At 46.1% G+C, this 144,179-nt stretch overlaps 1 protein-coding gene across 2 annotated transcripts; it reads right to left on the bottom strand.

Annotated features, from left to right (window-relative positions):
• Positions 1-62,608: 62,608 nt before the first annotated feature.
• On the bottom strand, positions 62,609-113,292 carry atf7ip (activating transcription factor 7 interacting protein). 2 transcript variants are annotated; one of them, XM_056279914.1, is made up of 13 exons: positions 112,970-113,292; positions 90,082-90,606; positions 89,366-89,882; positions 87,773-87,951; positions 87,532-87,669; positions 87,303-87,374; positions 87,096-87,202; positions 81,293-81,357; positions 79,142-79,786; positions 77,405-77,506; positions 77,190-77,267; positions 66,496-66,578; positions 62,609-63,626 (listed from the first exon to the last, which is right to left on the bottom strand). In XM_056279914.1, the coding sequence occupies exons 2-13, from the start codon at positions 90,598-90,600 to the stop codon at positions 63,162-63,164; spliced, it is 2,970 nt and encodes a 989-aa protein (XP_056135889.1). In that variant the 5' UTR covers positions 90,601-90,606; positions 112,970-113,292; the 3' UTR covers positions 62,609-63,161. The 2 variants fall into 2 exon arrangements, with proteins under 2 accessions (XP_056135889.1, XP_056135888.1); XM_056279913.1 differs by lacking the exon at positions 112,970-113,292 and adding an exon at positions 96,413-96,420.
• Positions 113,293-144,179: the final 30,887 nt, after the last annotated feature.

Below are 144,179 nucleotides of genomic sequence, written 5' to 3'. Positions count from 1 at the left end.
TTCAACTGGAGCAGGCCATAATGATTGAGGAGATTTCATGAACGGCGGGTGCAATGCAATGCTCCAAGTGCCCCGGACCAGATCGGTTTCCGGTCGAGTTTTACAGGAAGTTTATGGTTAAGATAGCCCCTCTCCTGATTAATATGTCCGCCTATTCATTGGACACTGCCTCTCTCCTTCCATCCTTGTCACAGGCCTCCATTTCATTAACACTAGAACAACCGGGATGTGACTCCTACCTAAAACAACCATGGGTTTTTAAACTCTATATTCTTCCAAGATAAATACCCAGTTGAGATATTAATGCATTGCATATGTTAATATGTTTGTTAGGAAACGACTGACACAAAAATGAACATTTCAACAACTATAATACTATTTTTAAACAATTTAAACTTCAGAGAGACATGGTCAAACTTGAATAGCAAAGTTGAAAAAGTGAAAATATTACCTGAGAAACAAAACGGAAAACACATATTGCTAAACCTACAAACATAACAACGCCTATAAAACGTGAAATGTAAAAAAAAAACTGAAAATAAAAATTGAAACAGTCCCAAACAACGACCAGAACTTAAAAACTACTAGAACGACCATGGGCGGCCAAAATGACCGCCCCAGGGTTTTTAAACGCTATAGTCTGTCAGGCTAAATACCCAATTGAGATATTAATGCATTGCATACGCTGGTATTTCTGTTAAGAAATGACTGACACCAAAAATTAACATTTTAACAACTTCAATACTATTTTTCAAACAATTTAAAATCGCTGCTGTCCAACGCCGGTAAATACTGCAAAACCTTGGTGGTAGTCATGGTGCGTCTGAAACGGCTGCTGTACTCAGACATCTAGGCAATAATCAAAAATTAAGTTTAGACTATTACTCTGCACTGGAGAACGCTAATGTGTTTCTAGGACAAAGCAATCAACTTGGCGAAGAAAATGACGTGACCAACACACGTCATAAACAGTGACATGATACACATAATGATGCGCAAATTACGAGCCGTCTTTTTGACTGTTCGTGGTTGTTTTAGGTACATCTTGTGACTTTTTTGTGCAATTGATCTAAAATTCATTTTAATGTAAATATATGCAATTTTAGGAGCATTCAGGGAGCGGCAGGTCTGTATCCTTTTTTTCCCCCATAAAGTTATTAAACTTTGAAAATCAAAAACCGCCAAATCTACCGCCCAGTTTCATTAGTTAACACGCACTATAAAATATTAACTATACTATAACTGACTGGCTATACGTTTGAAAATGGTCCTGCCATCTGTAATTTCCCCTGACCAGACAGGCTTCATTAAAAATAGACATGCTTTTTACAATGTTATATGAATATTTAATGTTATGTACAGCCCCTCAAACTCAAAAGACCCTGAAATTGTAATCTCTTTAGATACCAAGATGGCTTTCGATAGAGTGGAGTGGGGCTATCTTTCCCGTGTTTTGGAGAACGTGAGAGGCTTATTGCTTGAGTCAAATTATTGTACACCTTTCCACTTGCACCTGTCAGAACGAACAATAACCACTTGGACTACTTCCCTCTCTTTGGGGGCACGAGATAAGGACGCCTGATGTCCCCTATGCTCTTTGCCATAGCCATTGAGCCCCTCGCTATTACCTTCTGATCTAACCCTCATATCACAGGTGTGACCAGAAACGGCAATGAGCAGAGGGTATCACTTCACGCGGATGATTTGCTCGTCTATGTTTCCAAGCCTGATGTAACTATATCTAATGTACTCTACTCTCTGTTCTTAACACATTTGGTCTCATCTCTGGCTACAAGCTGAATTTTAATAAGAGCGAACTCTTTCCTCTAAATGCTGCAGCTCACAAATACCCACTTCACACATTACCATTTAGAATAGTTCTGGACAAAAGGCTTGAAGCTTTTGGGTTTCATCTTGTGCTGCACTGTAACTTTTACCCTTCTTGTTTTCGAGTTTTTTTATTTGTTGCTTTATGTTGCTTCTCTTGATGCCTTTTGCGTTTTGTGCAGAACATTTTAAATTGCCTTGTTGCGGAGATGTACTATATAGATAAATTTGTCCTGCCCTGCCTTGCCTTGGTCAGGGGCACAGACAGGAGTGTTGGCCCTTAACATGCATGTCTAGCGTGGCTGTGTTGAACAAGTTAACATATAAATATGATTTTTAATTTGATTTTATTCTCTAAATTTTGACTTTTTTATAGAATGCCACCCTGCATTAGACAATCATCACTGAAACGCCTTCCCAATCAGCTGCACACACTTGTTATTTCACATCCTTACTATTAGTAGCTGTTTATACAATTATTGTAGAGAAAGTTTGCATTGATATTTATTGTTAAATTTTACAAATCTATAAAAATGTAGAGTTCACAAACTGCAATTGTTTGTGTAGCTGAAGTGTTTAGTGATGGATTTTACAAATCTATACAACATTTGAATTGATATTTATTGTTTATTTTTAGACCTCTAGTTTACAATAATATTTATTGTTCATTTTTACAAACCTCTACAAATGTAGAGTCCACAAAGGTATGCCACTGTTCTTACATTCATGCATTTTTGCAATTGTGAAGCTGAACTGAAGTGTTTAGCTGCAGTGGATGCTTGCATGCATACTTTGCAGCCAGTATCATTTATTACGCTTTTGTCACTTTGTGTTTTCCAAGACACTGGCTAAATGTGAAACTGAGTACTGTGAATGACATGAGTACATGGGTCATATATGGCTTCCCGAGTCATAGTCTTTTTTTTTTTTTTTTACTTGTAGTTTTACTGTTTTGTTTTTGTTTTTTTTGTTTTTTCAGGCTGGCTCAAGGCATCATGGCACATTTTCTTTTCATTGATTGACAATTCATCTCCCTCTAATACATCAAAAACAGCCCTGAAAGTTGTCAACCATTTCGAAGTTTACAGATTTGTGCAAGTCATCTCAGTTTGTCTTCCATTTCTACAAATCAGTGCCATTACTCATAAATAATATTTACTGTTCACTTTCACTATACAATTTTTGTGATTATAATTTTGTGATTCACTTTTTAAAATGTTTACAAGTTGTTATATTATGTATTGAACCGGACTGGGATCTAACTGTACAGGAGAAGCATTAATGATGGGATACATGCTATATTATTATTTCTCACCATTTGTCACCTAATATACTGATGTCACTTTGTATCTTGCTTCTAAATCGTTTTGGGTAAAGGCATGCCGTGCCCTAAGTGACTAACTGCTATTTTCACATGTATTGCCCAAAAATTAGTGTCTTTGATTGATCTATAGGTGACCTCAATATATATGATCTCAACGTTGTGTCACCTCAGCACCCAGTTTATTTGCATGAATTCACTCTCAGTTCTGCTATCAGTCATTTTATTATACATCATAATACTGGAAATGAATTAATGAAATGGTACATAATTTAAATATATGTATTAAAAAGCAGGGTCTTTTCCTATGGAGCCCCGTTCATGTGGAATAACCTGCCTGCTGCCACCAGACAATCGAAGTCTGCTGAGTCCTTTAAATCCAAACTTAAAACTCGTCTTTTTGCCTTAGCCTACAATTAGTTGACTTTAAGTTGAGTGCTTCACAGCCTGTACTGCATGGTGGGTCGGTTTCTGGCTCAGTGAATTCACCAGCCACTGTTCTGCCAACGAGATTATAGAGTATAGATTATTGACGATTGCAAACTGTTCTCTTCTCTCACAGGTCTTTTCTCTCTCTCTGAATGATGTCTTCCCTTTTCTCTTTTTCTCTGTGTGAATGGTGTCATGTGAGTCTCCCTTGTGTGTGTGTGTGCAGTGTGTCCTCCTCCCAGATCTCCATGGTGATGGGGGTCACCACCTGGACACTGCTTGGCATTCCCCTCATCACATTTTCTTTTTATGTATCTTAAAAATTCATATACTTTTGTCACTCTGTTTTAATGTTATATCCTTTTCTCTCTAAGATGTGTAACTATTTTTTTTTAACATGGTGGTGCTGGTCGCATGGCTCAGGTCCTGGGCTGTTCCGGTGGCATCTGGACACTGCTTGGCATCCTTCTCATCATATTCTTCATATATTTTATCATTCCATTATAATTCTGTTATCCTCTTTCAATGTTGTATTCTGTAAATTGTGTAAACACAACATCCATTGCACAATGTCTGTCTTGGGAGAGAGATCCCTCCTCTGTTGCTCTCCCTGAAGTTTCTTCCTATTTTTTCTCCCTGTTAAAGGTTTTTTTAGGGAGTTGTTCCTTATCTGATGTGAGGGTCTAAGGACAGGATACTGTGTTGCTGTAAAGCCCCTTGAGGCAAACTTGTAATTTGTGATATTGGGCTATACAAATAAAATTGACTTGATTTGATATTGTATATATTAAATTACATAATTTTACCACAAATGTTGTTACTTTGTGTTGTGCTTGTGTTCTTTTCAGGCAATGTTTCAACAATATTTACAAATACTATCTCATAACTGCTGTTTGTTGTGACCGCAATGAAATCCACAATGGCCAACGACTCCTATGTAAAGTCCTCTACAGCCAACTACACCTTGGTCAACACACTGCTGGTGGGCAGAAGAAGTGGTTCAAAGACCAAATGAAGACCACACTGAAAAGATGCCAGGTCAACCCCTCTTCTTTGGAGGAACTCGTCTCCTGTCGCACCATCTGGCGCTCTCACGTCTCACAGGGAGGGAAGTATATGGAAAACCAGCGCACACAAAACCGTGTAGGAAAGCATGCGAAGACACATGCTCGCAAAGCTACCCCTGCCCCCCCCCCCCCAGCACCACTTTTACATGCGTGGTCTGCAACCGCAACTGTGCATCCAGGATTGGACTATTCAGCCATCAAAGCACTCACAAATAGGAGAAGATGGTCATCATCGGATACGATGGACAACCAGCAAGGAAGCAGCCTAACACTAGCTCACATTAAGCTAATGCTACGTCAATTAAACAAACGATAATAAAGAGTTCTTATAGTTCAAAACTACTTTAAGACACAAACCATATGTTAATATTACGGTGTAACCTTGTGGTTAAATTATAGGCCTTAGATATATTATATTGCACTATTAGATAAGAGTTTGGCCTATGTTTGTTATTTTGTATACCTTTTGAATATGAATATATTATATTGTTGATATTGTTCTGCAAAACAGTTGTTTACCAATGTGAAATGCATTTATTTTAGTGTTGAAACTTACCATTGTTGGGATTGGTTGGCTGTGGAGAGAATACCTTACCTTGAATGTGATTGGTTGAGAGGGCAGCGGAAAACGTCAGCACGAGCAGACTGGAGGGGGAGAAAGAGGTCTCTCGTCCCTGGTGTGAGCAACGGAGCAGTTTGATGTCGAGTTGTTATATGCTATTTTGCGGTGAGAGAAATGTAATTGAAGTTTAGTGAACAGTGATGTGTGCGGGTGTCTGACCGAGACCCATCCCAGGAACTGTTTGTGTGGACTGGGGAGACAAACTGACTACTCGTCAGTCCCATATGTGGACCCAGCGACGTTACGGAGCGAGCTAGCCAGTCGGTGTCCGTTGCTAGCACAGCAAGACGGGCGAATGGACTGGATGCGGTAAGGGGCTCTCCCCACAGTGAGTCGGGCCGTCTTCTAGTTTAGCGAAGTAACGTTATCAGTTACAGTGTAGTGTTGTGTTCATGCGACCATCGAGGAACGCAGAAGGAGTCGTCTGTTGCCGTGTTGTGCTGCCGAAGTGAAGGTCCGTAGTGAAGTGTCGTTGAGTCCGCCATGGGAAATTGATAGAGTGGAGTTCAGAACACTCCTGACAGTCTTTATCTGGCGCTCCCACACTCCACCCGCATGACTGGAGAGGGGTGCGTTCATGACAAAGTCACACTGCTTTTGTGAGAGAAACATACTGATTCTCTCTGTGTTAAGCTCTTTTAGGGCTGCCTTGAATTCATTCTTTGCACCAACAAAGTTAGTGCCTTGATCGCACTGGATTTGATGGACTGCACCTCGAACAGCGATGAAGCATCGCAAACCATTGATGAAGGCATCTGTGGAAATATCCTCTAGCACCTCAATGTGGACAGCCCGTGAGCAAAAGCGGGTAAAGAGCAGGCCATATCGATTATGTTGTTTCTTTCCCTCCGTAGTGACAAAAGGACCGAAGCAGTCCATACTCACTCATTTGTTTTTGGCTCTCTGGAGGTCTCCTGAGTCCACAAGTCACACACAGGTGGATAACAATCTGACAGATCAGAAGGTTTAATTGGGAATAAGACAAATTTATCCAAGTTCATCTTTAAACCTGAAACATTAGTAAAATTGCATTATCATCTGCTAGTTGACTAAGTTTGAAATTCTTCCCCACTGCATTTATTTCTAGGGAGGGTGACTTTTTTTTTCTTTTCTATGATTAGCCAATGTTTAGGTAACTAAAAAAATAAAAATGGAGATACTGGACAGCCTTGTCTAATACCACAATGAATGTTTTCCCCTTTTTCTCCCAATTTAATGGCCAATCGCTCCTTATTCTAGTTCAAACACCCACCCTCGTACTGTATGCATTCGCCAACTGCATCTCTCCAGCCGGCAGTCTCGAAGGAGATGCCTCGCCACCTTCGTGACAAGGCGAATCCAGGGCGAACCATTGCTTTTACCAACACACACAAAGATGCATTCATGTGATGAACACAAGCCGACTCCGCCCCTCTCCCGAAGACAGTGTTGCCAATTACTGCTACTTCATCGAATCCGGCCATAGTCGGATCTGGCGAGACCGAGGCACAAATCCCGGGCCCCAGTGGGCAACTGCATCAACACAAAGCCTCAAGCTCACCCTTTTGAATAGATTATTTAAACATGGCTAGTAAGAAAGGTGCAAGTTTGGAAGTGAGATTTTTACAAAATTCCCCTTTCGGACCGTCATTACCTGGGGATTTGTTATCTTTAAAACATTTAATACGCTCAACAATTTCAGATAAAGATATCTCCTTTTCACAAAAATCTCTAAAGTCATCATTTATTTTATTTGTCTCTATCGAAATATTGCCTAAGAACAATTCAATCTGAGAAAGTGCAAGGGCTGAAGAATGTAAGTTTTGATAAAATTGAGCTACATGTTGAGAATTTACTTTAGGACCATTAGTTATAGTGCTATTAACCATCAACTTACTTATTGCTACAAATTCAGCATTTCTCTTTTGTAATCCAAAACAACAAAAAAATTGTATTTTTCTTGCCTTGTTCAAGCCATTTACATCTTGATCCAGTAAAGGCACCTCTAGTTTTCTCCTTATAAATATTGTCTAACTGGCTTTGTAGCAAATTCATATTCAGTACCTCTTGGCTAGTTACAATGTTACAATTTCACTTAGCAGGAGCTTTTATACAAAGCGACACACATCTGAGAGTTAATACAACACAAGCACGGACCTAGTCAGGGGGCGACAATGCAAGTAAGTGCCAAAAAATTAGGTTCAAGTCCAATAGGACATAGGTGTCAACAGGCAGTGCACAAAGGCAATGCATAGGGTGCATAGAAGCATTTTTTTAAACATATATGTATATATTAATACCATCAGACGTGGAAGTGTTCGAGAAAGAGCTGGGTCTTTAGTTTCTTCTTAAAGATGGAGAGGGACTCAGCAGATCAAATGGAGTTTGGTAACTCATTCCACCACCGAAGAACTACAGAAGAGAAGGGTCTGGCTAGTGACCTAGGGCCCCGTTGTGGTGGAAGTGCCAGGCGCCTTTCATCTGCAGAGCATAGTGAGCAGGATCGAGTGTAGACCTGAATGAGGGAGTTTAAGGTAGGTCAGAGCTGTTTTAGTTGCTGTTTGTAAGCGAGCATTAAGGTTTTGAATTTGATGTGGGCAGCAACTGGGAACCAGTGAAGGGATATGAACAGTGGAGTGACATGTGCTGTTTTGGGTTGGTTAAAGACCAGATGCGCTGCCGTGTTCTGGATCATTTGCAGAGGTTTGAAAGTGCATGTAGGGAGACCTGCCAGTAAGGATTTGCAGCAGTCAATGCGTGATATTACAAGAGCCTATACCAGGAGTTGTGCTGCATGCTCAGACAGGTAGGGTCTAATCTTCCTGATGTTGTATAGGGCAAATCGGCACGACCGAGCAATCGAGGCCACGTGAACCTTAAATGTTAGTTGGTCATCAATCACGACATCCAGGTTTCGGAAAGACTTTGTGGGCATGAGTTGGGTTGATCCGAGTTGGATATTGATCTGTTGTTGTAAGGATGGACTGGCTGGCATGACAAGGAGCTCAGTCTTAGATAGGTTAAGCTGAGAGGCATTCTTTTATCCATGCAGAGATACAGCAAGGCATGATGATATCCGTGCCGAGACTGTGACGTCATCTGGCGGGAATGATAGGAAGAGCTGGGTATCGTCAGCATAGCAATGGTATGAGAAACCAAAGGAGCGGATGATTGCACCAAGCAAGGTGGTGTATACTGAGAAGAGAAGGGGACAGAGCACTGACCCTTGAGCTACCCCTGTGGATAAGCTGTGCGGTTTGGACACTTCTCCCTTCCAAGATACTCTAAAAGCTCTCCCCGAGGGGTAGGTCATGAACCAGCGCAGGGCAGATCCTGATATACTAAGCTCAGTGAGTGTGAAGATGGTTAACTGTGTCAAAGGCAGCTGACTGATCTAGCAGCAATAAAGCTGAGGACTGACCAGCAGCTCTAGCCAAACGCAGTGATTCTATTACCGCCAGGAGTGCCGTCTCTGCAGTGACCCCGCTTAAAGCCAGACTGATTCGGATCATACAGATTGTTCTCAGAAAGGATTTCAGAGACTTGGTTAAAGACCGTGCACTCACTTATTTTTGAAAGAAGGGTAGGGGTGAAACTGGTCTGTAGTTTTCAACCTGTGCTGGATTGAGTGTAGGTTTTTTTGAGCAGCAAGGTGACCCAAGCTCGCTTACATGCGAATATGGACACAGCTCTCACTTTGGTTATACAAGGACCAGATGGCTTGTCGCAACTGCCCTGGTACCCCATACTCCCGTAGTACCCCCTACAAAGTGCCCCGGGGTACATGGTTGTAAGCCTTCTCCAAGTCCACAAAACACAAGTAGACTGGCTGGTCAAACTCCCATGCCTCCCTCAGCACTTCCGCAAGGGTAAAGAGTTGGCCCGTTCTTCCACGGCCAGGACGGAATCCGCATTGTTCCTCCTGGATCCGAGGTTCAACAATCGGTCAGAGCCTCTTTTCCAGCACCCTAGAGTAGATTTTCCCAGGGAGGCTGAGCAATGCGATGCCCCGATAATTGAAGCACATCCTCCCGTCCCCCTTTTTAAATATGGGAACCACCGCCCCAGCCTGCTTCTCCACAGGTATTGTCTCCGACCTCCACATGACACTGAAGAGGTATGTCAACCAAAACAACCCAACAATGTCCAGAGCCTTCAGCATCTCAGGGTGACTCTCATCCTCAACTGGTGCCTTGCCACCGAGGAGCTTCTTAACTACCTCAGAGACCTCTGCCGGGGATGGGTGGGGTTTCCCCCGAGTCTTCAGACTCTACCTCCTCCACTGAGGTTGTGATAGCCAGGTTCAGGAGCTCCTCAAAGTGTTCTTTCCACCGCCCGATGACATCCCAAGTCCGGGTCAGCAGTTCCCCTCCCCATCTGAATACAGCCGGAGTCAAGCCCTGCTTCCACTTCCTGAGTTGCCAGGTAGTTTGCCAGAATTTCCCTGAGGCCAACTGAAAGTCCCCCTCCATAGCCTCACCAAACTTCGCCCACATCCGAGTTTTTGCTTCCGTGACCGCTGAAGCCGCAGCCCTTCTGATCTTCCAGTATCTGTCTGCTGCTTCAGGAGACCCCCTGGGCCAACCAAGCCTGAAAGGCCTCCTTCTTCAGCGTGACGGCTTCCCTCACTGCCGGAGTCCACCAGCGGGTTCTTAGGTTGCCACCTCGACAGGCACTGATGACTTTATGACCACAACCCTTACCTGCCGCATCTGCAATACAGGCTTTGAACATGGCCTACTCAGACTCAATGTCCCCAGCCTCCTTCGGGATACACAAGAACTTCTTCTTGAGGTGGGAGTTGAAGGCATTCGGTAGACATTCCCAGTTCACCCTCCCTATATGTTTCGGTTTGCCAGATCTGTCCGGCAGCCTTCCCTGCCATCTGATCCAACGCACCAAAGGGGGTGATCAGTTGACAGCTCTGCTCTTCTCTTCACCTAAGTGTCCAAAACATATGGTCACAGATTTGATGATACAACCACAAAGTCTATCATTGATCTTTGGCCTAAGGTGTTCTAGTACCAAGTACACTTTTGAACTAACTTATGTTTGAACATGGTGTTTGTTATGGCCAATCCATGACTCACACAGAAGTCTAATAACAAAGTCACCGCTTGGGTTCCGATTGGGGTGGCCGTTCCTCCCAATCACGCCCCTCCAGGTTGCCCACATGAGTGTTGAAGTCCCCCCACAGAACTGTAGAGTCCCCAGGCCAAACCCTATCCAGGACACCACCCAGAGACTCCAAGAAGGCCGGCTACTCCAAACTGCTATTGGGTGCATAAGCATACACAACAGTCACAGCCTTCCCCCCAGCGACTCACACTCATATAGAGGTGACCCTCCTATTCCCCGGGGAGAACTCCAACATGGGCGCTCAACCAGGGACTTGTTAGTATTCCCACACCCGCCCGGTGCCTGTCACCTTGGCCAACACTGGAAAAGTAAAGAGTCTAGCCCCTCTCCAGGAATTTGGTACCACAGCCCATGCTATGTGTGGAGGTGAGTCCAACTATATCTAGTTGGTATCGCTCCACCTCCCGCACCGTCCCAGGCTCCTTCCCTCCCATAGAGGTGACATTCCACATCCTGAGGACCAATCTGCTATGCTGAAAGTTGGCATGCCCCGGTCCCCACTGTGCCTGCCGCCCGGCCTGCATTGCACCCTACCCTAATGCTCATACCTGCGGGTGGTGGGTCCCCGGGGAGAGAAAATAGTAGAAAGGGGAATTCCCAGTCACTGTCCTTGCTTGGTGGACTCACACAGGTAGACTCGCAGGTCTTTACCCAATTCAGTTTTAACACAATGAGGGCTGACACACGCGCTGATGCTTCCACTGACGCTAAAACGCAGCTTTGTATTTAAATACCAGGAAGTACCACAGCTGAACCTGCCCCCGTCTGATTCTCACAACAAAGGTAGTAATAGCTGTCTCTGCCAGCCCAGCTATTGAAGCTCAGAGAGTGAAACCAGCAAGTGCTCAGCCCAACAAAGCCTGATAACGGCCTAAATCCGAATCAAAACTCAAAGCCAGTTTTAAATCACTTACCAAACGACTGCAGTCTCCTATGTTCAAGATCAGAGCTTGTTCTGCTGGGTTTAGTTCAGTCTCTTATAAACTGTTAGTGAAAATCCCGCCCCCGTCTGATTTTCACAACAAAGGAAGCAATAGAGGGCACAACTCTAGTTAAATTATCATTTGCAGATCTAAAATTTATTTGATGGTTTTAATTTTTCTCTTTTTAATTTTGCTAATAATTTGCCTTTCTTAATAGCAACCTTTCAAATTTTATATTTCATTAATTCCCAAAAACATCCATAAGTACCTATAGCACAGGCTTGATTCCAATACTTATCATCCATCCATTATCTGAACCGCTTATCCTGCTCTCAGGGTCGCGGGGATGCTGGAGCCTATCCCAACAGTCATTGGGCGGCAGGCGGGGAGACACCCTGGACAGGCCGCCAGACTATCACATGGCCGACATACACACACACACCCACACATTCATACCTAAGGACAAATTTAGTATGGCCGAGGTACCTGACCTACATGTCTTTGGAATGTGGGAGGAAACCAGAGCCCCCGGAGGAAACCCACGCAAACACGGGGAGAATATGCAAACTCCACACAGATGATAATCCGGGACAACCCCCAAGGTTGGACTACCCTGGGGCTCGAACCCAGAATCTTCTTGCTGTGAGGTGACTGTTATGTCTGCACACATCGACAGTGCTGCATTTGATTTGGTGCTGTTCTATTGTGCTGGGATCGATTGGTGATGCCTGCGGGCTCTGGGTTGTTTGATCGGGTCTGCCTTTGATGCCGTGTCAGTCTAAATAAAGAATGCCACGGAGAGGTTGTGTCGAGCGACAGCGCTGTGTCCTGACGTGATTTAAAAATACAATATTGGCGACGAGGATGGCTGATATCTCTCTCCCACCACCTGCCCCCTTCCTGGCATTACCTGGCGAGCCTCCGGTACCATGGACTCGCTGGCTACATAGTTTTGAAAATTACATCATCGCCTCAGGGCTCGACGACGTGAGCCAGGCTAGGAAGACGGCTCTGTTGCTACACTGCTTGGGAGCAGAGGGTCATCGTGTGCTCGGGACTCTGGGGAACGTCACAAGCTTTGCCGAAGCTGTGGGACTTATGAGCACCCATTTCGCTGCTCCACAGAGTGCCCTCCTTCGGCGATTTATATTCCGTCAGCGACACCAACTGCCTGGTGAGTCTGTGCGGCAGTACGTAGCTAATTTGCGAGGGCTAGCTAGCTCATGCAAGTTTGGCGCGCTTCAGGACGAGATGGTTCGCGACCAGCTAATCGAACACACCAACAACGCAAAGGTGCGTGAGACTCTCCTGCTGGAAAAAGACGATCTGCTGCTGTCCAGAGCAATTACCATCGCACTACAGGTTGAGGGAGCAGCTGAGTGTGCTGCTATACTAAATGCACAGCAAGTGGCCACCTCCAGTCAAGCTGCCAACGACTCCTCCCTCTACTCACGGCTGCCCCTCGGGACGCAACCCAACCAGAGCGAGGCGGGCGCCGACTCCACTGGGGACGTCTTGCAACTGCAACGACGGCGTTCTCGGCCCCGCCCTCAACAGTCCTGTGGTAACTGTGGGTCTCGGTCTCATGTTTCAAGGGCTCAGAACTGCCCTGCCCGTGGCCAGACATGCCGTAGCTGCGGTAAGCACAATCACTTTGCCAACGTCTGTAGATCTTCCCCGGCTGGGTCAGAGGGCCACACCCCCCAGTCTTCAACCGCCGTCATTCACAAGGTGAGCTCTGGGCCAGTGTCATTCAAATCATGCACAGTCAACATTAATGATGTGTGCATCCCCCTGCTGTTGGACACCGGTGCAAGTGTGTCTCTCCTGAATGTTGATACCTACAGTCAATTTTTCGGTTCACTGCCACTGTCCGCACCCTCAGCTGTCCTCTGTGGGTATGGTGACTCCAAAATCGATCTGGTTGGCTCTCTCCAAGTGACTGTCCGCTATGGAACCAAGCTGGTGCCCAATGCAGTTTTTCATGTGGCACGCCGTGGGGCCAACCTGATGGGCCTGGACCTGTTCTCCGCTCTGGGGTTCTCCCTCTTAGACACAAGGGGGGCAGCAATCCTGACTGTCGCCACACCTTGGCAGCAGAAGTGGCCATCGCTGTTTATGGGGCTGGGCTGCCTCTCCGCCTTCACCCATCAATCTCTCCTCAACCCTGCTGTGAAATCTGTCAATCAACCACTGCGCCGCATCCCGTTGGCTCTCCGTGATGGGGTCTCCGCCGAGCTGCAACAACTGCTGGAAGCTGGCATCATTGAACCGGTGGACGCGTCACCTTGGGTCTCAAACCTCGTGGTGGCTAAGAAGAAGTCGGGGGGCCTGCGTGTCTGCGTCGATCTACGTGCAGTAAATAAGGCAGTGGTCCCTGATAAGTATCCACTGCCCACCTCAGAAGAACTCACTGCTCAGTTCTATGGCTCTGAGGTGTTCTCCAAGCTCGACCTCAGACAGGGGTACTTACAGGTGCCCCTCCACCCCAGCAGCCGAAACCTCACAGCCTTTGTGACACATGCAGGATTGTTTCGCTACACCAGGATGCCTTTCGGTCTCAGCTCCGCCCCTAGCTGCTTCCAGAAAATCATGGTCTCCGTGCTGGCTGGCATACTGGGCGTGGCGATTTATCTGGACGATATAGTGGTACACGGGCCCACCAGTGAAATCCACGACAAGCGCCTCAACATGGTCTTCGCAGCCCTGTCCAAGCACAAGCTAACTCTCAATGCTGAGAAATGTGTCCTCTCTGTGCCAGCCATCGACTTCGTGGGGTTCCGGCTGTCAGCGAGCGGTGTAACTCCACTACAATCCAACGTGGTCGCCATTCAGGCCATCCCTGAGCCCAGCTCGGCCGCCCAGGTCGCCTCCTTCCTGGGTATGACAAGTTACTACCTGAGGTTTCTTCCCCAGTACTCTGCGACCACAGCCCCCCTGCGCCAGCTGCTGCGTAAGGACGAGCCATGGGTGTGGTCAAAGGCATGCAGTGACGCTGTGCGTGATCTCAAGACTCAACTGACTTCACCACCAGTGTTGGCTCACTTCGACATCTCCAGCTCCACCTTTGTGACCTGTGACGCATCAGCCACAGCGATAGGGGCTGTGCTGTCTCAAACCCAGAACGGTGTGGAGAAGCCCATTGCCTTCGCCTCCCGTGCCCTCAACCTGACCGAGCAGCGGTACTCCGTGGGTGAGCGTGAGGCGTTAGCCTGTATCTGGGCTTGTGAAAGGTGGCACCTCTACCTCTATGGCCGCTCCTTCACCCTCAGGACAGATCACCAGGCCCTGACAGCACTCCTGTCCACATCTGGGACAGGCCACAAACCCCTGAGGCTGCACCGCTGGTCTGACCGCCTCCACCAGTACAACTTCAGCCTGCAGTTCACCCCAGGCAGAGACAATGTTGTCGCCGACCTGCTCTCTCGCTCTGTCTCCACCCCAGCTCCACAGACGGACACTGACTGTGTGGAAAAGGACATTGTCCAAATGCTACACACACCCCTCCAGGCCACTGTCTCTCTGCAGGAGCTGAGGGCAGCCTCCGAACAGGACCCTGTCCTCTCCCAGCTCCGCACCTACATCCAGAACGGCTGGCCTCACAAGGTCCCAGAGGAGCTGGCTGCGTTCGCCCGAGTCAGACAGGAGCTCTCCTGCTGGAACGACACCTGCGTGGCACGTGGGTTTTGCACAGTGGTCCCAGCTGCTCTCCGTGCACGTGTTTTGAATACGGCGCATGAAGGCCACCTGGGCATTGTGAAACTGAAACAGCGCTGCCGAGACCTGGTGTGGTGGCCGGGGATAGACAGAGATATTGAGGCTCTGGTGAAGGACTGTTCTGCCTGACTTGTGAGTGGCAAGACTGGCCACCAGGCTCCCCCACCCCTGCAACCTCTCGCCTGGCCCTCTCAGCCCTGGGAACACCTGCAGTTGGACATTTGTGGTGAGATCCATGGAGTTCCCCACCACCAACGCTTCATGGTGGTCGCCTACGATCTACACTCAAAATGGCCTGAACTCACCACTTCCGGCACGGTGACCTCACAGATCATCATCGACTTCCTGGACTCTCTTTTCTCTCGCTGGGGCCTCCCAAAGGCCATCACCACTGACAACGGCCCTCAGCTGGTCTCTGCTGAGTTCACTGCTTATCTCGAAAGCAAGGGCATCCGTCATATACGCACTGCGTACTACCACCCCCAGGCCAATGGCGGCGTTGAACGTTTTCACCAGTCACTGAAGAACGGCCTCAGAGCACACATGGCCCAAGGGTGCTCTTCCACGCAGGCCATCCGTCACACTCTGCTGCACTATCGGGCCACACAGCACTCGACCACAGGCATCTCCCCAGCCTCTCTCATGCTAGGCCGGGAACTGTGCATGCCCCTTGACAGGCTCCGCCCCTCCACACCTCACGCACCTCCCTCTGGGGTCAGAGCCTCAGTCACTCGTCAGCAGACGCGGATGAAGCAACGGTTTGACCAGTCAAAACGAACCAGGGTGCCAGACATCAATGTGTCAGACTGGGTCAGGGTCCGCAGGCCCCACAGGGACAATAAAATGGCTTCATACTGGTCCTCTCCTCTCCAAGTCACCCGTCAGCTGGGCCCAGCCACTTACCTCCTCAGCGATGGCACTCGGTGGCCCTCCAGTCGTCTACGGAAGGTGTCAGCTCCGCCACACACAGCTGGTGACACAACCATAGCCATTCCCTCAGCATGGCGAGACGCCCCGGGGCTTCATGCAGCTCCTACACGGGCCCCAGACATTCCTGGGCCTCAGCTTCCCCTGCCATCTCCCTCCCCACCTCGGCCTGCCCAGCCTCAGGCCGCCCCGCGACCTGTTCGCACACGTTTACGCCCTGGCCACCTAGAGGACTTTGTGTCAACCTTTCATGTTTGAAATCCTGCCGGGGGGGGGGGAGGGAATGTTATGTCTGCACACATCGACAGTGCTGCATTTGATCTGGTGCTGTTCTATTGTGCTGGGATCGATCGGTGATGCCTGCGGGCTCTGGGTTGTTTGATCGGGTCTGCCTTTGATGCCGTGTCAGTCTAAATAAAGAATGCCACGGAGAGGTTGTGTCGAGCGACAGCGCTGTGCCCTGACGTGATTTAAAAAATACAATAGTGACCACACTAACCACTGCGCCACCGTGCCGCCTAATAACAATAATATTGATCATACTTATCAATAATATTGTTAATTTCCAATTTAAGATCTTTATTTTTCAGTAAAAAGTTATTAAGGTTCCAGTACCCTGTACCATATTTCTGTGTATAAGTATTCTTTATATCAAGTTTAACGAGGATCCCTTTATGATCTGTTAAAATAGCTGGTTCTACCAAAACATCTATATTAACAAGGTCATTGGAAATGAACCAGAAATCAACACGTGATTGTAAGGAGAAATTGTTATTCTTATACCCATGTATAAATATTTTTCAGGGTTTTTCTTTCTCCAAACTTCTATGAGATCCATTCTTAAACATGTATGTTTGAGTTCGCAGTCAGTGGTCGTATTCTTTGGATGCCGTCGATCTATATTTTCATCAAAAACAGTATTAAAATCACCTCCCCATATTACTTTGGCCACGGTGTAATGTGAATAGAGATGACAGACTTTTATATCAATATCTTGGAACAATGCTAAATTACTAAACTTATTGTTGGTGGCATAAATATTAATTAAACAAATTGGCTGATTTATATCAACAACTAAAATAATCCATCTTCCAGACATGTCCTTTTCACTGTGCAATATCTGACCTCTAAATTCATTATGTAAAATGGCGACCCCTGCTGAACTATTACTGCTATTGGAAAACCACAGGTCACTACCCCACTGATTTTTACAAAACGATTCACCTGTTTAACATGCGTGAGTTTCCTGAAGAAAATGAAACTCAGCACCTTTGTCTTTGCAATATAAAAAAAGCGCTTTTCTCTTTAGCAGATTTCGTACATCCCTGACATTTATAGAAAAGAAAAAAAACAGAAAGAGACATCAAAGCAAAGAAGAGAAAAAAATTACTTGTATAGACTGAAATTAACCTTTTCCTATAGGCTATAGGATTCTCTCATATTGAATGTGTAGTATTAACAACTGCACAACATATGCAGAATGGTTATATTCACGGCTCTAACTTTTGAGGTTTCAACAGTTTTTGAAGTGATAAACATAAGCGCTATAAAACTTGCAACTTGGTTGACTGATTGATTGAACCTAAACATAACCTAAACACAGTCAAACCTTATTATCATAACCTTAGTGAAGTTTCTTCACCATTACATTTATTAACCTCAATGTAAACAATATTGAGGTCATGTTAGTTTTCGTGTAGCTTTATTTTGCATCAGGAGGCACTTTACCGTCAATAAACGCTCCGACTCCACTGAGGCAGGCAGTCTTCCGCTCCTTTCCAGGGGCGTTTCCAGGATTTGATGACTTTTGGGGCTTAACCCGGACTTCTGTAAGGGGTCCGGGGATCCTCCCCCAGATATTTTTTTTTTACAAACAAACTCTATTTTGATGCAATTTTATACATTCTGGCACCTTATTTACATTCAAAGGTCTTAATCATTGGAAAAATACAAATGTGTACCTCAAAACTGTTGTTTACACATCAATCAGTCAATCAAGCTGCATTTTATATGGCGCTTTTCTAGCTGCAACAGCCACTCAAAGCGCTTTACAATTAATTAATTCACACACACACACACACACACACACACACACACACACACACACACACACACACACACACACACACACACACACACACACACACACACACACACACACACACACACACACAAACATGCCATGGAGAGCCAAGAGTATGTATTTCTTCCTCCCAAAAAGTCACTAACACACCTCCAGCCAGAGGACAGACTGATCAATCATTTGGTGTAGTGTTGGCTCGATTAGGAAAACCTGCAAAACTCTGCGCCCTTCATTTAATTTAATTGGGATTTCGTCAACAGAAAAATTACATTTTAACAACAAAAAAAAGCAATGCCACCAGCAGAATTAAATAAATATGTGGGAAAAGCATACCAGATACTGTTGGGATTCTTTAAAAATTCTATAAACCACTTAAACTTAAAAGTATCAAACAATTAAAAGGAGCTACATGATTTCACCAAACATACTCATACATTTTTTAGCCTAACATAACTGAGGGGCCCGATTTGCCTTGCATTGCATTCTTTGCAATATGACTATTGCACATCTGTATATTGAGACCACAAAAGAGTTATATTCTTATATATTTTTCAGGAAGTCAAAATAATGCGATTGCAATATTAAAAAAAATTTTTTTTTTACATAAATTGTCAAAATGGTGTATGGCACGATAAAATAAGCTAAAATGAAAACATTTGTTATTTCAGTATGACTTTAAAAGGTACACCATGACATTGATCTCTCTCTACTCAGGCCTGTACATTGAAATTGTGGTGATACACAATTGAGGGTAGATTCACCAGGCGCTGCTGCTCCTTTAAGGCAGATGTTCAGAGTGCTGACGTAGGCACTGCTTAGAGTTTCCGGGGTGGAGCCATGTTTCCTCAGTTCGTGCCTTTCTGACTAGCTTGGTCTAGTCAGAAAGGCACTAACTGAGGAAGCCTCCTGGATGAGAGGCGAAACGTCTTCACGGATATATATCAAGTCCAGTTGCACTTGATTCAACTCCTTTGGATAACCATGACCTGGATGAATGAGAACATTCATAGACATGTTGCGGAACAATTTGGGCCTGAGACCCTTAAAATGGTGAGGGAATATGAAAGGATGGCTCGGAAGATTGCAGACTACAGAAACCACTTGCGATTCAATCTGAGATGCAGACAACACAGGCTCATACCCACTAGCCTGCGCCTGTGTACCACAATGAAAGGACATAGAGCAGACAGAATCATAGAGAAGGCACAGAATCAACTTCTGAATGAAAGAGTGAGACAGGTCCATTTCACTATTGAAGGGCTGAAGGAGAAATCTGACCAACTACTCCAGCAAATAACATCCCACTTGCCTGGTGCAGTCTTGGAGAGGCTCACTGATTTCACCAAGAAAGCCCAACTATCTCAACACCACAAAACCAAAGAAAGGCAGACAAGGAAGTCTCCAAACTTACAGCGACAAACCAACAACACTAGCCAAGTAGATATACTTACCTGGAGACAAAAGACAGAACATCCCACACAAAACGGAACGCAGAACAGATGGATCAAGAATCTGTCGGACAAGGTACTTACCCAATCAGAGAAGGAGGTCTTAGCCAAAGAACTGAACTTCGCCATGACACCCAAACAACTACCTATAGTTGACCTCATCACATCCATAGAATCAGCCATAAGGAAAAACAATCTAACGGAAACTGAGGCGGAACAGCTTAGGTTAAAGGTATCAGCAGCTCTGTCCAATGCGAAACTCCCTCCTTCCAACCTAACCATGGAGGAAAGGAAAGCCGTGACAGCCCTGAGCAAGGACGAAAACATCACTATCCTTCCAGCAGATAAGGGGAGATGCACGGTTATCCTCAACACAACAGACTACCACGCCAAGATCACGTCATTACTCAGCGACACCGACACCTATGAACCTCTGAGACGCGATCCTACTAGTGGTTACAAGAGGAGAATAATAGAGTACCTACAGAAACTACAGAAAGGAGGAACCATTGATCGGATACAATACCATCGTCTCTACTCACAAGATAACATTCCATGCATATATGGACTCCATAAGATCCATAAAGATGGAACCCCCCTCAGGTCCATCGTCAGCAGCATAAACTCGGTCACGTACAACATTGCCAAACATATAGCCAACATCTTGACCCCTTTAGTGGGCGAAACACCTCACCATATCCAAAACTCCATTGACTTCGTGGACAAGGTCCAAGGCGTAAAACTGGAACCGGATGAAACCATGGTATCCTACGACGTGACCTCGTTATTCACCTGCATCCCAACCATGGAGGCTTTGGAAACTGTGAAGCGACGTTTGCTACGGGACAACACTCTCCACAATAGGACCAACCTCAGCCCAGGCCAGATTTGCCAACTACTGGACCTTTGCCTGAACACTACATATTTCCAATTCAGGGGCCAGTTTTACAGACAGAAACATGGCTGTGCAATGGGCTCACCAGTATCACCCATTGTGGCCAACTTATATATGGAAGAGGTAGAACACAAGGCCCTGAACTCCTTCAGAGGAACACCTCCGAGCCACTGGTTCAGATATGTGGACGACACATGGGTCAAAATCCAAACACAAGAGGTGCAAGCTTTTACCAAACACATCAACTCAGTGGACAAGAACATTAAGTTCACAAAGGAAGACGTAAAGAACAACAGTTTGCCCTTCGTGGACTGTGACGTCCACATTGGGGAAGACAGGAGCCTCCATATTGGGGTTTATAGGAAACCTACACACACAGACCAATATCTACTTTTCGACTCACACCACCCGCTGAAACACAAACTGAGCGTCATCAGAACTTTGCAACACAGAGCTGACAATGTGCCCAGCAGCCCTCAGGCCCAACGAGAAGAACACAAACACCTGAGGGGAGCTTTAAAAACCTGCGGCTACCCCAGTTGGACCTTGGTGAAAACTGCAACACGTTCCAAAAAGACCAACCAGGTGAGCAACGAGGAGAAAAGGAACAGAAGGAATAGCACAGTTATCCCGTATGTTTCTGGGGTCTCCGAGAAACTCAGGAGAATTTTCAACAAACAGCACATCCCGGTACTTCAAACCCAGCAACACACTCCGACAAAGACTGGTTCATCCCAAAGACCGTGTACCACACACCCGGAAAAGCAATCTGGTGTATGCTGTACATTGCAATGAGGATTGCACTGACCTATACATAGGAGAAACCAAACAACCACTACACAAACGGATGGCCCAACACAGAAGGCCAAACTCCTCAGGACAAGACTCAGCAGTCTATCTACACCTAAAGGAGAAGACACACTCCTTCGAGGACAGCAACATACACATTTTGGACAGAGAAGATAGATGGTTTGAAAGAGGGGTGAAGGAAGCCATCTATGCGAAACTGGAAAAACCATCCCTCAACAGAGGAGGAGGTCTGCGACACCACCTATCTCCCACTTACAATGCCGTCCTTTCATCTCTACCCAGGAGACTCAAGAAGCCTAGCCTCCAAGAACAACAGTCGGTCACTAACGGCTCCAACGACTCTCATGACCACTGAATAATGAAGTCGAAACTAACACCCCCAACGACCGTCGCTGCAAAACAAATGCAAATCAATAGCTCCGATGGCGACGGGCGCAGCTGGACATCGGAGTACAGGAGAGCCACGCATAATAATAGCTCTGATAACGACAGGCGTGGCCAAACATCGGTATACAAAAGAGCCACTCATATCTATGGCTCTGTTGGCGATGGGCGTTGGTGAACATCGGATCACAAAGAGCCACGCATATCAATAGCTCTGACAACGACTCCTAGAGGATAAATTGTGAGTCTCATCACCAGCCAGTCAGACTAGCTTGGTCTAGTCAGAAAGGCACGAACTGAGGAAGCCTCTTGGATGAGAGGCAAAACGTCTTCACGGATATACACTCACTGGCCACTTTATTAGGTACACCTTGCTAGTACCGGGTTGAGCCCCCTTTTGCCTTCAGAACTGCCTTAATCCTTCGTGGCATAGATTCAACAAGGTACTGGAAACATTCCTCAGAGAGTTTGGTCCATATTGACATGATAGCATCACGCAGTTGCTGCAGATTTGGCGGCTGCACATCCATGATGCGAATCTCCCGGTCCACCACATCCCAAAGGTGCTCTATTGGATTGACATCTGGTGACTGTGGAGGCCATTTGAGTACAGTGAACTCATTGTCATGTTCAAGAAACTAGTCTGAGATGATTCGAGCTTTATGACATGGCGCGTTATCCTGCTGGAAGTAGCCATCAGAAGATGGGAACACTGTGGTCATAAAGGGATGGACATGGTCAGCAACAATACTCAGGTAGGCTGTGGCGTTGACACGATGCTCAATTGGTACTAAGGGGCCCAAAGTGTGCCAAGAAAATATCCCCCACACCATTACACCACCACCACCAGCCTGAACCGTTGATACAAGGCAGGATGGATCCATGCTTTCATGTTGTTGACGCCAAATTCTGACCCTACCATCCGAATGTCGCAGCAGAAATCGAGACTAATCAGACCAGGCAACGTTTTTCCAATCTTCTATTGCCCAATTTTGGTGAGCCTGTGCGAATTGTAGCCTCAGTTTCCTGTTCTTAGCTGACAGGAGTGGCACCCGGTGTGGTCTTCTGCTGCTGTAGCCCATCTGCCGCAAGGTTCGACGTTTGTGCGTTCAGAGATGCTCTTCTGCATACCTCAGTTGTAATGAGTGGTTATTTGAGTTACTGTTGCCTTTCTATCAGCTCGAACCAGTCTGGCCATTCTCCTCTGACCTCTGGCATCAACAAGGCATTTTCGCCCGCAGAACTGCCGCTCACTGGATATTTTCTCTTTTTCGGACCATTCTCTGTAAACCCTAGAGATGGTTGTGCGTGAAAATCCCAGTAGATCAGCAGTTTCTGAAATACTCAGACCAGCCCGTCTGGCACCAACAACCATGCCACGTTCAAAGTCACTTAAATCACCTTTCTTCCCCATTCTGATGCTCGGTTTGAACTGCAGCAGATCGTCTTGACCATGTCTACATGCCTAAATGCATTGAGTTGCTGCCATTTGATTGGCTGATTAGAAATTTGCATTAACGATCAGTTGGACAGGTGTGCCTAATAAAGTGGCCGGTGAGTGTATACCAAGTCCAGTTGCACTTGATTCAACTCCTTTGGATAACCATGACCTGGATGAATGAGAACATTCACATACACAAACGCATGTATTATTTATTCTTCCGTACAAAATCACCATCATCAACAAAATGACGCTGCTCCAACCAACCTAATCCTCGCCCCGTCCTCTCAACCTGGAAATCCTTTCGTAAAGGGCCCGTGTCTACCAATTACGGTGAATTTGCCCATATTGTCCGCTACATACGTCCCCCCAGAATTCACCATAATAAAAAAAAGTCAATTTGGAGGGGGGTGGATGGTAGAGGAACCTTAGGGGCCTTGTTGAGGGGTTGGGGGCAGGGTAGGAGGGCGCCCCCGCTGTGGGGGCTGGGCAAGTCCAACAGGTCGATCCAAGTCCAGGTGAGCTGGTTTGAGGTGATCTACTGAAATGCGCTCTGGCTTGTTGCCGACCTCCACAACAACGTGCTTGTCTCCGGTCTCCAGGACACAGAACGGCCCGTTGCAGGGAGGATGCAGGGGTTCACGGCAGGCGTCGTGGCAGATGAAAACATATTCTGCCATCTGCAGACTTGCGGGGATATGAGACTGTGGGAGGCCATGTTGCGACGTGGGGACTGGTGCGAAAGCTCTTGCGTTATCCAGGAGCATGGTCCGTTGATGGGCTGCAGACCAGGGAGCTGTGGTGTTGGGGACGAAATCCCCTGAGACCCGCAGCGGCTGTCTGTAAACCAGTTCAGCAGACGAGGACTGGAGGTCCTCCTTAGGGACAGTCCTGAGGCCTAGCATGACCCACGGGAGCCTGTCAACCCAGCTGCTATTCTTGAGGCTGGCCCAAAGAGCCGCCTTCATAGAGTGATGAAACTGCTTGCACAACCCATTGGCCTGCGGGTGGTACGCGATGGTGCAGTGGAGCTTCACCCCTATGCTCTCTGCGGCATGCGTTCCAGAGCTCAGACGCAAATTGTGAGCCCTTGTCCGAGGAGAGGTCAGATGGGGTGCTGAAGCAGGCGACTCAGGTCCCAATGAATGCGCGGGCTATGTTGATGGATGTCTTCGATGACAGTGGGACGGCTTCTGGCCATCGAGTGGTCCTGTCCACCATGGTGAAGAGGTAAGTAAAACCATGGGAGCGGGGCAAGGGGCCCACTAGGTCCACATTTACGTGGTCGAACCTCCTTTCGGGCACCGGGAACAGTGCCAGCGGGGCTCTCGTGTGGCGTTGCACTTTAGAGCACTTACACTCCACACAGGTGTTAGCCCAGTCGCTCACGTCTTTTTTGAGCCCGTGCCAGATGAACTTTGCTGCCACTATTCTATGAGATGGCTTTTTGCCAGGGTGGGAGAGGCCATGGACAGCGTCGAAAACATGCCACCTCCAGCTAGTGGGACTGATGGGCCAGGGCCAACCCGTGGAGACGTCGCACAGGAGTGTGATGCCAGCATCGTCGAAAGCCACGTCCTCTAACTGCAGCCCTGTGACAGCCGTCCTGAAAGCCTGCACGTTCGGGTCGGTGGCCTGGTCAGCTGCCATGTGGGCATAGTCAAAACCCAAGTGGACGGCCGCCACAATGGCTCGGGAGAGGCAGTTAGCGACGAGGTTGGTTTTGCCAGCAACATGCTGTACATCCGTGGTGAACTCCGAGATGTAGGAGAGCTATCATTGCTGGTGGGTGGACCACAGCTCAGGCACCTTGGCCATGGCGAACATCAGTGGTTTGTGGTCCACAAACGCCGTGAACTGGCGGGCCTCCAGCAGGGAACAGAAGTGTCGAACGGTGAGGTAGAGAGCGAGAAGCTCCCGATCAAAAGTGTTATACTTCCGTTCGCTGGGGTGTAACTGTTGGCTGAAGAAAGCGAGCGGCTGCCAAGCGCCGTTCACCCACTGCTCTTGCACCACCCTGACTGCATAGTCCAAAGCACCTGTAGTAATGGTGATCAGAGCCTTGGGTGATGGATGTGCCAGCATTGTTGCGTCAGCCTGGGTGTCCACAAACGCCTTGTCCTTCTCCGCAGACCAGTCCACAGTGTGTTTAGTGGCCTTGCCTTTCAGGGCCTCATACAGGGGTCGCATGAGTTGAGCAGCTCGGGGGATAAAGTGGTGGTAAACGTTCACCATGCCAAGGAACTCCTGTAAGGACTTGCCTGTGAGCGGTCGAGGTAACTTCACGATGGCGTCCACCTTTGCCGGGAGGGGTACCGCCCAGTCTTTGGTGACTCGGTGTCTGAGGAAATCAATGGTTGTCAGCCCAAAATGGCACTTGGCTGGATTGATGATCAGAAAAGAGTTCGGATGTGGGACAGGTGTTCCACTTTGGAGGTGCTGCATGGCAACAAGGATGTCATCTAGATAGACGAAAACAAAAGGCAGGTCCCGTAGCACCGAATCCATGAGGTGCTGGAATGTCTGCACGACGTTCTTGAGGCCGAACGGCATGCGCAGGAACTCGAATAGTCCAAATGGGGTGATCACCGCCGTTTTGGGGACATCCAGTGGGTGGACGGTCACCTGATGGTATCCATAGATGAGGTCCACTTTGGAAAAGACGACTTTTCCAGCCAGGTGGGCAGAAAAGTCCTGGGTGTGTGGGACTGGGTAGTGGTCCAGTGTCGTTTTATTGTTAAGTCGGCGGTAATCACCGAACGGGCGCGGCACCAGGCTTCAGGACGATGTGGAGGGGTGAAGCCCACGGGCTGTTAGAGCGGCGAATTATGCCAAGACGCTCTATATTCTTGAACTCCTCCCTGGCGGAGGTGAGCTTGGCCAGGTCGAGGTGCCGAGCCCGAGCATAGACTGGTGGGCCAGTGGTGACGATGTGGTGCTTGACTCCATGCTAGGCGTTGGAAGACGAGAAGGTGGACTGCATGAGGGCCGGAAACTCAGCAAGATGCCGGAGAAAATCGCCTGCGGCGGAGAACATGCTAGACAGTCTGATGGAGACCGCTTCGCTGAGAGTACACACATACAAGCAGAAAGTAACAGCATCTATCAAGCGGCGGTTTTTGACATCCACCAACAGCCCATAGGCGCATAGGAAATCTGCACCGTGGAGAGGGACGGCCACTTTCGCCGTGATAAAGTCCCAACCGAACCACTCTCCTGCGAAACACAGCTCCACGTACCTAGTGCCATTAGCGGCTTCGGTGGGGGGAGGGGGCATATCCGCAGGACAGGGTGTCTACTCTCGATGCGGGCAGGACGCACCCGTGTTGCACAGGAACCGCCGTGGAGTCTTTGATGAAAAGCAGCCTGCCAGTTCGGCCGACGCACATGGCCAATACTGGCTTTGGGTCCAAACTTTGCGTGGTAAAAACACCAGCTGTCATCCTGCCACCGTTGAGTTGCTGCTGCGGTGGCGGCGACTGTTGTGTCTCCAGACTGTGATGAAAATGTCTGGGCAGGAAAAAAAGTGGCCGCGCAGTGCTGTTGACCAGCCAGGAAAAATGTATCCGCCTCCTCGGCCAGAGCACAACAATCGGTGATGGCGGTGTTGGCTAAAGCAGCCTAATCTGCCCTAGCAATTGTGTCCTAACAAGGCGTAGGCAGATAACGAATGAGAGAATGAATGCAGCTTGAGCTTGACGTCTTCTTCAGATGGACGTTTATTGAAGACTTTACTCCATACATTCCTTTTTTTTCCTTTTTTGTAAAACTAAAGACACACAACGAAAGAATACAGTTACTAAGTACTCAAATAGTCCTTTCTGTCTTTTCACATTACCTATTTCATATGCACACAAACTAGCCCGTGCACATTCACACGCAGATAGCAAACTAGCATAGGCTACACGAGGTAAAATAATGAGCTACGCTAACATGAAATTACATCCTTATTACTATTACATACATACTCACGTAAGTGTTATGATATTTGCATACAACAAGAAAAAATAACACTTACCGACGTATCGCTCCAAGGATCCGACACTTAAAGAACAACTGTCTTTCTCTGCTTGAAACGCATGGGAACTGAATTCATTCATTCCAAACAACAGCTACCGACACAAAATGCACTACCCAGTCTCACCACTAGGTGTCACATACGCACCGCAAAGGATGCGGAGTAGCTAACTAACATAGGCCTAGAATAGACTGAATACAACAAACCTTTAAATTTCTCAGTCAGAACACTCCCCGTCTGGCGTAATTACTATTATGCCACTATATTATTATTATTTCTCCCTCCATTATTATCATTATATAGAGGCACAACTAAGTCATTAATAGGTCTTAGGTACTCTTTCACAGTTCTTTGCTTGGCAGTCTTCACCATGACCTTACGAACTTTGTTGTCGCTGCTTGGCATGGTCTTCGTGATGAGCCCAATCGGCCATTCGTTGCATTTCACCTGACAGTCTTTAAGCAGGACAACGCCACCTTCCTGAAGATTCAGTCTGCCCTCAGTCCACTTCCTCCTAGGCAGCAGCGTTGCCAAGTACTCCTGCCTCCATCTTTTCCAGAAGGAGTCTGCTAGACTCTGGACCTGACACCACTGGCTTTTGTGTAGGTGATCAATCTTGAAGTCTCCCAGGGAGCAGGTGTGACACTAGCTTTCTGAGTCAACAGCATTGCAGGTGAGAGAACTTGAGGCATCTCTACGTCTGTTGAGACGGGGGTCAAAGGTCGGGAGTTCATGATGGCCAGGACTTCAGCCATTAGTGTAGTCAGAAGTTCATGTGAGTCTTGAGGCACTGTTCTTCAACAGGAGACCATCGAGGATACGCTGTGCAACCCTAATCATTCTCTCCCATGCTCCTCCCATGTGGGATGAGTGTGGTGCATTAAATGACCAGGTGCAGCCTCGATCTTGCATGAAGTTTTTGATCTCTGGGTCCTCTGTGTTGATCTGCAGTTCCCTTAAGTTTGTTCCTCTGTCTGATCACAGATGTTGAACTGGCCCTCTGATAGCCAAGAAGCGGCAGAAGGCGTTGATGAAATTTGAAGTTGACATTGACTCTATCACCTCCAGATGAACTGTTCTGGTGCTTAAGCAGCTGAATATGACAGCCCATCTTTGTTTTCAGCACTGCTCCCTCTCGTTCAATGTGTCACCACGCTCCATGGACCAAACACATCAAGCCCGGTGTGTGTGAATGGAGGATCTACAGACACCCTGTCTGGGGGCAGATCTGATATTTTCTGATTTTCCAGCCTTCCTCTCAGCTTCCTGCACGTGACACATTTGTGGATGACACTGGAGATGAGCTTTTTGGCACTGACAACCCACAGTCCTGCTGTGCGTACTGCACCCGCAGTGAAATGGCAACCTTGGCGGCTACCTGGCTGTGGTAATGTTGAACTAGCAGAGTGGCTATGTGATGATTAGGTGGTATGATCAAGGGATGCTTTTCTTTTCAGCTGGGTTCAGGTCAGTTCGGACATAATGCCACTGGCTCAGTGTGGTGGATTTCCTTATGCGTGTAACCCTGTTGGCCACATACATGTGAAATCTCCTTGTGGTGTTGTGAATGTAGCCGAGTACTACACAGCTGTCTGTGTAGAACTTGACATGCAGCTCTGTGTCTAACTCTTCTTTTATGAGCTCCATGAGCTCAACAGCAAGCACTGAGGTGCACAGCTCCAGGCGTGGGACAGTGTGAGCAGGAAATGGAGCCAGCTTCGACTTGCTCATCAGAAACCCCACATGACACTGTCCATCTGAGTCTATGACTCACAGATACGCCACTGCAGCTATGGCCAGAATAGACGCATCTGAAAAGATGCACACCTCCCTAGAATGAGCCTGTGAGAGAGAGACTGGAACATATGACCTTGGGATGTGTAGGTGTTAAAGGTCAGCAAGAGATGTAGTCAATGCTTCCCATTGGGTCCTTTTATCTGCTGGGAGAGGCATGTCCCACTCTTGCCGCATTGATGAGAGTTCTCTCACAAGAGCCTTTCCATGCATAGTGATAGGAGAGATAAACCCCAAGGGGTCATACAGGCTATTGACAGTGGAAAGTGTTCCTCTTCGTGTGAATGGTTTGACATCTCTTGACATTTTGAATGTGAAACAGTAATTTTTAAGGTTCCAGCTTACGCCAAGACTGAGCTGGAGAGGCAGTGGACCAGCACTCAAATCCAAGTCTTCTATCTCCTTTGCTCTGTCCTCTGGTGGAAAGGCCTCCATGACTGTGGCGCTGTTGGAGGTCATCTGGTGGAGTTTCAGGTTCGCCTCCGCCAACATTTCCTGCATGAGTTTCAGGAGGTCAATAGCTTCCTCCTCGCTGGGAACAGATGTGACGCCATCACCAACATAAAAGTTGTGCAGCACAAATTCTTTACCGTCTGTGCCATGTTCTGCCTCACCATGCTCTGCTGTGTGTCACAATCCATATATGGCAACAGCTGGCGACGGACTGTTTCCAAAGACATGTACAGTCATCCTGTAATCAATGATCTCCTCTTCAGGGCAGTTGTCTTTGTGCCACAGAAAGCGAAGATAGTTGCAGTGATCTTCTTTCACCTTGAAGCTGTAAAACATTTGCTCAATGTCCGCTGTGATGACTATCTGCTCTTTGCGAAAATGCAGCAAGACACCTATTAGTGTTGCTGAGGTCGGGCCCTCTCAGCAGAACATCATTGAGTGAGATGTCATTATACTGGGCAGTCAAGTCGAACACGACTCTGATTTTATCAGACTTTTGGGGATGGTAAATGCCGAATATTGGCAAATACCAACATTCCTCACCTGGCTACAGAGGCGGAGTGGTTTCAGCTTGATGGTTTTTGATGACCTTTTGCATGAAGTCAAAGAAATGTTCTTTCATTCCTAGTTTCCTTTGGAAGGTGCGTTGCAACGAGAACAGCCTCTGCTTCGCTTGCTCTGTCGTTCAGAAGCCAGCTCCGTGGCAAGCGAAAAGGCAATAGCGCCACCCAGTGGTTGTCTTCAGCAAGATACACCTCTTTGTTCGTCACATCTAAGAAGATGTTATCTTCAATTGACAGTACCGTCTTCTCGTCGTCTGCAGTCCTCAAGAAAACATCATCTCCGAGACAGCTTGTGTCAGCAATGAGGCCTTTGGAGGGTCTGGAGTAACACAGCAAAGCAGGTAAGTACTGAAGAGGATGGGAACTCACTCGCTTTTTCACATGGACACTCTTAGAGCATGGTGTGAAGAATGAGGCTCTGCTATTTGGGAGTATGTTTGTTTTGTAGACATTGATATCAGCAGGCTGGTGAGCTCTATCTAGGCAGATCTCTCTTATGATGACCCAGCCCAAATCCAAGCGCTGTGCATATGGTGTGTTGTGGGAGCCATTATGCTACTCACGTGCCTTGTGCACACTTAAGACATCTCTCCCCAGGAGTAGAAGGATCTGAGCACTGGGATCTGGAGACGGGATCTTTGTTGGTCAGATTCTCCGCCATTTCAACTTGGAGTTCCACTGTTATGCTGATGACACCCACATATACCTCAGCACCAAATGCCCTCACAATCCACCCCTCTCTCACATCGACTCCTGTCTGTCTGCAGTTAAAGTCTGGATGCAGCAAAACCTCCTCAAACTCAACAGTGACAAAACTGAACTCCTCTTCATTGGCTCCAAGTCCACTCTCAGCCAAATCAACACCGCCAAATCAACAACCTTGCACTCACCATCGATGGCACTACTGTCTCCCCTTCCCCCCAGGCACGCAACCTTGGTGTGATCCTTGATCCCACCCTCTCCCTTGAGCCACATATCGGCCAAATGGTCAAATCCTCCTTCTACCACCTTCGCAACATTGCAAAAATAAGATCCTCTCTCACACACCATGCAGTTGTTGCTGGTTTTTGCTTGGTTGCAGATGAACTGTACAAAAAAGCTGAAAGGTGGAAAAGCTACCTTATGGTCTCCTTTGTATCTGGAGCCTTGTGTTACCCATCTTTCCTGCAGGTTGTAGGATAATTTTTCAACTACGGGGTTAACACCCTGTGTGGTGTCGAGATATGCAAGCCCAGGTGTAAGACCACTCCACTTTGCAGAATCCAATTCCAGTAGCAGGTCGCCCAGCTCTCTCAGCTGGCGAGCGTCTTTGTTGGTGATGCGTGGGAAATCTTCAAGCCTTTTCAGCAGAGCATGTTCGATGACCTCAGGGCACCCGTCGTAGCATTCTTCTAGGCGCTGCCATATTATTTTGGCTCCTTTTGCAGGGTTGGTTACATGGACTGACCTGATTCGTTTAGCTTGGGTGGATGACTCTGGGCCAAGCCATTTGACGAGTAGGTCGAGTTCCTCTCGTGGCGTCAGGTTGAGGTCACGTGTGATGCTCTGGAATGAGGATTTCCATGCCCAATAATTCTCTGGACGATAGATGGCGAAATCAGGCATCTGGGTTGGTGTGTCCATGTAGCCTTCCGATGAGGCGCGAGAAGGAGGGACTGGAGCAAGCTGCATTTGTGCTGCATTGTTCTGTTGGCCCTAACAGTCCATTCCAGCATGCTGTGTGTAGCTGATGTTATGAGGGTGAGCACGAGAAGACTGCTGAGTGATGGTTTGAAGAGGGGGACTTGACTCTGTAAGTGCATGCTGTGATTCAGGAAATGGATGCTGAGTGTATTGTACCGGAGTGTGGTTCTGCACATACTCCCTAGTACACTGAGCTCACTCTTCATCCCCAAAATCGTGACACCGTTCCTCTTCCAAGTCTGCTGCAGCTTCGTAGACCTCTGCCTCTCTGAATGCTGCTGCTGCCTCCCTCTCCAACTGCAATACACAGAGACCTGCTTCCACTTCTCCTCTACGGCGTGCTACTTCAGCAAGTGTTCTCTGCTGTTGTTCCTCAATGCGCACTTTCTCCCTCAACATGGCTGCTTCCCTCTCTGAATAGGCGATCTTTACTTTGAATGCTTCTGCTTTGGCCCTAGCTTTAGTTGCAGCACTGCTAGCTGATGATGCACTAGACTTGACTGACGAAGACTTGGCAGATGACCTAGTTTCCAGCTTGTTCTGTTTTCTTTTCTTCCTTCTGAGAATCCATGTTGTCGCTGTCACTCAGGCACTGATGTGAAGCAAAGCTGTTCTGTTGACTTCACCCGCTGTGTTAACGCCCTTTTACTATTCTGCCCTAGCAATTGTGTCCTAACAAGGCGTAGGTAGATAGCAAATGAGAGAATGAATGCAGTTCAAGCTTGACGTCTTCTTCAGATGGACGTTTATTGAAGACTTTACTCCATACATTCATTTTTCCCTTTTTTGTCAAACTAAAGAAACACAAAGATTACAATTACTAAGTACCCAAATGGTCTTTTCTGTCCTTTCACATTACCTATTTCATATGCACACAAACTAGCTCTTGCACATTCACACGCAGATAGCTAACTAGCATAGGCTACACGAGGTAAAATAATGAGCTACGCTAACATGAAATTACATCCTTATAACTATTACATATGTAAGGGTGGGCACTTGATAGGTATACTATAAACTGCAAGTGCTTGTTTAAGGTACTTTTCAAAGAGGAGTAGAGGAATGACAACACCAAAACACCTATTACGTTTTACTCAAACGGTCGGCATTTATTTTACTGTAACATTAAACACAAAATAGAGAATGAAAAAATTGCCTTTCAGAGCTCTGAGGAAATACCCCGCCCCCCCCAAAAGTAAACAATGTTCATCTACCCAGGTAGTATGTTTTTGTAATTAAGTGCGGTGAGATCTCAGCGCTTATCTGCCCGATGAAATGAAGACATGTGGCGTAGAACAGTTCCGGTTGCTGGCGAGATGTTCCTGTTCGTGCCCTCTGCTCGTCTGCCGCCCGTCCATTGGCGATTTGTCCAATGGACGGTCCCAAATCATCGGAGAAAAGAATACAATTCTCGGAAATCCCCGTCAGAATTTCAATCCCATTCTGTTTGTTACTTGGTTAGAGGTGGATTCTGTGGAGAAAACCCTTTTAACTATTTCTTTAATTCCGTTTTTTCTTTGAGCTCGCGTTTCAACTTCAACTTACTACTCTCTGCTGTTTTCGACTTCGATCTTCCTCTCCCTGAGAAACGTTGCAGTAAGTTTCTCTATCTGGAGCATCACTACTGCCCTCTGCTGGGCTAAAATAATATGCAGGTGAAACATATAATTAAAATATACCTAGAAATGAGAAATTAGACTGTAAATAACCTAACCCTGCTTGTAGATTACTTTTGAGTGGGTTACACATACATACTCACGCAAGTGTTAATTATGATATTTCCATACAACAAGAAAAAACAACAGTTACCGACGCATCGCTCCAAGGATCCGACACTTACAGAACAACTGTCTTTCCCTGCTTGAAACGCGTGGGAACTGAACTCATTCATTCCAAACAACAGCTACCAACACAAAATGCAGTACCCAGTCTCACCAATAAGTGTCACATACGCACCGCAAAGGATGTGGAGTTGTCGTCGTTGGCGTCTCTCGTGTCCGAGGATCCATTCCAAGAGATTAAGGTGTGTGCTTAAAACGAAGATGGCTTGAAAATCCAAGGTGAGAATAGAAGAGGCTGGAACAGTGTGGACAGGGGATAGTAGGGGGTGGACCCATTCCTGCGGCTCTCTGTTCTTGGCGGATTTTTCGGCGGCGGTGCTTTCTTCCGTATGCGTTCATTTGTCTGTTTCAGCCTGGATGGAACCAGCCAGTGCTTTCGACTTTTTCCCAGTTCTTAGGGTCGATGTTGAAGGTGATCAGCGTTCCCTTGATACAATCCTTGTAGCGTTTTTTGGGCGCTCCTCTTTTTCTTTGACCTTCAGTCAGTTCGGGGTATAAAATTTGTTCCATGAGTCTGTCGTTTGGCATCCTCTAGATGTGGCCATGCCACCGCAGCTGGTGATGTTCAATTGTCGTCTCAATGGAAAGGAGATCGGCTCATTCGAGAACTTAATTGTTGGTGACCCGTTCTTGCCAGGAAATTCCCAGAATACTTCTCAGTTCTAGTTTATGGATTTGGTATTTGTAGAGGGTTCAGGCTTCACAACCGTACAGGAGGGTTGAAAGAACCACTGCACGGTAAACCATGATTTTGGTTGATGTCTTGAGATGACAATCATAGAAAACGCGGTGAGAAAGTCGGCCAAAGGCAGTGTGGGCAGCTTTCAGTCTGTTGGTGATGTCCGGTTCTAGACTGCATGTTTCTTCAAGGACACTTCCAAGGTACTGAAAGGATTGAACTTGTTCTATAGGTTGGCCATGGATGGTGATTTCAAGCGGAACTTCTGGGGTATCCTGAGGCACAACAGCAAGCGTTTTGGTTTTCTTGATGTTCACAGAAAAGCCAAAACTTTCATAGGCCTGAACAAAGGAGTTGGTGGTCGACTGACGATCTTCTGGATTCATGGCAGGAGCAGCATTTTATCGGCATATTGAAGCTCAATGATGGCATTAGTGGATGTCTTGTTCTTAGACTTCAAGCACTGGAGATTGAACAGGCTGCCATCGAAGTGGTAACGGATGTTGACTTTACCATCAAGTGACGATCTGTCTTCTGCAAGAGATCAGCCAGGTATAAGGAAAATAATGTAGGCACTAGAATACAGCCTTGCTTTACTCCACAATCTATGGAGAAAGGCTCGGAAAGGGTTCCACGGAAACAGACAACAGCCTTTCATGTCATCATGGAGGGCGCGAATCATCTGGATGATGTGGTCAGGGCATCCAGATTTGGATAGCACATCCCACAAAGTGATCTCGGAAGAGAATAAAATCCTTTCTCAGGGACAAAAAAGATGAAAAACATTGTCTTCTGTTGTTCTCTTGCTTTCTCCATGAGCTGTCGTGCCGCAAAGATCATATCGGTGGTCCCTCTGTGGGATCGAAAACTGCTTTGGGATTCAGGGAGAAGTTTTTTAGCCAGGGTGGTGAGACGATTCCAAAGGATCCACGACAGGATTTTCCCAGCTGTTGAGAGGAGGGAAATGTCAGGGTTCCTAGTGCTGTCCTCCTTGTTGTCTGTGCTGCTGGTCCCTCCCCCTTCTGTCTGTCTGGAGGTTGGGCGGGGCTGGAGCTAATCACCTGCACACCTGTCTTCTATCAAGCCTCATCAGTCACCTACTCTCCTGGTCCATAAAACCTGGTTCATTCTCCCACTCGTCGCCAGATCGTCTGTTTACCTTTGTGGTATAGTTGCATTGGCTCTGTGTTTGCGTTTATCTCTGTGCCAGCCGTGTGCTCTTCGTACTCCCTTTCTGTGTTGTGACCATCAGCTTCCATTCCTGCTCCTGCTCTGTCTCCAGCCGTCTTGACCCAAGACCCAGCTCTGCCCTGCTCGACCAGCCTCCCGTCCGCCTGCCTCGTCCTACCTGGTTTCTCTCCAACTCCCAGCCTCCATCTTGGATTTCCACACGCCAGTGAGACCATTCAGATCGGCAAGACCAGCGTCCACTATTAAACCATTTTCTTCACACTATCTGGGAGTTCTTTGTCTGTGTCTGTATTAGTGGGTGCCCAGAGAAGACATTGGTTATTATGACAGAACGATCTGGCCACAAAATGGACACCTCAGACACAGACAACGAACCTGCTTTTCTCCATCAGACAGTTTCCCAGCAAGGGATCCTGCTTGGTCAACATGAACAATGCATAAGGAGTCTTTTTGACTACAACCAAAACCTAAGCCAACAATTATCAAAACTTACCTCTCAAATTTCATCTCAACTCTCCATCCAGACAGCCACCCTCACTGTAGCTCCGGCTGCCTCAGCTCCAGCGGACCCTGAGCTCAAGGACTCCAGGGCCCCGGACCCAGAACCCTATTCAGGCCAGCCTAATCAGTGTAGAGTTTTTTCTTTTTCAATGCTCCACCGTCTTCCAGTTAAAACCTGTCTCGTTTGCACCTGGTGTCTCCAAGATTCAGTATATTTGTGGTTTTCTCAGAGGAAAGGCTTTAGCCTGGGCCGAGGCCCGGTTCTCCAGTCGTTCGTTCCAGGACACAGATTATGATGAGTTCTTAAAGGAGTTCAAGGGGGTCTTTGATCACCCTGATTATAAGTATGATGCTTCCATGAGGTTAATGGCCTTGTTCCAGGCAAGTATCTGATTACACCATTGAATTTTGGACACTGGCTTCAGAGGTGAATTGGTCGGAGGATGCTTCAAGAGCAGCGTTTATAAAGGGACTCAGTGAACAAATTAAGGATGAACTGGTTTCAAGAGATGAGCCTGTTGAATTGGACTTTCTGATTTCATTAGCTAACAGTATAGATAGCAGGCTTCATTCTCGCCTTCAGGAGAAGATTTCTGCTTCCAGACCCAGGAGCCCCATGCCTCCGCCAACCTTCAATCCTGCCCGTGCTGCTGTTCCGGCCCCTCCTCCGTTTCCTCCTGAGGAACGCTTGCAGTTGGGCCGGGCCCGCCTTTCTCCAGAGGAGATACTTCGGAGGCGTCGGGCTGGTGAGTGCATTTACTGTGGGAAGAGTGGACACTTTATCGCCGCCTGTCTGGCGCGGCCAAAAGACCAGGCCCACCAGTAACTATGGGGGTTCTGGTGGGCCAGACCAAACCTTCCCCTAAGGCACAAAACCGATTTCAATTGCCTGCCTCCCTCTGTTGTAACTCTTTCTCCCTGTCCTTGCTGGCTTTGGTGGACTCTGGGGCCGAAGAGAATTTCCTCGATCAGCAGGTGGCAGAACAAGCAGGCCTCACCCTGGAACCCCTGGAGGAACCTCGTACTGCTCTGGCTGTTGATGGAAGAGTATTGGCACAGGTTACACACTGCACTCTGCCCCTCACCGTGATTCTTTCCGGTAACCATAGAAAATCCATTTGTCTACACATGATTTCCGCTCCAAGCACACCTCTCATTCTTGGCACCTATGGTTAAGACTTCATAACCCCAATATCGACTGGTCTGATGGAAGGGTCTTGGGTTGGAGACCATTTTGTCATCAAAACTGCTTGCAGTCTGCCTTTTGCCCAACAGGTGGTGTAGATTCTCCCCCTGAATCTCCAGACCTTTCTGGGGTCCCAGTGGAGTACCATGATCTGCAACAGGTTTTTAGCAAATCCAATGCCCTCTATTTGCCTCCCCATCGACCCTATGATTGTTCTATTGACCTGCTCCCTGGTGCTCCTCTCCCCTCCACCCGCCTCTACAGACTCGCCAAACCTGAACATGAAGCTATGGAGAGGTACATTCAGGACTCCTTGGCTTCAGGCATTATCCAGCCCTCTTCTTCCCCCTTGGGAACTGGATTCTTTTTTGTGCCCAAGAAGCATTCTACGTTAAGGCCTTGCATTGATTTCAAGGGATTAAACAACATCACCGTAAGAAATAAGTACTCCCTACCTCTCATTGATTCGGCCTTTACACCACTCCAAGGAGCTACAGTTTTATCTAAGCTAGACCTACGTAACGCATATCATCTGGTGAGAATAAAGGAGGAAGATGAATGGAAGACTGCTTTTAACACACCTTTAGGGCATTTTGAGTATTTAGTGATGCCTTTTGGTCTTACTCATGCCCCTGGAGTTTTCCAGGCATTAATAAATGACGTACTCAGAGACTTCCTGAACAAATTTGTCTTTGTCTACCTGGATGACATTCTCATCTTTTCCCAGACCTCAGAAGAGAACCAGGATCATGTGAGACAGGTTCTCCAATGCCTGCTGGAAAACAAGCTTTATGTGAAGGCTGAGAAATGCCAGTTCCACGCAGAGAGGGTCAGTTTTGGGGGTTTATTTGAGAAAGGTCAAGTGAAGACAGATCCAGAAAAGGTGAGAGCGGTAGCAGAGTGGCCTGTTCCTGCGAATCGAAAACAGCTGCAAAGATTCCTTGGTTTCGCTAACTTCTATCGAAGGTTCATTTGGAATTTCAGTACTGTGGATTCACCTCTCACACGCCTTACCTCCCCTGCAGTCTTGTTCCGGTGGTCCCCAGAGGCTGATTCCGCTTTCCTCCATTGAAGCATTTTTTCACCACAGCCCCGGTCCTCCTTCATTCCAACCCATCTCTGCAGTTCGTCGTGGAGGTGGATGCATCTGAAGTTGGAGTGGGAGCTGTCCTCTCTCAACGCCGTGGTCCAGATAACAAGCTTCATCCCTGCGCGTTCTTCTCCAAGCGATTGTCGCCAGCTGAGCAGAACTATGATGTAGGCAACAGGGAATTGCTGGCTGTTAAGATGGCTCTTGAGGAGTGGTGACACTGGCTGGAGGGCTCTGAACAGCCATTTATAGTATGGACCGACCATAAGAACTTGGCATACATTCAATCTGCTAAAAGGTTAAACTCTCGGCAAGCCAGATGGGCTTTATTCTTTAGCAGATTCAACTTCACACTAACCTATCGTCCTGGATCATGCAACATTAAACCTGATGCCCTGTCTCGCCAGTTTAGCCAGAAGGAGGCCCCCACCGAATCTGATCACATCGTCCCTGCCTCCTGTGTTGTCGCCCCGTCTCCTGGGAAATTGAGTCATGCATCACGAAGGCTCTCCGCTCTCAACCCGACCCAGGTACAGGCCCTCCTGATCGACAGTTTGTCCCCAAGGCAGCTTGGGCTCATGTATTGCAGTGGATTCACTGTAGCAAATTCTCCTGCCACCCTGGAGTTAATAGAACCCTGTCCCTCCTCAAACGTTACTTCTGGTGGCCCTCCATGGACCAAGACACCCGCTCTTATGTGCTGGCATGCCCTGTCTGTGCTCAAGGGAAGTCCTCTTGTTCACCCCCCTCCGGTCTCCTTCAGCCCCTACCCGTTCCTGGCCGGCCGTGGTCCCACATAGCTTCGGATTTCCTCACCGGACTTCTGCCATCTCTAGGTAACACTACCATCCTTACCACAGTAGACCGCTTCTCTAAAGCAGCTCATTTCATTGCCATACCCAAACTACCATCTGCCAAGAAGACTGTTGATTTACTTACCAATCATGTCATTCGCCTACACGGCATTCCAGTGGATATTGCATCGGACAGGAGACCGCAGTTTGTGTCACAGGTTTGCAAGCCTTCTGTCTGGGAATCGGGGCCACGGCCAGTCTATCGTCAGGATTCCATCCCCAGTCTAACGGACAGACGGAGAGGGCTAACCAGCACCTAGAGACATCCCTACGTTGCATGGTGGTGGCTAACCCCGTTTCTTGGAGTACTTACCTTCCCTGGGTCGAATATTCCCACAACTCCCTGATCTCTTCTGCCACAGGTATGTCTCCATTTGAAGCTTCTTTGGGTTACCAGCCCCCTCTGTTTCCCTCTCAGGAGAAGTAGCTTGCGGTGCCCTCCAGCCAGCAGCATCTCCAGCGCTGCCAGAAGGTCTGGGAGAAGGCCCGTTCTTCTCTTCTTCGCTCCTCTGCCCGGAACAAGCAAGCTGCAGACCGCTGTCGGATTCCTGCCCCACAGTATCAAGTAGGTCAGTCAGTTTGGTTGTCCTCCAAGAACATACATCTGAAGACTGATTCTCGCAAGCTTTCACCCCGTTACCTTGGTCCCTTCAAAATTCTCAAGATCATTAATCCCACTGCTGTTCATCTGGAACTCCCCAAGTCTCTCAGGATCCATCCTACTTTTCATGTATCCCAGTTAAAACCTGTTCGTCACAGTGAGCTTTGCCCACCAGCCGAACCCCCACCACCCCCCCGGCTCATTGATGACCACCCTGCATTTACAGTGCGCCGCCTGCTGGATGTTCGACGGCGGGGCCGAAGTCTCCAGTACTTGATTGATTGGGAGGGTTTTGGTCCAGAGGAGCGCTCCTGGGTGCCACGTTCCTTCCTTCATCCTGGATGCTGACATGGTGAGGGAGTTCCATTTGGCCCATCCTGATAAACCTGGGGGTCGCCGGGAGGCGACCCGTTGAGGGGGGGGGTACTGTCAGTGTTCCTAGTGTTGTCCTCCTTGTTGTCTGTGCTGCTGGTCCCTCCCCTTTCTGTCTGTCTGGAGGTTGGGCGGGGCTGGAGCTAATCACCTGCACACCTGTTTTCTATCAAGCCTCATCAGTCACCTACTCTCCTGGTCCATAAAACCTGGTTCATTCTCCCACTCGTCGCCAGATCGTCTGCTTACGTTTGTGGTATAGTTGCATTGGCTCTGTGTTTGCGTTTATCTCTGTGCCAGCCGTGTGCTCTTCGTACTCCCTTTCTGTGTTGTAACCATCAGCTTCCATTCCTGCTCCTGCTCTGTCTCCAGCCGTCTTGACCCAAGACCCAGCTCTGCCCTGCTCGACCAGCCTCCCGTCCGTCTGCCTCGTCCTACCTGGTGTCTCTCCAACTCCCAGCCTCCATCTTGGATTTCCACACGCCAGTGAGACCATTCAGATCGGCAAGACCAGCGTCCACTATTAAACCATTTTCTTCACACTATCTGTGAGTTCTTTGTCTGTGTCTGTATCAGTGGGTGCCCAGAGAAGACATTGGTTATTATGACAGGAAATTCCTCTGTAATTGCCACACACCCCTCGGTCCCCTTTTTTGAAAATGGTAATGATGTTTGCATCTCTGAAATCAGCTGGGGCGGTCCGGGTTTCCCAGATCTGCAGGATGATTTCATACAGTTGCTTCTGAAAAGGTACTCCTCCATACTTGTACAGTTCCGCAGGGATTCTGTTGTTATTGTTGCGCATCTGAGCGATCGCTGTTTGAAGCTCCTTGGTGGAAGGAGGTGCAGACATCCACGGTTTTTGCGGCAGAGTAGGTAAGCCATCAAGGCAGTCCGGAGACGCTTGTGATGGTTTGCAGAGGAGCTGGTGGAAGTGCTGTTCCCATCTTGACTGTCCCTCAGAATTGTTACGTTGTCCTCTGCTTTCATTGGTGTTGGTGCAGTTTTGATGGGCGTGTAGATGGCACGGGTAGCAGAGAAAAAGTCGTAGAGTTGGTTCTGGTCTGCGTAGCCCTGGATTTCAAGGGCTTTACTTTGCCACCAAGCATCCTTCATTGAGCAGAGTTGAGCTTGGGTGTTTGACTTCAGTTTCTTATCAGTAGTGTAAAAATTTCCTTATTTCGCCCGCAAGAAATCCCACTGGACGCGGTATTCCAGTCAGGAGGCATGGGAAACAGCTGTTTTTAGCCCACATTTTCTAGGGCCTTCCCTGATTGGGGGGAGCAGCACTGTCCCTAAAAAAGGCTGCTCCGTCGCAAGGTTGCTGCCGAATCCACACAAAGTTTCCCGGGTTCATGTAGAAACGACCATCAGATCCTTGCCGCCAATTGTGTGCCTTTGGAGCTATGAGCTTCCAGGATGATCATTTCCTGCTCCCGTCGCTCCGCAGCATCGCCAATGGACTTTGTGAGGGGGGGGGGTAAAGCACGGTCCTTGAAAAACTCTCGGAGCCATTCGCTAAAGCCTTTATTAAAGTGGGGATCAGGTCGCGACGCTGGTCCACACTGCTTGGCCCGGGAGGATAGTTCCATGGCAACACAAGAGTGAAGACGATGGGATCCGCCACAGGTTGCACCCAAGTGATGGTCGGATTGGGAGTGCGGACCGCCCACTTGTTAAGCACTTACGAGCCAGGGATGTGTGGGATTTTTATAACCGCCAGTCCGCGGTCCCGTTAGGCTTTAGCCAGCTGAGTGCTGCCCAGGTTACGCCAACTCCACAGGTGAAGTCCGGTCAATACCGCGAGGAGGGGCCTATCCAGGGTTTGTCAGGCATGCAGGAATCGGTAGCCTGTACCTTTCAGTCTACATCACAAGAAGTTTCAGCAACCCCAAACGTAAAACATAGGCCTACAATAGACTGAATACAACAAACCTTTAAATTTCTCAGTCAGAACACAGCCCGTACATGAGAAGGCAGCCGTCGTAGAAACAGCTGAATGAAGAGGACGTCGGGCTTGTACTCTCCCAGGAGATCCAGCATCCTTTCCATAAGTTTGGGGCCAGTAGCATGCTCTGCAAGAGCTTGAGAGCATTGAGGAGAGGCTTGCTGAAGATTGCTACGAGGGGCTTGTGATCTGTCTCCACTGTGATATTGTCTCTACCGTACAGATAATGTTGGAAACGCTGGCAGGCAAATACTATGCTAAGGCATTCCTCCTCTATCTGTGCATAGTTTTGCTCTGTAGGCGTGAGTGCCCTCGATGCGAAAGCAATAGGCTGTCCTCCTGCATCAGACAGCAGCCCATGCCATGCTGGCTGGAGTCACTCTGTACTGTGACGGGTTTTGACACATCATAGTATCGCAGCACAGGCGTCTGTGTCACGAGCTGTTTTATCTCCCTGACAGCTGCATCGTGCTTCGGCAGCCAGTGCCAGACTGTGTCCTTGTCTGTGAGTCTCCTCAAAGGCTCGCATACTTCTGAGAGCCGCGGGAGAAACTTAGCCAAGTACGTGACGAATCCGGTGAGTCTCTGCACACCCTTGACGTCAGCTGGGGCTGGCATGTCCAAAACCGCTCTGACTTTCTCCAGGTCAGCTTTTAGACCTGCAGCCGACAGGATGTGGCCATGGAACCGCACCTCAGACACTCTAAACTGAAGCTTCTTGACACAGAGCCGCAGTTTCACTTGTCGACAGCGGTCCAGAAGGACTACCAGATTGTCATCGTGGTCCTTGTTTGCCTCTTCCTCGCTGTCGCCACAAACAACGATGAGGATGTCGTCAGCTATAGGCTCCACTCCCTCAAGCCCTTCCAACAGCTCATGCTGTTTCCTCTGGTAGACCTCTGGGGCTACTGACACACCAAACGGAAGTTTCAACCATCTCTTCCGGCCCCAGGGGGTCCAAAAGTTGGTCATGAGGCTTCTAGCCTCATCCAGTTTACACTGAAGAAAAGCATCTCTTGCATCGACCAGTGTGAAGACCTTGGCTTTAGGCAGCTTATAGAGCACATCCTCCAGTGTGGGCATGAGGGATGCGAGCGTCTGAGTGCCTGGTTGAGATGGTGCGGCTGTAGACATATACGCAGCTTTTCTGGTCTTTTGACTATGACCATATTGCTGATCCAATCCGTGGGCTCACTGACTGATATGATATGACCCCCTCTTTCATATCGGTCGAGCTGAGCCTTCACAGCTTCCTTCATAGCCACCGGAACATTGTGTGGTGCACTCTGCACCGGCTGAACCACTGGATCCAAGTCAAAATGAACCTCTCCGGGGAGTGCCTCCACTGGACCAGTGAAGACATCCTGATATGCTCTGATGACTGTACTTCTGGTGAGTTTCATGTTGAGGCTGTCATCCCCTGCGTTGAGCCCTTCTACTCTGAGCTCCTCTGGGATGGTTAAGTGTATGAGCCCCATCTCCACTGACGTGGACCCTGACAGCAGTGGCAACTGTCGTGTATTTACAACCTCAAAATCCAGCTTGTATTTGCTGCCCCGTACAACATACTCAGTGGTAAGGACCCCAAATGATGGCAGACCTTGGTCTGAGTACATTTTCAGTGTGGTGCTACTATTCTTTAGTTTCTCTCTGGGAGCTAGCCTCTTCTTGTCCCTGAGACTCATGACGTTGCACGTAGCTCCTGAGTCAAGCTGGCATCTCTGTAGTTTGCCATTCGGGCGGAGATTGACAAACCATTTCTTGCCTTTTGTTCCCACTGCACCAATGCTTTCTGTTGCATACACATCATTTGTGTCCATGACTGTGTTGTCTTTATCCACGTTCAGTCCCTCAACTGCATGGAGTTTACCATCCTTTTTCTTATTTTTATTGCAAACTCTCGCAAAGTGATTGGCTGTGCCACAAGCATTGCAGGTCTTGCCATATGCTGGGCAGTGTTCTCTTCCCCACTCATGTGCTGTGCCACAGAATTTGCATGTGGAGAGGCCCCCACCTTGTGATCTGGGGTTTCCACTCATTTTCTCTGTAATACTGGCTGATCTTTTGAATATTTGTTTCCCTAAAACATTGACATTGTCCACGAGTGATCTCTCCTGCTCCATGGATCTCAACTGCAAATCACTCAGTTCTGCTGCTCTGCATGCTTCAATAGCATTGGCTAGAGTCAATCCCTTTTCCCTTAACAACCGTCTGCGTGTGCCCTCTTTAGCAATGCCGATGACTATTCTGTCCCTGATTAAGTCATCTCTTATGCTACGTTCAGACCAAAGGCGGCGAGAGAGTTGGCGCCGCTTTGTTCGCCAGAGTTTGGCCGCCAGCTCCGCCAGGTGTGTTCGAACAGAACGCGCATTCGCTGTGTTGACGTCACAACAAGCAGTCTAGTTACACCAACGCTGCTAGCAAGTTTGCTAGACCGCACACAACAAATACCACACACGAGCAGTTTGTGTTTTCTTGTGATCATCATGGATGAGCGACAGAGATCAGTTGCGGTGGCTCTGCTTTATATCAACTTGCGTCGCCGAAACCGGCGTCAGCGTTCGGTTTGGGTTCATAGCATAAACCGGAGACGTGCCCAGCTTGGCGAATTTCACCGGAATTCCGGGTAGGGGGCGTGTATTCTTTTCCAACATGAAGGCGGGTTCTAACCCTACTTGAAGGTGATTGGCTATCGCCTGGTGAACTCTTCGCCCGAGTTGGACATTTTTGAACTCCCGCGCAGGCGCGTTCGTCGCTCGATTCGCCCAATTCGCGCCGCCCGTAATTTCGCCGCGAATTATTCCGCCCATTCGCCTCCTCCCATTGACTTTGCATGCATTCGCGCCGCCCAAAAAATTCGCGCCGCCTTTGGTCTGAACGTAGCATTAGGGCTCCATATTCGCATGTGGAAGCTTTCTCCCTAAGCCGTGTCACAAAACAGTCTACTGTTTCACCTTCCTCTTGTTTACAACAGCCAAAAACGTACCGCTCATAAATCACATTTTTAGCGGGTTTGAAATACCTTTCCAATGAGTCCAGTATGACGGTCGCGTCTTCTTGCTGTGCGTCGGTCAGATTTAAGTTGTGTTTGTAGACATGTCGACATTCAACTTCCATGACACTCCTCAGAGTCACCGCCTGGACCTTCTTGTCCTTGTCCACCAGCCCTGTGGCTAAAGCATAATCTTCATATTCTGCTCTGAAGATTTACCAACTGGCACTCAGGTTGCCACTAAGCTTCATCGGAGCTGGCGGGAGTATGGTCGCGGCCATGGCTATTCACTGCTTTTACTGCGGTACGGCTAGCTAGCATTAGCAAAACAAAACACTTGCAAAACTCGCTTGACGGCTCAATATCCCTTCAGCCACCAAAGGTCCACTTCTGACACCATGTTTGAGCTAGCGGTGTGTAAAAACGAGGCATACTCCAAGTTAACAGTTAATGGGATTTAGTGTCGAACTGTATGTGTCAACAATACAGAGGTGAACTGATGCACGCAGGAGACTGCGTGCCTTACGTAACATTAACTACAGTTAACATCCACTGGGTGATGATATAATACCACCCGTAACAAAGCTCTGTGGTGAAGCTAGGGTATGCTAGCGAAGCTATGGTAAGCTAGCGAGCTAACGAAAGCTGTTAGCCGAGTGTCCGAACGGTGAACTTACCGACACGGTGGCCAGCGATCGCAGGTTCGGACCCCAACCGTATTTTTATGTTTCACACCAGGCAACAGGTCCTAGACATCAAATCAAATAGACAGCGTTATGCTGTCAGCTAGCACACTGTTATGTCTGCACACATCGACAGTGCTGCATTTGATTTGGTGCTGTTCTATTGTGCTGGGATCGATTGGTGATGCCTGCGGGCTCTGGGTTGTTTGATCGGGTCTGCCTTTGATGCTGTGTCAGTTTAAATAAAGAATGCCACGGAGAGGTTGTGTCGAGCGACAGCGCTGTGTCCTGACGTGATTTAAAAATACAATATTGGCGACGAGGATGGCTGATATCTCTCTCCCACCACCTGCCCCCTTCCTGGCATTACCTGGCGAGCCTCCGGTACCATGGACTCGCTGGCTACATAGTTTTGAAAATTACATCATCGCCTCAGGGCTCGACGACGTGAGCCAGGCTAGGAAGACGGCTCTGTTGCTACACTGCTTGGGAGCAGAGGGTCATCGTGTGCTCGGGACTCTGGGGAACGTCACAAGCTTTGACGAAGCTGTGGGACTTATGAGCACCCATTTCGCTGCTCCACGGAGTGCCCTCCTTCGGCGATTTATATTCCGTCAGCGACACCAACTGCCTGGTGAGTCTGTGCGGCAGTACGTAGCTAATTTGCGAGGGCTAGCTAGCTCATGCAAGTTTGGCGCGCTTCAGGACGAGATGGTTCGCGACCAGCTAATCGAACACACCAACAACGCAAAGGTGCGTGAGACTCTCCTGCTGGAAAAAGACGATCTGCTGCTGTCCAGAGCAATTACCATCGCACTACAGGTTGAGGGAGCAGCTGAGTGTGCTGCTATGCTAAATACACAGCAAGTGGCCACCTCCAGTCAAGCTGCCAACGACTCCTCCCTCTACTCACGGCTGCCCCTCGGGACGCAACCCAACCAGAGTGAGGCGGGCGCCGACTCCACTGGGGACGTCTTGCAACTGCAACGACGGCGTTCTCGGCCCCGCCCTCAACAGTCCTGTGGTAACTGTGGGTCTCGGTCTCATGTTTCAAGGGCTCAGAACTGCCCTGCCCGTGGCCAGACATGCCGTAGCTGCGGTAAGCACAATCACTTTGCCAACGTCTGTCGATCTTCTCCGGCTGGATCAGAGGGCCACACCCCCCAGTCTTCAACCGCCGTCATTCACAAGGTGAGCTCTGGGCCAGTGTCATTCAAATCATGCACAGTCAACATTAATGATGTGTGCATCCCCCTGCTGTTGGACACCGGTGCAAGTGTGTCTCTCCTGAATGTTGATACCTACAGTCAATTTTTCGGTTCACTGCCACTGTCCGCACCCTCAGCTGTCCTCTGTGGGTATGGTGACTCCAAAATCGATCTGGTTGGCTCTCTCCAAGTGACTGTCCGCTATGGAACCAAGCTGGTGCCCAATGCAGTTTTTCATGTGGCACGCCGTGGGGCCAACCTGATGGGCCTGGACCTGTTCTCCGCTCTGGGGTTCTCGCTCTTAGACACAAGGGGGGCAGCAATCCTGACTGTCGCCACACCTTGGCAGCAGAAGTGGCCATCGCTGTTTATGGGGCTGGGCTGCCTCTCCGCCTTCACCCATCAACCTCTCCTCAACCCTGCTGTGAAATCTGTCATCCAACCACTGCGCCGCATCCCGTTGGCTCTCCGTGATGGGGTCTCCGCCGAGCTGCAACAACTGCTGGAAGCTGGCATCATTGAACCGGTGGACGCGTCACCTTGGGTCTCAAACCTCGTGGTGGCTAAGAAGAAGTCGGGGGGCCTGCGTGTCTGCGTCGATCTACGTGCAGTAAATAAGGCAGTGGTCCCTGATAAGTATCCACTGCCCACCTCAGAAGAACTCACTGCTCAGTTCTATGGCTCTGAGGTGTTCTCCAAGCTCGACCTCAGACAGGGGTACTTACAGGTGCCCCTCCACCCCAGCAGCCGAAACCTCACAGCCTTTGTGACACATGCAGGATTGTTTCGCTACACCAGGATGCCTTTCGGTCTCAGCTCCGCCCCTAGCTGCTTCCAGAAAATCATGGTCTCCGTGCTGGCTGGCATACTGGGCGTGGCGATTTATCTGGACGATATAGTGGTACACGGGCCCACCAGTGAAATCCACGACAAGCGCCTCAACATGGTCTTCGCAGCCCTGTCCAAGCACAAGCTAACTCTCAATGCTGAGAAATGTGTCCTCTCTGTGCCAGCCATCGACTTCGTGGGGTTCCGGCTGTCAGCGAGCGGTGTAACTCCACTACAATCCAACGTGGACGCCATTCAGGCCATCCCTGAGCCCAGCTCGGCCGCCCAGGTCGCCTCCTTCCTGGGTATGACAAGTTACTACCAGAGGTTTCTTCCCCAGTACTCTGCGACCACAGCCCCCCTGCGCCAGCTGTTGCGTAAGGACGAGCCATGGGTGTGGTCAAAGGCATGCAGTGACGCTGTGCGTGATCTCAAGACTCAACTGACTTCACCACCAGTGTTGGCTCACTTCGACATCTCCAGCTCCACCTTTGTGACCTGTGACGCATCAGCCACAGCGATAGGGGCTGTGCTGTCTCAAACCCAGAACAGTGTGGAGAAGCCCATTGCCTTCGCCTCCCGTGCCCTCAACCTGACCGAGCAGCGGTACTCCGTGGGTGAGTGTGAGGCGTTAGCCTGTATCTGGGCTTGTGAAAGGTGGCACCTCTACCTCTATGGCCACTCCTTCACCCTCAGGACAGATCACCAGGCCCTGACAGCGCTGCTGTCCACATCTGGGACAGGCCACAAACCCCTGAGGCTGCACCGCTGGTCTGACCGCCTCCGCCAGTACAACTTCAGCCTGCAGTTCACCCCAGGCAGAGACAATGTTGTCGCCGACCTGCTCTCTCGCTCTGTCTCCACCCCAGCTCCACAGACGGACACTGACTGTGTGGAAAAGGACATTGTCCAAATGCTACACACACCCCTCCAGGCCACTGTCTCTCTGCAGGAGCTGAGGGCAGCCTCCGAACAGGACCCTGTCCTCTCCCAGCTCCGCACCTACATCCAGAACGGCTGGCCTCACAAGGTCCCAGAGGAGCTGGCTGCGTTCGCCCGAGTCAGACAGGAGCTCTCCTGCTGGAACGACTCCTGCGTGGCACGTGGGTTTTGCACAGTGGTCCCAGCTGCTCTCCGTGCACGTGTTTTGAATACGGCGCATGAAGGCCACCTGGGCATTGTGAAACTGAAACAGCGCTGCCGAGACCTGGTGTGGTGGCCGGGGATAGACAGAGATATTGAGGCTCTGGTGAAGGACTGTTCTGCCTGCCTTGTGAGTGGCAAGACTCGCCACCAGGCTCCCCCACCCCTGCAACCTCTCGCCTGGCCCTCTCAGCCCTGGGAACACCTGCAGTTGGACATTTGTGGTGAGATCCATGGAGTTCCCCACCACCAACGCTTCATGGTGGTCGCCTACGATCTACACTCAAAATGGCCTGAACTCACCACTTCCGGCACTGTGACCTCACAGATCATCATCGACTTCCTGGACTCTCTTTTCTCTCGCTGGGGCCTCCCAAAGACCATCACCACTGACAACGGCCCTCAGCTGGTCTCTGCTGAGTTCACTGCTTATCTCGAAAGCAAGGGCATCCGTCATATACGCACTGCGTACTACCACCCCCAGGCCAATGGCGGCGTTGAACGTTTTCACCAGTCACTGAAGAACGGCCTCAGAGCACACATGGCCCAAGGGTGCTCTTTCACGCAGGCCATCCGTCACACTCTGCTGCACTATCGGGCCACACAGCACTCGACCACAGGCGTCTCCCCAGCCTCTCTCATGCTAGGCCGGGAACTGTGCATGCCCCTTGACAGGCTCCGCCCCTCCACACCTCACGCACCTCCCTCTGGGGTCAGAGCCTCAGTCACTCGTCAGCAGACGCGGATGAAGCAACGGTTTGACCAGTCAAAACGAACCAGGGTGCCAGACATCAATGTGTCAGACTGGGTCAGGGTCCGCAGGCCCCACAGGGACAATAAAATGACTTCATACTGGTCCTCTCCTCTCCAAGTCACCCGTCAGCTGGGCCCAGCCACTTACCTCCTCAGCGATGGCACTCGGTGGCACTCCAGTCGTCTACGGAAGGTGTCAGCTCCGCCACACACAGCTGGTGACACAACCATAGCCATTCCCTCAGCATGGCGAGATGCCCCGGGGCTTCATGCAGCTCCTACACGGGCCCCAGACATTTCTGGGCCTCAACTTCCCCTGCCATCTCCCTCCCCACCTCGGCCTGCCCAGCCTCAGGCCGCCCCGCGACCTGTTCACACACGTTTACTTTACGCCCTGGCCACCTAGAGGACTTTGTGTCAATCTTTCATGTTTGAAATCCTGCCGGGGGGGGGGGGGGAATGTTATGTCTGCACACATCGACAGTGCTGCATTTGATTTGGTGCTGTTCTATTGTGCTGGGATCGATTGGTGATGCCTGCGGGCTCTGGGTTGTTTGATCGGGTCTGCCTTTGATGCTGTGTCAGTCTAAATAAAGAATGCCACGGAGAGGTTGTGTCGAGCGACAGTGCTGTGTTCTGAAGTGATTTAAAAATACAATACACACCTAACCGCGCAGTTAACAAAGACGATGTGGCGTGTTAGCCCACCAGGGACAGGGGTGTCTATTAGCACAATGAGTTTATGCAAGCATGACGGTACGTTTTGGTAATATCCCCATCAGTCCCCCAAGTCAGGATGGCCAAAAACTGTCTTTAAGGTGCAGTGGAATGTTCAAACATAAAACAACACGGCATGTCCACTTAACCCAGTACTAGCTAGCTGTATAGCTTAGGAAGAGTGGGCTAGCTATATGTCCGTAAATGATAAGACGATTTCTCAAAACGCCACTTATTGACTCAAGAAAACACTAGTTAGCATGTATAGTTCATGCTGATTCTATATCTAAAATCTGTTTTCTCATCAGTTCGTCGATTACTGAGAAAAAAGCATGTTTTCCCAACCCGTCCGGAATTAGTGTAAACTACTAATAAGACACGTTAGCCCCTAGCCAACGGGTCTGACCCTTTAGCCGAGCGGTTAGTGATGTCGCCTTGTGGTGCAGTACACGCCGTATCAAATCCCGCACCGGGCAAGAAAATAACCGGTTACATTAGCAAGCTAGCCAGCCGACCGATGCGAACAATGTTGATAGCTAGCCAACATAGCATGCCCGCTGCGGGCCAGCAGACATCAGTTCCCCAACCCGTCCGGCGGCGCTGCACGGCGAAGCTGGTGGGATGTTGCGAAGTCGTTGGCTTCTCGAACAAAGAGCCTTCGGCGGGATCCATCTTGGGCTGTGACTAGTAGCCTAGCCGGTGAAGTAATACTTGGGGTAGTATTAGTAGAGGATCAATGACCACACCGGGTTATAGAACTCAGGTTTAATCGTGGCTCAGTAGGCAGACGTAATAACCATACATGGTAGTGGTGTAACCATAATAACAGTCCGGGTAGTACATAACATCTAGTGTAGTTCCAGTGGATATACATAGCATTATATCACTACATCCTCCCTGTTTAGTTTTCAATTTTTACAGTATCAAAATACTCTAGAACATTCGGTTATATAAACCAACATATCACAGAATTCCAATGTGGTACAATCATTGATCAGCATTGTACAGTCATTACACAGAGGTTGCCTTCTCTGTTTTTAGACAACACACTCAGAATTGTCCATCACTACTACTACTTTCGGCTGCTCCCGTTAGGGGTCGCCACAGCGGATCATCCGTTTCCATTTCTTCCTGTCTTCTGCGTCTTCCTCTGTCACACCAGCCACCTGCATGTCTTCCCTCACCACATCCATAAACCTCTTCTTTGGCCTTCCTCTTCTCCTCTTCCCTGGCAGCTCCATATTCAGCATCCTTCTCCCAATATACTCGGCATCTCTCCTCCACACATGTCCAAGCCATCTCAATCTTGCCTCTCTTGCTTTGTCCCCAAACGGTCCAACCTGAGCGGTCCCTCTAATATAATCGTTCCTAATCCTGTCCTTCTTCGTTACTCCCAGTGAAAATCTTAGCATCTTCAACTCTGCCACCTCCAGCTCCGCCTCCTGTCTTCTCGTCAGTGTCACTGTCTCCAAACCATATAACATAGCTGGTCTCACAACCATCTTGTAAACTTTCCCTTTAACTCTTGCTGATACCCTTCTGTCGCAAATCACTCCTGACACACTTCTCCACCCACTCCAACCTGCCTGCACTCTCTTTTTCACCTCTCTACTGCACTCCCCGTTACTTTGGACAGTTGACCCCAAGTATTTAAACTCAAATGCCTTTGTCACCTCCACTCCTTGCATCCTGACCATTCCACTGTCCTCTCTCTCATTCACGCATAGGTATTCCGTCTTGCTCCGACTGACTGAGTCGCCGTGTCTTTTCGATGCCCTGGTGTCCTACATGCAGCTGTTCGAGTATAGAATCAGTCATGGAGTCTGGGATGAGCACCTGTCTGCCTTTGAATATGACTCCTGCTTCAACTGCGAGCTCATCTCTGAATGACCAGTACTCATGTAGTTGTCTTGGTAGAGCTTTGATGTTGTCTGGCCATCCCTGGTGGATCAGCTCTTTCAGTGCATTGAGTCTGGGGTCGCTGGCGGTTTCCGTGCGGAGTGCGTCCTGTTTCTTGGGAGAGAAGTTTATCATTGCAACAGTGAGCATCTCTGGATCCTCGAATTCTGCCTCTATTTCGTCAATGCGCTCCTCCAGCTCGATGTTGCTGTTGTTCTCAGGGTTGGGTAGTCGGCTGAGTGTGTCTGCCAGGACCATCTGGTTTCCTGGTCGATACGTGACCTCGTAGTTGTATCCTTGTGTTTTTATCAGCATTCGCTGAAGCCGTGGCGGGGCGGCATGCAGTGGCTTTGTGCATATGGTAACGAGGGGTTTGTGGTCTGTAACTACAATGAATGACTTCCCATACAGGTAGGTATGGTATCGCTGCATTCCATAGACTACGGCCAGCATTTCTCGCTCTATGTTGCTGTACCTGGATTGGCAGTCGTCCAATGTCTTTGAGCCAAAAGCTATGGGTCTTTTGTTCTGCACTAATGCCACGCCCAGTCCTTTCTGTGATGCATCGACCTCAAGTGTCAGAGGTGTGCTTGGATCATAGTACTTCAGTCAGTCATGTTCGTTGATAACTGATTTCAGGTCCTCAAAGCTCTTTTGGTGGTCAGTGTCCCATGTCCAAGACACGTCACTTTTCAGCAGCACCCTCAGTGTGTGTGCTTTGTCTGCGAACTTTGGGATGTAGGGTGACAGGTAGGTCAGCATCCCCAAGAATCTGCTCAGTTCATCTTTGTTCTGGGGTGTCGGCATTTTCTGGATGTCCCTGATTTTGGCTGGGTCAGGTTTGATACCTTTGTCTGTGTACAGGTTGCCAAAGAATGAGATGCTTGTCTGGTTGATTGTGCACTTGTCACTGTTGAACACAATACCTGTCCTGGCCCGCTCTCCATCAGGTTGGTCAGGTTCCTGTCATGCTCCTCTTCGCTTGCTCTGTAGACTGCGATATCATTGGCTATGCTGACGACACCGTCGAGCCCCTCCAGGATTTGGTCCATCTTTGCCTGGAAGAGATCTTGAGAGACACTGAGACCAAATGGCAAACGTTTCCAGCAGTATCTACCACCACACGCATTGCATTCATCATCATATGCAGGACATCGACGTGGTTTGTGGCTTCTCCCACAGTTACGACATATGCGGTCCCTGTCCCCAGCGTGGATTCTCTCATTGTGTGACGGGCTAAGTTTGTCTAACTGTTCAGTGCCTGCTGTCAGGGCTTCATATTTTCGTCCCTCGGCCAGAACCTCTGCTAAGGAATATCCTTTTGGTTTGCTGTATAGATCATTCCTCAGGGCATCATGGGGAGTGCTCGCAATAATAAGCTCAATCATACGCTTGTTAAGCTCTTCGTCTGAAAACTGACATTTCTGTGCTAGTGTTCTGGCTCTGCTCACAAAATCATCAATATTCTCATCTGGTTTCTGTCTGTGTTGCATCAGTTGCAGTCTATGGATTCTGAAATTTACGTTCACTTTTAGCTGTTTTTCAAAGAAGTCCCATAGTTTGGCAAGCTTTTTCTTTTCATCATCGGTGAGACCACTGGCGTTCGGTCTTTTTAATCCTTCATCTCCGATTCCACGACATATTTTCCTAGCTTGTTTAGCTGCGCCATTTATTTCTTCATCTTCTAAATACAGTCATTTTCTGTTTATACAGTGAAATTGCCTCACCCAGGTCTGGGTCTGACCAATTCATCGTCGGTAGATGCGATGCCATGACTTCTCCTGTTGCTAGCTAGCTAGTTAGCTTTGCGGCTAGCTCAGCTCCTGCGCACTCTTGCTTGAATGATGACAGAAATTATCCACGGACAATTTTAACAGTCTATCTTCATTCTTCATAGAGAGTACTTTACCGCTGCCACCATGAAGTAATACTTGGGGTAGTATTAGTAGAGGATCAATGACCACACCGGGTTATAGAACTCAGGTTTAATCGTGGCTCAGTAGGCAGACGTAATAACCATACATGGTAGTGGTGTAACCATAATAACAGTCCGGGTAGTACATAACACCTAGTGTAGTTCCAGTGGCTATACATAGCATTATATCACTACAGCCGGGAAGCGAATTTCTCGCAAGTAGTCCTCACCGCAGAACACGAGATCCAGTGGGCGGGGCTGGATCAGGTCCAGTGGGTGGAGTCGGATCTTATTGGAGTCGGATCTTGTTGCAAACAAAGACTGTATTTTTGCTGAGTTGGATCTAAATCCAGCCCTGCTCCCTGGATCTCATGGACCATCTCGATCATTCATGCCTTTTGGAGTCGCGGCCAGTTTTCTTATGAGAGTTGACTTGACTGCGAAGCCAACTCAAGCTTCACGTTTCTCCTCAGGTCCGCGCAAGAAAGTGTAGTCTGTGCTTCTTTCACGAATTTCACCCTGTCCTGCCAGCCTGGTCCCACTCAAGGCAGCAATGTCAATGTTTTACCTGTTTAGTTTATTTGCAATAAGTGCTGTGCTTCTCTTGGGTCTTTCTGCATTTCCCCTGTCGAGAAGAGTGCGAATGTTCCATGTGGCAATTTTCAAATGTGTTGTTTTCGTCTTTTTTCTGTTGTTTTGACCGCAAAAATAGGGCCCTCTCTGACCGCGGTTTACCGGATGGAGTGACGTGGAGCAGGCAATTTTCAGGTCACCTTTTCTAGACCCTTCCTCGTGCCAGGGAGGTGAGCAGTGCGGTCCTAAAGATGGCTGCTCAGTCGCTCAGTGGGCTGCCGGACTCCACTTCTGCTCCTTTCAGTGAAGAACGACCATATGGTCTAAGCCGCCTGTGTGCTGGTTTATGGCTACGACTTCCAGTGTACCCACACCTGTCGCTACGTCGCGCCCCTATCGCCACAGGCTTTGAGAATAAAAATGGGGTGATGGATGAATGACTGATGATTTGAGCAATGATTTTGTTTAAAGTGGGGAAGAGTTTCGAATCATCAACCCCACTCTCTCGTCCGAAACCACCTACTACCAGCGACAAGACTAAGTGTAACCCTGTGGTTAAATTACAGGCCTTAGATATATTATATTGCACTATTAGATAAGAGTTTGGCCTATGTTTGTTATTTTGTTTACCTTTTGAATATGAATATATTATATTTTTGATATTGTTCTGCAAAACAGTTGTTTACCAATGTGAAATGCATTTACTTTTATTGTTGAAAACTTACCATTGTTGTGATTGGTTGGCTGTGGAGAGAATAACTTACCTTGAATGTGATTGGTTGAGAGGGCAGCGGGGAACGTCAGGCGAGCAGACTGAACTGGGAGAGGGAGGAGGTCACTCGTCCCTTGTGTGAGAAAAACGGAGCAGTTTGATGTCGAGTTGTTATATGCTATTTTGCGGTGAGAGAAATGTAATTGAAGTTTAGTGAACAGTGATGTGTGCGGGTGTCTGACCGAGACCCATCCCGGGAACTGTTTGTGTGGACTGGGGAGACAAACTGACTACTCGTCAGTCCCATATGTGGACCCAGCGACGTTACGGAGCGAGCTAGCCAGTCGGTGTTCGTTGCTAGCACAGCAAGACGCGCGAATTGACTGGATGCGGTAAGGGGCTCTCCCCACAGTGAGTCGGGCCGTCTTCTAGTTTAGCGAAGTAACGTTATCAGTTACAGTGTAGTGGTGTGTTCATGCGACCATCGAGAAACGCAGAAGGAGTCGTCTGTTGCCGTGTTGTGCTGCCGAGGCGAGCGCACGGTTCGACCGTGAGATGGTGCTAACGGCTAACTAGCCAGTTAGCTAGGATGGCTGCCGGCCTGACGTTCGCTGCTGCGCTGCGGCGGGAAGCGCGAGACGAAGAGGAGCATTCATTCTTTGTGAGTACAAGTTGGATGTGCGGGCTTCCAAGGGGAGCGAAGAGGGCTGTTTAGGGCCCCAACGTACCCGATAAAGAAACAGGTCTGCAACTGGGGGTTGACTTTCTTTTATTTTTATTGCCAGCTTAGTTATAGGGTTGTTGAGCTGTATGCTAATGTGTTGGTCTGATTCATTTGTGTGTATATGAATGCAGATGCTTGTTAGCCATTGAGGCTTATTACTTTCATTCATTCTAATAATTATTACTCATAGTACATTTGTATATATAATTTTATGTACCTGTGTGAGTGTGGATTATTCATGTGTGTTTATTCCTGTGGTGTCTAGGCTATGGTAAGTGACATGTTGAGTTAGCCTTAAAAGGGCCGTCCACCATATTTTTACAACCTTAAAGGGCTAGTCCACCTTTTTACTGGAAGTAACCTAGTGACACCCAGAGATGTGTAGACCATAGTATATAACCTTAAATGGCGAATACACCATATTTTAGAACCTTAAAGGGCTAGTCCACCGTTTTAATATAAGTTACTCGGTGACACATTGAGGTGTCTAGACCATGTTAGATTGCCTTAAAGGGGTCATATGACATATTTAAGCGCCTTAAAGGGGTAGTCAACCTTTTTAGTTGGAATTACCAGATGACACTGTAAGACATTTAGAACCTTTAGAACATACTTTAAACACATAAGAAGCGAAGTTAGCATACTTCAATAGTTTATTGGATACCGAGTTGTATAGAGAACTCAGGAGTATTGTCCTTGACAGTTAAAAGGGATAGATAGCGCTACATGAGCAAGACAGCTGGCAATGGAGACGGATGCAGATTTTTCCTCAGGGTTTCTTCCCAAAGCCTTTCCCGTAGACGAGTATACCCGCAAGGCAGCGGAGGTTTTAAATCAGAGTTTTCCTTCTCCTAGACGAATTGCCTGACAAGGCTAACGAGCTTCATCTGCCCGAGTTTGAAATCAGAGTTGTCCTTCTCCTAGATTGGCTGCGAAGCAAGGCTAACGAGTCCAATCGACCCACCTGGTTATACCGCCGGGAACCCGGTCGCCACCGCAGCAGGCTTTGTGAAAACAGGAGGTACCACGAGACGGTGCTGCTGCAGTCACAGTTGCGTAGGAGCGGCCATATGCTAGCGTACAGTGCATCCGGAAAGTATTCACACCACTTCACTTTCCCCACATTTTGTTATGTTACAGCCTTATTCCAAAATGGATTAAATTCCGTTTTTTCTCCTCATCAATCTACACACAATACCCCATAATGACAAAGTGAAAAAGGTTTTGTAGAAATTTTTGCAAATTTATTAAAAATAAAAGACTGAAATATTGCATGTACGTAAGTATTCACACCCTTTGCTATGACACTCAGAATTGAGCTCAGGTTCATCCTCTTTCCACTGATCATCCTTGAGATGTTTCTACATCTTGATTGGAGTCCACCTGTAGTAAATTCAATTGATCGGACATGATTTGGAAAGGCTCACACCTGTCTATATAAGCTCCCACTGTTGACAGTTTATGTCAGAGCAGACACCAAGCCATGAAGTCAAAGGAATTGTCTGTGGACCTCCAAGACAGGATTGTATTGAGGCACAGATCTGGGGAAGGGTACAAAAAATTCTCTACAACTTTGAAGGTCCCGAAGAGCACAGTGGTCTCCATCATTCGTAAATGGAAGAAGTTTGGATCCACCAGGACTCTTCCTAGAGCTGGCCGCCCAGCCAAACTGAGCAATCGAGGGAGAAGGGCCTTGGTGAGGGAGGTGACCAAGAACCCGATGGTCACTCTGACAGAGCTCCAGCATTCCTCTGTGGAGATGGGAGAACCTTCCAGAAGGACAACCATCTATGCAGCACTACACCAATCAGGCCTTTATGGTAGAGTGGCCAGACGGAAGCCTCTGCTCAGTAAAAGGCACATGACAGCCCGCTTGGAGTTTGCCAGAAAGCACCTAAAGGACTCTCGGACCATGAGAAACAAGATTCTCTGGTCTGAAGAAACCAAGATTGAACTCTTTGGCCTGAATGCCAAACGTCACGTCTGGGGGAAACCAGGCACCTCTCATCACCTTGCTAATACCATCCCTACAGTGAAGCATGGTGGTGGCAGCATCACATCATGCTGTGGGGATGTTTTTCAGTGGCAGGAACTGGGAGACTGTCAGGATCGAGGGAAAGAGGAATGGAGCAAAGTACAGAGAGATCCTTCATGTAAACCTGCTCCAGAGTGCTCAGGACCTCAGACTGGGGCAAAGGTTTACCTTTCAACATGACAACGACCCTAAGCACACAGCCAAGACAACGAAGGAGTGGCTTAGGGACAAGTCTGTGAATGTCCTTGAGTGGCCCAGCCAGAGCCCAGACTTGAACTCCACTGAACATCTCTGGAAAGACCTGAAAATAGCTGTGTAGCGACGCTCCCCATCTAACCTCACAGAGCTTGAGAGGATCTGCAGAGAAGAATGGGAGAAATACCCCAAATATAGATGTACCAAGCTTGTAGCTTCATACCCAAGAAGACTTGAGGCTGTAATCGCTGCCAAGGGTGCCTCAACCAAGTACTGAGTAAGGGGTGTGAATACTTATGTACATGCAATATTTCAGTTTTTTATTTTTAATAAATTTGCAAAAATTTCTACAAAACTCTTTTCACTTCATCATTATGGGGTATTGTATGTAGATTGATGAGAAAAAAAAGGAATTTAATCCATTTTGGAATAAGGCTGTAACATAACAAAATGTGGGGGAAGTGAAGGGGTGTGAATACTTTCTGGATGCACTGTATGTAACGAGAAACCATATGCAAGGTCCTACTTAGCAAGCTAAGTGATGGACCCGCAGCAATCACTACACCAGGAAGCGAGAGGCCACCGCACCGCTTCGCATTCCTTTTGGCAAGTAGGACATCTGGCCCAATACGTGCCACCTCTCATACTTGCCACCTCCTCTCTCCTCTCTCTCTCTCTCTCTCTCTCTCTCTCTCTCTCTCTCTCTCTCTCTCTCTCTCTCTCTCTCTCTCTCTGTCTATAGTAGATAGATAGATAGATTGATAGATAAGGAACGATTCCTTATTTTAAGGAACGGTTGGCCACCCTACCTTGCTCAGTAGCGAGAAGAGAGAAAGACAGTACAGTGAAAAGACAATGCCACGAAAGATGAAAGCAGATGTAAATGGATTGCGGAGAAGTCCGTCAACATGTCAACTCAATGTAAATAAACACAATTCCAGCTTGTTAACCGCCCTGTGTCACGCCACCTGAATCTGTATGCAAACTGCATTACTAGAATCCACCATTAGATGGCAGAAAAGTACTAAATCTTACGACTGTAACGACGCTTCCATTTTGTCATATAGCTGGATGGCACGTGTATTGCGGCCTTGCATTGAACTGTTAAGTCTGTTCAGCTCAGAGCAAACATTTTCAAGATATGCAAGTTTAGTGACCCTGACATTGTCACTGAAGTTTGCAGCAAGCTCTGCGCGGTTTCGAGAAGTAAAAATTCCCGAATAGACGTGCGTAACTCTTAACACACGAGACAACACTGTTTCGCGTGAAAACCACCAAACCTCAGAATGGCAAAGTAGAGCAGTGTGTTCTTCTCCCGCAGCAGCAAAGAGAGCAGAAAGGAGATGTGTTTGCAAAGCACTCTTCTTGACAAAATTGACAGCTTTCACGACTGAGTCCATAACATCTTAGTTGTTACCAGGATCAAATATGTTTCTAACAATTGCAGGAATTGCGATTTCGCAGTCTAAGTAGGCTAACCTGTCATTTTCACATCCTTCCTGGTGAACTTGATGTGGTTGTCCACAGAGTTAATGTGGTCAGTGAAATATGGTACATCCTGAGATTTAATTTTAACCCAAGTGTTGTCAACATACCTGAACCAATGTGGTGTCCCTGGATAGGACATCAGAGCTCTCTTAACCACTTCCTCCATATACAAGTTGCCCACTATAGGTGAACCTAGGGAACCCATAGTGCACCCATATTTCTGCTCCCCTTTGTATGTGAAGTACATGGACTGAAGACAGATTCAGGAGCAGACACACTTGGTTAGTGTTAAGGGTGGCCCTATTGCTAAGGGTGGGGTCGTCCTGTAATTTCATACAGACTACCTCCACTGTTTCAGCAACAGGAATGCACGTGAAGAGGGACTGAACATCACAAGATCATAATAGACCATCATTTCAGCCGCCTTTATGATGACGTCCCTCACCTTATCCCCCAAATCCATAGTGTTGTGAACGGGATGTTCAGTACTGCCTACCAAGGGGTTAAGAATAGACACCAGAAAGTTAAAAATGTTAGAGATGGGCCATAATGAAACAAACAGAGCTATGTAGTGTACGCTATTAAGTGGCAGGAGGATTGCCATGACTTGTACTTCGGGGAAACAAAACAGATGCTGGCCAAGCAGATGGCACAACACAGAAGAGCTAACACGTCAGGCCAGGACTCCGCAGTCTACACCCATCTGCAGGCCACTGGCCACTCTTTTAAGGATGAGGATGTGCACATCCTTGATAGGGAGAAATGCTGGCTTGAACGGGGAGTCAAAGAAGCCATCTATGTGAAGAGGGAACTACCGTTCCTGAAGCAAGGAGGGGGGCTAAGAGTACATCTGTCACCATCTTACAATGCTGAGATTGTAGCTATTCTCCAATCCTCTGAATAGTACACGTGGCCATTTTAATTCTAATTCAGCGATGGGCAACATGATCCAGAAAGGGCCGGTGTGGGTGCAGGTCTTTGTTTCAACCAAGCAGTTACACATCTGAGTCTACAAATCAAGGGCCTTAGCAAAGACTATTGGTTGACTAATAGAATCAGGTGTGTAACTGCTTGGTTGGAACAAGACCATTGGTTGACAAATAAAATCAGGTGTGTAACTGATTGGTTGGAAAAAGACAATTGGTTGACTAATAGAATCAGGTGTGTAACTGGTTGGAACAAGACGATTGGCTGACTAATAGAATCATGTGTGCGACTGCTTGGTTGGAACAAAGACCTGCACCCACACTGCCCCTTTCTAGCTCATGTTGCCCATCCCTGCCGGCATTCGCATATGAAACCGAACGCCAGTTTCGGTCGTTATGCAACTGTGCCGTTTATAAGGTTAGGAATACCCGCATTCATCTGAGACTGAAGAGGTCACTTAGATGAGTGATGAAACATTTCTCGCACTGTTTCCAGATGAAGTGATTCAACTTTCTGGGATTTCCTTGCACCTGGATTCCTGCATCAAGGCATCAGTGACCCCTTTTTAGATGCACTTTGTCGTGACACGAGACTCAGGGATTCACACCCCCACGTGTCTCTCTCTCTCGCTCTCTTTCTCTCTCACACACACATTCACTAATAATAATAAATACAGAATCATATAGAACAGTCAAACTAGGAATTGCACCTGTTGCTTTCCTTTAAAGGACAGACTTCTCATTGAGTTCTGAAAATAAACTTAATGATCTAGTTGTTTTAATAAGTTGGGCTAGCCATGCGGGACTAACTTTCTACGGGCGAGGCTCTTCTCTTTTCATTTGTGTCCGTTCATCTCAAAGGCAGGAAGTGGGTTGGTGCTAGAGTGGATAAGCCGGAGGGAAGCTCTGTCCGTGTGACGAAAGCATTCGCATGCATCTTATTGGCTAGCCCTCACCCTACCACTGACTATAACCGAATGCCCAGAGCCTCAGTTGCCTGACAGCGAAACAACCAATCACAGCGCGAGCGTCCCTCCGGTTCTAGCACCAGCGCAGAAGGAACTGTGTCTAGGTTGCCCTAGATTTGTTAAACTCTCACACTTGATTTGAGCCCAGTAGCGCTTCAAACGAGTTAGTTTAAGGTTAGCGTGGGGTTGAGGCTACATGAAATCCATCCACACATCCAGACCCCTTGTCCTACTCAGGGTCGCGGGGACGCTGGAGCCTATCCCAGCAGTCATTAGGCGGCAGGCGGGATGACACTTTGGACAGGCCGCCAGGCCATCACACACGCGCACACACAGCCCCTAGGAACAATTTAGTACGGCCGAGTCACCTGGCCGGCGTGTCTTTGAACTGCGAGGAAACCCACGCAGACACGGGGAGAACATGCAAACTCCACACAGAGAACGACCCCCAAGGTTGGACTACCCCGGGGCTCGAACCCAGCACCTTCTTGCTTTGAGGCGACCGCGCTAACCGCCGTGCCACCGTCCCAGGGTTACCATCTAGAGGCACGCCCGCATGAGGACTTATGCTTCGTGGACGCCATGATGATGACGTTACATGACGACGACGAACAATGATCGGCACATAAGCCCCCTCCGCCGCGTTGAGTCTGACGGGGACAATCGTACACGACTACAGAATGTCGGGTACGTCTGGGGAAGACGCAGGGGGCGTGTCTGCTGTCTGACACGGACGAACGCCAGCCGTTGTTTTCGTAGCCGCGGAGCTTTTGAGGGAAGGAGTGCGTTTTTGGATGTGAACAGACGCAAGTTTGCAAGTTTTTATTTAGAGCTTTATAAAGTGGGGAGGGGTGGGGAAATTCGAATCAAATTACCTCTGGACATTCAATCCATCAATCAATCAAGTTTCATTCTTTTATGTCTGCCCACACATTCAAAACGATGAACGTAACGCCTTTTCCGCGAATAAAAGTCCGGATTGTCTAGCTGCAAATAGGCAATGTTTGTATTTTTTTTGAGCACAATGATAACAAAAAATGAAAACTCAGTGCAGATAAAAAAAAGGGTTAGATTGGAGTACATTTTTTTGTTCCATTTAAGGTGTCCTTTAAAGCTCACGTCAGTGACGGCAGTAAGATTTGAAGGACACTCAAACAATATGAAATCTCTCACACACGCACGTGCGCACACACATGCACACATTCCAATGAAAAAAACTTTTATTGGTTTTGTCAGTCTGGTTACCAGACAAAACATACAAAAATTAACACCAGTTTCAACCGCATATGCATTTCTGTGCAAATGATGAACAAAATAACATGGGTTACTAGTCACCTACTGTCCAGTAAAAGAAATGTCATTCAGGTCAGACCAAGAGACCAACAACATAAATATCTGAATTCCAAGGGGCTAAGTATTTAATTTATACACAACAGTCAAAAAAAAAAGAAAAGAAAAAAAAAGCAAACATCCAACTTGGCAAAATGAAAACCTTTGCCCTCCCAATCAGTCGAAGGTCCAGCTGTTAAGCCAAAAACTGTTTAATGAACATGAACACATTAATTAAAGTCACGTTAATATCCTGTGACACTGTCTTGTTTCCATTCCTCATTGGCTCAGCTGGAAGTGGAATTGATGACATTAGTGCACTGAGGCTCACAGAAGGACCCAAAGCGCCCGTAGATGTCTTTGGCTCGGACAGCAAAGTGGTAGGTGGAGCCAGACTGGAACTGAGTGAGGGTGCAGGCCATGGGCAGGGGAAGGGCCTTCACCTCCCCAATCTTCTTCCAGTGTTGCTGCGCTGTGGGGTTTGAATTTGAGTTGTCCTGGTGGAAAGCATAAAGGTGATAGCTGTCAACAGCCGCACAGGATCGATCCGTTTCTACCACACACCAGGACAGCACTATACCGGTCTGGCTTGGCACCAGTTTCAGCTGAGGCTGCTGAGGGGGTGAGGTTTGGGCTGCCTCTGGGGATAGACGAACTGGGGCTGGGGGTGCAGCGGGCAGTGGGGGTAGGGCAGTGGTAGCAGCCCGGGTTGGTGTCGTAGGGGGCCCAGCACGGGATTTCACTGAGGAGTCCTGTGAGAGGGGACACAAGTGTGAGAAAGACAAATAAATCAGTTACATTCAATAACATTTCAAAACAATTTTTTATATACGAATGTCTCTGTAGACATAACCCAGCCACTGAGGATGCACATGTGCATTCTTAGTGCCGTTCCCAAGCATGGATAAATGGGGAGGGTTGCGTAAGGAAGGGCATCTGGCATAAAATCTTTGCCAAATCAAATGCGGATCATATATCAGATTTCCATACTAGATCAGTCAAGGCCCGGGTTACCGACAACCACTACCGGTACTATTGGCCAAGTAGGGTGCTGGTGGAAACTATGCTACTGTTGGGCGAAGGGGAGGGGGAAGGCATGTGACGAGGCAGCAGGTGAGGAGGAAGGGTAGGAATGTGGAGGTGAGAGTCGGAACTTTGAATGTTGACACTATTACTGGTAAAGGGAGAGAGCTGGCTGATATGATGGCGAGAGGGAAGGTAGATATTTTGTATGTGCAAGAGACCAGGTGGTAGGGGAGTAAGGCCAGGAGCATCGGAAGAGGGTTCAAACTCTTCTACCATGGTGCAAATGGGAGGAGGAATGGGGTAGGGGTAATTCTGAAGGAAGAGTATGTCAAGAGTGTGTTGGAAGTGAAGAGCGTGTCAGACAGAGCGTTGAGTATGAAGCTGGAAATCGAAGATGTGTTGATTAATGTTATCAGTGCACATGCCCCACAAGTTGGGTGTGAGATGGAAGAGAAAGAACAATTCTGAAGTGAGTTGGTTGAAGTGGTAGAGAGTGTACCCAAGGAGAAAGGTGATTTGAGTGGACTTCAATGGGCATAATGGTGAAGGGAATAGAGGTGATAAGGAGGTGATGGGTAGGTATGGTGTCAAGGAGAGGAATGTGGAAGGACAGATGGTGGTGGATTTTGCGAAGAATGGAAATGGTTGTGATGAATACATATTTCAAGAAGAGGGAGGAACACAGGGTAACGTATAAGAGTGGAGGAAAGTGCGGGTGGACTGTCTTATCGTCACCTTCTTAAAATAATGGCCCAAGTCATATTTTCAAGTTTTTCAAAAAACAGAATAAACTGAAACAAATATAGAATATATGATATTTCTTAATCATTTCACACAAAAAGGTTATGCAGGAGGCACAGTCTGAAAGGCAGCTTCAGATGGTGGTCTGTAGGATGACTTTGGAGACCAAGAAGAGGAAGAGTCAAGGCAGAGCTAAGGATCAAATGGAAGAAGTTGAAGAAGGAAGACTGTTGTGTGGTGATGTGCAGAACTGTAGCAACTACAGAGGTATAAAGTTGATCAGCCACAGCGTGAAGATATGAGAAAGAGTAGTGGAAGCTAGGGTAAGAGGAGAGGTGACAATTAGCGAGCAGCAGTACAGTTCCATGCCATGAAAGAGCACTATAGATGCAATGTTTGCTTTAAGAATGTTGATGGAGAAGTATAGAGAAGGTCATAAGGAGTTAAATTGTATCTTGTGGATTTCAGAGAACGCATATGACAGGGTGACAAGAGAGGAGGTTTGGTATTATGTGAGGAAGTCGGGGGTGGCAGAGAAGTATGTAGGCGTGGTGCAGGATATGTATGAGGGCAGTGTGACAGCGGCAAAGTGTGCGGTTGGAATGACAGATGGGTTCAAGGTGGACGTGGGATTATATCAAGAATTGGCTCTGAGCCCTTTCTTCTTTGCAATGGTGATGGACAGGTTGACAGACGAGATCCGGCGGGAGTCTCTGTGGACTATGATGTTCGCGGATGACACTGTGATGTGTAGCAAAAGTATGGTAAGGTAGAGAGTAGGGTGCAGGGTTGAGGAGAGCCTGGAGAAGTGGAGGTATGCACTTGAGAGAAGAGGAATGAATGTCAGTAGCAGCAAGATGGAATATATATACGTGAATGACAGTGGAATGGTGAGAATGCAAGGAGTAGGGGTGACGAAGGCGTATGAGTTTAAATACTTGGGGTCAACTGCCAAAGTAACGGGGGAATGCGGAAGAGAGGTGAAGAAGGGAGTACAGGCAGAGTGGAATGGGTCGAGAAGAATGTCAGGAGTGACTTTTGACAGAAGGGTACTAGCAAGAGTTAAAGGGAAGGTTTACAAGATGGTTGTGAGACCAGTTATGTTATATGGTTTGGAAACAGTGGCACTGACGAAAAGACAGGAGGCGGAGTTGGAGGTGGCAGAGTTAAAGACGCTAAGATTTTCATTAGGAGTGACGAAGGACAGGATTAGTAACAAGTATATTAGAGGGACAGCTCAGGTTGGACGGTTTGGAGACATAGCAAGAGAGGAAAGATTGAGATGGTTTGTACATATGTGGAGGAGAGATACTGGGTATATATTGGGAGAAGGATGCTGAATATGGAGCAGTCAGGGAACAGGAAAAGAGGAAGGCTAAAGAGGAGGTTTATGGGTGGGGTGAGGAAAGACATACAGGTGGCTGGTGTGACAGAGGAGGATGCAGAGGATAGGAAGAGATGGAAACGGGCGATTCGCTGTGGCGACCCCTAACGGGAGCAGCCGAAAGTAATAGTAGTAGTCTGTCTAGACATGTTCCAAAAGTGATATGCCTCCGTTGACCTTCAACAAATTCCGAATAAAACACATTAAAATAAGAGGAATTTGTTATGTTACTGATGAGTTAAATTCCATATGAATGATTCTGCCCGAGTGGCAGAAAATACAGCTGAAGGGGTTTAATGAACACCTTTTTCCTGAAATTTGACAGGGCTGGTTTGTATTGAAGGTGAGTCTGGGAAGGATCATAAAGGAACAAGATTTATAATGTATTCAAAACTGAGTTTGTAAGCTTATAAAATTCAGAATAGATTACTTTTGACAGGCAGTGTTAAAATGCAACAATTAAATCTTACCACTGAGGGGCGGTGGTGGACTGTCAGTTGAGGATTGTTTGCAGAATTCTGATTACTTTGTGGAGAAGACCTTGCTCCAAGACCTAAAGACATAAGACAGTAAAAATTAAAAATCCACCCAAAGCAAAACAAAAAAAGTTCTTAATTAATTTCATTTCATCACATTTAACAGAATACATTATAGTTTATACCAGCATGGCGAGAATGACACACTTTTGCCTAAGGCAGTAGCAGCCCACTGCTCCTAGCTTCACAGATCACAGCTAGGATGGATTAATTTGCAGTAACTGAATTTCCCCAAGGGGATTAATAAAAGAAACAATTTAATGGTTTATTTTAAAACTGGTATATTGTCATACACCATAACATAAACAGAACCATAGGCAAATGGGGTGATGCACCAAAAAACAAAACAAAAAAAACTTCACTTAAGAGGAGCACTGTAGTGACTCGACGATACATCCTAGGATGCACTGGGACACATCATCAGTGATGTTTCCTGAGGTCCTCGGGTGTTTCGGGTCTTTCAACATCAAACACCCTCGCTCAGGCGACCCAGCCAGGGTTGATCAGGCCCTGGCTTGTGTCCCAGCAGCATTAGCCCACAGATCATTCTTGATCCAAAGCCATCTGGAGGCCATCTCTGCAGCCTCCATGGAAGACTTGATGGCTTTCCTCTTAGCAGTTGCAGTGATGCCAAGTAGAACATAGACCTTGCACAGTGAGTTGCCAGCAAAGCCTCTACACCCCAACGGGCTCACAATGCACCTTCCAGCCTCTCCTATGGCACTGATCCACCAGCTCCTGGTACTTGAAATGCTTCCGCTCATTTGCCTCCTCCATCCGGTCCTCCCAGGGAAGCATCAGCTCGATAAGGAGCACCTGTTTTGAAGAGGCTGATGATAGCACTATATCTGGTCTCAACGGAGTTGTCAATGTGGTCCGGGAACCTGAGCTGCCCCCTCCCCCCCAAGTCGACTCGCAGCTCCCAGTCTAACGCAGAGGTGGGGAAACCAGCTGGTGATCTGGGCTGTGACTGAGGCTGCTCACCAGCCCTGACAGAGGCAATGTTCCTCTGTCCATGGGCTTGCTTATTGTTGGCCACAGCTTTGGAGATGGCCTCTGCAACTGTCTTCAGCACCTGGTCATATCGCCAGTGGTAACGGCCTTCCCCCAGGGCTGATGGGCAGCTGCTAAGGATGTGCTTGAGTGAACCTTTTCCAGAGCACAGAGAGAGGACATGATTGAGAATCAATCTTGCCCCAAAAGATGGAGATTTGCTGGGCTAGGCAGAACATCATACACAGCTTGTACCATGAACGTGATCCGCTGCAGTTATGCCTGCCAGATATCTGCCCAAGATATCTTCCTCTCCAGCGCACCCTCCCACCTTGTCCATGCTCCCTACTGCTGCATGCTGACCATTCTACTGGTCCTTTCCTCGTCGACACCTACCTGTACCTCCTCCAGGACTAGATGGCGTTTGTCCTTGCAGTTGTGGGATGGCTCCCTGCTCTGCCCGTCTAGTTGCCACTGTGCCCACCAAAGCCCCGTATCTCAGCTGAGACTCGCTATCTCCAGGCCTTCCTGGGCTCTCCACTTCCTGCCTGTCCACACCATAATGCCTGCTGATGCCACTCTAGAGTCCCAATAGAGCAGTGCCCCTCTTGTGCAAGAAACCCTGAACTCCTCGTCGAGGCTGCTGATAGGGAACTGGAGTTTGTTGCTCCTCCCATACAGCGCTGCACTACTAAGGCTGCGCGGCAGTCCCAGCCATCTCCGGAGGTAGCTACTGATCTTCCTCTCCAAGGTCTTTACTGTCGACAGGGTTACCTCATAAACCAGCACAGGCCAGAGGACTCGAGGTAAGATGTCATTGTTGGTAAATCCAAGCCTCGAACCTGCCAGGTAGGCCAGACTTGTCTACTGTGGTGAGGCAATTCTCAAGCTCCTTGATGGTTGCTTGGATTGCCACCGTTTCTCTAAGGCTACAGTTAAATACCTTGCCTAGACTCTTGGCTGGTTTCTCAGGAACTGATGGGATTGCAATGCCATCCAGAAAGCTAAACCGGTTCACCACTTTTGCCCTCTTCAACACCATGGCTCTGGATTTGGCTGGTTTAAAACTCAGCCTTGCCCAGGAGATGAGCTTTTCCAGGTCCTGAAGGATCCACCTACCACCTGGCAACGATGACGTGGTGACAGTGAGGTTGTCCATAAAGGCTCTGAGAGGGGACTGCCAACTGCCAGACTTGGACAGGGGGCCTCTGCACTCAGTTTCAGCTGCCTTGACCACCATATTCATGGCAAGGGTGAAGAGTGTAACTGAGATGGTACACCCAGTTATGGTCCCCTTCTCAAGCCGGTGCCAGTCAGATGTTGTGTTCCCAGAAGTGACTCTGAGCCTTGAGTTCCCATAGTAGTTCAGGATGAGGTCCTTGATCTTACTGGGTGCATGGTGTTGGTCCAGAGTAATTTCAATCAACTTGTGGGATATTGAGCCGTATGCTTTGGCAAGGTAAAGCCAAAGCACAACTAGGTCACCCTTCCCTTCGTGCGCCTCCCTGATCAGCTGGGTGACAATTCCAGTGTATTCTAGGCACCCTGAAACTCCAGGAATGCCACCTTTCTGTACCGAAGTATCAATGTAGGCATTCTTACGGAGGAAGTCTGTCATCCTTCTGGATAGGACAATGAAGACCTTCCTCTCCACACTGAGGAGCGAGATGGATCTGAACTGCTCCAGCTTGTTTGAGTTCTCTTCCTTCGGTATCTAGACTCCCTCTGCCTGCCTCCACTGGTCTGCTACAGTTCCCCTAGGCCCAACTCACCTGCAGAATCTTCCGGAAAATACTGAGGCGCTCTGGGCAGTGCTTGTACACCTTATAGGGTACTCCACTGGGTCCCGGAGCCAAGCTGGCTCTCGCTGCAGTGACTGCCTCCTGGACTTCCTTAGAGGTGGTCTCTCTGGTGTTGAACTCCACTGTGGGCGACAGTATGTCCAAAAGGGTACTGTGGGGCCCTAGCTCTTGCTCTCTATAACAGGGTCACTCAAACTGTTGTGCAGGAAGTGGTCTACCTCTTCTTTAGACCAGGCAAGATGACTGCTGTGCTTCTACCCAAATAGCTGCCTTGTGAATCCAAATGGATCAGCTATAAACACAGTACGTTTCCTAACTCTCTCTCTCTCGCCTCCATCTCCTGTGCCATTCTGCTCTGCGCAGAGTGATGAGCTCCTTCCTGATGATGTAACGGAGTTCAGCCAGTGGTGGTTTCTCTTCCTTGGTTGCTACCTTGAACTGCCTTGCCACAGTCCGAAGCTCTTGCCGCAGTTGATGGATCTTGTCTGGCCTTCGGTTCATGGTGTAGTTGGGTCTGGTGGTCTTGCCCTCTTCAACACCAAACCTCTCTTCTGCAAAAATGAAACTGTATCCATGTCTTGTACCTGTACCAAGAGTCAGCCTCAGAAAAGTTATTTACCAAATTGACCCTCGAGTGCATCCTCGTGTGCAACAATTGCCTGTTACATGAGACGAGAGCACTGCAGAATCCATCCACTAATGGAAACATGGAAAAAAAATTCCCTCCCTGACTCACTCCCTCCATTTCTGATTTTTTGAGAAAACCTTCCATTCTGTCATACAGCTGGATGGCATGTGTATTGCGGCCTTGCACTGACCTGTTAAGTCTGTTCAGCTCAGAGAAAACATCTGCAAGATATGCAAGTTTAGTGACCCAGACATCGTCACTGAAGTTTGCAGCAAATTCTGCGCTGTTTTGGAGAAGTAAAAACTCCTGAATAGACGTGTGTAATTCCATCACACTGGAAAACACTGTTTCGCATGAAAACCATCAAACCTCAGAATGGTAGAGCAGTGTGTTCTTCTCCCGCAGCAGCAAAGAGAGCAGAAAAGAGATGCGTTTGCAAAGCACTCTTCTTGACAAAATTGACAGCTTCCATGACCGAATCCATAACAGCCGACAATTGACCACTCATTTCTTTGGCAGTGAGTGACTCCCTGTGTAGCATGCAGTGCATCCACATCACTCGTGGAGCCACATCCTTTACAAGCCATATTAGTTCACTTCAACCACTGTTACTCCACGGTCAAGGCAACTTCCAGATCTATCCCACAACCTCACTTTAGAAAATCTGACCACTTGTCAGTGCTCTTGATTTCTGCCTACAAGCAGAAAGTTAAGTGCATGCAGCCCACTGTGAGGACAGTTCTGGACTACATAACATGAATTCAAACTTCAGGGGTGTTTTGAATCAACAGACTGGTCAAACTTTAAGGATTCAACCTCGAGTTTGGATGAGCATGCTGAATTGGTCACTGGCTACGTTATATCCTGTGTGGATAACTGTATCTCAGTATGGTCTATTCACTCCTACCCCAACCAGAAGCCTTGGATTAACAACGACATTCGCTTAAATTTGAGGGAGTGTACCACTGCTTTTGAAGCAGGGGACAAGGAATGCTACAAAAAAAATCCAGGTATGACTTTAGGAGAGCCATCAAAGCCATGAAAAGACAATATAGGGACCAACTGGTTAGTGACTACAGTGGCTGTGACTCATGGCCCATGTAGAGGAGGCTGTAGGCGATTACGGATTATAAATCTAAGCGGCATGGCTCAGGAGGTAGAGCGGGTCGTCTAGTAATCGGAAGGTTGCTGGTTTGATCCCCAGCTCCTGCAGAGAGCGTGTCGAAGTGTTCTTGAGCAAGACACTGAACCCCTAACTGCTCCTGATGAGCAGGTTGGCACCTTGCATTGCAGCCTCCGCCATCAGTGTGTGTGTGTGTGTGTGTGTGTGTGTGTGTGTGTGTGTGTGTGTGTGTGTGTGTGTGTGTGTGAATGTGAGGCATACACTGTAAAGCACTTTGATTGGTTGGTAGACTAGAAAAGCGCTATATAAATGCAGTCCATTTACCATTTATCAACACCTCTGCCTCTCTCCCGGATGAGCTTAACAACTTTTATTCCCGCTTTGAAGCTCATAACTTGGACCCAGTGACAGCAGCACAGTGCCCACCCGATGAAGTTGATCTACAGGTGACAGAGGCTGATGTGAATAATGCAGAGGACAGGAAGAGACGGAAACGGATGATCCGCTGTGGCGACGCCTAATGGGAGCAGCTGAAAGAAGAAGATGACGTGGGGAAATACTTGATGATGCAGCCTATCCTTTGAAAAGCTGGCATATGATGGGCAACCATCACCACAGCAGTTAGTGTACAACTACAAAACTAGCAAAGCAAGGGTGGTTGATAAGGCTTTTAGCTGACTTAAGGGTAGATGGCGATGTCTGCTAAAACACAATGACTACAACGTGCACGGTCAAATCCATGGCGCTTGCCCACTGTGTTCTTCATAACCTTTGTAAAAGCAACAGTGACAAGTACAGAGAAGAATGGGGTGCTTCTACGCCATTCAGTCAACCTGAGGTGGCACTGCTGGCCAGTACAGAGGCTGAGCAGGAGTGTGTGAGGGTCTGATGGCCCAGCTTAACACACTAGTTTATTTTTGAGTGCAGTGCTTTTTACTGAATGTGAGATCGCTTGGTAATGAGTCCTTTATCATTAATGATTTTATCTTTTCCAATAATCTGGACTTTTTTATTATTATTGAGACATGGCTGTCCCCACGGGACACTGTTCCCCTGATTGAGGCTAGGCGCCCTGATTTTGCATATTTTCATATTCCCAGGCCCTCTGGAAGAGGGGGTAGCCTTGCTGTTTTTTGTAAGTTAGGTCTTAAGTGCCATCCGATTACTTTTGGTAATTCTATCTCCTTTGGGGTTTTAAGTTTCTTAATTACTGGCCCTCCCCCTTTAATCTGCATCGTAATTTATAGGCCCCCTAACTCAGATTTATTTCTGAGTTTTCTGAGCTTCTATCTATTGTCATGCCAAAAAACAACAGGGTGCTTATTCTTGGTGATTTTAATATTCATGTATGTTGTCCTGCCCATTCCCCGACTTCACATTTTTTAGATCTTATACTCTTAACCTCATTCAATCTGTTCAAGGGGCCACACATTCCAAAGGTCACATTTTAGACCTTGTACTCTCATCTGGTTTCTCTTTTAATCCGATGGATATGCTTGTGATTGACCATAAAGCTGTTGTTTTCAAAGTTCCACTACCACTAGCCATTCCTAGTCGTTATCCTAAAGCATGCTCTCGCATTCTCAATGCTGGTTCTGCAGTTAAATTCTGTGATGCTTTTAATTCATCATCCTTTAATCCATCTATATCGCCTCTCAATCCAGACACCCTTAAATTCATTCAATGATCAGTGCCTATCCATCCTCGACCAAATTACACAGTTTAAAACTAGGAAACAAAAGTCAAATAACCTCTCCTGGCTGAATGATCACACTTGTGCCCTTAGAAGACTGTAGAAAATCTGAATGACAATGCAAGGTAAACAAATCTGAATCAGCACATGGCAACCTTAAAAACCAAACGTTAATTTACCATAAGGCAGTTATGGATGTGAGATCAGCTTACTTCTCTGAATTGATATCTAGTAATAACCACTTAGGGTAACTGATGGTTATTAACGGTCCCTCCACTTTGTTTTTTGAACATGCTGAGTTGTCTGAAAAAGTTCTCACTCATTTTGTAAATAAGGTTGAGAATATCAGGTCCCTGGCCCTTGCATGCGTTCCATTCTCCATGTGAATTCTGCTTATTACCCAGTTTCAACCGATTACAATTTCAGTGTTAGAGAGTACAGTCTCCAATATGAACTCCTCCTGCTCTATCTTACGACATCATCCCAACTAAGCTGCTCAAGGAGCCATTTTCAACGGTTAGTCCCGCTTTTCTGCAAATTCTTAATAATTATCTGGCCTCTAATTCTTTCCCTGACAGTTTTAAGCATGCCATTGTTCACCCATTGCTAAAGAAACCTAATCTGGATCCCCTGTCCTTAAGTAACTACAGACCAATCTCCAAATTGTCTTTTGTATCTTAAGTTCTGGAGAGAGTAATTTAATCTCAATTGATTTCTTTTATGAACACTAATAGTGTTTTTAATAGTTTCCACTCTGGTTTTACTCGACTTCATAATACCGAGACAGTTCTAGCTGAGGTTACTAATGACCTACTGCTGACTGCAGACAGAGGTGATAGCTCGATCTTTGTTCTTTTAGACTTAAATGCTGTCTTTGACAGAGTCAATCACAGTATCCTCTCCTCCATCTCTTAGAGACTTGGGTAGGCATCAAGGGCTTGGCTTTTGGTGTATTACCCTCTTACCTCTCCAACATAATTTTTTCTGTTGTTCTGGATAACTACTTCCTTGATGGCTCAGTTGAGTTTTGGTGTCCCTCAAGGCTCAGTTTGTGCGCCCCTTCTGTTTTCTATATACATGCTGCCTCTTGGCCAGGTCATTCAAAATCATGGTGTGTTTTACCATTTTTATGCTGATGACATTCAGTTATACATGTCACTAAAACCTACAGATCCTAGCAAATCTAAAAACTTGCCTCTCTGACGTTAAATCCTAGATGTCCAAAACATTTCTTAAATGTAATGATGATAAGTCTCAGGCCATTCTGTTCAGTCCCCCAAATTCCATCGGCCCTTTTGGTACTAATATTTGTGGTCTGTCAGGTTGTCTTAAACAGGCTGCTAGGAATCTTGGGTTAATATTCAATGCTAACCTCGGTTCTGACAATCAAACATGTTCAGTCATGCTTTCTCCAGCTCAAAGTAATCTCTAAAATTAGGTCATTTTTATCAATTGCCAATCTGCAAAAAGTTATACATGCTTTTATCTATTCTTGGCTACATCCCTTATGACTACAGTTTTTCACCATCTGGTGTTTACATACAGGCATACACACCCCCGTAATTTGTCAGTCAACTGTAAGTCATGATGAATGGATTACATAATATAATGGATTAAATTTATATAGCGCTTTATGTAGACACCAAAAGCACTTCACAGAGAAGGGAGGAAACTCACCTCAACCACCACCAATGTGTAGCACACCCACCTGGGTTATGCACGGCATCACCACACATCAACTTGAGTTGGCGAGCGAGGAATCATTGCGCAATTATACAGGGGGGTGACTAGCTGGCCAGCTGGAGAGCGCCAGATTGGGAATTTTGCAAGGACACCAGGGGATCCCCTACTCTTTTTGATAAGTGCCGTGGGATCTTTAACGGCCACAGGGAGTCAGAACCTTGTTTTTTGTTTGGGGGGGGGGCCCTTTTCTCCCCAATTGTTCGCGGCCAATTACCCTACTCTCCTGAGCCGTCCCGGTCACTGCTCCACCCCCCCTGTTGATCCGGGGAAGGCTGTGCTCCACCCCCTCTGTTGATCTGGGGAAGGGGAAGATGGCGGTGTGAACTCATGTTTGCGGCGGCCTCACCCAGTGCCGACCATGCAGTGTCTTTGTCGGTGTCTTCATGTGAAGTTTTTTATTTTGCTCATCGATTATTTTTTTTTCATTTGATGGCTGGGAGAGCTGGTGTTGGATTGGCTGAGAGAGCTTACGGCCCTTTCCGCAGCTGTGCCCGAGAGAAATCACCGAGGCGGTCTGGCAGTGGCCCGCCTAGGGTCAACTGTGCAGTATTTTTGTCTGCATCTGCGTGTGGAGTGCGGGGGATGTGTGTCGAGGGTGTCTGGGCCCAGGAACCACGGCCCCTGCCTGGAGCTGTGCCCAGGGAGGAAACGCCAAGGGCGGTCTGGCAGGGCGGGCTAAGCTATCTGTTAGCCCATGCAGACCAGCACTTCCGACAGTCATCCTGGCTGAAGTTCGTTCTCTGGGCAGAGGAATTTTTTTGGACTGCGTTACAGGGTGAACTGCGTTGTTAACGGTTTGTTCGGTTTTTTTTTTTTTTATGTTTTTGGTAATGTTGTTTTTGGGAAATTTGTATTGCACTGCCGTTGGCTGGGGGAAACGAAATTTCAATTCTTTGTGTATGCAAGTACATCTAAGAAGTGACAATAAATTGTTCCCGATTCCTGTGGACTACCAAATGTCTCCTCCAATACACGTGGAGTTGTCAACAGTCTCCTTTTCACCCGACAATGAGGAGTTTCGCCAGGGGGACGTAGTGCATGGGAGGATCACGCTATTCCTTCTAGTTCCCCCTCCGCCCCAAACAAGCGCCCTGACCGACCAGAGGAGGTGCTGGTGCAGCAGCCAGGACACACCCACATCTGGCTTCCCACCTGCAGAAAAGGGCAATTGTGTCTGTAGAGATGCCCGACCAAGCCGGAGGTAACAGGGATTTGACCTGGCGAGCACTGTGTTAGAAGGCAACGGAATAGACCAATATGCTACCCGGATGCCCGGAACCTTGGTTTCATCTGCTGCAGCACAGTGTCCCCATCACTGTACTGGAGCACTGGGATTTTTTTGTTGTTAGGACCAGAAGGAAGACTAAAATGTAGTGAATTCAGAGGGCAGCCCAGGAATCACCATAGCTGGGACGCGAACCCGGGTCTCCCGCACCACGGGCGACTACGCTAACAAGTCGACCAAAGGGTCCGACCTGTTAGCCAAGGGCTAGCGAGTCTACTTATACCTGCATGTTACACTAACACCCTCCTTTGGGAAGCGCGTCCCCGCGCTTCAGCATATCAGCTCTCTCATGCCTCTGGGCACACGCGCTTCCGATGGCCTCACGGTCTCACCATCGCACTTCTGACACCAATGTAGCGAATTCGGGTGGCAGCCCAGGAACCGCCGCAGCCGGGACGTGAACCCGTGTCTTCCGCACCACAGGTGACTACGTTAACCTGTCAACTAAAGGGTGACAGTGTAATGACAATCACGTGTAGCTGTCTCAAAAGACCCGACAATATCAATAGCCAGCTTTTGCCATGGCCTATCTGGGAAAGGAGGTGGTTGAAGTGGAGCAGGGCGAGGCATCGCAGTCTTGTCATTTGACCGACAGGGCTCACATGACTGGATTGTAGAGTGGACCAGGGTATCCATCTTTGACCACCAGTAGTACTCTCTCAGGCGTTGCATTGTGCGTACCACCCCTTTGTGCGTTTCATGTGCAAGGGCTACAAGAGTAGTGTTTAAGGAGACCAGCACAACCAGTCGCGTTCCTCGAAGCACCAGTGAGTCTTTCACTGACAGCTCATGACATATGTGGAAGTATGGAGCAACATCTGGACTCAGCACTTTCACTTTCCTTGGCCAGCCCCGAGCAATCTGTTCACGGATTGCAGAAATCTCCCGGCACGAAGCAGCAGCAGCCTCGAAGTCAGCAATGGGCAAAGCACCAAGAGCAGCAGCGACATGTGCAACCAGTTCTGGCTCAGCATCCAGACCAGGGTCAGCAGGTACAGGTAGAGGAAGACGGGTGAGGCAGTCAGCAGTGGAGTTCTCAGATCCAGGACGGTAGACCACATCATAGTCATAAGTCAAGTGCCTGGCAGACCAGCGTGCAATTCGCATTCCGGCACAGCCTATACCTTTTGTGGTAAGCAGGGTTGTGAGGGCCTGATGATCGGTACGTAAGGTAAATCTACGACCCCACAAGTATGTGCGCTACTTCTCAACTGCCCAGACTTTAAGAGTCATGGCTCACTACTGATTTCATCAGGTAACCTTTTCCCCTTTACACTCCATATACCTCCTATTTAAAAAAACACACACACAAAGACGGACATACAAACCAACATTATAATAATATGGGGGGGGGGGCTTACTGTTGGTTACGCTGACCACTGGCTGAGGACGCTGGGTAGCTGAAGGTGTTGCTGTACTAGCGTTTTTCACTCCCATCACTATGGAGAGCATAAAGCACTATCAGAACATGGAACTGGGTTTTCAATAAACTGCATTTTAGAAAAGTGAAAAAAGAGCATGAGATAAATATTCACTGAAGAATACATGAAGAAACACTTTTGGCTTAAGTTTTTACCTTGTACATCATCGTCATCATCAGTGAGGTCAATGATGGCGCCTTTGGGGCGCGTCACTTGGGCAGTGGTTTTGGATGGATTAGACCCTGTAGCTTGGTTGTCTGAGGAAATCAAGGGACCAAAAAGAAGAAAGAACTTTGCATTTTAATAACATAAGTAGTGCTTACTTACTATTGATTCCAATTAGATGGCACGTAAGTGACCATGGGTTTATGTCATTCTTTCATAAACGGTGGGTTGTATCAGGCATTGAAGTCAGAACAGGTAATACAAATTAAGTGTACTCCTTCTGTATAATTCCAGATGGACCCCAATCATTGAAGATAGAGAGCAGACTGGTTACAAGTGATCAAAAGTGTTGTCTGAGCAAAAGACAATGAAAAACACTGGTGTCAAGGGTGTCAATTTTATATTGGTTAAACTACCTTTCTAGACATTTGGGTCACTCTATTTCCCTTGTTAATTGATTTGGACTAAATTAGCTTAGGTTACAATTAGCTTAGGTTACAATTCAGTAGGCTACACAGTGTATGACAGATGTAATTTTAAGTAGCCTAGAGTGAAGGTATACAAACAAATTGACATTGGCTAGACTGATATTCACCCTCTCTAGTGAGGCATTCTTGGACTTAAAACTTCTGATATACTTTGTATGTATTTCTGTATAATGGTCTTTTCAGATGGAGAGCAACTGACACGCCCAAGTAATTAATTTTCAATGAGAGGCAAGCGGGGAGGAAGGGAGATGCGGGCAATCTGTCATACGGTGAAACAAGTGGGCACAATTCTGTGACACCGTTGTGGTCGTGCTTGTCTCACACACACGCCTGCCGAACTATTTTCTGTGTGATGTGTAGGGTCACCCCGCAAAATAGACGAGAGACTGATCCTTACCGTGTGTGTTTGTTATATTATTTAGTTATAGACTTTCTTTCAATATTTCTAGAAGATATATTTTGATATGATGCTATAGCCTATAAAGAACCTACAGTTGTATCGCCAGGGATACAGTAGTGCACAGAAGTCATTTCCATGGTTACCACGTGTAGAGCACCTGGCGTTTACTCGCAGAGTGCTTGTCTGCCTGTCCATTCACATGAGGAGCGCATTGAGACCCCTTGGATTCAAGCAAGTGGGTACACAGGCGGAGTGTCGCTTACCGTTTGAAAAGACCATAAGCCTGAAACCTGAAGAATGATCTATCTACTTTGGCTGTAGAAGAAAACGGATAGGTGTGGTCTTCCACCATAGAAGATATACATGTTAAGATGTAATAGTTCAAAACTATAATACAAGTTTCAGATTCTAAATGTACTTGTGAAAACATTAAGACATTTTTTTACTGATAGGCTAATGAGTAAAAAGTATTAACGATCAGTTTCCGAGATGTCCCCCCCCCTTTTTTTTTTAAAGAGCTGCTGATGAACCCGGTAGACATCAAGGAAATTAGTTGAGCTAGGCTAGGCTAAACTCACCATTCAAAGCACCTTCAAACTGTACACACAGATATAAAAAGGTATCTTCGAGTAGGTCTGATTCTATGAAGTTAAGATGCATAGACTGAAGGGGGCTTTCCCACAACATTCTTTGGCCGAGGGAATCACAGTAAATAAAACAATACTGATTTGCTTTCTCTATACATGACACAAGGCTAAACTAACAGTGGAAAAAAAAACTTGGAAAATAAAAACTGAAAGTTTCATAGTCAGCAGGAATATTTCCTTCAGCACACTCACCTGTCTTTGAGGTCATAGATGTCCCTTGTGGTGGTACTGGAGCAGTGGAGCCTGTTGCTGCAGGCCCAGAGGCAGCAGGCGACGAGGTAGAAGCCATAGCTCCTGCTACAGAAACCGAATGAGCTGGGGTCCTGGCTGTGGTGACTGAAACTCCAGCATTAGGTGTACCTATTCCTCCAGAACCCCCCTGGTACACAGCCCGAGCCAGTGAAATTTGGGTGGGGGGATTCTGACCACTGGAGGTCTGGAGCGCTGGGACAGTTGTAGTGGCTGGCATTGAGGCAGCTGGAGTGGTGTTGGAGGGAGCTGGCTTAAGTATGAAGGTGGTGGATGGAGTGGTGGTTTTGGCCTTATTGAGAGAGTTGGCTGCAGGAAAAGAGGAAACGGGAATGTTGACAAGTGTCCCCGTCTGTCCGTTGGCCATTGATAAAGGCAGCTGGATAAGTAGTGGCTGGCCTTGGGCCACCATGCTGCTCCCAGAGGCCGTCTTCAGCAGCAGGGTGCCTGTGGGACTCTGGGTGGTGATACCAGTAGCAAGGGTGGGTGCGGCATTGGAGGTGGAGGTAATCAGCTGCAAGATGGGTGTCTGCGACACCAAGGCGGTGGAGGTTGGAACGGTGGTCGGATGAGCTATGGGTGGGATCACTGGGGGACACGGGAAACAGAGGCTGATATTATGACAAACAGCTATGTTTTTTTGTCACTAATGCTGTGAGCTATACTATACAATTGTTGTCTACTGCTCTGTTCTTCCCAAACTATTGAGGGGTGTAGGCATTCACACCTGTTTGGTGTCTTATGCATCTATGGTTGCTGTTGTACTATTAATGCTCTTCTGTTCTACACTTTAAGCTTCTTTTTATGAACGGGTTTTTAAAATAAATTACACACACACAAACACACTCACACACGCACCAACTAGTTAAAAATCAATTGTCAACAATGTAAAACAACTTTTAGTTTCAGTTAGGTGGCTGTATATTTTAAACTACTGAGTACGAAACTTTATCTAAGTATTGTAGCAACTTATTGGCTACGCTAGAGAAAGTTATCCCAAAAACTAGAAGGGCTCTAAAGTTAGGATGTGTGAAGCAAGGTCTGAGAAGTACGTAACACTGAATTCATTGTTCAGTCCTATGCAAGTGGATCAAATCCTTTTTCCTCCTATTATTAGCTGCTTTCAACTCTTTAATTAAATATGCCTTAAACTTTTAAATTTCAAGTACAGTGTTAAAATGAACTCTTTTATGAACATTATGCAAGTGCCCCTCAGATGGATCAAATCATTTTTCCGTTATGAGCTGCTTGTAACTCTCGAGTCAAATATGCTCTTATAAGCTTCATGTCTACTCAACACAATAAAGCTGTATTATCACCCTATGGATTAGTTTTCGTTCTTTTGTTTTTGTTTCTCCTCTCTGCTTTGAAAAAGCTCTCGATCCCTCACTGTTCCCACCTCTCTATTACTCTTATTGGTAGTTGGAACTATTTGTAGCTCAATCAATTGATGAGTTGTTGCTCATTATAGCAGAAGTTGAATCCATTTCATCTTTAGAAAGAGTCAAAGCACTTACTGCTCTATGCTCTAAACAGAGGTCAGGTCCCTGCACTGGGTCCAGAGCACTCAAAGTACAATTTTAACACTGAACACAATACAAAAATAGAGAAGTGTTTTTTTCAGCTCTCCAATTGACGCATTGCTCAAAACTATTGAATGCAGTTCTTACTTACTTTGACTCAACAACTTCTGTTCATTCTTGAGCGTTTAATTACATTTACTCACAAATGGTCGTTAATTACTATTAGTGGGACATTTCATGAACACTTAGGCAGTCTATTTTAATTGACATGAACTACAAGTGAAAACCAGTACACTGTTCATTCTGCAGATAAAATTATCTGAAGACGGTCCTTGCTCACACTATACTATGCATCACTTGTCAAAGAGCTCTATTTTCATGTTCTTTGCATCATGTAGGTCTGCAATGTTTTGTTACATTTTCTTCTGTGAAATAAACTTTCCTCACAGTGATTAATTAATTTCCTTTTATCAAATTCTCAAACTCAGTAGTCACCACTACAGATGATCACCATCTTGGCTTTAAGATTAAAATCTCAATAAAGGCAGTAAGTTCTTATGATACGACTCACCAGTTCCACTTGTTGAGACAAGGGTTGCTGGAGTCTGCTTTATCTCCATTGAAGTCCGGACTGGCCTGTTTAGAAAGATGCTTATACTTAGAACTGTCTAAATCCATAACGGCATGGATATAGGCACTCAGGAACAAATGAAGGTGGAAATGTGTTAGTTCCAAGGTACCCATTCCAACATGATGTCCGCACTTAACTGTCTGTTTTCACGCCTAGCAGTTGTATAGGTAAGTACTCAGAAGAAAAAACAAAACAGAACTGAAAAGCAACACTGCCCCAACCCACATCTCCCCACAAAGAACAAAGGTCTCAAAACACATGTTTAAGACTTTGTTAAAATATTTCATACCAAATTTCAATTATCTGATAACTGTCCTCAAGGGAACCGTCATTTTCCCAGTAATGACTCAAATCTTGGCACACAGATCCAGTCCCATGTCAAATGATACCTCAGGTCATAGTGGTGCCAGGTCTGCAATGCTTCCAAAACCTAAAAAAAGTAAGAGCCAAGTCTTACAAGAACAGAGTAGTCTTATTGCTTCTTTGCTCTTGTAAGTAGTTTTTCCAGAGCTTCCGAGTCCTTTCTCTGAAGCTTCCGCCTGGTGTGATGAGCCGTGGAAATCAAGGTCCCTTTTGCCTTTCCCTCTTCCTGAGGCTGGCCTTCAGAGTGGCAGTGGTGTCATTTCGCCCTCTGCGCTTCCTGCTTTAATGAGCTGTTCTTTGTACCGCTGCCTTGGCCTGATATTTCTGCAGAGGCTGATGTTCACAGGAACATGTTTTCCTTTCTTGGCGTAGTACTGAATAGCAGACTCCTATAAAGCTTTCAGCTGGTACATGACAGCTTGATATGATTCATGTCTCCACACCGGTGTTTGCAGCTTTGGAGTGCAAGACATTGCCCTTTAAAGTCAATGCTGACCCCCACTTATGGACCGTGTACTGGAGAGAGTGCTGGAAGGGCAAACCCGGCCAATAATTGGTAACTTGTGCCAACATGGTTCCACCACTGAGCCACTCCAGCTCTGTTTAGAGAGGCTGATTGATCTTACTAAGGCAACTCACTTTTACAAAGTCTCCCCTTCCTCTTGCATCATCTCCTGAAGTCTCCTTATGCGTGCTCAATAATCCAGGTAAGGAAATCCCAGAAAGTTGAATCAGTTAATCTGGACACAACATTTACTGAGAGAAACGTTTCATCACTCATCTAAAGTGACCTCTTCATCACTCATTTAAAGTAACGTCTTCAGTCTCAACTGACTGCAGGTATACCCACCCTTATAAACAATACAGTGGCATAACGACCGAAAACAACTAACGGTTTCATATGCACATCACAACATTGTAACAATGCTGTGCAACTATTCCCCAATCCTCTTTGAATAGTACACAAGGCCATTGTCTTTATGCATGTTCAATGATCCAGGTAAGGATATCATAGAAAGTTGAATCAGTTCATCTGGACACGTTTATTGAGAAACGTTTCATTACTTATTTATCTAAGTGACCTCTTCAGTCTCAAATGACTGCAGGTATCCCCACCCTTAAACAATACAGTGGTATGACAGTTGAACATATCAGTTTCATATGCAAATTGCCGTTACTGTTCAATGGCGATGTGTACTATTCAGAGGACTTGGGAATGGTTGTAATCACAGCATTGTAAGATGGCGACAGATGTACTCTTAGCCCCCCCTCAGTTCAGTGATGGACTCCACTGAAGCACAAACTAGGAGTCATCAGGACGCTGTACCACCGAGCTGACAACGTTCCCACATACACAGTGGATGGGAAGTGGAGAATTCCCATAATTCAACAAGCCCTGGTCAAGGGTGGTTATCCTAACTGGGCTTTTGTCAACACCAAGAAGATGCCCAAACGATACACCGACTGAACGAAGAGAAGGAAAACAGCTGCCTATGCATAAACCAGTGGTGATTCCATATGAGGCAAGAGTTTCGAACAATTGAGACGTGTATTTTCCAAACATTGCGTCTCAATTGCTTTCAAACCCCAAAACATGCTGCGCCAGAAGTTGGTCCACCCCAAGGATCTGGTCCCTCAACACAAACAGAGCAATATAGTGAACGCTGTTAAGTGCCAGGGGGATTGCAAATTGGGGAAACTAAACAGATGCTGGCCAAGAGGATGGCACAGCACAGAAGAGCTAACGCGTCAAGCCAGGACTCCGCAGTCTACAAACATCTACAGGCCAGTGGCCACTCTTCCAAGGATGAGGATGCGCACATCCTTGATAGGGCGGAATGCTGGTTTGAACGGGGAGTCAAAGAGGCCGTATGTGAAGAGGGACATACTGAGGGGGGAGTGGGGGTCTAAGAGTACATCTGTCACCATCTTACAATGCTGTGATTGCAACTATTCCCTAATCCTCTGTGAATGGCACACATTGCCATTGAAAAGTCACAGCAATTTGCATATGAAACTGATCGTTGGTTTCAGTCATTATGCCACTGTATTGTTTATAAGGGTGGGGATACCTGCAGTCAGTTGAAACTGAAGAGGTCACTTAGATGAGTGCTGAAACATTTCTCTCAAAAGTTGTGGCCACATGAACCGATTCAACTTTCTTGCGCTTTCCTAAAAAGTCAGCTCCATTTAAAATGGTTCTCAGTCCCTTATCAATTATATCTGCTTGAGGGCTGTTTGATGTAATCTTCAACACATTGGTCTAGGGTGTTCTATGAAAATAGTTGAAATATAAAAATTGGCATTAATTGCAAATGGGAGCAGATTCAACTTTGTATTGCATCCCCATTAAATAAAGAACATTAGGTGGCCAGAAGAGGGAAATGGCAGAATCCTAATCCTCTAGAGCAGAGGTCAGGATCCTTTAATGTTCCATGCTGATAAAACACAGAATTGTAAAATAAGACAACGGTGTGGATTTTTAACCCATATGTAGGCCATTGTATTAACATCTTTAATCATACATAGTCATACAAGTATTTTTTTTAACTGTTTTTGCATCATTAAAACAGGCCTCTTTTGTTTACTGATGTCCTCCTCACATCTCCATGACATGGGACTCCCACTCAAAAAGCCAAGATTCCTGTGTGTCTGTGTGTGTATGCACATGTGCACAGGGGTCAGAAATGAACAGAGGTTTTGGGATAAATAGCTCCTTTAAAATAAATTTTCATTGAAAGTTCTTCTTCAGCATAAACATTTAGAACTTGCACACCGACTGTGCCCAAGTCTGGCTCCATTCAGCAGCCCCCGTCTCTTTCTCTCTCTCTGAGCCACAAAATTATTCTTAAGGAAAACCGCAGCCTGAAGTCCAACTTGAAAGAGACTAATATCACTTAGCGGGCATGGAAATAGAAAATTATCCCATTGTTATGCGCAAATATAATGAAATTATGATTTCAAATGTCAACCAAAACTACTTTAAACATCTGTAACAATGCCAAATGCAATGCCTGAAGCAAAACTGATATCGTACATGGCATTTTATATGACAAATCTATGACAACCCAGCTATGTAAAATAATGAACTGGATACATACACGCTGTGCTAATGACATACTAAAGAAATTTGGGAATGGTGGACTTAACCAAAAGTTATTTTTAGATGGCATTTAAGAGTAGGTAAAAGAGGCCAGAATTTTTACTGGCGCTAGCACTCGTATTATTTCTTATGAAAACAATCGAGCCGTTGCAAATGTCCTCCCATGCCCACCTTATGGCACATGTTGCCAACTCCTCTACAGCAGTGTTGTGTCAACCAAGCAGTTGTCTCGAATGACCCAACAGTGCTGTAAAGAGGAGCCTCCATACATGTTAACTCCACCAGTAAATATGATATAACTGCGATTTGTGTCACTTTGTGTGTTATAAACGCAGGCTCCTGCAGCGCACACAACATTCATTAGCTAGCTAACATGGGCACAGGAAGCTCTAAGCGTTATTCATCTGAGCTCTAACAATGTTTAATGAGATATAATACAACTGGTAAAATGTAAGCTTAATGTGCCTGAGGCCACTACCACTGCTGAGTTATATACAAAGCTTGAATAGGTTATTGATAAACTTCAACTCTTACCTGAATCAATGAGATGGGAAATTCAGCGGCAGTTGCTTACCCCGGGAGGACAGAAATATTTCTCCCGCGTAAACACTTGTGCACATTATTGATTCTCTGATGAGACTTAAACAATAGTAGGTGACACATTATCAAGAAGGTGGTTGGACACAGCTCTCCCGCCCCCTTACTGATCAAGAGCCATACGAATTTCAGGTCTAAAAAGCTGGAAAGCTTGCACTGCCCCCCCCCCCAAAAAAAAAAATAAAATCAAAATTTTAAGTACTCTACTGTGTTCTTTTTATCGTCCCAAATCCTCAAACTGTTAAACACAACATAGGATATTTTTCATATTCACCTTTATTTCGAGGAGCACTGTGAAGAGGCTAAGTGCAACAACAAAGAAAATACACATAATATGTATGCTTTTGACAGTTTCAGTAATCTAATCATGACAACTGCCATGGTATGACACCCCGCCCCCCTTTTTTAAAATCAAGAATATATAGTAGTTCTTTCTTCACAACTCCGAAAAAATTCTGGCTTCCTCTTCACTCTCAGTATTTCATTGATAGAGTCACGAATCTCTCTCCACCTTTCGCAGGATAGTTCAGTGAAGCGACGTTCTACATACATCCTTAGAGTCTTCCTTACGTTTACGGGCAACGCATCCTTGCCCATTAACCCAACGTAGTTAACCTTTGAAACCCAGTCACAGTAGATTTCATAGGGGACTAAGTTTCGAAATATGTAGGATGCATAGCGGTAAGCCCTGGGTTTCCCTGAGCTTCTCTTGGAATTATAGTATAGCATTCTCTCCATGTGGGAACTGATTGAGCGGAGCTTAATATCTCCTCTGCATTTCCCTTCACTGTGCTCTGACAGGCGTTCTGCAATGGCAATGCGGCGTGGGACAGATGGGTTCTCCTCTTCTTCCTCTCCCTCTTCGTCCACCTCCTTCTCCTTCTCCTTCTCTTCCTTCATTTTTTTCTTGACTGACAGTGCAGGTGTCTTACCAACAGAGGGGGCCAGTCCCTCTTTGGGTGCCTCAGGCTGCGGCTCCACTGTCTGGCGACGGAGCACGCTGTTGAGAGGAGAGGTGCCGTTTTAACTACACTCTGCACTGTCTGACGAAACGCTCAGCCTTCACATTGTAGAACGTCACAAGACTCAGGACCTGGACCCATGCTGGGTTACTTTGCAGGTGAAAAACTCAAGACTGGGAAGTGTGTTTATTCCAAACCAGTCTTTAATGAAATATTTGAAGCACGGTATTTAAAAAAAGTTGATCCTGACACAAACGCACACAAGAAAATGCCAAGAAATCTCAGTTTCCGAAAAGTATGGTTTTGGGAGTTAAGGATTGCGGTCTTTATTCTGTCTCCATTAATCCAGTCTCTAGGGATTACTGATAGTAATCCAACGGAAAATGTCAAATATTCACGCTGTGAACGGCTCCATGTGTAGTACTAGCTTCAGTCCGGTATTGTCACGTTCATACAAAGGCCCAAAGTAAATTCACACACAACACCAAAGGTCACACACTACTGTTTGCTTTCAAGGCCAACATATTTAATTTCTTTTATAACTGGACTTCTATAAATGAAAATATTCTTTCTTGAGCACATAGTCTAATAAACAGTACAATAAAACTTGAACTTACTGCCCAAAAAAACCTTGACAATTACCATTCAAGGTCAAAACATATACCATGATTGAGGAGAATTCTAGACAGGAAATATATAGAGAAATGATAACACTTACCGTTGTGACTGAGGTGTGTTTGCAGCAGTTGCAGTCTTGGTAGAAGCAGCAGCAGCAGTCTTGGTAGAAGCAGCAGCGGCAGCGGCAGCAGCAGCAGTAACGAGCGCCTGTGAAAATTATACAACACGCTTTAACTATTGAAACTTTCTTTTCTCATTAGGAAAATGGGTTTCAATAAATATAACATAAACCAAAATAAAATCTTACATCCTGTTTTCTTGTGTTCTCAGAGATCTGATTGGCCTCTCCAAACTTTTTTGTCAATCGAGCCATCTTAGCCTGCAACAGAGTAAGAGATTTAGTTCAAATTGGGCCACTACTTGGTGCAAGATAAATAACTCTACTAATTTAAAGTTTCAAGTAAAAGTGGTATATAGTTTCACAATTCAAAATTATTTAAGGCAATAAATTTGCTAGAAAACAAATTTTTACTTACTTGTAGTGTTTTAATGGTTGTCTGGTGTTTAGTGGCACAGTCGATCTTTTCTACTCTGTCTTTCAGCTCTTGTAAACTTTTGTCAAACACTGTAAACTGCAAAACCCTCAGCCGATCCTCCATCAACTGCTGTACAATCTAGGGAAGAAAAATGTGAAAGGCAAAGACGCAAATTGTAGAGCTCACTTAGCCTTCCTTTTTGAAACAACAATAATGAAGCACATGTCAACTTCATACAGACCTTTTCAACTTTAAGGCGACTGCCTGCTTTTGCTGTGATTTTCAGTTCCAGCTGAGCTTCCAATGCCATGCCTTCTACCTTGGGCCTCTTTACATCCCGCTCTATATTCGGTTTGTTTTTCTCGTCACCTTCTGACAAGGTACGCTTCAGTCCCGAGGTGGAGCTCTTTTCTTGTGACGCTGTTGGAGAGGAACAAATACCAAGTCAGTGTTAACTTGCTCACTACAGTGGGTGGACATTCTGAACCAACAGTTTTGCTGAAAATACTTGGCACTTTTCAGTGTCCGAATGTGATTCACTACAAGTAGCTGTCTACTATTCAAACATTTTTCAGTGCTTAACTATAAACAAGTGTATACAATCTACATGCAGATGTATGAATTAATGGTTTTTAGCCAGATGACTTGGGTAAGACAAAAAAAAAAAAAAATCCGATGAAAACTGACAACAAAAATACAAAAGCTAATTAGCAGCAAAAGGCAGCTTAAGACACTGGTCACCAAAACTCTCTTAAATGTCTGAATCCACCAAAAATTATAACTTGGAGGGCGAGTCCACCTTGATCCAACCATACTGTCTCCACATAATGTACAACCTGATATCACCTATATGAGATTTGCCCCCCCCCCCAATGTATACATTTCCAGCGGTTCCGTTTTGTTTTTTCCCCCCTCCCATTCTGGTTCAAGTCAGTTACAATAACACTCAGTCAATGTTTCAGCCAAAGCAGACACTTTTTCACCTGGTAAGGATCTAAGAAGAGTCCCACATATTTCAAAAAGGATATTTGTGGTTTTCCCGAATTCCCACCTTAAAAGTTCAAATAGGCAAAGGGATAAGGTATGTCAAGAATCAAGCTGGCTGTCAGAAACTGAACTGTATAACATTTACAGGACATAATATTCCAGGCTATCATAGGAGGGAATCGTGCAAGTCTGTTTGCAATAAAAACAACAGGAAAGCCAAACCTTGATAGGGAAAATTTGTCAAAATTTCTTTATACAATTTTTTGGGGTGGTCAGTATTTTCATCATTCAAAATACTCCCCACTTTGTGAGACCTATGATTTTTTTTTTATATTAGCTAATCATTTAGGGGAGATTGGACTTAAATGAAAGAATTTACTATTTGAGACGCCAGCAAAGAACATAAGAATACGAATAAATGGTAATTACAAAGTAGTATCAAAAGTACAAAAAAAACCAAAACAAAACCAGAAAAACATCTCAAAGCTAATCCCTTACATTTCATTTTGCTTTGTTGTTAATTATGAAAACGGTCACTGCTGACAGTTATAAACCAAGGCTCAAGATGGGGGTCGCTACTTCAACCCTGGAACAAACAGTTGCCATAAAGCATGAAATCCTCCTTTATATTGATTACATTGGAGTAGGAAAAACAAACATGACAAGTTTTGTGGTTAAAAAAAAAAAGGTTTTAAGTATTACAACAAGGTCTAGACTTGATCCTATTTTTTTTCCGACTGCACTTGCATTTTCTTTAAAATCTGGGCGCATATGTTCCATTTAACTATGTACATGTCTAAGTTAAGACATATTTGAACCATTAATCAGTTAAATCACAATGTCATACCTGTGTCAGAGGGGGGAGTGGATGAGGGACGAGATGCTTGCGCAGATTGTCTTGGTTTATTTTTTTCAGTTTTTGTTTCCACCTTCAAGTCCACATCCATTTTTTCCACTTTGGATACTTTCTTCAACTCTTCCTTTCCAACAGTCTCTTTTTCTTTCATACTTTCTTTCAGTTCACCCTTGAGCTCCACCACCTTCTCTTCATCTTTAATTCCCTCATCCTGATCTGGAACCATGGAAGAAGATGGAACTGGACAGGATGAGGAGGGACAAGTAGGAGAGGAGGAGCGAGGGGAGCAGGAAGTCGTAGCTTTAGTACGAGAAACATTTTCCATTTTTCTTTTGGGTTTAACGTCAGGGACCTTGGCCTCCTTGGTGTCCCTATTTGTTTCCATGGGTTCTGCACATCTGGGCTCTGTCCGATGGTCCTTCTCTGACTTTTTGGCAGATATTGCAGGCAAGACAGGTGACTGTGAAGCTGAATCTTTTACCTTATTCTCTGCTGTAGGGTGTGGTTCCTAAAAATAGAAATAAAAAATACAGAATATCCATTTAGGCAATCCTGTTCCACCCAAAAATTTACCACTTCCTAATACTCATAAATTAACATTAAACCATGATGTTGGCTCCACTTTTTCTCTCAAATTGCAAAAGATGTTTCTGTAACGCAGCTTGTAAATAACCGATTTCTCTCATTCCAGGCCATTAACCCATTACCTCTTTCTTTTCTGCCTTGACTTTCCCTGTGGTCTGCTCCTTGCCTTTATCCTGTCCTTCCTTGGGCTCTGTTGAAACCGACACCGGGCCATCATTGGATGGGGATGACAAAGACTCTTTCTTGCCCTCCTCCATCTTTTTTAGGTCAAAGTTTAATGAGTGGAATGGTGATGTGGAAGGATTTTCCTCATTGGCTTTTGGACTTTGTGAGGCAGAAGGGGAAGGGGACAGATTTAAGGACAGGGAAGGAATGGGAGAGCCTTGGGAAGCTAGGGAGACAGGTGATGGAGCGTGAGAGGAGTTTGAGTCCATGGCTTCATTTTGCTCTTTGTCGACGGTTTTTCGACCGTCCTCTTTGTGTGTGCCATTCACTAATGGAGGGGGAGACGGATTGGAAATGGGTGGATTTCCTGTCAGCAAAGTATTGTGAAGAGTCTCCAGTTGCTGCCGATCGCTAATCTTCATAGTTTTCCTTGCACGGAAAATCTTCCTTTTCTCCTCTGCTACTGCCACTTCCATTTTTACCTGGGGAGGGAGAAGAAGCAGGAAGATTTAATCCAATAGCCTGATAAAAAGTAAAAGGAGGTATAAAATCAAAGTGATACTCAGGGGAGTTAACAGCACTGCCTTCTACCTGTTATGGTCTATGCGCATTGCATAGGAAAGATATAACTGCAGAGCTTCAAGGGCAACACTAGAGGTCACTATGAAGCTCTAGGGTTCTCTTGTTTGTTCTGTTCTGGAAGGTTCTTTTTCTACAGTAAAGTCTGCATACAAATCTAGTCTGTTCCACAACAGTCCCCTTTTCACCACAGATTTAAATCAGAGATCCTTTTCAATTCAAGCCATTTTCTCTTCAAAAACATTCTCTGGTATTTTTCCATGTTTGCCCTGAATGACAAACTCAAGCTGCAGCTCAGTGTGCAAAACAATCTTTTTACATATTCCTAAAGGCAGCTTCAATCTGTTATGACTAGATATCCTAGCCTCTACTTGCTGATTAGCGTTAGGATTTTAGTAATACTTGGTCTGGCTCCAGAAAATAGAAAAATACCTCGGTCAACAAAGCAGTATTTCACAACCTCTCCTACCATCCCCCTCACTTCCCTATTGGTCACATATACAGCGAATCAGAGCTGCCAAATTGTGGCTGTGGCAACAATACAGAGGAAATACAAAATGAAGATTTCCCGAATGTAGTTTTGAAATTGACAATGCACACATTCTTGTTTTGGGGCTACACATCATATCTTATGTGTATTTATGTATCTTATGAGTGAATAGTTATGCTAAAAGAAACTTCTACATGCACGAGTGACCTGCTATGAAAGCCATGTGCTGTAGAGGAATGAACCAATCTGCCACACTGCATTCAATGGTAAACTAGTTCATACTTGTAAAATTCGTTTAAATCAATTGATCAAATCTACTTTCAGGCTGATTCGTTTATAAACACGGATTTAACACCAAACACCCCAGAATCTGGGGGGGGGGGGGGGGCGGCAAAAAAAATTATTTTCTTAATTTTCTGTGCATTGTTGTAAAGCTAAGGGTTAGTATTGCAACTACAAACATTTACTACATGCTATTAATCCACAACTGTGGTTTTAAGATTGGGTAAGTACAGACTACCTAGCACTTCTGTGTCAATGCCTTTACCAATCCCCACTGATTTTTTTCACACAGTGAGTCCAGACTAACTGCTTTGCCTCCTGTCTCTACTGCTTTATTAGCTATGGTGGCAGCTGTTGGCACTAGAACAGCAAAAGCAATAATTTGGGCAGCCTATTCAAAAGCATGAAAATACAGAGTTGACCAGTCAATAGGCTTTAGGGGAGAATTGACTGGGATGGTCAATCATAATGTGAACAGAAATATCTTGATTTTGATATCAATAAGTTCATCAGTAATGTCAATGTTAGCTGCATTTATCAGATATAATTTGATTGATAGGTTACCCATCATAAAGCAAAGGTAGGCTATAGCACTTAGATATACCTACGTAACACTCAACTACTATAGTACCTTTGCCTTTTTCTAGACATGAAATGATCTAGGCCTAATAACATTTTCTTGTGAAATTCAAATTGTGGGAAGTTATTTTATTATGTTTTAGCACTAAAACTGTTTTGGTAATTCACAAATGCAATGATCACATATTTTGCCCACACCATTTGCAATATTTACATCTGAAATTTAACAGTGATCCATGGAATATACCAAACACTGCATCGAAATATGTATTAAAAAAACAAAACATTGACTATTACATTGTAGAACACACCAGTAGTTAACAAAAATTTACTTGGGAGACAAAATAAGACATTTATTTTATCCGCACATATTATTTCTAAACACGAGCTTGAGAAGCCACCCCTGCAGGTTATTGATTTCAGCGGTTAATATCTTTTCTGTCCCCTTCTACCACAGTGACAACATTTTATACGGCCAAGATAGGATACAAGGCTAAATGATTTTATGTTGCTATATAGTAAAGGCAAACAGTGTGGAAACTCAAACATGTAGCTCTGTAGCCTAAATAGCACAACAAACTATAAAGGGACATTAAATTGGGTAGCCTAAATAAATCTTTTAAACCCTGTTTGAGCAGCAGCCCATTTTAGATTTACACTGAAAAGTCAGTTTGCATTACAGCTGCATCATTTCTGCATTACTGCCCTTCAAAAATGCAGCAGACAGACAAGAATACATATAAAGCGTTGTTACCTGTTTGATTTACTATGGATATGTTCAACAACCTCATAGGCTGTCAAATGAGTCTAAAATTTTAGGTCTGTTGTGCAGTCTGACGAACACTCACTTTACACTTCATATAAAGTGGGAACAAACCAAGATCATTACATATGACATTCTGTTAGCCATGCCTCCTGTGTGAGCACTTCAACATGCAATCGAGTCACCTACTGTGAACGAGCAAGTCAGGATACTCATCCCTCTAGCTTAAAAGAAAATCTAACATGAAACTGATTTGAGTGGTCTACATCACAACAGTTTGTTCACTGGCTGCGCTCACATTCCAATGTTATTGCACACTAGGCAGCAGTGTGCAACCTGCCCCCCACCCCCATCCTATGGTTAAATAGTGCCTGAATTTACTGGAGAAATCCAAAATGGCTACCGGTGCTGTTGTGCACAGGCAGGCTATGCTTCCTGAAGTTAGCTGTAAAGGATTCAGATATCTTGATTCAGTGGCACCCCTTTTTCCCTATGTATTGACAAATTTGCATGTAGCTTAAGCAAAAATATATACGTATATATCATATACATATATGTATACATTGGTGTATATATAGTTAAACACTAACAAAGATTAATCTTATTTTTCTTTAACTTTACAGATTTTTTCCTTTTTTAGTCATCTTCTAGCTCTTATAACTCAACTCCTAGGCTAATCATTAAGCAGTTACACTGCATTGGTGTACTGTCCATTGTTTATTGTAATGTTATAGACTGTATACAGCACGTCAGTGGTAAATTATAAAAATTAACTTACTCTTTTGTTTAAAAGAAACATATGGGTAATTGGTATCCCGCAGCGTTAACTTTCAGCCACATAAGTCACAGCCTTTCCCTGAGTTTGGCTCAAGACTGAGAAATCCTCAAAGCTGCAACCTTTCAATTGGGCATGCAGAGGCCAGGTTTTGCATTAAATGAGCACATAAAACATGATGTGAATTGATTAGACATAGGACAAATGACATGACAATTATGTGACACTTGTACAATTTCCGCTGTCGCCAAAAAAATATTGTCTCTACATTTTTCACATAATTACAACATGAATGGAGAGTCATGACTTGTTGGTCAGTGCCTCAACATGGCAGTATTTCTATCAAATGCTACATGTGGCCTTCTCCCAAACCAAAGCTTTTGGGCTAAGGTAGTAGGAGGACATATGGTACTTCAACCAAAAGCTCAAGGCTCTCTAGCAGTAAGCTTGACCTTGCTGAAGTCTCCCATGGGGAACACTCTACAACATTACTCGCTCATAGGATGCTGTTCTGTAACAGATGTTTCCCGTTTGAGACAAGCAAAAAGAGAATTTCCCCCTTCAGGGATCGATAAAATTTGATTAGTTTAGTTGATTTTGGCAGTTCACTGAACAATGAAGATGCTGTCAAGATGCTGAAAAGTTGCCCGTTACATATAATTTTGGTCATAAGCTAGCCAATCACTGGAAGAAAAAAATCCATCTAAATGGTATCGTCAAATGTGCTTGATATCTGACTTGTACAAATTAAATTTCATTGAGAGAGCTCCTTACTTAGAAAAACTTGTTACTTTGCACAACCTAACCTTCTCTAGCAAAGGGCAATACAATAAAGATGGGTGCCTTGATGCATGCCCAATAATCCCGGTAAGAAAATCAAAGCAGGTTGAATCAATTCATCTGGATACAACGTTTATTGACATACGTTTCATCTACCCAGTTTCTGTTGTTATCTATTGTCTGTCATCAGTTCGGTCAACATCAGAAATAGCTATCAATAGACTGTTATCAGACTATTGAATAGGCATTATCATTACACATCTGTCCCAAATATATGGGCTAGTAGGGGCCTACTAAACTACTAGCAGGTTCAGAAGGCTGTTATCACCCATTTATTTCAGTGAGCCAGTGATCCAATGCTGGTGGAGCCCAGTCATTACCATGGTTACTTGAAAGGTTTGTGAGACGGCTAGCCAATACTGTAAATAACCTAGCTTACCAGGTGGTGTTTTAACTTTTCAACTATAAGATGTTTTTGACACTGTATAAACGTGTATCATATATACAATAAATGAACACATCAAGTCAAATGCCCTTACACTGATATTATGCACAATTTTGCAGTTGTTGTTACCAGCGCGAACCAAAACTAGCTTAAATGCTAACGATATTACACTGGGAATGGAAAGGTATCCTCTGTGTCTATAACACCAACAGTGTTTCTGTTTTTAAAGCATTCAACAATAACACACTTGACTACAATATTTAGTAACATTCTGCAAAATCCAGTGAGTCAAGTAAATTCTTTATGAGACAGTACAAGCCTGTTTCATGAAACTGATCATTGGTTTCAGTCATTATGCAGCTGTATTGCTTATAAGGGTGGGGATACCTGCAGTCAGTTTAGACTTAAGATTTCACTTAGTTGAGTGATGAAACGTATCTGTCACTAAACGCTGTATCCAGATGAACTGATTCAACCTTCTTTGACAATAGCAATGGGTTTCTTGCCAACTAAAATTTCGAGCCATGAGGACATGCTAGTAACTCAACCACCTGGTGGATTGGTGATTTCCCTTTATCACAAAATCTAGTTAACAAGAGATCAACGCAACAAGGTAGGATATATCCCAATTTAGAGGGCATTTCTGCATAGGACTTATGTTGCATCCATCCATTATCTGAACCACCTATCCCGCTCTCAGGGTCGCAGAGATGCTGGAGCCTATTCCAGCAGTCATTGGGCAGCAGGCGGGGAGACACCCTGGACAGGCCACCAGGCCATCACAGGGCCAACACAGACAGACACACACACACACACACACACACACACATTCATACCTAAGGACAATTTAGTGTGGCCGATTCACCTAACTTCCATGTCTTTGGGACTGAGGGAGGAAACCGGAGCCCCCGGAGGAAACCCACGCATGTTGCAACATAGCAAAATATGAATACCTCAGAGAAACAACATCTACACTGTAATACACTCATACAATTTTTACATGACTAAAGGTGAACATCAGCACTCATTGAATCTTGAGTGTGATCACAAATGGATCATTTTGAATATCTGCACTATTAACACATAAGACAAAATTCAAGGCAGGAAGGATACCGCTTTTCAAAACCCAGCCAACAACTTAGTTATGGAGGCATGTTTACAGAATTTCAGGTTTCATATAACATTTATGCGATAGTCAACCAAAATCAGGTGAAAGAACAATTGCACCCCTTGTGTTGGTCGTAATACTGCAGGTGAATAATTTATCTGCCTGTGCTGTACATGTTATAATGCGGCACTGTTTGATATTGACCCACTAACTTTTAAGTAGAAAAGTTCACAGTAGCTTAAAAAAAACTGATTCCTTAACATTAATGCGTACAAGGTTATATTCTTAATGTAGATACAATGAACATAAACTTTGGCATAGTGTATTGCTCTAGCTCTTTCAGTGAATCAAGACATAATCTTGAGCCAAATCTAAAGATGTAATAACACAACACAGGTTGGGACAATACAGGAAAAAAAAAATGGCAAACATGCTGTAGAAGAAAAACATTCAGCCTTGAACAGGAGGATCTGAGACTGAGGCCTACCATTTGCTTTGCTGATTGCCGGTCCAAGCAATGGCTGGGAAGAAGAAGGGAGGAGAAACCAAGAACAAAAAAAAGGGGGAGGAGCAGGTTAGGACTATTCCATCTTGCTCTTTGATGGGGTCTGTTCTATAAAGGTTGTGTGGTCTTAATAAACCAAAGTATGATAAAAATTATAACTTCAAAAACAGAGCCTTAAAACTTCAAAAATACAGCCTGTCACACAGCAGAGAATACTACACTGAATAACATGAACAATTAATACAAAATAAGATGTTTTTCTTCTTCAGGGGATAAAGCTATTCATTTCTTAATGACACCGCAACTAAAACTTAATTAATGCAAGTGCCACGTTTTTAGGTATATAACAAACACCTACTATAGCTAGCACAGGAGAAGGCAGAGGAGAAGTGCAGTGAACAGCCTTTCCAGCAGCACTTTCCAACACCCATCCCCCACCCTTCAGCACCTCGTCCACATTATGGAAATTCACAGACAAGCATGGACTAAACCACTCACGTAGAAGGACAGGGGGCTCTCTTTACTACCAAAAACTATTAGCACAAATTTTACAAATGCCTTTTTCTCTTTAAAAACAAAGAATAAGGTCTGCCCACTACATTTGCCAAAATATTTCTCTCTGTGACTACTCAAAAAAAAAAAAAAAAAAAGAATAATGCAAGACAAAAAGCAGTAATGATTATCAGCAACTAAGTCATCCAATCACAGTGTTTTCCCCACCACAAACCAGGAAAACAATGATACATGCTCAATAAGCCATATTTATCTTTTCATTATTTGGTTGTAACCCAGCCCCAGTCTAACAAATCCCTTTTGTTTTTCTTTGTGCTCAAGAACTCAATATATTAAAAAAATCAATTTCTGACCATCCAGATGCTAAAAGCAAACTTCTTAGAAATTATTTCTTCTCATTCTTTCAAGTTGCCAAGACAAACTTCCCAGCGGCACATTTCCCTGAAAGTTGCGGCTTTCCTTCTATGACAGGAACAAACACTGTCAATAAAGGAATCTAGCATAGATTCATCAGAAACCATACCAATCATTAAATAAACCAATGAACAAACTTCTACAACAGAAAACACTAGAAACTCTGAGATGGCGCATCAATTTAGCCCACCTAAGAGATCAACAGCGTTCGAGCCAGGGTCAGAGGCTGTAATAGGTGGTGAAAAAAGAAAAAGAAAAAAAGATAACTTTAATAATCACGAGAACAGAACTCAACTTTGCCTTGAAAAAGGAGAAAATTTCACATTTGACGGTAGCATTCAACTTGCTCTGGCCTGTCATTAAAGGCCACTGAAATAATTTCTAGCTAATCAAAGGGAGCACATGGCTGAGGAGCCAGGAGAGGAAGAAAGGGAAGGGGAGGGGCTGAGTTCAGACTGTTCCATTTGACTCAATGCAAGGGATCAGTTTCATAAAACGTTTGAAGCCTGCTGAGCAACTCACTACATCATGCTGAAAGTCATAGTTTAAAAAAATAAAACATTGAGCACTGTCGAACTTACTTATCTGGAAAAAAAATAATTTATTAAAAAAGGTAATGCAAAAACATTTTTTTTCAATGGAGATCAATTTAGAGGATAATGATAAAAGACCAAGCAATGAGTTTTAATGTAGCCTCCACGTTTCAAAGCAACAGGAATGGCCGTTTCTACACATTTTTGCATGTAAGGCACGGGAAGTGCTGTGGGGCACACACCCTGACACAGAAGTAAACTGCTACCCTCCCCCACATTAGAGGAGCCTGTCTCACAGTCAACCTTGGACCAAACCATTCAGGCAGAAGGGAACATTCAAAATGAGAGGTTTACGCAAAATCAGACGTATGAGCAAAAACAATGAGTGTTTTTCTACAAATATGTACAAGCAGGAAAGACATTTACTTTAGCTACATAGATTCTAGCTAGCTGCAGACATCAAGTACTGTTGTGCTCAGCTTGTCACACCAGCTTGACACATCCCCCACAACCTCTGTCCAAGTGAGTCTGTTTACTGTTAAAGGCAGACTAAACCATTCAGAGAGGGGTGTCTTGGCACGGAGTTGGAGAAAACCTCTCATTTGCCTCTAATTATTGTACATAATCCAATGTTAAATTTGGAGAGATATTATCAACTGGGGATAATACACTTAAGTTGTTTTGTTAAATAAAGCCATTAATCTGTTTACATAGCAGATTTGGAAAAAAAACAAAAAAAACAAATGTAATTCTTTTAAAAGGTAAATGTAAATATAATTTAGAATTTTAACATTTCCAACATTCACTTCTGTATCTTTAACAGAAACCATGAGAAACCATGTTGTATGAGTCACGCATTGTGAGTTCTTTGCCCATCCCCCTTCTGTTCCTGCTGAAACTCAAAATGGCTGCTGTTGTGAATAGCGTGCTAAGCATTCAGTGAAGTGGATATCCATTTACAACTCCGCCTACTTTTTTGATGTTAAGAGAAAATCACTTGAATCAATGATTAATTACCACGTAGCCAAAAGCTTTATCAAGGTACAGCAAATCAAGCAATTACTTGTTTCTGCCTGCAGGATCTATTTCTGTCATTTCCTATGGGTGACTGAAAGGTATGAATCCATGGTTATTATTACACTAGCCCTAGAAATCATGTTAAGCAAACACTGATGGGCTATGACCTCAAAGATAATGCTACCAGTTTATTTCCTTTCATCTTTACAGTTTTGTGTGTGTGTGTGTGTGTGTGTGTGATTATCTTGCTAAAACCAGTACATCACATCACAGTAGAAAAATGCCCTAATAGCCATTGTATTATACAATTTAGCAGATGAAATGGTCCGGCAATGACAACTAGTTGCTGCTGTGGAGAACTGTCCTATTTAGGCATAGCTGCATTCTCATTCATTTACTTAACTGTCAGCACAAAACAGACATGCTCCTGTAAGACACAATTTTTATCTCTCTGTAAAATGTTTTGGTCAGTTAATAAAAAAGGCTGCTTTGTTAATTTTATTTTCTAAGAGTAATTTGTCAGTGGCAGCAAAAATCCATGTAGATTATGTGTGGCTGCCAGCGAGAGTTAAGCACAGCATTCCTACATTACTGCGCACAATGCGCAGTCCTCCCTTCCCCCACTCACTGTCTGCATCTGGATTCACTGCAGCAACTCAAAATGGCCACCCGCTCTGACTGTGGACAGGCAGACCGAGCCCCAGAAGCTAACTGATAAATAAAGCAGAACCATCATGTTACAGCACCACATTATTAAAAGTTATTACTAATGCATAAAGCTTTCAAGTGAACATTTAATTTCACTTTAATGGCCACAGCAAAAATATTAATGAAAACATGCCAAGTTTTGTAGTCTGTGCAGCATAGGGCAGTTACTTATTGTTGGTTTATTTTGCAGTGGAGCTTTGCTTCCTCACTTGCTACTACAGGTCATAAGCAAATCTCCAGCCATGCTTGCACTTCACAGCTCACTCCACAAACCAGTTAAATGAAGCTTTAATTGCTTAGAATGATAATTTAACTGTTTTTTTTGAGTGAGCTGTAACATGTTTACTGTATTAATTTTGAAGGGGTGCATTATAATCAAAGTATTGCACCATTTCTTTCCTGTTGTATTGCAGTAAAAACATCTGCAAAAAACAGCTCACGAGTCACAATCCTTGTGTGGCTTGAGGTCAGTATCAGTGGTTCTAGATCCAATCCAAGTGCCCCCAGTGCTGGTGTAACAACCCCCCCCCCCATTCTGCCTGGTAGTTCAATTATATTCACATGTTGTTCCAGGTCTAAAACCTCCCTGATTGGGGGCTGGAATAACTGGAAAAACAGGTGAATGTAACAAACTACCTGGTAAAATAGAAAACTAGCAGGGCTGGTGGTAACCGAGGACCTGATTGAGAATAGTTGGTCTACATGATGTCTTGCTGTAGCTATGTGATAATTTACTGTTCCCTAAGGGAAACTTCTGTTGCATCATCATTTTTCAAATGCTGCTTGACTAAAGAGCATACCATAAACTAATCCCCTCAGGTGAGGTTTGAAGTCCCAGTATGATCAACTTCACCACTGCTGCTTGTTTTTTGTTGTTGTTTGTTTTGTTTTGTTCAAAATGGTGACAGTTCTCAGGTTTGGAACCATGCCATCCGAGCTTTCACAAGAAAAGTAAAGCCACATCTTACAAGTGTTTTAACTCAAAGCAGCAAGAAAGGTCTCTGAATAAAGATTTGTATAAGTAACTTAGTATTTCTAAACATGTCGTTTTTTTAAACAAAAATGTAAATGTACATGAGGTGCTCCAACAGAATTTGAGTCGATGCCCTCATTATAGACATGAAAAGGCGTTCAGAGCATATCCTCCTTGCATAACATTTTTCAAGTAAAAAAGGACATTAGGGTTGGACAACACATAGGGAGGGATATGATTTCATCATTCAGGATTTGATTGGATTGTGCGAAATATTTTATGATATTATTGGTTGAAATGTTGCAGTCCCGCCCGCTTGGACTTAGGAGGCACATTCACAAAAACTTTACTGCTTTAAGAAGTGCAAGTGATTAGATTTTGTTGCAAAATAAACAAAGGCTGATTTTTTTTGTGATTTTGTTGGAATAAGTTCTTGAACAAGCGCATAATATGACTGGGGAAATGAGCAAGCAAGGTAGCCTAATAAATTCGAGTGTCCTTTCATGTTCCAATTTAGGCTATAGGTTGAGCAGCTGAGGTGTAGCTTAATAAATATGTTTTACTCAAAATAATTTCGAAAAATTAAACACTCCAAAACAAATGTTCTAAGGTGAGTCCAACAACATTTATTTATACGATCCGCATTTGATACAAACCTGGTTACTTTAAATAACATGAACACAAATGGACCGAAACCAAAATCAACGAGATCTACCTTCCATCTGCAGGTGCTTTTGTTTTTCAATGAGGAACACCATAACGGTACATTTTTTTCTTGCTTTTCACATTTTCACAAGTTGTATGCCTGCTGTTCAGTTAACATGAAAACAAACTGAAAAATGACTTCCTGTCTGACTGCAGGTAGGAGGGCAAATCATTCATTTTTCCTGAGGCGTCCCTTATGTATACCAAGCCTATGCATATTAGTGTGCTCCAATTCTCTCCAGCTAGGAGCACGTTTTTCCACCATACATTCTCGAACTTTCTTTCTTGTAAAATTCTGTGTTCAGGTTTTTCCAGAAGTTCAATCCCGATAAAGGTTTTACTGATACATAATGTATATAAAAAAATTCAATATGCTAATTACTTTCGACATCTAAATATAAATACGTAACCACCTTCACATAATATTTTCAGTTAAAGCCCATGTTAGACTCTCAGTGAATCATACTCAGTGATTCAATGCCTTAATGGGAAATGTTAAGGCTGATGTTATAACCACATTATTGTGAAAAATACTATCAAAAATACCAATCTGTTCCCATAACATCACCACCAAAAGCAATTTCAAGATAGCACTTCTTGGATTTTGTTGCCTGTAAAGACTGTACGCGTTTTTTGTTTTTTTTTTGAGTTGGAGGCTAGCAAGAGCTGAGCAGAGGGAGAAAAGAAGGAAAATAGGAGGGGGTGGGGGGGACTGAGCCAGGAGCTTCCATCTGAATTGAGCTCATGATGATTATTCTTCACCCATGCGCAGCTGAGAGAAACTGATATTTGTATTACATAAAGGTCAGTAGTGATTGTCAATCTTCACAACAGAAACTGACATCAATCCAAAATAAGGGTAACCCATGTTACATTGGTTCCCTGGGGAGAACGGAATCAATATGCTATCTTGCCCAAATGCTTCTAAAAACACTTGGCAGGATTCCCACAATAGCTTGTAAATGACTAGCAGCAACAGTTAAGACTCTGCGCATAAGCACTAGCTAGCAGCGCACAGTCAAAACTGAAGTGCCTACCCTGACACAGACCGACAACACCCCTCCCCCACACCAGCACAGTCTGATCCACAGGCTCCACATTTACAGCCAAGCACGGACTGAACCATTCTGGCAGAGGGGTGCTCTCTCCTACTAGTGAGGGAGCTAGAGGTGAAAGGAAGGAATTCAACCACTAAACCATCTAGACAATTCCTGCTCTAAAATAGCAGTTAAAACCAAATTAGCAAGAATTCCTTATTGAGGAATTTTAGTTTTCTTTTAAAGGAATAATTCTGGGCACCCCTGGTTGCTAATCCTTCTGAAACTATATTTTGTGGGCATGCCTCTCACACTGTATTATCTTTACAAACCATCTGCATCAGTCAGGTTTTTTTTTTAAATAAAATGAGGAATGACATTACCCTCACAGAGCTCATGTCAGTCAAAACAATTTTCTTTCCATCAATGACTCATCTAAACAACACATCAGATTTTACATAACTTCGTTAAATGATTGTTAATGTTACAGATAAGTGAAGGTCACAGTTTGCAGCTCAAGTGCCATAACATGTCCCTCATTCTAAAACAGAGTGAGCTATCAAAGAAAAAAATTATTCATGGGGAAAACTGATCATTTATTTCTGACAAATGGCCAACATTTACACGCACATGGTAACTTGGATAGTCAAGCTAGCCTTGACATTTTACCATCCCCCACTCCATTCTGACAGATTTCTTGCAGTGCATGCTGCAGCTCAAAATGGCCACCGCTGCTGCTGTAGGCAGCAAAAAAGACAGAATTCCTTTCATGAAAGACCCAGTTATGTCTCTGTGCTACAACTATACGCTGCTGTTACCCAACCATATAATGCACATGGGGATGTTTTTCCCTTCTTTTTTTTTAACTAAAGGTCTTTAGAATCTTTTTGAGTCGGAAGAGACACAGAGAAGGTTTCTCAGTTTTGCACCCTGGGGAAGACCAATAAAAGCTGCAGTACTCTGATGCATTACAACCTTTACATTACACAGTAAAATATTCAGTGAAATACTCTTTTTTTTTCTAAAAGGAGTGCCTTGCACTTAAAAATGTTTACCTTGATCTAAAACGTTTAGATAAAAACTATGGACCTGCACTATAAAAGAAAAGAGCACGGCACTAATAGGAGTTTCATTCTAAATGGGACAATCCATGCTAAATATTTATGCACTCGGTGGTATTCTGAATGAAGGCACCCACCCTTCGGGTATGTGTTCTATCATGTTTATGCTGTAAAGACCTGCCTGCAAATGTTTCAAAATAAAACAGCAGAAATACTAGTGTGATATATAAATATATATAAAAGGTAAGTATTAATTCAATGTCAAATAAATTTAGTGGGTTTACATTTCAAATTTTATCACTTTATCGTTTTTGGTTCTTAGCAGTACAATGTTGGGGTAGGGTCATCACACAAAGTTTCAATGACTTTACTTTTAACATATTTCAACCCGTTTTGTCAGCAACCAAACCACTTATTGCAACGCCACAGTCTTGGAACATTTTTTTTGAAGAAGAATGCAGTGTGATGTTATAGTAGAGCCACTTTTCTTTGTTGTATTTTCTATACTTGTAAAATTCTGCGAGTAAATGTGGGCCCTAGAGGAATCTGATGTATACCCGTGACCTGTATGGGCTTTTTACACAGCCTTTTCAAGGTTGAACATTGTGTCATTAATCCGCCTCGCCGTTCATTGCTGTTGCGGCATTTCGACTGGGATTTCACTATCTATAACGACCATGGGTGGTAATTTTAACCGCCGCGGTTTGTAAACTCTACATTCTGTCAAGATAAATACCCAATTGAGATATTAATGCATTACATATGCTAGTATGTCTGCTAAGAAACTGACACCAAAATCAAAATTTTAACAACTTTTAACACTACTTTTCAAACAATTTAAAATGGCCGCTGTCCGACACCTGTAAATACAGAGCGCGCGTTCGCTCGTCCAGGACATCGGGGGAGGGGTCCTGAGCTGCGTCCTCGCTCCTTAGACACAGCCCGGGCCGATCCTTCACTAGCCAACTCTCTATGTCAACGTGGATTGTAAAAAAAAATAAACAGCTAAATAACTATAAAGCTAGCGTTAAAGCGACATAATCCGTGACGTCATATGTGACCGAAGGACCCCGAGTCGATGTTGTACCCGAACGGAAACGGAACCTACACCTGCAGCGGAGGTAGTCACAGAGCCAAATCGACGTCTGTGTAAGAGACAGCCGGCAGGACGGACAGCTGACGCTGTTGTGTTTACACCACCTCTGCTTCTCGAACGCCGACATGCTGTGTAAAATCACACACTGGGTTGCGTTATACTGCCTTTGTTTTGGCTCCGCGTAAACAAACAAAGCCAGCGTAAAGACAGGTCTTCATTACGGCAGTATTGCATGATCTGTGTAACACGTCTTAAGGATGGGTTCAGACATAATCGGTGTAGTAACACGGGCTATCCACTAGTGGGCAATAGAGGGTTTGTGAAGGCAGATGCCGAGGTAGACAGGAACATGCTGCCGCAGTAATGGGAATTCCGAATGGGAGGACTCGCGTTTTTGACGCATTGCCTGATTTGATCTGAATCCTGCCTAACACCGCTCCCTAACACCGGGAGAGAACGCAGAAACTAGACGCAAATCGACGGCCCGACATTGGCCGACGGTGTCAGAGCTCTAACTGGACCTGAGTGTCCGACTCTCGCGTCGCATCGGACGCTCTCTGTCAACACTGAAACCATCATGTAAACCAGGGATAGGCAACATGGTCCAAAAGGTCCTGTGTGGGGGCAGGTCTTTGTTCCAACCAAGCAGTTACACGCCTGATTCTACAGATCAACAAATAGTCTTTGCTAAGGACCTTGATTTGTAGACTCAGGTGTGTAACTCCTTGGCTGGTACAAAGACCTGCACCCACACCGGACCATGTTGCCTATCCCTGAAAACAAACCACATACCTATCAGCTGTAGGCTGGAGATCAGACTCAAGACGTTCGTCGTCCGTGACACGGCGCTTTTCAACACGAGTGACAGGACGTATACACGTCCGACACAAGTTCAGCTCAAAATAGCGCACCGCGTCACGCAAAGCAGGGTCACTCGCGGTCAGCCCTCCCCGATTGGCAGAGGGGGTGGAAGCAGCGACCGGGACGGCTCGGAAAGAGTGGGGTAATTAATTGGCCGGATACAATTGGGGAGAAAAAAAGGGGAGGGGGGGTTCAAACAAATAAAATAAAGCAATCAAGCCGATGTCGCTGACGCTCACTCGTGTCACATTCAGTTACGACAGAGTCAGGAGCTACTTGAGAGATGAACAGCAGCAGCAGGCGCCTGGGTAGCGTAGCGGTCTATTCCGTTGCCTACCAACGCGGGATCGCCGGGTCGAATCCCCGTGTTACCCCCGGCTTGGTCGGGCGTCCCTACAGACACAATTGGCCGTGTCTGCGGGTGGGAAGTCGGATGTGGGTATGTGTCCTGGTCGCTGCACTGGCGCCTCCTCTGGTCGGTCGGGGCGCCCCCGGATCGGCGGAGAGGAGGTGGAGCAGCGAACGGGACGGCTCAAGAGGAGCTGGGTAATTGGCCGGATACAAATTGAGGAGAAAATTGGAAAAAAGGGAAGAAAAAAAAACAGCAGCAGCACAGCGCAGTACAAGGTCAATTTCCTGATGTCACTCGTCTCTTGTCAAAACCATGTTTAAAAATACTCCACAAACACAAATGTTGTCATCTTTCCTACACGGCGTGTTGTGAGAATGTTTGTTAAATAGGTAAATGTGTAAAGGTTGACCCGGCACAGCCTACCAACCTAGTCTAACATTATTCAGAAACTATCTTTGGCAAGGTGGGCCGTGAGTAGACGTTTTCCCTTACTAACTCCTTGCATCAAGTTAGCCAACTCAGGGAGATGTACCACCAATCCTCAAAGCCATGTTGAAGCCATTACCACCTCTCACAAGTCCTTGTACCCTTTACCTACCCCAGTTAACTAAGTCAATTCTCGCCCATTTCTGGCCAAATGCATTTGCGCAATGCAACCTAAATTAATAAATCACTAGTTTACAACTTACTACTACTTACTAGTTAAAGCTCGTCACTTAGGGAGGACTTCAAACATAAAATTACTCACAAATTTACAAATGGATGTCATAACCCCATCCAGTTCCCAATCTGATTTCAAATTTCAATGTTGCGTTGTATTTAGGTTATCCATGTCCAAATACAAAAACTGGAATTCCTTATCAGCAATACACAGTGTGGAATTTAATCAATATGCCAACTACTGACAAGATGGAAATTTCCCAGTACTTACAGTACTTAATGGGCTCAACAGATTCTACTTCTGGTTTGAGCTCCAAGTCATCCCACCCTTACAAACCCTTGGCCCTGCCCCAACCTCAAACAACCACGCACGCCAAACACATACCCTGCTCAGTGATGAGCAACTGTAAATGACGAAGAACCTGAGGAAGACAGAAGGGCCAGACAATGTTTCACCCAACATCCTTGGGGAGCACACTGACCAGCTAACTGGTTATTTGAAAGTAACTACTTCCACGTAGAAAATTTCCATCTGCTGCAACACATCTATTTTTTCTGCTTCAAAGAGCTACAAATTCGCATGTATCAATGACTACAGACCGATGACCTCAGAAAAATATGAAGTGCACTCAGAAGCTGATTGTAACCAACCCTGCGCATGTCACTGGCCAGCTATCACAGCCCTTGATGTTTTTCCAATAGCACTAAATGTTCTGAAGATGAAGTCACCACAAGCTTCCATTATGTGCTGGAGTATCGGGACAACGCTCCCTTCCACAATAGGATTCTGAGGATTAGATCAACATAATTATGCCAGATGTTCCACTCAGTCACATATGTAGACCAATAACTGCACCTCTAGCATTTACTTAGTCAAGGTGCTTGATTTTGAAGACTCTTAAATGGACTAAATAAAAAACAAACGGTTTCATCAATCATAGAGAGATGACAAACACTGCCGTCTTGGTGTACCAATAATACAGAGTTTAGAACTAGAAAATAAGTTTTAATAGAGATGAAAACTGACTTGCACAAGAAGCCACAGGCTTCTTCCTCCCTGGTTATGCTAGCTATCATGAAATTCATTGGCACAATTTTAAAGAGGATAAAAACAACTCCAGTAAAATCAAGGAGGTTTAATGGAGCAAGCACCCATACTATAATGTCTGCAGATCAGGTTTCTGGTTCTGCAGATCAGGTTTCTGGTTCAAGTATACAGATCCTCACTGAAAGTATCCATGGCTCTTCTTGTCAAACACAGGACTGCAGCACGTGGTGGTCAGCTAGTTGCTTGCTATTAAAAACATGTGGTAAGCAAGAGTAAGGTAAAGGGCAAGAAAGACTGATGTAGGCACTATCCTACTGGAAAACATACTTCCACCTGAAAGGTGGTCCTAGTGAATTGTTGCCCACAGCTCTACCCCTTGCAACAGTTTCTTTTCTAATGACAATCACCTTCTTCAATCAGCCCATCTTTCGGGCCCCAGCCTGACTTGATACCTTAAATCACACACTTGCATATGTGCCACTCTAGGTTGTCACAAAACTGATGAATTGCAACTGGACACTTGACAATTATTTAGGCCTTCAATTTCAACATAAATGGATTTTAAAATTCCTCATCTGTGTAGCCTATCATCTGTTATGTATCAGCCTACTTGGAAAAGAACAAAGTTTTCACCATGGCATGAGGGAATGAACAAAGTTCTGCTTGTTTTCAAACAAAACATCTTTCAATTGCAAGATCAGCACTCAGCTGGAACATTTTTATTTTAAATATTTGTGTTCTGATGGAATATTGAGTATCAAGGCAACAAAAGTTCAAATTCTTGTGGAAGAAATGCAGTTGGCAATTAGCCAATTAAAACAGTGGTAGGCAGGTATGTATAAGAAGAGTTTATTGTAAGTGGATGATAATAATGTTTGAGCAAGTTTGTTTTTCCCAATCAAGCAAATATTTTCTTCCGAATTTATGCAAAATAACAGCATTTCTAAAACTGATACCCACTGATTGACACTAACAACTTCAGACACAAGTTCAGATTAATAGCAAATATAATGATGATTGATTTTTGTTTTGTGATTTTTGTTCCGATTCTGATTATAAATCTTTTAAGCAGGGCCATATGTATAGCACGGAGGGAAGGGCTGTGTTTGTAGCAGTAATGTGTGCTTTGTGCCAACATGCAAGTCGGAACATATATTAATGATGCTTGCATTCGCTCCCAAGTCTTTCTTTAATTACTAGAACATTTCCAGTATGTTTCTTTGCATCTAATATTTTTTAGCAATAAATGTGCGATAAAAAATGAGTGAATGGTAATCTAAACCAAGACATCTACATCAATTCACACACACACACACACACACACACACACACACACACACACACACACACACACACACACACACACACACACAAACACACACAAGTAGTGCAGCATGCACAATATCAAAATAATTGTGGGACCAAAATTCAGACAAAATGAATAAGAAAGACAATAATTTCATCAAGATATACACCCACTGATAATGCTTCTTTTATTTAACTGTTTGCCACATGATATGCCATGTGAAACATAAAAACTAATTTGCAAAAAGACTAGGTCTCCCATCGATCCTGATAAAATTACTGGATACAATGAGGCTTCACTAATATCATATTTCTTTTCCTCCCATTACTAGCCAAAGGGCCAAATAAACCGACTCCATTTGGTCGAGACTGACATTTGTGGGTCTTTGGCAGTTGTTTGAGTGAATCATTATAAATTTGGCTATGAAAGAGTGAATGAAGAAATTTGGAGCACAGTGGACACACATTGTGTCTTTAATATCAGGTTCTAACCTTTCTAGGACTGTTACATTTTTTAGAAACTATATAAATGTGTTCCACATCCCACACTGCCAAACAAACAGACTTGACTCAAGAGGGGTCTTTGGGGCCCCAAGTAATTGGGTTAGCAATCACCTTATTGCATTACATATTAAGGGAATTCTGAATCACAAGTTATTACATTAGATATCATCACAGTTTGCCAAAGTATTACATGACATCTTAAAAATTTGGCTTTGGATTCTAAGATTTGGCTACCTTTAAAGAGTACACAATAAAAACTTAAATCTGTCAGAATTTGAACGCACATATCATGAACAAACAAAATGTGAATCGGGTAGTCCTACGTGCCTGAATTTTAGTGCACTAGCTCACTAATGAGATTTAACTTCTCATTATGTATGTTTGACAACAACACACTTCCAGAAAATATTGAGCATATGGCCTTCCATCTAATCATTAGGCTTTCACACCAGTTGCAAAAATATCAACCTTGCACCCTAAACCTACGGTGTCCTGTAGCTTGCTCTGAGCATGAACAAATATCCACAGTGCCACACAAAGTGTAGGCACAGGAGCCCAGCTCAGCAAGCTTGGGCCAAAGTTAAACCTAGTTGAATTTGTGTGCTTAGCATTGTGACATCTCTACCATGCATCACACAGAAAAGAGACAAGAACCAGAAGGAAATTTAGAGAAATGTCTGAGTTTGGCACTCTCCAAATTTTTGGACCTTTATGACACATAAGAATTATATAGTGAAACAGGAAGGAAAGCAATTACCTGCATGTTTCCAATCAAGTTGAAAAAACAGATGTGCTGATAAATGCAGATTAGTGAAATATGAAAAGTGGATGTAAATTTTACTACGTTGTGACGTGACGGTAAAATAGATTTAATAAGTGAGCTATTAATGGTCCAACATAAATAAATTGAATGTCATAATAGAGTTTACAAAAACAAAAGTACCTTGATTTGATCTTTGGAAACCCTGGTTATTTTGTGTGTTCTCTTGACAGCGAGCCAGGAGCATCAATGAGCTGTGCTGCAGAGGGCACAACGCAAATTGGTTCCAGTGTGAAAACCCCAATACGGAGTAGAATTTCCAGAGAAATGGGAACAATTTGTTGAATTCTACCTTCTGGACTGGGTTTTGAAGGATATTGTTTCAACATTTTCTATGACCATTTACTCTGGTTTTGATAACAGTGGATTAATATTGTTTCATAATGAAGTATGCTCATTTATTCGAAGGAGAAAAGACCCTCTACAGTCCCCTTAACTCTCACGTAGACCATTAATGCCTTGAAAAATATTGGATCAAGTTCCAAAATCCATGTTAATTAATTGATGCATAATTTTCAACACTTGCACCACTGAACATATGAAAATGACAATCCTTTTACACTCCAAAGGCCTATGCAACCATGTGACAACATGGTCCTATTTTAGCTGGCTTCAACAGTCTCTACCGCATCCCACTGCTGGAAACATTTGGGGTAATTTTTATGGGTCACAAGAAAGACTGAAATAATCATCTGAGCAATATCAGGGTAGATAGTTAATGTATATGTACTAGAGTCCCACAGCCCAATATCAGAAACCCTGACAGATAAGACATAGTTGAAATGCAAGCTAATAAATGCATCTGTGCAATGATGCACAAAACATACAAACTGCATTACCATAAGGTTACTTAAATTATGATAACAATAATGGGTGTGACAAATCTTAGAACAGATATATTTATGATCTGCACATCTCTCTAGCAAGTCCTTAGAGAGTAAGGTACTGCTGTGGCCAATAGACCTACAGTTTCTCAATATTACCTTAAATATTGGGGAGCAGTTAAGCAGTTAGGTTCCGGGCACAATATCATGCATCACAGGCTCTATGATAAAGCACCCTTACACTTCCAAAGCACACCTGAATCGACCAGGATTTAACTGAGTGTGAGTGTCTTTGCTAAACTCCTCAGCTAGCAATTAATGTGCTTGTGCTAAGAATACAAATTCCTCTTGGCATTTATGTGGAAACATTTGGAGGTTTTCCTTTTTCATTAAAAGTGGGGTAACATTCGTTTTCAGATTGGCATGTCTCACCCTCAGAACCCATTTTAAACAAGCTAGCTCTGAAATATGTTTGCTTAATCAAGAAAAAAAAACCTCATTAATCTTAGTGCATTTGACAATGACCAAATGAACCAATGTAACATAGCACCAAACATGTTCCCAAAGACAGGGAGCAGCAGCTCAAAGGAGTAGGTGGGGCTTTTCTAGACTGCTTGGTTTTCAGCAGAGGAAAAAGAATACGTATTGAGCTGCCTGCCTGCCAGTGCACCATGTGAGCACAGCCACTCAAAGTGGGGGGAAGGGAAACCAGGAACAGGGCTGTACCATTTTCCATATCAGAGTCAAAAAAGGACAGCTTTTATATGTTGCTCTATTTAAAGTTGACCAAAATAGAATCTAAATTATTGAAATCTTATGAGCATGGTTAACATTGTTCTCTCCGTCAGTACTGTTTATTTGAAGACCACATGTAAATTCATACTGCAAAAAGTCCCAAGAGGATGATTTCTTAACACACTTGAAACTATATAGGATGCTAAGCTGTAAAGAAATGAAAAGCTAAAAAAAAAAGAGGACGCCCCCAGATCTAGAATTATACAGAGAACATAATATGCAGATAAAATGAACTGTTCTGCTCTTCTATTACTTCACATTAGGCCACACCCACAACCTAGATCTATGCAGTTCATGGAAAATTACTGGAAGACTATACCACTTCAGGCCAAAGGGGGGGGTTTGCATCATGTTTTGTTCTGCAGTTTCTACAGCTCCAAGCTGTTCTCTGAAAACTGCAGTTCCAACCAGGGTTACTGACATGAACCTTACACAGAACTGAAGTACACCCTTGTAAGATTTTTGACTTACTCGTGTGTTAAAAAAAAAAAAAAAAAATCAGTCTGTCCTCTCTTGGGTCCACCCCTCCCCCCATTAACCTCTGGCCATGGTTTTTTGTTTGATTCACTGCTACCTTTCTGACAGGGCAGTACTAATTTGGTCAAACTGAACATGTCCAAGTTGTCAGCAGTCCATTTATGAAGAAAAAAAAAACCTGGACTAGTTAGAAATTTTCCGCTGATTGCTCACATGAGAATGGACAGTGACAAGATACTGTCATGTTTTTTAGGTTTGTTCCCAGTGTTTCTGAGTGTGCGCAAATGCATATTTTCCTTAACAAGGTTAACACTAAAAATCTAGCAACCTAATCAAAGAAATTCAGAGGCGTCTATAAGTGTAGTCAATATTGTGCCTAAATTGTGCAGAAATTACAATTCAGGAATAGAGAAGGATAAAATTATGATTAGCTTGACTTGCGAGAAAAGTCCATTAAGAATAATCTGGCTTGTTTGCGGCAAGGAACACCTGACAACTGTTGAAATTAGCTAAAGCTCAAAGGTTAAAGTCTGCACAACTTTCCAATTTAAATAATTAATTGACATTATTATATCTACAGTCATGTAACTGATTACTTGCTACTTCAAATGCAAGCTACATTTGGTTGTTGCTTAGTGATGCTTACCTGTAGGGGGCACCCTACACGTGCGACCAAGTTATGCGGGAATATTCCTTCCCTTTTTTTTTTCATCGCGCTGATATTCATGACCACATTTGCGTATAACCAGAACAGGTTTAAGGTTCAACTAGCTGGTTATCGAGCTGACCTCGAGGCTACGTGTCCTTAAACGTCAAACGCGCTGTTGATAACTCACCGACTCTCAACTGCCCGGCGACGTTCCCGCGAATTTCGGCGACTGATCTCGACTTGCTTCTACCTCCGGCTCCGGCTCCCTTCCGGACGTAGTGTACAAACAAAACGGTTATGGCGGGCTTACAGACAGGTACGGGCACACACAGCCAAACCGTTATATTTACAAGGAAAACTACTATGCTGCGCCAAAACAAGACCTGCGTCGGCGGGTATGCACACGCTGTTCCGACTCTTCTCCGACACTCGGATCTAAACTCCTCCTCCTCCTGTAGCTCAAAGGGGGGGAAAAAAACGACAGACGTCAGCCAATAGTGGCGGGGTTGGTTTGCTAAGTACGACAAAAGAACGAAGTGCGGGTGTGCGCACCATCTGCTATACAGGGGAGGGGGGGAGGGGGTGCAACCCGTTTTTCACAGTTCACTTTTAAAGCTCTCCCGTCGGGTGCTGGTGCTGAAGCTTGTCAGCTCAGTCGACAAGGTGAGTATTTCAGTCGTAGGGCTGGGTAAGATCAGTCTGTCTAGTTGAAATGCGTGTGCCTGACACGAGTTACTATGTAGGACGGCAGCCACCTCGCCTTCACCCGGGGATGTGTGGCGTAGACGCTCAACACGCCGCGAACGACAGCACAGGTCTGAGGGCAATTTGCGCTGAGGGGGGAGGAGTGATAGTTTCCCTCTGAAAAGTAGGCGCATTGGAGGAGGGGGAGGAGTCACAAGAGGAACAGTCGGAAGCGTTGTCCTGAAACTGGTGTGAAACCACAGAACAGTTTTAACCAGTATGAATGCATTTAACCATTGCAGCCGACTAATCTCCTTTTTTAAAAAAAACTCATTATTTGTGGGGTATGCTGAGAGATTCCCCAATGTGCTTTAACTCTTGTTGGTTTTAAAGTAGCTGCAGCACATAAGTAATCAGTCAACAAAATGACACAAGTCATGGTTAGTGAGAAACTGTAGACCGAACGTTTCAGATTGCAGTATTTCGGGTTCTCTAGCCTAGGGCAAATTCAAAAGATAACCCCCCCCCCGTAACTCGTGGTCTATGATGGGATTAACAAATGCATGATGGGATTTACAAATACACTTTAATCTTAGCTGCCTACTCATTTGTCAATGGCTATTCTCATAATTGATTGTCAGCCGCACAAAAGCAGGTCGTGGCAGTAGATTTTAATAGATCATCTTTTGTTATATAAGGTCAGCCATTTTGTGTACTTGTCGATGAGAAACTTGTATTGCCGCTAACCGCCAGTAGAGGGCGATTTGTAATAATGTTTGACTCAATGTTTGAGTTAACAATGTTTGTTAAGTAGTAATTTACATTGTTGTCATTGATACCCGGTCTCTTTAAAGGCTGGCTATTCAAACTCTAAAATCTATATGCTGGAAAAAGCTCAATATTGAGAAAACCAAACTATGTAGTATCTTTAAGTGACCACATGTTTTCGATAGTAGTTTCTCAGACATACAAACATCAGACATTTCTTGTGCTTAAGAGTCACTCAGAATGGATGACTGTATTCACTTTTTAACACTCACACACACTAAATTAAGCCATGTTCTACTGTTGCATTAAGTACTGAAACTACTATAAAGATCTGAAACATTTCCAGCATGAAACATTTGCTAACAGTGCTGTTTATGGGGCAGTTATAATCCATCACAGGTTCTGTGATACAACAATCTAAAAACAAACCCCACATGTTTTTGGAATGAGACAGCCATAAAACCGACTGTGCAGACAGGGATGGGCAACATGATCCAGAAAGGGCTGGTGTGGGTGCAGGTCTTTGGTCCAACCAATCAGTTACACACCTGAGTCTACAAATCAAGGTCCTTACTTAGAAAAGACTATTGGTTGACTAATAGAATCAGGTGTGTAACTGCTTGGTTGGAACAAAGACCCACACCGGCCCTTTCTGGATCATGTTGCCCATCCCTGGACTAGGTAAACAGGAATATCCTGTTCTACTTTGATTGCTTACTTAGCAGAGGTGTACCTTGATCCTCAGTCACGAGTCCTGGTCTATGTTAACACAGACTTTGCTCAAGTTATCGGGTTAAGATGAGTTTTACATTGACATGCAGTATTAATCAATTTGTAAATTATCTTGTCTGAGTGAATTCAGAATGAAGAAAAAAAGTCGCTTCTATGCACCTTTGCCTTTGTGCACTGCCTGTTGACACCTATATGTCCTATCGAACTTGAACCTAGTTTTTTTTTGACATTGGCGTTGTTGCCTCCTGACTAGATCCTTGCTTGTGTTGTATTAACTCTCGCATGTATGTTGCTTTAGATAAAAGTCTGCTAAATGAAATTGTAAATTTTAAGAAAAAATGTGTGTCTCTTTACCTCGCTACCTCCTGAGGGAGGTCAAGGTGCATAACGAGCTAAACAACAGCACCCTTGAAGCAGGTAGCGATTTAGCATTCAGCTCAAGATCCCTTCACCAAAGGAGATGCTTGTCAACAGGTGGGCTTGAATCCAGTTTGTCTAGTTGATTGACAATCACTCTACTCGTTCTGTAGACCTACTGCTCCAAGTATTTCAATTTTCAAATCAGTTTGATTTGGACTGATGATGGCTCATTTTTCATATTACTAAAACATAGCTAGAAAGTACTTCATTTATCTTTTGCATGGTCAAAGTGCAAAGGCAGTTATAAATCCTTGGAGCATATCAGCTTTGCCGAAGAGACGCATAATTTGCAGCGGTGGACCTCGCCACTAACAAAAAATGTCCAAATTCTGCTCAATGGCCGATTTCAATTTCGTACTTCAAAGAATCCTCTTGACCTGCCAGGTAAGTTTTTGAGGATGACTCACATATTTAATTACACCACACAGGTCACAGCCTGGTAAGGTTTCATTGACTGAGTAAATAAAAAGAAATGGATAAAACATTGGCTATTGAAGCATTACTGTATTTCATGTTAAATTGCAGACACATACAGGGTTACATTTATACAGGCAACACAGCTAGTTTCTTCCATAATGTGACGAGAAAGCTAAAATTAAAATAAGGTTCCAAGAGGCTTGCAAAACACAATAGAGAAGTCAAGACAACTATGTTACTTATCAACAGCACAACATTGGGTTGTTCTGAATAGTTTTCAATGGTTTGAGAATTTTTTTTTTTCCCTCAAAAAAAAAGGTTACACAATCATGTAACAAACATTACCCTACATTTTGTGTATTGCATCGCGTAATGGAAGTCAAATGTAAACAAAGATTATATTTCTTTACTCCTTCAATGATTTCTTAAAAGGTACATGAATGTATCTTATGTGGAGTGAGAAGTGAACAATGTATAGCTATTAAAAACAAAACTACTAGTGATATAAATGCAGCTAGCAAACTTGCTGAGTAAAGACAGACTGTCCTATTACTGTTCTATCATAGTGGAGCCAATAAAGGCAGTGGTAATACTTTGAAAACAAGTGGCACACATTTTAGTATTCTACATAGGAAACTGGGGCGCTTTCATCAAATGTTGGCTATTTTAAAGTTAAAACATTCATCTCTGGTGTCACTGCCACACAGTGACATTGCAGTTGACATTTTCAAAGAAAATACAGACCAATTTGAACTTATACTCCAAATGCCACAGGAAAGTTCAGTGTGCAATGATAAATTTCACTCATAGCCACAAACAAATGAGATGACATCTTACAGACGAATAGTTGCAGAGGTACTTGCATCAAGTATAATCTAAATATCAAAGAAGGTTGAATCAGTTCATCTCGATACAAAGTTTATTTACAGATCACTCAACTAAGTGACCTATAAACTGACTGCAGGTATCCCCACCCCTGATAAACAATACAGTTACATAACGACCGAAAACAACGACCAGTTTCATATGCAAATTTGGGTGTGACCATTAACTAGAGTTTCAATGGCCATGTCTACTAGTCACAGAGGATTTGGGAACGTTTGCAACCACAGCATTCTAAGATGGTGACAGATGTACTCTTCGCCCCCCCCCCCCCCCTCGGTTCAGGGATGGTCGTTCCCTCTTCACATAGATGGCCTCTTTGACTCCCCGTTCAAACCAGCGTTCGTCCATATCAAGGATGTGAATATCCTCATCCCTGAAAGAGTGGCCACTGGCCTGTAGATGGCTGTAGACTGCGGAGTCCTGGCCTGACGTGCTAGCTCTCCTGTGTTGTGCCATCCTCTTGGCCAGTGTCTATTTAGTTTCTCCAGTGTACAAGTCACTGCAATCCTCCTGGCACTTAACAGCGTACACTATATTGCTCTGTTTGTGCCAGGGGACCCAATCCTTGGGGTGGACCAACTTCTGGAGCAGCATGTTTTGGGATTTGAAAGCAACTGAGATGCGGTGCTTGGAAAATACGCGTCTCCGCTTTTCTGACACGCTCGCCACATACAGAATCACCACTGGTTTATGCTTAGGAGCTGTTGTCCTTCTCCTCTCTTCAATTGGCTGGTGCACTGTTTGGGAGTCTTCCTGGCTTTGTCAAATGCCCAGTTAGGATAACCACACTTAACCAAGGCCTGTTCAAAGTGGGATTTCTCCCCTTCCGCAGCCGCTGTGTCTGTGGGGACGTTGTCAGCTCGGTGGTACAGGTAGTATCTGGGTTACGAATGCGTTCCGTTCATGAGTCTGTTCTGATGTCGAATTTGGATGCAAGTTGGAACAGTTGCGTAGAGTAGCGTCAATTAGTCAAATGTTTCTCTTAGTATATAGCAGTGACGTGCAGTGAGGTCATTGTCTGCGTAGGCAGTGGGTATTCACAAATTCAAATTACAGCCTTTTGTGCTCTGTAATGTTTTATAAAAATCTGAACCTTCGTCATTCTTCCAACTGCCACTGAATTCAAGAATAATAGGCCCCTCTGGCCGAACTACATTACAAATGAAAACCTAAACAAAAATATCGTCAAAGTGGCATCCAGGTAACGCAGCAGTCTATTCCGTTGCTGACCAAAACGGGGATCCTGGTTCGAATCCCTGTTTTACCTCCAGCTTGGTTGGGTGTTCCTACAGACACAATTGGCAGTGTCTGCGGGTGGGAAGCCGGATGTGGGTAAGTGTCCTGGTCATCGCTGTAGCGCCTCCTCTGGTCGGTCAGGGCATCTGTTCGGGGGGGAGGGGGAACTGGGGGGAATAGCGTGACCCTCCCACATGCTACGTCTGCCTGGCGAAACTCCTCACTGTCACTTATAAAGTGGCTGATGACGCCACATGTATTGGAGGAGGCATGTGGTAGTCTGCAGGCCTCCCCGCATCTTCAGAGGGGGTGGAGCAGTGATCGGGAAGGCTTGGAAGAGTGGGATAATTGGCCAGATACAATTGGGGAGAAAAAGTGGGGAAAATCCCCCCCCCAAAAAAAATAAAGTATATATGAAGTACTTTTTTCTTGTTTTATGTGGTTTTTGATAGATGTGAACTACTACTACTAAGTAACACCATTGCCTTTCCTTAGCGCTCCCAAAGCATTGTGGTTTAATGTGGGTAATTACTGTCTGAGTTAATGTGGTCGGTGAAATGTGGTACATCCTGAGACCTTACGAGCTGACAACGTCCCCACCAATACAGCGGCCAGAGAAGGGGAGAAATCCCACATTAAACAGGCCTTGGTTAAGTGTGGTTATCCTAACTGGGCATTTGTCAAAGCCAGGAGGATGACTAAACAGTGCACCAGCCAATCGAAGAGAGAAGAAGGACAACAGCTGCCTAAGCGTAAACCAGTGGTGATTACGTATGTGCGGGAGTGTTGTAAAATCTGAGACCCATATTTTCCAAACACTGCGTCTCAGTTTTGTTCAAACCCCAAAACACGCTGCGCCAGAAGTTGGTCCACCCCAAGGATCGGGGTCCCCTGGCATAAACAGTGTAATGTAGTTTACGCGGTTAAGTGCCAGGAGGATTGCCGTGACTTGTACATTGGGGAAACTAAACAGACGCTGGCCAAGAGAATGGCACAACACAGGAGAGCTAGCACGCCAGGCCAGGACTCCGCAGTCTACAGCCATCTACAGGCCAGTGGCCACTCTTTCAAGGATGAGGATGTGCACATCCTTAATAGGGAGGAATGCTTGTTTGAGTCAAAGAGGCCATCTATGTTAAGAGGGAACGACCATCCCTGAACCGGGGGGGGGGGCTAAGAGTATATACTGTGATTGCAAACATTCCCAAATCCTCTGTGACTAGCACACAGGGCCGTTGAAACTTTAGTTAATGGTCACACCCTTATTTGCATATGAAACTGGTCGGTGGTTTCGGTCGTTATCCAGCTGTGTTGTTTATAAGGGTGGGGATACCTGCTGTCAGCTAAGGTTACTTGGATGAGTGATGAAACATATCTGTCAATAAATGTTGTATCCAGGTGAACTAATTCAGCCTTCATTGACTTTCTTACCTGGATTGAGCATGCATCAAGACACTAACCTGAATAAGATGGGAACGTTTCCAGCAGTATTCCAAAGGGCACAGAGATCTGAGCAAAAATTCTTGTTTGTAATTGCTGCCACAAAATAAGGTTGACATTGAACAATTTAAAACATGTACGTTTTGTAAAACAGAAGTCTACAAAGGGCCCCACCTGCTGGCCCGTGGAGTAGTGGCAAGTGGTTCATTGGTTTGAGATGACATTAGCTTCTTGCTGTGGTTCCCCCTGGTGTTTGAATTGGCAATTACCCAAGAGCGGATTATGTCACCAGGAGTACCCCCTCCATTCAGCTTCACACACCCTCACAATAGGGAATACTATTCTGGTACTCCCTGCTGTATCCATAGTTGTATTTATGAACGAAAATTAAAACATCCTCGTGTGCTGCCAAATTCTGGAGGTGACAGTGTATAAAAATAATAATAATTAAAAAAAAAATCATAGCCACATGCAGCTATGAACAGGGGCAAACTCTAATACTAATTTGCCCAAAAATGAAAAACTGAAGACATTATTAGTTTGCCACATAGTGTTGATATTATTATTATGAGCTTGCAGAGACAGATGGATAGAAAGAAGATGGTGCGAAAAGCTGGTGCATTTTAGAGATCTTTGGCAGTCTTATTGTCCAAGATCTTTTGCCACTGTTAATGAGGAATCTGCATGAACAGAGGAGACAATGGCAAACTTTATAACTAAAGTGAACTAATATTGTCAAAAACGTAGCCAGCAACATGATTCTCTGCTCACTCCTTATCATCCATGTATTCAATATCAATTAGAATATTCTGATCTGAGAAAATATGGATGATTGTCATGGTATTCTACGTAAAAGTTTTGCTTATCAGTACAGAAGCAGTAACTGTGAATGGCACAATATCACATATATGCCATTCAGTCAAAGAGGGTTGAATCAGTTCATCTGGATACAACATTTATTGACAGATACGTTTCATCACCCAACTAAGGGGACCTCTTCAGTCTCAACTGACTGCAGGTATCTCCACCCCATATAAACAATACAGCTGCAAAATGACCGAAACCAACGACGAGTTTCATTTGCAAATATGGGCGTAACCATTAACTAGAGTTACAATGGCCATATGTACTATTCCAGAGGATTTGGGAAAGTTTGCAATCACAGCATTGTAAGTTGGCGACAGATGTACTCTTAACCCCCCCCCCCCCCCCCCGCTTCAGGGATGGTCGTTCCCTCGACGGCCTCTTTGACTCCCCGTCCAAACCAGTGTTCCTTCCTATCAAGGATGTGCACATCCTCATCCTTTAAAGAGCGGCCAAAGAGCAACTGAGACGCGGTGTTTGGAAAATATGCATCTCAACTTTTCCGACACTCCTGCCACATACGGAATCACCACTGGTTTACACTTTGGCAGCTGTTGTCCTTCTCCTCTTTTCAATTGGCTGGTGCACTGTTTTGGGACCTTCTTTGACTTTCTTAACTGGATTATTAAGCATGCATCAAGACATTGTATGCCATTACTCTTATTTTTCGTTTTTTTTTCTTTCGTTTTTTTTAGCTGGAATGATGAATTGAATGTGAAGATTTTGAAGATAAAATAGTGATATGGATTCGGGAAAAAAATCTTTTTCTAACCTTAAATAGTGCCAATATATTTTGGAGATAGAATTCTGAGGAAATCAAAGAAAAGTTGAATCAGTTCATCTGGATACAAACCAGCGTTCCTCCCTATCAAGGATGTGCACATCCTCATCCTTGAAAGAGTGGCCCCTGGCCTGTAGATGGCTGTAGACTGCGGAGTCCTGACGCATTCGCTCTCCTGTGTTTTGCCATTCTCTTGGCCAGCGTCTGTTTAGTTTCCCCAATGTACAAGTCATGGCAATCCTCCTGGCATTTAACAGCGTACACTACACTCACCGGCCACTTTATTAGGCACACCTGTCCAACTGCTCGTTAACGCAAATTTCTAACCAGCCAATCACACGGCAGCAACTCAATGCATTTAGGCATGTAGACATGGTCAAGACGATCTGCTGCAGTTCAAACCGAGCATCAGAATGGGGAAGAAAGGTGATTTAAGTGACTTTGACCGTGGCATGGTTGTTGGTGCCAGACGGGCTGGTCTGAGTATTTCAGAAACTGCTGATCTACTGGGATTTTCATGCACAACCATCTCTAGGGTTTACAGAGAATGGTCTGAAAAAGAGAAAATATCCAGTGAGCGGCAGTTCTGTGGGCCAAAATGCCTCGTTAATGCCAGAGGTCAGAGGAGAATGGCCAGACTGATTCGAGCTGATAGAAAGGCAACAGTAACTCAAATAACCACTCATTACAACCGAGGTATGCAGAAGAGCATCTCTGAACGCACAACACGTCGAACCTTGAGGCAGATGGGCTACAGCAGCAGAAGACCACACCGGGTGCCACTCCTGTCAGCTAAGAACAGGAAACTGAGGCTACAATTCGCACAGGCTCACCAAAATTGGACAATAGAAGATTGGAAAAACGTTGCCTGGTCTGATGAGTCTCGATTTCTGCTGCGACATTCGGATGGTAGGGTCAGAATTTGGCGTCAACAACATGAAAGCATGGATCCATCCTGCCTTGTATCAACGGTTCAGGCTGGTGGTGGTGGTGGTGTAATGGTGTGGGGGATATTTTCTTGGCACACTTTGGGCCCCTTAGTACCAATTGAGCATCGTGTCAACGCCACAGCCTACCTGAGTATTGTTGCTGACCATGTCCATCCCTTTATGACCACAGTGTTCCCATCTTCTGATGGCTACTTCCAGCAGGATAACGCGCCATGTCATACAGCTCGAATCATCTCAGACTGGTTTCTTGAACATGACAATGAGTTCACTGTACTCAAATGGCCTCCACAGTCACCAGATCTCAATCCAATAGAGCACCTTTGGGATGTGGTGGACCGGGAGATTCGCATCATGGATGTGCAGCCGACAAATCTGCAGCAACTGCGTGATGCTATCATGTCAATATGGACCAAACTCTCTGAGGAATGTTTCCAGTACCTTGTTGAATCTACGCCACGAAGGATTAAGGCAGTTCTGAAGGCAAAAGGGGGTCCAACCCGGTACTAGCAAGGTGTACCTAATAAAGTGGCCAGTGAGTGTATATTGCTCTGTTTGTGCCGGGGGACCAGATCCTTGGGGTGGACCAACTTCTGCCACAGCATGTTTTGGGGTTTGAAAGCAACCGAGATGCTGAGATTGCAAACATTCCCAAATCTTCTGTGAATAGTACACATGGCCATTGAAACTGTAGTTAATGGTCATGCCCATATTTGCATACGAAACCGATCATTGGTTTCGGTCATCATGCAACTGTATTGTTTATAAGGGTGGGGATACCTGCATTCAGTTTAGACTGAAGAGGTCACTTAGATGAGTGCTAAGTGATGAAACGTATCTGTTGATAAGCATATCACAGATGAATTGATTCAGCTTTCTTTGATTTTCTTACCTGGATTAATGAGCATGCATGAAGAAATTCTGAGGGGAAAAAAATAGTATTCTGCTTGACGTGTAAGTTTTGAGAGTTGTTACACTTTTGGTGTCCAGTACAATTTACAGTAAGTGGTTTATAATCACCGTGGGCTCAATTTTTTTAAATTGGCAAAAACCTTCCTCAACTTTTCATGTCTACAAAATAAATTAACTTGTATACCGATTTTGGTAGAACTTTGATGCAAAATGTGAGAGCAGTTGGGAGTTCAGTTCTGCATTTTATGAAAACTAGAGTTCGTAATTGACTATAGTCGCAGCTAGATTTCTTCACATATTGGTGGATGTGTTCTGAAAATCCCTGTGTTGATTTGAATACCTATGGAGGCTTGGTTATGTAATGAGCCACACCTGCTTTGATCAACCATGCCCAAGCTAACTTAAAATGGACAGGATCCGCAATGTTACTCCTGGATCTGAGGTTCAACAATTGGTTGGAGCCTCCTTTCGAGCACCCTAGAGTAGACTTTCCCAGGGAGGCTGAGCAATGTGATGCCCCAATAATTGGAGCACACCCTCCGGTCCCCCTTTTTGAATGTGGGAATCACCACCCCCAGTCTGCTACTCCACAGGTACTGTCCCCGACCTCCACGTGACACTGAAGAGGTGTGTCAACCAAGACAGCCCAACAATGTCCAGAGACTTCAGCATTTCAGGGCGAATCTCATCCACACCCAGGAGCTTTTTAACTACCTCAGAGACCTCTGCCAGGGATATGGGTGGGGCTGCCCCTGAGTCTTCAGACTCTACCTCCACTGAGGACGTGTTAGTCGGGTTCGGGAGCTCCTCAAAGTGTTCTTTCCACCGCTCGACAACATCCCCAGTCCGGGTCAACAGTTCTCCTCCCCGGCTGAACACAGCCCGAGTCAAGCCCTGCTTTCCCTTCCTGAGTCGCCGGATGGTTTGCCAGAACTTCCTTGAGGCCAACCGAAAGTCCTCCTCCATAGCCTCGCCGACCTCCTCTCACACCCAAGTTTTTGCTTCCGCGACCGCTGAAGCGGCAGCCCTTCTGGCCTCCCGGTACCTGTGTGCTGCTTCAGGAGACCCCTGGGCCAACCAAGTCCAAAAGGCCTCCTTCTTCAGCCTGACAACTTCCCTCACCGCCAGTTTTTAGGTTGCTGCCTCGACAGGCACCGATGACCTTATAACCACAGCTCCCGCCTGCCGCATCTACAATAGAGGCTTTGAACAATTCTAGGATGTCCTTCAAAAGCAATAAAATTTCCCATGTTCGATCATTTTCTGGGACATTAAAACCAATCATGAGTGTAGGGTTCCTACATATTTTCCATTTCAAAATTCCATACTTTTCCAGACTCCAATTTCCAGACTTCTCGGTAGATTTTTCAGACCATATATGACATCTGAGTACAAATAGCTAGATGTTTATTATGTAAATAAAGGGTTTTAAAATCCATCTGTTAACATGTATGTTACATTCTGACTATGTATGCAATCATGTTGCCAAATAATTGCCAGAAGATTGTAGCTAGGCACTGTAGCTCATACAAATCAATTAACACCAAACCCAGACAAGCTCAATGCACAGCATTTTATTCAAACTGCAATGCTAACACAGTGAAATGTTAGGCAGTTTTTGCCATGTTAACTTAAATTAGTGTATACCTTCAACCCCTACACTAACAGAAGGGATGTTCATGTACAATTCACCAGGGAACTACAAAAGAGAACTAAAGTCAATTTATTTTGCTTCATTGGCTGTTAGATGGAGTAAAACATAAAACATACTTTCATATTATGTACTACGTACACAAAAGAAACGAAATTCTGTTTCCCCCAGTCCACAGCACAAAAACATATATCAAAAAACCTCCAAAAACAATACCACCAAAAACTTACAAAAACAGAGAGAACAAAGCAAAAAAAATAAAATAAATAAAAGCTGACGCTAAGGCAGTCTTCAGTCTCTGGAAGGCAGTCTGCTGTGCATGTCCCCACAGCCATTCCACCTTCGACTTCAGCAGTTCATAGAGCAGTTGTCCTGCTGTAGAGAACTCTGAATTTGGCCGTATAATTGACCTTTCCTAGAAACCGCTTGAGCTCTGCCACATTATGAGGTTGTGGGAAATTTCTAATCCTAGCCACTTTCTCTGGGTCGGGTCTCATACCGCTCTCCTCAAATATGTGTTCCAGGAAGCGAATCTGTCTCTGTCTGAACTTACATTTGTCTTTGTTCAATTTAAGGCCGGCTGCCTCGATCACTTTCAGTACCTGCTTTAGACGTTTATCATGGATCGCCTCAGTTTCTCCGTGCACGAGGATGTCATCCATATAGACTTCCGTTTCTTCCAGCCCCTGTAAAGTTTCTGCCATTTTTCATTGGAAGATTTCTGGCGCACTCGTTATCCCAAATGGGAGTCTGCGGAAAGCATACCTCCCAAAGGGAGTGAGGAAAATGGTTACATTGCGGCTTTCCTCATGCAGGGGAATCTGGTAAAATCCACTGGCTGCGTCTTAGAGAACACCTGAGAGCCATGGCATGATTTCCTCTGTAGTAGGTAGCACATACCGTTCCCTTTTAACTGCACGATTTAGTTCCCTTAAATCAGCACAGCACCGGACCTCTTTTCTGTTAGACTTTAGAACTGAGGCCATGGCAGTGCACCACTCTGTGGGCTGTCACTTTTCAACGATGCTCTCCTTTTCCAACAGTGTAACTTGTTCTTAACTAGAGGCATAAGTGGCAGTGGTATGTGTCTAGCAGTGTGCACTGCGTATGGCTTAGCATCTTTGAGAATGACTTTAACAGATTCAGTCTTTAGCAGGCCACTGGTTCCGAACACAGTGCCAACCTGCTCTACTGTCTTCACTAAACCAATTTTAACTGCTTCTGGGTGACTGAGCAGACTGCTGCCTTTTCCTCCAATCACATATATGGGAAAGTGTATTCTTTGTCTCTGTAGACAGTATTAGCTCTGAACCAGCCCATACAATGGAGCTCTCCCCCTGGTCCAAAAAAGGTATCTCTGTAGGACCCAGTCTATAGGCTCTAGGAAGTGTCTGGAATGTCTTTTCACTTATAACAGTCACATTTGCCCCAGTATCTATTTTAAAAGTCAGGGGTACATTTCCAATGTTGAGTGTAACAGTCCATTTATCTTGGCTTGCTGCTTCACTAACTTCACCCAGAAACGGAAACTGTCCCATACACTCTGTGACTTCATTCAGCGTTTTGGTATGGTACACTCGTGCCCAACCTCCTTGCTTATTGCACTTTTTACATGTACTCTTAAAAGCAGGGTATTTCTTTTTATCATAGTGCAGAGTGCGGTACCTACCGCAGTTCTGGACCTTTCTAGGGCTGCTTGTATCTTCTCGTGACGTGTTACCCTTCCTTGTAATGGAGGAGTTGGATGCGCCTTCCCAAAAAGAAACTCTTACTGTGGTGCTAACCCCAAAAAACATATACTTCAAAAACCACATCCAAGGATGTAGGGTAGCACTCAGTAATTTGAAAAAGGACAGGGGCAGGCCTGTAGCATGTTTTGCGGGTCAAAATAAATTGGTGAAAATGAGGCACAGCCCCTGTCCTTTTTCAAATTGCTGAGTGCTACCCTACATCCTTGGATGTGATTTTTGAAGTGTTTCCCTCCCCGTGTTGCTCCGTTCACCATCTGTCGGCGTTAACATAAGCCACCTGCCGCTCCGGTGGGTAGGTCTGGAGGCTAATCTGTCTAGCAACCTCCTCGGACTGCTGCACTTGCTGGATGACTTGTGCTAGCGTCAAGTCTGTGATTAGCTGAAACCTCTTAGACAACTCCATATCTCTGCTACTCATGACCAGTCTATCACGGATGTGTTCATCGCTTTTGTCGCCAAACTCACAGTTCTCTACTAGCTCATACAGAACTCTTATGTACGCTTCTGCTTTCTCACCGGGTAGCTGACTCCTCTGATAAAAGCATGCGCTTTCATGTATTACATTCCGTCTTGGAATGAAGTAGTTGTCGAATTTCTTCAAAATGGCTTTGTAATCTCTCCCATGGGCCTCCTCTTCAAACTTGAATGAGCTGAATATCTTTTCAGCCTCACTGCCCATATCGTAAATGAGCGAACAGACCTGGACTTCCCCGTCCTCTTTGTTGAACTTGGTGGCTGTCCTGAAACGCGAAAATCTTTGCTTCCACTCCGGCCATTCACCTGGGCTGGCAAACTTAAACTCTTCCAGTGGATTAAACTTCGACATGTTGAGCCGTTCCAATTACTCCACGAGGTATGCCACAGCCTAGTGGATACCTCGGGAGAGGAATAGGCTACGGGAGTAAACCCCTACAGAAAATCAACGTCTTCTGTATCGGTTTAAGTCGGAGACTACTGCTGGTGTCGTGTGTGGCTGCTGCTTCTCCCTCTCGTAGCCCCCCCCCCCTTCCCATCCACTCCTATGTCTGTGTTGTGTTTATCTATTGTCTTGTTTCACCGCCGTTTATTGTAAAGCGACTTTGAGTGTTAGAAAAGCGCTATATAAGTTTGATTTATTATTATTATTTATTATTATTCTTGTCACATCTGACACCATATGATGTCTGTCTGACATCTAACTAATAAGAACAACTCACCAAGTCCGAATTCTCAGGAGCCTTTTGTTCTTCTTCTTCTCTCGGTTTACTGGTGGATCGCAAAGGAGCCTTAAATAACTGTTTGACCACGTTATATATGAACACAGCAACAGTTCCTGTTAACGTCACATACCACAAATCCCGCGACAGCTGTACTGATGCGTTCGCGGTACCATCACAGTGGGAGATTCCAAACATCACACGCTGCTTTTGCTGAAACTCAATTTATCCTTTAAATTTACACTGATCGACAAGTTTACGCGGCACTTCCGGTCCATTTCTGCATTCGGGCCACTATGCTTTTCTCTTCCGGTGTAACGAGTAGCTACCTAGTTACCACAGTTCAGGGAAAGGGTTTTGCAGGGTTGTGCACCCCCCACAGAGGCATGACGTCAGAATCTTTTTCACGGGGGAACAATCAACAAAACGTAGTTTCATGAGCAAGAGTCTGTAGGTTCACAGAGAGACATTTGACAGGGATGAAAAGAAGGGCAGGCGATGCTTCCGAGACAAACAAGACAAAATGCTTAGCTAACGGCAATTTAAGAAAATATGACGAAGCCTATCTTGCTCTTGGGTTCTGTAGATAACCTTGTAGTGTTATGTTTGTACTGACCTGCACTCCATACTTACAGAGTAGTCACGTGATCATACAGCCTAGTGGCGGCATTATACACACAGCTACATGCCTGTACACTGTACGTAAGTTCCCCTGCAATGACTATTAAATGTTAAGCCTAGACGCTAACAAAGCCTTCATGCGAGTCATTCTACAGGTTCACAAGTGAATGTGGTGGGAGATGAGGAGAGACTAGTGTGTATTTTATGGCTGAAAACACATTAAGAAGACATTTATAGACATTAGACCCCAGTCACGTCAACAAGCCCCTCGAGTTCTTTCAGAGAAAATTTGGTGCATACCGTCAGCAGGAACATTGATTTGTAAAAGCCGCATCAGTGAACAACAGCACAAAGCACAAGTCTAGGCTGAATGAACAAAGGCAAGCGCGACTTTTTCAAGCCAAGACGTCATCAAGCAAAGGCTGAGTCAAGCAAGGACTGCTCTTTTTAGATCCGGTCAGTCATCTGTATTTTGTGTACCTAGTATAGACTATGTGTTTCCTTCGCATTCCCTGTCCTTTCCTCTTCCCGGGGCTGGCATAGACGTTGGGTCACTCCTAGGCACTGCGACCCTACCAATCTCATCTATCCCACTCTCTCCACTCACGTTGAGCTAGTGGTGACGGGAGGGCTCTGGACTTGCCAGTCCGTGGTGCCAAAAGATGAGTTTATCTCAGGCTACGCATCCTTGCTCTCCCTCAACTTTCTTGCTCTAACTGAGACCTGGATCATGCCAGAAAACACTACCACACCCGCAGCTGTCTGATGTGTACTCTTTTTCTCACACTCCCAGAACTGGGAGGCAAGGTGGTGGTACTGGCCTGCTAATCTCCCCGAAATGGGAATACGCTCTTTTTTCCATTCCACAATTTTCTCCGCCCTCTTTTGAATTTCATGCTGTTACTGTCTCTTATCCAGTCAAACTCACCATTGTGGTTGTGTACCACCCACCAGACCCCTTGGTGAGTTTCTGGAGGAGCTTGACACACTTGTCTCACACTTCCCTGATGATGACTCTGCACTTATCCTTCTCGGTGACTTCAACATCCACACTGACAAGCTAGATCCTCTTCTCTCTTTCCTCATCTCCTTTGACTGTCACCCTCTCCTCCTACCCACAAGGCCGGCAACCAGCTGGACCTTATCTTTACTAGACACTGTCCTATTTCCAATCTCTCTGTTACTCCCCTCCAGCTCTCTGACCACTATTTCATGTCCTACTCTCTCTCCCTCTCTTCTCCCCCCTCAGCCCCTCCCCCTACCCACATGGTTTCCACCCGTAGACACCTACGCTCTCTCTACACCACTGATCTTTCTTCCTCTGTTACCTCTATCCTCCCTACACCGGAATCTTTCTCTCTCCTACTCCCTGGCACTGCTACTGAACTTCTTCTCTCTACCCTCTCCTCTCCTCTGGAAAATCTCTGTCCCCTCGCCTCCAGGCCTGCACGCCCAATGCCACCTGCCCCTTGGCTGACTGACTCAGTACGTACTGACAGACTAAGAGTGGCTGAGCACAAATGGAGAAAAGGCAGACTCCCAGAGGACCTTCTCAACTTCCAATCTCTTCTTTCCACTCTCTCCTCCTCCCTTTCTGCTGCTAAAGCTACCTTCTACTACTACTACTACTACTTTCGGCTGCTCCCGTTAGGGGTCGCCACAGCGGATCATCCGTTTCCATTTCTTCCTGTCTTCTGCGTCTTCCTCTGTCACATCAGCCACCTGCATGTCTTCCCTCACCACATCCATAAACCTCCTCTTTGGCCTTCCTCTTCTCCTCTTCCCTGGCAGCTCCATATTCAGCATCCTTCTCCCAATATACTCAGCATCTCTCCTCCATACATGTCCAAGCCATCTCAATCTTGCCTCTCTTGCTTTGTCTCCAAACCGTCCAACCTGAGCGGTCCCTCTAATATAATCGTTCCTAATCCTGTCCTTCTTCGTTACTCCCAGTGAAAATCTTAGCATCTTCAACTCTGCCACCTCCAGCTCCGCCTCCTGTCTTTTCGTCAGTGCCACTGTCTCCAAACCATATAACATAGCTGGTCTCACAACCATCTTGTAAACTTTCCCTTTAACTCTTGCTGGTACCCTTCTGTCGCAAATCACTCCTGACACACTTCTTCACCCACTCCAACCTGCCTGCACTCTCTTTTTCACCTCTCTACTGCACTCCCCGTTACTTTGGACAGTTGACCCCAAGTATTTAAACTCAGATGCCTTTGTCACCTCCACTCCTTGCATCCTGACCATTCCACTGTCCTCTCTCTCATTCACGCATAGGTATTCCGTCTTGCTCCTACTGACTTTCATTCCTCTTCTCTCTAGTGCATACCTCCACCTCTCCAGGCTCTCCTCGACCTGCACCCTACTCTCGCTACAGATCACAATGTCATCCGCGAACATCATCGTCCATGGAGACTCCTGCCTGATCTTGTCCGTCAACCTGTCCATCACCATTGCAAACAAGAAAGGGCTAAGAGCCGATCCTTGATGTAATCCCACCTCCACCTTGAACCCATCTGTCATTCCAACCGCACACCTCACCATTGTCACACTTCCCTCATACGTATCCTGCACCACTCCTACATACTTCTCTGCAACTCCTGACTTCCTCATACAATACCACACCTCCTCTCTCGGGACTCTGTCATAAGCTTTCTCTAAATCTACAAAGACACAATGCAACTCTTTCTGGCCTTCTCTATACTTCTCAATCAACATTCTCAAAGCAAACATCGCATCTGTGGTGCTCTTTCGTGGCATGAAACCATACTGCTGCTCGCTGATCGTCACCTCTCCTCTTAACCTAGCTTCTATTACTCTTTCCCAAATCTTCATGCTGTGGCTGATCAACTTTATACCTCTGTAGTTGTTACAGTTGTGCACATCGCCCTTGTTCTTGAAAATCGGTACCAGTATGCTTCTTCTCCACTCCTCAGGCATCCTCTCACTTTCCAGGATTGTGTTAAACAATCTAGTTAGAAACTCCACTGCCATCTCTCCTAAACATCTCCATGCCTCCACAGGTATGTCATCAGGACCAACTGCCTTTCCATTCTTCATCCTCTTCATAGCTGCCCTCACTTCCTCCTTGCTAATCCGCTGAACTTCCTGATTCACTATCCCTACATCATCCAACCTTCTCTCTCTCTCATTTTCTTCATTCATCAGCCCCTCAAAGTATTCCTTCCACCTTCTTAGCACACTCTCCTCACTTGTCAGCACATTTCCATCTCTATCCTTGATCGCCCTAACTTGCTGCACATCCTTTGCAGCTTGGTCCCTCTGTCTAGCCAATCGGTACAAGTCCTTTTCTCCTTCCTTAGTGTCTAACCTGTCATACAACTCACCATACGCCTTTTCCTTTGCCTTTGCCACCTCTCTCTTTGCTTTACGCTGCATCTCCTTGTACTCATGTCTACTTTCTTCATCTCTCTGACTATCCCACTTCTTCTTTGCCAACCTTTTCCTCTGTATAATTTGCTGTACTTCCTCATTCCACCACCAAGTCTCCTTGTCTTCCTTCCTCTGTCCTGATGACATACCAAGTACCTTCCTAGCTGTCTCCCTCACTATTTCTGCAGTGGTTTTCCAGCCATCTGGCAACTCTTCACTACCACCCAGTGCCTGTCTTAACTCCTGCCTGAACTCCACACAACAGTCTTCCTTCTTCAACTTCCACCATTTAATCTTCGGCTGTGTCTTCACTCGCTTCCTCTTCTTGGTCTCCAAAGTCATCCTACAGACCACCATCCGATGCTGCCTGGCTACGCTCTCCCCTGTCACCACCTTGCAGTCTCCAATCCCTTTTAGATGGTGCCTTCTACATAAGATATAGTCCACCTGTGTGCACTTTCCTCCACTCTTGTACGTCACCCTGTGTTCCTCCCTCTTCTTGAAATATGTATTCACCACAGCCATTTCCATCCTTTTCGCAAAATCGACCACCATCTGTCCTTCCACATTTCTCTTCTTGACTCCATACTTTCCCATCACCTCCTCATCACCTCTGTTCCCTTCACCAACATGTCCATTGAAGTCCGCTCCAATCACCACTCTCTCCTCCTTGGGTACCCTCTCCACCATGTCGTCCAACTCATTCCAGAATTCTTCTTTTTCATCCATCTCACACCCAACTTGCGGGGCATATGCGCTGATAACATTCAGCAATAAACCTTCAATTTCCAGCTTCATACTCATCACTCTGTCTGACACTCTCTTCACCTCCAGCACGCCCTTGACATACTCTTCCTTCAGAATTACCCCTACCCCATTTCTCCTCCCATTCACACCATGGTAGAAGAGTTTGAACCCACCTCCGATACTCCTGGCCTTACTCCCCTTCCACCTGGTCTCTTGCACACACAGTATGCCTACCTTTCTTCTTTCCATCATGTCAGCCAGCTCTCTCCCTTTACCAGTCATAGTGCCAACATTCAAAGTTCCAACTCTCACCTCCACATGCCTACCCTTCCTCCTCTCTAGCTGCCTCTGGACATGCTTTCCTCCTCTCCTTCTCCTTCGCCCAACAGTAGCATAGTTTCCACCGACACCCTGCTGGTTAATAGTACCGGTGGCGGTCGTTGGTAACCCGGGCCTCAACCGATCCGGTATGTAAGTCTTATTTATGATCCGCATATTTGATTTGGCAAAGATTTTACGCCGGATGCCCTTCCTGACGCAACCCTCCCCATTTGTCCGGGCTTGGGACCGGCACTAAGGATGCACTGGCTTGTGCATCCTCAGTGGCTGGGTTGCTAAAGCTACCTTCTATTGCGCTAAAATCCAATCCTCTGCCTATAATCCTAAGAAACTCTTTGAGACCTTCTCTACACTTCTTCAACCCCCACCTCCTCCTCCTACATCCTCCCTTTCCCTGATTACTTCGTTAACTTCTTTGACAAGAAGGTAAACGACATCAGATCCTCCTTTTCTCACCACTCGGTTAGTGCTCCTTGCACTAGCCCACACTCTGCACCCTCCCTCACCTCTCCACGTCCCGCCCTATCCCACCTCGCTCCCCCCTCCCCCGACGAGGTCCTCAACCTCATCACATCCAGTTGCCCCACCACATTCTCCCTTGACCCGGTCCTCTCCCCTCTTCTTCAGTCTATAGCACCTGAACGCCTTCCCTTTCTAACCCACCTCAACACCTCCCTCCAGGCAGGATGCTTTCCATCTGCCTTCAAGGATGCTAGAGTCACCCCCCTTCTCAAGAAACCATCACTTAACCCCTCTGATGTCAAAAACTACAGACTGGTTCTCCTTCTACCCTTTCTATCCAAAACTCTCGAACGTGCTGTCTTTAACCAACTTTCTTTGTACCTCCACCAGAACAACCTCCTGGACCCCAACCAGTCTGGGCTCAAGATGGGTCACTCCACAGAGATGGACCTCCTTACAGTGATAAAAACGCTGCGTGCTGCGAGAGCAAACTCTCTCTCCTCTGTCCTGATACTCCTGGACCTGTCAGCTGCATTTGACACAGTGAAACACCAGATCCTCCTCTCTACCCTCGAGGGTCTGAGTGTCACAGGCTCTGCACTCTCAATGTTTGCATCCTACCTGACGGGTCGCTCCTACCAGGTGACAAGAACAGGATCTGTGTCGGAGCCTCGCAGACTGACTACAGGCGTTCCACAAGGTTCGGTTCTGGGTCCTCTCCTGTTCTTCCTGTACACGACATCACTGGGTTCTGTTATTCGCTCGCATGACTTCTCTTATCACTGTTATGCCGATGACACCCAGCTGATCTTGTCCTTTCCTCCCTCTGACACACAAGTAGAGGCACGCATTGCTGCGTGCTTAACTGGCATCTCGGAGTGGATGGCGACACACCACCTGAAACTCAGTCTGGACAAGACCGAGCTTATGTTCCTCCCGGGGAAAGGTTGCCCGCACTGAGACCTGGCCATCACCATTGACAACACCGTGGTGATGCCAACTCGGACTGCGAGGAATCTGGGTGTGATCCTGGACAACCAACTGTCATTTACTGCAAATGTTGCATCGGTTGCTTGCTCCTGCAAATGTCTCCTCCATAACATCAGGTGGATTCGCCCATTACTCACCAACGAGACGGCACAGGTGTTCATCCAGGCTATGGTCATCTCCCGGCTAGACTACGACAACTCCCTCCTTGCTGGCGCCCCGGCGTTGGCCATGAGACCTCTGGAGTTTGTTCAGAAAGCTGCAGCTCGTCTGGTGTTCAACCGCCCTAAGTTCTCCCACACAACTCCCCTTCTCATGTCCCTACACTGGCTCTCAGTAGCTGCTCGCATCCAGTTTAAGACTCTGGTGCTAGCCTACAGGGCAGTGAAGGGAACAGCTCCTTCCTACCTCCAGGCCATGGTCAAGCCCTACACCCCCGCCCGACCACTTCGCTCTGCTGCCTCGGGACGCCTGGTTGCCTCGTCGCTCAGAGGCCCCTGCTTCCGATCGACCCGGTCACAGCTCTTTTCTGTCCTGGCCCCACAGTGGTGGAATGAACTCCCCACTGATGTCAGGACAGCGGAGTCGCTGCCCATCTTTCGGCGCAGGTTGAAAACTCACCTCTTCAAGAATTACTACCTTGTTACTTGCTCTTAGCACTTACTGTATTCACTAATTAAAAAAAATTCTCTTTCTTGCGCTTTTACTTTAGCACTGGTTTTGCTCTTAGATGCTTGTTTAGAGAGAAGATGCACTTATGACCTCTGATGACTAGTAGTTCTCCTGATTTCCTACGTTAAATGCACTTATTGTAAGTTGCTTTGGATAAAAGCATCGGCTAAATGACTGGAATGTAATGTACTGTAATGGCATCATACAAAGTCGCATACAGAATTGGCCAGTGCAAGAAACCACACACAATAGAAGAGGAGCTCATACTTCCTGCGGCTTTAGATAGGGTGTTAACTATGTTTGATGAGACAAGCGCTGCAAAATTGAAGGCTATCCCTCTGTCCAATGATACAGTTGCAAGACGTATATGCAACATTTCAAATGACCTTGAAGAACAACTCAGTGAAAAACTGAAAGACAAGCGTTTGGCCTTACAAGTGGACGAGGCTACTGATAGCAATACAGTCTGTTTGTCATGATGAAAGCAGGGAGAGGACCCAAGTGCAGACAGCGGAGACCAACTGGCCAGAACAACTCTTTATTAACACAAAACCTATAAACAGCAGGAACAGACGGCAGGTACAGACAGCGGTAAAAACTCACAACATGACGTGGCGCATCCGATGACCAAGTGTCTCTGAGGGTTAGGGTTAGGACCCCCCTCCCCCTCCAGGGACGGGTTCCAGATGTCCCAAATGAATGGACCATGAGCATCCAGCAGGACGGACAGAGGGGGTTTGGGGGAGGATGAATGGGGCCAGGGATCTCAGGCAGATGGCTTGAGGGTTGGACCGATGGGTGGAACCGATCTGGAGGGCAACCAAGATGCAGGACCACAGAGCAGAGCAGCTCCGGCGGACGGGCAGATGGATGACCCAGAGGCTGGCGATGCTGACTGGACCGCCGCTCTGGAGGCCTGTGCAAAGCGGGAAGAATGATCAGTGACATCAAGCACATTTTCATGACCACCTTTGGATTTCTCGAGGGTCAAGAAGTTCTGGATCTACTCTGAGGTCTCCTCCCAGTTGGCCGTGCCCAGAAAACCTCCAAAGGAAGGCGCCCAGGAGGTATCCTAATCAGATGCTCGAACCACCTCAACTGGCTCCTTTCGATGTGAAGAAGCAACGGCTCTACTCCGAGCTCCCTCCGGATGTCCGAGCTCCTCACCCTATCTGTAAGGCTGAGCAAAGACACCTTATGAAGGAAACTAATTTCAGCCACTTGTATCCGCGAGCTCACACTTTTGGTCACTACCCAAAGCTCATGACCATAGGTGAGGGTTGGAACGAAGATTGACTGGTAAATTGAGAGCTTTGCCTTCCAGCTCAGCTCCCTCTTCACCACAACGATCCGGTACAATGTCCGAGTTACTGCTGATGCTGCACCAATCTGCCTGTCCATCTCCCGCTCCATCCTATCCTCACTCGTGAACAAGACCCCGAGATACTTGAACTCCTTCATTTGAGGCAACAACTCATCCCCAACCTGGAGGGAGCAATCCACCATTTTCCGGTAGAGAACCATGGCCTCAGACTTGGAGGTGCTGACACTCATCCCAGCCACTTCACACTTAGCTGCAAACCGATCCAATGCAGGCTGGAGGTCGCGTTCTGATGAAGCCAACAAAACATCATCTGCAAAGACCAGAGATGCAATTTTGAGGTTCCCAAAACGGACACATTCCTCACCTTGGCTGCGCCTTGAGATCCTGTCCATGAATATCACAAACAGAAATGGAGACAAAGGTCAACCTTGGCAGAGTCCAACACCCACTATAAACGTGTTTGACCTTGTGCTGAGAATAAGGACACAGCTCTCACTTTGGTTATACAAGGACCGGATGGCTTGTAGCAACTGCCCCAGTACCCCTTACTCCCGCAGTACCCCCCACAGAGTGCCCCGGGGTACACGGTCTGAAATGTCCTTTCGAATCCCAGGTGCCCAGAGTCATCATGAAGGGCAGTCTTTACTGACACACGCAGCTTTTCTGGCAGGATGAGCTGCTCAACTGCTCCCCCTTTGACAATCCTTAAACCAGCGGTACAGGATACTATCCCTAATCACCAACCTCTTCCACTCTTTTAAGAGAAGACACATTGGCCCCCCACCATCCAACCTCTCACTGCAGCTTGGCTTGTGGTTCAGACTCCTGTAATATAGAACTGGGCCAATAGCAGGGTGTTCCTTTTGTCCTGCACAAATCTCCTGTTTTGTGATGGGAGGTAGTGACTCTGTCCCCACATTCAAATTGGGCTCACTAGACAGTGGGTTGGACCAAGTTCTGTCAAACTGACCATCTGGTAACCAGGATGAACATCCGTTCCTCGGACAGCATCTGTCTTACCACACCCCTGCTTTCTGTCTCTCACCTGCTAAGGACAAGATTGGAGAGCCTGGGAGAACTCTGTGTTAGTCATACGAGAAAGGGCATCTACATTGGTGTTATTTCACCCCTGACGGTACTGAATATCGAAGTCAAATATCGACAGCTGGGACACCCACCTCTGGCCCATAGCATCCAGCTTAGATGTTGTCATCACATTCTTGAGTGGGTTGTTATCTGTAAGGACTGAGAATTTACGGCTGTACAAGTGATCAAAGAACTTATGTCACGGCGAGAGCAGGACCCAAATGCAGACAGCAAGGACAGGTTGGGCTTGAACAACGCCTTAATAACACAAACACTTACAAACAGCAGGAACAGACGGCAGGTACAGACAGCGAAAAAGCTCACAAAATGATGTGGCGAGCCGGCAACCAAGACTTTCTTGGAGTGTCTCTGGGAGTGTTTGAGATGAACCGACAAAGAGCCTGAGCAATCAAGGGGCAAATATATCCGGGGGGGGGGGGCAATCAGGGAGATCAGGCGCAGGTGCGCAGCACCCGTACAGCCAGTTGGAGAAAGGGGAAGGAGATTGGGCGCAGGTGTGCAGGACAGGGCAGGAACCAGACAGCCAATCAGAGAAAGGGGAGGGAGATTGGGCCCAGGTGTGCAGGGACTGCACAGCCAATAGGAGAAGAGAACAGGAGAGTGAAGCCAGGCAATCAGGGTCACTCAGGCACACGGGTGCAGGTGAACTGAAACACCAATCAGTGGATGGGAGAGCCCCGATGACCCAGATCACACAACCATGACAGGACCGCCCCCCCCCATGGACAGATTCCAGACATCGCAAACAAACGGACCATGAGCACCAACAAAGATGGACAGAGGGGGTCTGGGGGAGGATGAATGGGGCCAAGGATCTCAGTCGAATGGCCTGAGGGCTGGACCGATGGATGGAACCGATCTGGAGGGCGACCAGCACGCAGGACTGAAGGGCAGAGCAGCTCCAGCGAATGGGCTGATGGATGACCCAGAGGCTGGCAATGCCGACAGGACCGCTGCTCTGGAGGCCAGCGATACAGACAGGACCAAGGAGGCGGGGCAGCTGCTCGAGAAACAGACTTCAGAGATGGTGGCACGGCTGCTCGGGGACCAGGCTTCGGAGGCGGCAGGGCAGCCACTCAGGGGACAGGCTTCAGAGGTGGCAGGGCAGCCACGTGGAGGACACACAGGCTTCGGAGGCTGCGGGGCAGCAGCTCGGAGAGCAGGATTCAGAGGCGGGCCGGCAGCCAGTCGTGGAGCAGGCTTTGGAGCCAGCCTGGCAGCCGCTCGGGGAGCAAGCTTTGGAGGCGGGGCAGAACGACAGCTCAGTAACAGACCCTCTACTACTACTTTCGGCTGCTCCCGTTAGGGGTCGCCACAGCGAATCATCCATTTCCATTTCTTCCTGTCTTCTGCATCTTCCTCTGTCACACCAGCCACCTGCATGTCTTCCCTCACCACATCCATAAACCTCCTCTTTGGCCTTCCTCTTCTCCTCTTCCCTGGCAGCTCCATATTCAGCATCCTTCTCCCAATATACTCAGCATCTCTCCTCCACACATGTCCAAGCCATCTCAATCTTGCCTCTCTTGCTTTGTCTCCAAACCGTCCAACCTGAGCGGTCCCTCTAATATAATCGTTCCTAATCCTGTCCTTCTTCGTTACTCCCAGTGAAAATCTTAGCATCTCCAGCTCCGCCTCCTGTCTTTTCGTCAGTGCCACTGTCTCCAAACCATATAACATAGCTGGTCTCACAACCATCTTGTAAACTTTCCCTTTAACTCTTGCTGATATCCTTCTGTCGCAAATCACTCCTGACACACTTCTCCACCCACTCCAACCTGCCTGCACTCTCTTTTTCACCTCTCTACTGCACTCCCCGTTACTTTGGACAGTTGACCCCAAGTATTTAAACTCAGATGCCTTTGTCACCTCCACTCCTTGCATCCTGACCATTCCACTGTCCTCTCTCTCATTCACGCATAGGTATTCCGTCTTGCTCCTACTGACTTTCATTCCTCTTCTCTCCAGTGCATACCTCCACCTCTCCAGGCTCTCCTCGACCTGCACCCTACTCTCGCTACAGATCACAATGTCATCCGCGAACATCATCGTCCATGGAGACTCCTGCCTGATCTTGTCCGTCAACCTGTCCATCACCATTGCAAACAAGAAAGGGCTAAGAGCCGATCCTTGATGTAATCCCACCTCCACCTTGAACCCATCTGTCATTCCAACCGCACGCCTCACCATTGTCACACTTCCCTCATACGTATCCTGCACCACTCCTACATACTTCTCTGCAACTCCTGACTTCCTCATACAATACCGCACCTCCTCTCTCGGCACTCTGTCATAAGCTGTCTCTAAATCTACAAAGACACAATGCAACTCTTTCTGACCTTCTCTATACTTCTCAATCAACATTCTCAAAGCAAACATCGTATCTGTGGTGCTCTTTCGTGGCATGAAACCATACTGCTGCTCGCTGATCGTCACCTCTCCTCTTAACCTAGCTTCTATTACTCTTTCCCAAATCTTCATGCTGTGGCTGATCAACTTTATACCTCTGTAGTTGTTACAGTTGTGCACATCGCCCTTGTTCTTGAAAATCGGTACCAGTATGCTTCTTCTCCACTCCTCAGGCATCCTCTCACTTTCCAGGATTGTGTTAAACAATCTAGTTAGAAACTCCACTGCCATCTCTCCTAAACATCTCCATGCCTCCACAGGTATGTCATCAGGACCAACTGCCTTTCCATTCTTCATCCTCTTCATAGCTGCCCTCACTTCCTCCTTGCTAATCCGCTGAACTTCCTGATTCACTATCCCTACATCATCCAACCTTCTCTCTCTCTCATTTTCTTCATTCATCAGCCCCTCAAAGTATTCCTTCCACCTTCTTAGCACACTCTCCTCACTTGTCAGCACATTTCCATCTCTATCCTTGATCGCCCTAACTTGCTGCACATCCTTTGCAGCTTGGTCCCTCTGTCTAGCCAATCGGTACAAGTCCTTTTCTCCTTCCTTAGTGTCTAATCTGTCATACAACTCACCATACGCCTTTTCCTTTGCCTTTGCCACCTCTCTCTTTGCTTTACGCTGCACCTCCTTGTACTCCTGTCTACTTTCTTCATCTCTCTTACTATCCCACTTCTTCTTTGCCAACCTTTTCCTCTGTATAATTTGCTGTACTTCCTCATTCCACCACCAAGTCTCCTTGTCTTCCTTCCTCTGTCCTGATGACACACCAAGTACCTTCCTAGCTGTCTCCCTCACTATTTCTGCAGTGGTTTTCCAGCCATCTGGCAACTCTTCACTACCACCCAGTGCCTGTCTTAACTCCTGCCTGAACTCCACACAATAGTCTTCCCTCTTCAACTTCCACCATTTGATCTTCGGCTGTGTCTTCACTCGCTTCCTCTTCTTGGTCTCTAAAGTCATCCTACAGACCACCATCCGATGCTGCCTAGCTACGTTCTCCCCTGTCACCACCTTGCAGTCTCCAATCCCTTTTAGATGGCGCCTTCTACATAAGATATAGTCCACCTGTGTGCACTTTCCTCCACTCTTGTACGTCACCCTGTGTTCCTCCCTCTTCTTGAAATATGTATTCACCGCAGCCATTTCCATCCTTTTCGCAAAATCGACCACCATCTGTCCTTCCACATTTCTCTTCTTGACTCCATACCTTCCCATCACCTCCTCATCACCTCTGTTCCCTTCACCAACATGTCCATTGAAGTCCGCTCCAATCACCACTCTCTCCTCCTTGGGTACCCTCTCCACCATGTCGTCCAACTCACTCCAGAATTCTTCTTTTTCGTCCATCTCACACCCAACTTGCGGGGCATATGCGCTGATAACATTCAGCAATAAACCTTCAATTTCCAGCTTCATACTCATCACTCTGTCTGACACTCTCTTCACCTCCAGCACGCTCTTGACATACTCTTCCTTCAGAATTACCCCTACCCCATTACTCCTCCCATTCACACCATGGTAGAAGAGTTTGAACCCACCTCCGATACTCCTGGCCTTACTCCCCTTCCACCTGGTCTCTTGCACACACAGTATGCCTACCTTTCTTCTTTCCATCATGTCAGCCAGCTCTCTCCCTTTACCAGTCATAGTGCCAACATTCAAAGTTCCAACTCTCACCTCCACATGCCTACCCTTCCTCCTCTCTAGCTGCCTCTGGACATGCTTTCCCCCTCTCCTTCTCCTTCGCCCAACAGTAGCATAGTTTCCACCGACACCCTGCTGGTTAACAGTACCGGTGGCGGTCGTTGGTAACCCGGGCCTCTACCGATCCGGTATGTAAGTCTTATTTATGATCCGCATATTTGATTTGGCAAAGATTTTACGCCGGATACCCTTCCTGACGCAACCCTCCCCATTTGTCCGGGCTTGGGACCGGCACTAAGGATGTACTGGCTTGTGCATCCTCAGTGGCTGGGTTAGCTCAGTAACAGACCGCCCATCGGCAAAGATGGCCGACGGCACAGGAACAGATTGCACATCGGCAAAGACGGCCGATGGCACCGGAACAGACCAACCATTCTGGAACTTGGGGGTGCTAGGCAGTTGAGCCTCTGGAATGCTGGGCAACTGACGCACTGGTATGCTGGGCAGCTGAGGCTCTGGGACGCTGGGCAGCAGAGACTTGGAGATGCTGGGCAGCTGAGATTCAGGGGCGCTGGGCAGCTTAGGCTCGGGGGCACTGGGCAGCTTAGGCTCTGGGGTGCTGGGCAGCTGAGGCTCTGTTGTGTAGGGCTTTGGAGCCGTATTCAGCTGGAATTTCCACCTGAAGAAAGCCCCTTCTTGAGCTAAGTCGGGGTCATGCTTCCAGAGTATGGTGACAAGCTCAAAGAGGCTCTTCACTGAGGAAAGTTTCCCTCGACACACCAAAATCCTCACACGTCTATGGCAGACTGAGCAGGTCTGCTGGGTCCATATTTGGGTCGGCTCGTACTGTCAGGGCAAGAGAGGACAGGACCCAAATGCAGACAGCAAGGACAGGCTGGGCTTGAACAAAGCTTCAATAACACAAACACTTACTAACAGCAGGAACAGACGGCAGGTAAAGACATCAAGAAAGCTCTCAAAATGGCGTGGTGATCCGACCAAGAGTCTCTGTGAGTGTCTATGGGAATGTCTCTGTGAGCATATGGGATGAACTGACAAAGAGCCCGAGCAACCAAGGGGCATATATACCCGGCGGGGGGGGGGGCAATCAGGGAGATCAGGTGAAACTGCGCAGGGCTCATACAGCCAATCGGAGAAAGGGGAAGGAGATTGGGCACAGGGGCGCAGGAACCACACAGCCAATAGGAGAAGAGAACAGGAGAGTGAAGCCGGGCAATCAGGGTCACTTGGGCACACGGGCGCAGGTGAACTGAAACACCAATCAGTGGATGGGAGAGCCCCGATGACCCAGATCACACACCCATGACAGGACCCCCCGCCCCAATGGATGGATTCCAGACATCCCAAACAAACGGACCATGAGCATCAATAAGGACAGATGGAGGGGGTCTGGGGGAGGATGAATGGAGCCAAGGATGTCAGGCGAATGGCCTGAGAGCTGAACCAATGGATGGAACTGATCTGGAGGACGACCAGGATGCAGGACCAAAGGGCAGAGCAGCTCTGGCGAATGGGCAGATGGATGACCCGGAGGCTGGCGACGCCGACAGGACCGCCACTCTGGAGGCCGGCCACTCAAAAATCAGACTTCAGAGACGGCGGGATGGCTGCTCGGAGACCAGACTTTGGAGGTGGCAGGACGATCGCTCAGGGACCAGGCTTCCGAGGTGGCGGGACAGCTGCTCGGGGACCAGGCTTCTGAGGCGGCGGGAAGGCCGCTCAGAGACCAGGCTTCGCAGGCGGCGGGACGGCCGCTCGGGGACCAGACTTTGGAGGCGGCAGGACTGCTGGTCGGGGACCAGACTTCAGAGGCGGTGGGATGGCCGCTCGGGGACCTGACTTCGGAGGCGGCGGGACGGCCGCTCGGGGACCAAGCTTCGGAGATGGCGGGCCAGCCACTCAGGGGACAGGCTTCGGAGGCAGCAGGGCAGCCGCTCAGAGAGCAGACTTCGGAGGCGGGCCGGCAGCCGCTCGTGGAGCAGGTTTTGGAGGCTGCGGGGCAGCTTCTCGTGGAGCAGGTTTCAGAGGCGGGCCGGCAGCCACTCGTGGAGCAGGTTTCGGAGGCGGGCCGGCAGCCGCTCGTGGAACAAGCTTCGGAGGCGGGTTGGCTGACAGCTCGGTAACAGACTGCACGTCGGCAAAGACATCCAACAGCACATGAACAGATCGCACATCGGCAAAGACGGCCAACAGCACAGGAACAGACCAACTATTCTGGAACTCGGGAGCACTGGGCAGCAGAGACTCGGGGACGCTGGGCAGCTGAGACTCGGGGGCGCTGGGCAGTTTAGGCTCAGGGTGCTGGGCAGCTTAGGCTCTGGGGCTTTGGGTAGCTTAGGCTCTGGGGCTTTGGGTAGCTTAGGCTCTGGGGCGCTGGGCAGCTGAGGCTCTGTTGTGCAGGGCTTTGAAGGAACCGGATTCAGCTGGAATTTCCACCTGAAGAAAGCCCCTTCTTGGGCTAAATGAGAGTCCGGCTTCAAGCGTACGGTGAGAAGCTCAAAGAAGCCTGGCTCTTCATTGAGGAAAGTGTCCCTCCACACACCAAAATCCTCACATGTATACAGCAGGCTGAGCAGGTCTGTTGGGTCCATATTTGGGTCGGTTCGTACTGTCATTGCGAGAGCAGGAGAGGACCCAAATGCAGGCAGCAAAGACAGGCGGGGCTTGAACAAAGCTTTAATAACAGAAACACTTACAAACAGCAGGTACAGACAGCAAGAAAGCTCACAAAATGACGTGGCAATCCAGCAACCAAGAGTCTCTGGTAGTGTCTCTGTGACTGTGTGAAACGAACCGACAAAGAGCCCGAGCGACCAAGGAGCATATATACCTGGGCGGGGGGGGGGGCAATCAGGGAGATCGGGCGCAGGTGGGCAGGACCCGTAAAGCAAATCAGAAAAAGGAGAAGGAGATTGGGCGCAGGTGCACAGGGCAGGAACCGGACAGCCAATCAGAGAAGGGAACAGGTG

The sequence above is a fragment of the Lampris incognitus genome, chromosome 5, assembly GCF_029633865.1.
Source record: "Lampris incognitus isolate fLamInc1 chromosome 5, fLamInc1.hap2, whole genome shotgun sequence".
Lineage (NCBI taxonomy): Eukaryota > Metazoa > Chordata > Actinopteri > Lampriformes > Lampridae > Lampris > Lampris incognitus.
This window is presented reverse-complemented; position numbering and strand designations above follow the sequence as displayed.

Bases quoted from the DNA above. Each gene is read 5' to 3' on its own strand.
- atf7ip (XM_056279913.1), bottom strand. The intron at 89,883-90,081 runs GTAATGGGTTAA...TTCTATTTTTAG, and splicing joins TCAAGGCAGAAAAGAAAGAG to GAACCACACCCTACAGCAGA. The intron at 77,507-79,141 runs GTGAGTGTGCTG...TGATTTCCTCAG, and splicing joins ATCTATGACCTCAAAGACAG to ACAACCAAGCTACAGGGTCT.